General features: G+C 34.1%; 7 protein-coding genes across 7 annotated transcripts; 2 read left to right on the top strand and 5 right to left on the bottom strand.

Annotated features, from left to right (window-relative positions):
* Window positions 1-21954: 21954 nt before the first annotated feature.
* Window positions 21955-25558, bottom strand: LOC133321712 (uncharacterized). The gene is made up of 3 exons (XM_061530829.1): window positions 25301-25558; window positions 25017-25236; window positions 21955-22304 (listed from the first exon to the last, which is right to left on the bottom strand). The coding sequence occupies exons 1-3, from the start codon at window positions 25556-25558 to the stop codon at window positions 21955-21957; spliced, it is 828 nt and encodes a 275-aa protein (XP_061386813.1).
* Window positions 25559-35403: 9845 nt separating this feature from the next.
* On the bottom strand, window positions 35404-40986 carry LOC133321609 (uncharacterized). Its single transcript, XM_061530727.1, is given in 6 exon segments — window positions 35404-35542; window positions 36115-37938; window positions 38618-38747; window positions 38849-38999; window positions 40180-40441; window positions 40511-40986. Coding segments are annotated over 6 exon segments (2982 nt in total).
* A 2106-nt stretch (window positions 40987-43092) lies between these two features.
* Window positions 43093-46181, bottom strand: LOC133321824 (triosephosphate isomerase-like). Its single transcript, XM_061530933.1, has 2 exons — window positions 45614-46181; window positions 43093-43308 (listed from the first exon to the last, which is right to left on the bottom strand). The coding sequence occupies exons 1-2, from the start codon at window positions 46148-46150 to the stop codon at window positions 43102-43104; spliced, it is 744 nt and encodes a 247-aa protein (XP_061386917.1). The 5' UTR covers window positions 46151-46181; the 3' UTR covers window positions 43093-43101.
* Window positions 46182-48272: 2091 nt separating this feature from the next.
* On the bottom strand, window positions 48273-81755 carry LOC133321499 (RUN and FYVE domain-containing protein 2-like). The gene is made up of 11 exons (XM_061530620.1): window positions 81457-81755; window positions 73085-73333; window positions 72315-73033; window positions 61458-61636; window positions 61143-61397; window positions 60800-61065; window positions 57788-57934; window positions 57405-57675; window positions 51711-51808; window positions 48536-48948; window positions 48273-48490 (listed from the first exon to the last, which is right to left on the bottom strand). Exons 1-11 carry the CDS (start codon window positions 81753-81755, stop codon window positions 48273-48275), a joined length of 3114 nt encoding a protein of 1037 aa, XP_061386604.1.
* Window positions 81756-110994: 29239 nt separating this feature from the next.
* Window positions 110995-113561, top strand: LOC133321181 (zinc transporter ZIP13 homolog). The gene is made up of 5 exons (XM_061530304.1): window positions 110995-111209; window positions 111286-111387; window positions 111464-111880; window positions 113163-113318; window positions 113383-113561. The coding sequence occupies exons 1-5, from the start codon at window positions 111002-111004 to the stop codon at window positions 113559-113561; spliced, it is 1062 nt and encodes a 353-aa protein (XP_061386288.1). The 5' UTR covers window positions 110995-111001.
* A 2306-nt stretch (window positions 113562-115867) lies between these two features.
* Window positions 115868-117369, bottom strand: LOC133321394 (uncharacterized). The gene is made up of 3 exons (XM_061530516.1): window positions 116560-117369; window positions 116308-116496; window positions 115868-116254 (listed from the first exon to the last, which is right to left on the bottom strand). The coding sequence occupies exons 1-3, from the start codon at window positions 117367-117369 to the stop codon at window positions 115868-115870; spliced, it is 1386 nt and encodes a 461-aa protein (XP_061386500.1).
* A 3008-nt stretch (window positions 117370-120377) lies between these two features.
* Window positions 120378-121181, top strand: LOC133321282 (uncharacterized). The gene is made up of 2 exons (XM_061530412.1): window positions 120378-120842; window positions 120900-121181. The coding sequence occupies exons 1-2, from the start codon at window positions 120378-120380 to the stop codon at window positions 121179-121181; spliced, it is 747 nt and encodes a 248-aa protein (XP_061386396.1).
* The last annotated feature ends 11583 nt before the right edge of the window (window positions 121182-132764 follow it).

Here is a 132764-nt window from a genome sequence, read left to right as displayed (position 1 = left end):
GCCCAGTCTGACTTTACTATTTTCCTTACTGGTTTAATTTTAGAATATTACTCCGAAATGTAGACATCATGTCTATAAATATATGCGTATTTTCATGTTTTGTTTAGTTTATTTTTAAGTTTCAAATACGGCTCCTACAAGTAGGCACCATTTCTATAAATAAATGCTTGTTTTCATATTTTTGGTTTATTACTTTTTTATTTAATTTTTTTTTTTTTTTTTTTTGTGGTTTTCCCTTTTATCGAATAAAGTTATGTTTTCTCTTCATTGGTTTTCCATTATTGTTTATGTTTTAGTGTTTTTCTCTTTTTATGAGTCAGCAACAAAAGGCAAAACATAATATAGACTTTTAGGGATTTTTTTATTAAACCATCGGTTTTTTGTTGTTGCTTTTTATTTATTGCAAAATTTATAACCTTGTTTATACTCCTTTATTTAACCCACTAAAACTCAGTTACAGCCACCTTTACCACACCACATAAAATTTCATACAAAATAAAAGTAAAAAGACCGAAAAAGGCATTTATAAACAATATTACTTTAAATATTAATAAAAAAGTAAAAAATAATGTGTGACAAATCATGCGAAAAGTCATATAAGGAAATCTTTGAAAATGATTATCGAATATTGATGGTAATACACCAATCAATAAATTGATGGAAATAATTTCGATAAAAAAATAAATATGTCTGATATACTAACCGATTTAATTTATATTTAAATCGAATATATATAAATTTGTAATCCTATTTTAAATATGTATACATTTTAAAAATAAATATATATTTATTTAATATAATATATATAATGTATAAAAATGCATAATTATTATCTAACCGATAAACTGTGTGTTTTATTTATTCGAAAGCAAAATAAAGTAGTTGGAAGTTTGGGGTAATTTTTTCTTATTTTTTTTCTGAAAAGCGAAATTTTTTGACATTAAAAAAATAATATTTACGAAATTGCTTGGAATTTAGTATTACTTGCAAATTGAATCTCCTCTTTTTTTATATATGAGTGTGTGTATGTATGTGTGTTCACTGCTTAATGTGCAAATCTCTACTTTTCATTATATTTTTTGTTGTTTTTCGCTCGCCCACACACTTAGAGGGAAGTTGGAGAAAAACGTTCATCAAAATTAAACATAAAATGTTTATTCTTATATATTTTTAGGCTTAAATGCCCATAAAAATCGCAGAACCAAAACAAGCACAGAAGCAATAAAATGTTTATACGTGAATTAATTTCTTTTCCACAAAGCCTCCTATCTGCATGTATTCCGATTCATTAATCTGGCAGTTTCCATATGCTTGTCGCGGTTTGTCGTCTTATTACAAAAGAACGTCAATTTTCGTTCCTCATCGAATCTAAATTGTTCACCTCCTTAAACTGCTGAAAATGGGGGAGCGGTCGAATTATTAGAGAAGCTATTGGTTTGGTGGAGTACGTGCCTCATAAAAGCAAATAAATTAACAACAACAAAAAATGTTTGCAATTTTTTTAATTCGTTCATTTTTTTCTCCCCGAGAAAGTGTGCGCGTGTACATCAATTGTCACATTTGATAAACGATGCAATTTCCATGTTTCATATTTTAATATATACATATATACTATGTGTGGGTGTATGTGTGTACAGCATAAGGCTTAACATGAATTTGAAGTGGGGTTTTTAATGCTGTGAAAAGGTCTTTTTAATAAAAATTTAAATTATTTTAAAATAAAAATCCTACGGAAATATTTGAAAAAAATATTTTTAAAAATCCACGCCTATGGAAATCTTTGAAAAAATATTTCTTTAAAATCCACGCCCATGGAAATCTTTGAAAATATTTTTTTTAAATCTTTGAAAAAAAATTTTAAAAAAATCCACGCCTGTGGAAATCTTTGAAAAAAAATTTTAAAAAAAATCCACGCCTGTGGAAATCTTTGAAAAAAATTTTTTAAAAAAATCCACGCCTGTGGAAATCTTTGAAAAAATTAAAAAAATCCACGCCTGTGGAAATCTTTGCAAAAATATTTTTAAAAAATCCACGCATATGGATATCTATGGAAATCTGTGAAAAAATATTTTTTGTAAAAATTCATGGCTATGGAAATCTTTGAAAACTTATTTTTTTTTGAAAAATTCATGGCTATGGAAACCTTTGAAAACGTATTTTTTTGAACCAGTGTGCGGAACAGTATAGTAGGACGGGACCGACCATTCCATACCCTACACAACTACCACAGAACTCTAACATTCTGTGGATGTTTATTTCGAGCCTGGGCAATATTTCGTGATATTTGCACCCTCTTGTCCGATTTGAGGTCAACAGCATCTTTTCCTAGCACTGACATATATTCCGAATATTACTAATATTCAATACAGCCCTTCCAATTACTTTTCCAGATTCCCGTGAGTTGTGTTCTGATATTTGGCTTTTAATTATGGCCTATAAATTGACTCGAAAAAAAAACACAAAAAAATAAGTTTTCGATTCACTTCATCCCAAAATTATTATCTGATCATCACCGAAAATTATAGGCGTTGTCCTTGACCACAACTGGAATCTCATGGAAAATTTCAAAGCGATCAGCGCTATATTTCCGACCTCTAGTGTGGTAATGGTTTATTAAATAATATCTGAATACCTAAGCACCTGTAAGTATTTACGTGTAACCCCCACCCCCCATCTATACAATTTTTTTTTAATTTTTCACACAAAAGTCACGTTTCATTTGACCCGCTAAATATAGACCGATCTTTATCAACACAGGCATGCTAATTCTTTAGGCCGATCCCGTTCTCAATGTTTCACCATGTTCGGGCCATAATTGCGACCTCTGGAGCGACCAGAAAAACGAACAAAAATTTACTCAATTTCATCCCCTTGATATTAACCGATCTTTACCAAAAACAATAGGGGTCTTCATTGACCAGAACCAATCCTACATGCAAAATTTCGTAAAGGTTAGTCCATAACTGTGGCATGTATCGTGTTTACACACATGTCTAGATCGACTCAGCTAGTCGAGATATGACGATCGGTATACTTAAAGGTGGGTTTAGGACCAATATTTCCCGGCGTTACAAACTTTTGGTGCTGCACAAAGCTACAATACCCTGACAACATAGTTGTGTAAAGTATAAAAATCCACTCCTATGGAAATCATTGAAAAAAACTATTTTTAAAAAATCCACGCCTATGGAAATCTTTGAAAAACTTATTATTTGAAAAAATTACTCCTGAAGTCATTTTTCAAATAATTTAAAAAAAATCCAAGTGTTTTGCTCAATTCAAGGAATTTACCACAAAATAAAATTCCTCCATTTTGCTTTGTAAGGGGTTTCGACACCAAATATTATTCCCCTAAGGACAATCTTTAAAATTATTTTGATTTACAGTCTTACAACAACCCTTTCCTCACTTAAAGGTCCCATTACTAAATAATATTACCACAAAAAAGGAAAAACTTTTCTTTAAAATTATAATCTTGAGGTTACATGCATGTCCTGCTCTACAAAATGACCAAGAATAATCCTTTTCTTAAACTTTGCCAGTTTATATAACTTTCATTTAAATTTGAATGGAGAAGAAGAAGAAAATCCCTCAAATTTATTTTGGGGTGGGGGGTTGGTCAACCTATTTTTCTATATCTATTTTTGTTATATTTTTGGGATCATTTTATTACTAACCCAATTTCACATGAAACAAAAAAAGAAATACCAGTAAAAATTCAAATGATTTCCAAAAGAAAAAACCCAAAAAAGTTACATCTTAAACTACCCTTGTATTCCAACAAAAAAAGTACAATCAATAGACTTATCTTCGTCCCCCAACCGCCCTTCATCAAACTGTATGTGACAATTTTTCACTTTTCTTGCAACTTTATGTTCTCTCTTTGTCAGCTTCAATTTACAACAACAAAAGCAGGAAATAGAGAAAATAGTTCAATAGGATTCTAGCCAATCAAGCATTATTTCAATTATTGGAGTTTTCTTTTTTTTGCAAAAGTCAATAACTTTTCAAGGGTTGCTGGGAATTTGTGAATATTTTCTATTTGTATTCCTTATTCCCTTGACACAGGGGGGTTTGTCACTTATTTGATGTGTCCTATTTTTAAGGATTCATAAATTGTGAAAATTGTTTTATTAAACAATCTTGAAGAAAAAAGGGTTGGAAAATTCGGTCATGTGGTATAAAATCAAAATTTGAATTTTGGAAACATTTTGGAAAATATAACCCAATAAATGTTCCTTACAAAAATACAAACAAAATATTGTCTGCTTGGACAGTCCTTAAAAAATATATTCTTAAAAAATTCAAATTTATGGTAACTCTTAAAAAAATATTTTTCAAAAATCAGATTTTTAAATTTAATTCTTGCAAATTGAACGCTTAACATGGGCCTTGAAAATGGTTATGATAGTCCTTGAGAAAAAAAGATTTCTTTAAAATACAGATTGAAAATATTCCTTGAAAATTTGTCTGAAAAAGCGCAGGCTTAGAATAGTCCCAGAAGTAAATATTCTTCAAAAATCCAGGCTTATAATCGTCCTTGAGAAAAAATATTTCTTAAAAATCTAGTCTTATAAAAACCTTTAAAAACCTAATTTCTTCAAAAAAATGCAGGCTTATAACAGTTTCTGAGAAGAAATATTTCCTAAAAATGTAGGCTTATGAAAAAATATGTTAAACAAATCCGCAATCAAAAGATAGTCATGGAAAAAAAATTCTGCAAAAATCCACTCCTGTGACAGGCTTATAATTGTCCTTAAAACAAATATTCCTCAAAAAATCCGGGCTTATAAAAACCTTGAAAAATATTCATAAAAAAACCTTGAAAAAAATGATCCTTGAAAAAATATGTTTCAAAAAATCAACGCTTATGATAGACATTGAAAAAAATTCTGCAAAAATGCACTCCTGTGACAGTCCTTTAAAATTTTTTTCTAAAAAAAATCATTGAAAACAAATCCGCTCTTGTGACAGTCCCTGTAAAAAATTCTTCTAAAATCAAAAATTATAAAAAATCATTTGAAAAATATTCTTTACAAATTCAGGTTTATAACAATCCTTTAAAAAATATACTTCTAAACCCTTTCAAATTGTTTTTTAACTTTACTCAATTTCCTTCGTATTATTTGTTTCAATTGATCCACCTACCTTTGAAGTCAACCACACCAGATCCGTTTCCTTTTCAATGCCACAAAAAGTATCGTTGTTGGCGTGCTTTAAGATAATCCGAAAACAACAATATTCACGCTAAAGAAAGGGATACATGTCCACTTAACAAAAGTGCTAAAAGCCATAAACACGTGTAGAACTTACATACATACACACACACACATTCAGACACCCAAATAAACCCTTCCCTCTAACGATAAACTTCAAACATCTCCATACACCAGCATCCCAGTTAAATTTATTCTACGGAAATATACATGCATAAATATGTATATTAGGGTGGCTCACTCAAAAATGAAGTGAAAATATTGTTTAATAAAAAAAATTAAAATTCTGAAAAAATGATATATCTTACTACGGGTACATTCCGGGCATAGTTTGAATCTATGACTTAAATGGGGGAGAACGTGATTGGGTCCCTATGCATAGTTACAAATATTTGTCACAAGGCAATGGTTTTATGGGCCTCTATACAAGATTTCTGTATAGTAAATTGGTGATAGTCATTGAAAAAATAATCGTTAAAAAATCCCTGATATAACTTTGAATAGTTTAGTTCTAAACTAATCCTTCAACCTTCAGATAAAAATTACATGCCTATAAAAATGTCCTTAAAAATATTAACAAAAAAAATAATTTTTCATTCCGTTTGCTACGTCTTGAAATATTTGTTAGAGACCCAAAAAAATTCTATGCCCATGTCCGTCTGCTGAAATCACGATGACGATTTTGTACATATATTGCTACTACTCCCAGGATGTATGGTATTGAAAATCGTACTCTTTTTTTCAACTGAATTGGCAGCAATTTTTAATTGGTAGCAAATCTTTCCAACAAAGTTTTCATAGCGACATCTCTTAAATTTCGACACATTCTTTTGACTAAATGGGTTATAATTTAGTATTTTTGAGTCTTAATGTGTGGCTCGGTTCGATACTTTGAGGAGTTTGGGCACTTTATTTCAACCGAATTTGCTGTAATTTACTATTTTGGGTGCGCATTAGATATCAAATCTCTTTACCAAAAATTATGAATATTGGTCCACTTTGAACTGTAGCCCTTTATACAGGACCTCCCAAATATCGACATTTTGAGGAGTTTGGGAATTTTGTTTCAACCGAATTGGCTGTAAATTGGTACTTTGAATTCTCATTGGGTATCAAATCTCCTTACCAAAAATTATCAATAATTGTCCACTTTGCCCCTATATACAGGAACTCCCAAATTTCGGTATTTAGAGAAGTTTGGACACTTTATTTCAACCGAATTGACTGAATTTGGTATTTTGGGTTTTCATTGGTTAGAAAATCTACATACCAACAATTATAAATATTGATCCACTTTTTGGAGTAGCTCCCATATAAAGGTACCTCCCAAATTTCGCTATTTTGGGGAGCTTGGACACGTTTCTCTACCGATTTGGCTGTAATTTGGTATTTTGGATTTTCATTGCGTAGAAAATCTTCATACCAAAAAATATCAATATTGGTCCACTTTGAACAGTAGCACATATATACAGGACCTCCCAAAATCGGTAATATTAGGAGTTTGGGCACTTTATTTCATGGGGTAGCAAATCTTCCTATCAAAATTTATATGGGCCCTAGGTTTAGGGTATCCTCCATAAACAGGACCTCATAAATGTCAGTTTTGTGGGCGTCTAGACACGGTTATAAATTAAACTGACCGTAATTTTGTATTTTGGATTCTCCTTCGGTAGTAAAGCTCCCTATCAAAAATCAACAACATTAGCTAATAGTTTTAGAGTAGCCACCATATAACGGCAACCCATCGGTATTTTTGGGATTTTATGGTCTTTCTTTAAACGATCTGGCTTAAATTTAATAATTGGGTTTTCATTGAGTGTCAAATCCTTCTTTAGAAGTTTATCAATATCGGTCCAATTTTTGGTATAGTTCACATATAACGGAACCACTTAATATTCGGTAATATGGGGATTTTGGGCACATTTCTCAACGTCATTTGATGCAATTATATATTTTTGGTTTCCATTGGGTGACAAATCTTCGTACCAGAAATTATAAATATCGCCTGATTTTTACTTTTAGTCCCTATATAAAGACCCATTCTCTTTATATATTTTGATGGACTCTTTGTACCTCAATTTTTCCCCTCCCTTCTTAGAAAAATCAAAGCTGTAGAATGGTTCAGACGCCATAAACGAAGTCACAATAATGCGATTACAGTTCTATCCTTGTATAACATTAACTACATCTAGGGATTGCATTTAAGGGTTAACAATCAGACAATGTGATTTTTATGATTTTTATTTATTTTTTCTTCCCGATCGATTTTAGCTCGTATAAAGATACTAATTTTACTTGTTTTTTTCCCCTTAACTTCCGGTTATAAAAATTCGAACTTCATTTTTTTTATATATTCATCTACCCAAATATATATCCTGCTGTGGAAAAAAAAATCACACATTTTCCTCCATTAACATATATTTCCCAAAAACTTTCTCATATTCTTTCCTCGAGAATTTGTCATTCGAAATATTTCCCATAAAACCAACCTTAATATTCCACACTATGTTAAAATATTCCCTTTTTATAGGAAATTTATGTAAATACTTGTAAACAAGAACGATAAAAGGATGTCATTGAAACTTCTCCTCCTCCAACTCCTTCTACCCGCAGGCAATATTGTTGTTTTTATTCAAATAAAGAAATTAGTGAAAAAAGAACATATTAAAGATTTAAAATAAATTCGGGGGAAAACACAAAACTCCTCATTCTTTATTTTGAGAAAAAAAATCAATATTTGTTTAAACCAAAAACATCTCGAGACAACGAAATCATTTTTACAAGAGGATTTCCCTTAAAACAAGGATACTTGTGTATGTGTGTGAGTGGCAAAACAATGGAGTAGTCTGAGATTGTTGGCAGACAATAAAACCGGAAATTGTTCTCCACCAAAAAAAAATTGATGCTTCACTACCACAACTCACACAAACACACACCCACCTACTTACATCATTTATCAAAAAAAAAATGATTCACACACACACATATACATACACAAACTGCTGGTAGTTAGATGGAATTTTCGAAGAACATCAGAAAATTGACACTAATGATTTGATATTATAGACAAATAACCAAGATTTTTTTGAAAAAGAGGAAGAAGAAGAACATATTTTTTTCTTCTTCTGAATGTAACACGAGTATCAAATAATGAAAGTAAAAGTTTCTTGAACTTATTTTTCCAGTCCACCACAGCAGGATAATGTCTGGTTGTGCCATATACCAAGGATGTGTTGTTAATCAATAAATTTGTTGAAACTGAAAGTTGAATAAAATTTTTTTGGAATGATAAATACACAAATACATGTGTGAGTGTGTGTGTATCTAACTAAGTATATGCGTATTAGGTTACATCTTTACTTAGTGAAATATCAAATACAGCAGACTAGACGGCATTTGTTGCTGTTAACAACTACATCATACATTTGGATATATGTGTGTATGTATGTGACCCTTGGACATATGGTCATCTTTGTTGACCAGCAGCAATTAACAAATGGATAGCTGAATTTTATGGCTGGTCAAAAAGGATTTTATTGTTGCACTTAAGAAGTTCTAGAAGAAAAAAGAAATGGAAATTCTATGAATCACAGCCATAGCTTGTTAACCCTTAATCTGTAATCCCTAGATGTGGTTAATGTTACAAGGACATGTGTAGGCGTTCATCGCCATTTAATAGTATAAGAGGATACAGCTATAATCGCATTTTTATTTATTTTTTTCTTATATGGCTTCCCGACCATTTAAGGATAATTTCTGGCTTTGATTTGTCAGAGATGAAAAAAGGGAAGAGACATTATGTAAAAACGTCACTAAGTTCGGTCAAACTATTTATACCATTCATCATTAGGTGCAGATTCAAAATAACTAAATTCAATCGGGACTTTTATATGGAGGCTATACCTTGGTGAATTACGGTCAGGAGAAAAACTAAATAACAAACTAAATACACTCAGGTTGGAGAATTCGTTTAGGATCTTGAACATAACGGACATTTCTCTTGACTTTTGTATAGGTCCCGAAATGCCAATTTTCAGCAACTTCGTATTGCAACAAAAAAACCAAAATAAAATCACTTCGATAAGAAAATTTTCCTAAGACGATCGAAATGCCTATAAAGAAGCTAGACCTTTATATAGGGTTGGAAAATGTGCCTAAGGTCATAAAAATACCTTTATATGGGGGTTAGACCATAGACCTATATTTAAAGATTTTGGTATCTCCTAAGACCATCAAAATGCCTAAGGTTATCAAAATACAATTAAGGCTCTAGGCCATAGATAGACCAATATTTACAGTGAAAAATCAACATTGTAAATAAGGTCCAATTTATTTGAAAAGCTTGTCTGAAATCCTCCAAATGCCGAGATTTTGGTTCCTCGTTATAGATAAAAAGGTAATCAATATTGATAAATTTTGGTAGTTTAATTTAACGCTCAATTGAAACCCAATATACCACATTACAAGCAATTTGCTTTGAAAAAAGTGTCAAAATTTGTAGGAGGGAGATTTGCAACGTAATGAGAACCCGAAATATCAAATCAGATACTATTCAGTTGAAGAAACTCCACAGAATCTCTAAAATACCCATTTAGGGGGGTTGGCGGATAACACATACCGTAAGCCAAAATTTATAATTTCTGCCAAATTTTTCCACCCAAAAGGAATTCGAAATACAAAATTTCAGTCAATACTGTTAAAAAATGAACCCAAATTCGCCACAATACAAAAATATGGGGTCTTTCCTAAAAATAGTCCAATATTGATCATATTTAGTAGGACGATTTGACACCCGAAGTGTTAAATTTCACACAAATCATTTAAAAAAAACCCTACCCACCTGAAATCCAAAATATATTTTTTATAATTTCCAGCCAATTTTATAGAAAACTGTGCCCAAACTCCACACGCCAAAATTTGGAAACTTACTATTTTAAAAAGTGAAACAATAGTAATAATTTTTTAGAGGAAGTTTTGACACGAATTGTTTAATTGATATTTTGAAAGTGGCGAAAAATGGGGGCTACCCCGAAACATGGCTATCTATCTAATAGATAGATTTTTTACCCAATGGGAATCCCAAAAATAAATTTACAACCATTTTGATTGAAATACGTTCCCGAACTCCCCAAAATACGGACATTTGGGAGATACCCTAAAAATTAGACCAAGTTGTAAAATATGCCTAACAATTCCCAAATTATAAGGGAGCTATACCAAATTATAAGGGAGCTATATCTCAATACAGATATCGATAATTTTTGGTAGAAATATTTTCTCCCTGATGAAAACCCAAAATAACAAATTGAGTCAATTTGATTCGGAAATATTGCCAAACTTCGCAAAATACCGAAATTCCTAAATCGACATAGAATTTTATATTGGCCAAGAATTCCCATCCCCATGTAAGCATTCCTAATGAAAAATGTATACATTTGGAATCTTCATTGTAAATCTACTTGCCGCAGAACCAAATTAAATATTTATAATCAAATTACAAAAAAAAATCAATATAACTTTTGAAATACAATTAGTCAGTCTTTTTTGGTCCTGAAAGTTGTAATGACATGTTCGTACCACATAATGTGCGAAATAATTAAAATATCTGCAGTTAAATTCATATTCATATAAAATGATGATTACCAATCGAAAACAATTCGTCCAAATAATAATAGTTGCGAAATACAATAGAAAAAACTTTAACACATCATTTTTACGACAAAGTCAATTTAATTCCCTTTTGGTCAGATCTTGAAACACGTATTTCATCGAATACACACACACACGTGTATATATGTATGCCTACACACATGTTAGCTTCGGCATGTACGAATTTCTCTAATCATAAGAAGTCCAGAAAAGTTTCTAGAAACAATTCTATTCTCAATGGCAATGCATGTGTGCGAGAGAGTACCAGACAGAATAATGTGCCTGTTCGCTTGTTCTAGGACATGTTCTAGGTTTGTTTCGTTTGTAGGCAAAAACAAAATTGTACACAGTGGATGTCAAAGAAAGGTACATAAGATACTAAAAAGGTAGCATAAATGGTATATTAAACAAAAGCTCAAAATCGAAAGATTCTGCAAAATTAGGTATTTTTGCAGTCAACCGATATTTCTTGCAAGGACGTATAAAGGTTAACCCAAGATGTTAGAAAAGAGAAAAAAGACTTTGAATATGTTTTTTATTCCAGCTAAATCTTCTGCAGTCTGTGCTAGGAGATGAGGATGCCATCTATCGTTGTCTAGAAATAATGTCTTGTTGAATTTTGTGTAGTGGTTAGGGTCATTGCTTATTTAGTGTTGCCATTTTCCAATGGGTGAAATATCTCCTGCCATTCCTAATTTGTGTTATCCTCATGTGTTGATATCAATGCCGAGGTTTGTTATTAAAATATCAAATGTCTTCGGATGCATTTCCCTGTAGGGTGATGTAAGCACCGTTTTACAAATATTCGATAACCACTTTGAAATATTTTTTCCTTTTCCGCTGGTATTCCAACACGAGGCCCATCATAAGTATTTCTTCTGGGAACCCTCAGTACTTAGTCTGGAATATCACATACTGCATTACGTTTTATAACATATCCATTTAATAATTTTTGTAAAATTTTTATACATAACAAATAAAAACCTGTGTGGAATATGAGCGAATTTTGTAAAAATTTTCCTTCCAAGAATTGGGTGTTGGAAAACATTGTCAATCACTAAATCGAATTTCTTCGTGTCCGATATTAAAAATTGTTTTCACAGATTAATACATTTTTACCATGAATCTATATACCCAGTATTGTCGCCTACTGTACAACTCTAGTATTACATTATTATTGCTCCTATGTTGGTGATATTACTTGTTGGCCTTTTGTGTTTCGTTGGATAATAAGTTACTCTTTGAGGAATTGTTGAGACCTACCATGCATCGCCTCAAAGCAAGAAAGTAAGCCAAAAAGTTCTACACGTGTACATGTAGTTACCAGAAAAAAAGATAATTTTTTTGTTGTTGTTTATATTTCACTGCGACATGTTGTTGCTGATTAAGCTGTTTTATTCTCCCCAGATCTAGCTAACTGGTGATGGAGGGGTATTATTCTATGAACTGTTTGACAAATTGGAAATTTGTTATAAAAAGTTTTTGTATGTCTTAGAGAAAGTTTTCTATTTTGTTTTTTTCATTGCAATGAATCGTAAAATTCAGTTTAGTGGTCAATTTTAAAGAATTTAATAAAATATTAACATTTAATATAGAGTAGACGTCTTTAAATAAATAAATTGGAGAAAACAAATTAAAAAAAGTAAATAAAACTGCGTGGTCACAGATTCTCGTTGCCGGAATATGCCGTTGAAACCTTCAAAAACCATGTTTTTGAGGTGTTTCATTGGTAGTGAATATGTGTCTCGATAATTGTTTTGAGATTTTCATATTTGAATTTTCAATATTAACAGTAGTATATATACCGTCGAAATCGTTTATATCAACGGTCAAGGGACCGGTAAAAATGGTCGATAAAGGCTGAAAGTTTCTCTGGACTTTTGGTTAAGTCTAAACTATTTCGACTGCATATATATATATATATCTATATTACATCTCGTATATATACTTCATGGGTAATCCGATGAACATTTGAAGATGTTGTGTATTAAAAATTATTCGTATAATATCTGTTTTATATTATGACGCCTAAAAGTATATACTATGTTCGAACCCAATTGTAATATCAGGTATCCGTCTGCATATTTTTTGGCGTCATTTCAAATTCTTCTTGATACATTTTAATATGGAGTTTTTCTATCCAATGATACTATACGCAGATATCGATAATATTTGATAAAAAAAAATGATCCACAAAATACCCAATATCGAAGATAACGTTATATAGGGGGGTTGGGACGTATTAAACCATCATGCCCTCCCGAAATTATAGGGGCCATACCCAAAAGTGGACCGAAATTAAAAATTTTTAGTAAGAATATTTTCCACATAGTGAGAAAATGAAATTGGAAATATAAAATTAGAGTCAATTGGAATAAGTGCCTATAGTCCACAAGGTACCGATTTATGACGGATCCCGTTATATGAGGGCTACCCCAAACTTGAGCCAATCTTAATAATTCTTAGGGTCATTATTTTCTCCTACACAATTGTTCCTACCAATAATTAAGAATATTGATCCACTTGGTGGGTAGCTCTAATATAACCAAACCTTTGCGAATTTCTGTTTCTTGGACGATTTATTATTTTGGGTTCCTATTGGATCGTAAACATCTTTACCAAAACCTATTAATATTGGTTCATGTTCGGTATTTTGAGCACTTTTTAAACCTATTTGGTTGTAATTTTATAATTTGGCCACTTTATAGGACAGCCCCAAATATAAGGGTGCCTTGGGAATTTGGTGGGGGTTATGCATTGCCTATAATTTGTTATTTTTGTTTCTTACTTGGGATCAAATCTTTCTACTAAAAATTATCAATACTGGTCCACTTTTTAGGGTAGGCTGCACATTTATGTGTAACTTGCTTCTTGGGGATTTTGGGCATGTTTTTACCAAATATAAAATAAATTGGATAAATATTTTTGAACAATCCTTTTTAATCAGAATCCAAAATACTAATTTTTAAAACTCAGTTTTAATTTTGACAAACAAAAGTAATTGTTGTCATCTATTTTTATATAAAATAAATTGGAAACAACATTTCTTAAAAATCTTAATATTTCTTAAAAAAAGAATTGTTAAAAAATATTTTTCTAATTTATTTTATATAAAAATAGATGACAACAATTACTTTTGTTTGTCAAAATCAAAATTTAGTTCACAAAATTAAAAACACAACTTCTTTATATATTTACAGATAGTTTTTATTTAGTATTTGGGATTCTGATTAAAAATAAGTTTTCCGATTTATTTTACATAAAAATTATTACAATAAATTACAATACAATTAAACGCAATTTCTTTTTTTATATTTGTAGATTATTTTATAATTATATAAATTAGTTAATAAATATATGTATTTAAAATTATTATTATAAAATACAAGTAAACAATTGAGCCATTTGCAAAAACAACATTATTGATAATTTTTTTTTTTTAATTTAAATAATAACAATTTTTTTTTAATATTTTATACACATATCATCCATTTAATATTATTTGTAAACTGTTTGTATAATAAATAATTAAAAGCAATTATTACAATGTATATATTTTTAAGTTTATAAAAATATTTAATTTTATATTTTTATTAAAATTAGTTTTTGAATTCTTATGTTTTTAAAACATTAAAAAATATTATTAATTGCAGAATAAAAGTAATGTATAAAATCCATCCATTTAATAATCATTATAATATTTAAAAAAAATATTTTAATATAAGAAATCGATGTATATATATTTTAGTTTTTATTTTTTACATATATTCTTTAATTGTAATATTGTCATTATTTTTCGTAATATTATATATAGAATAAAAAATACTAAAATTCTCTGTGTGAAACAATAATTTAAATTTAATAACTATTGAATTATTATCAAACTTTATTGAATATAAAAAATGAATATAAAAAATCAATATTAAAAAAGGCACGGTGTTGTAAAAAAATATGTTGATAATAAGGAAATACATATTTATAATCAATTTGTTAAAAAAAAAACTACAAAAAATAGTATGGCATTAAATATTATGCTTTGGCTAAATATTTATAAATAAAAACAAAAAAATTAAAAATCTGTTTTACAATGGTAAAGACAATACCTTTTTGACAAGCTATTCCTTAAGGCAAATTCAATCTACAAATCACCTTGAGTCTGTTTTGAAAAAACAAAATATTTTTACTAATTAAAGGCCTTCAATAATTCTATTAAAATTCTTTATAAACACGGAGATTATTATTTTTCTTAATTTTTAATAAATTTTATTTCATTGTGAAACAGATTTTTAAGTTTTTTTTTTAATTTTCTATATTTAATTCTTTTTATAAAATACTAATAAATTTTTATTTTTTCCTTTTCTTCTCAATTTTTTTCCTTTCTCCAAATCTCTAGAAATCGCAATTGCAAAAATCAGACATACTAATTAACAACAATGACGAATCATCTATGGACCAATGCTTGTCACCAGCTATGGGCAAGCCTCTAAAATGCTTGACAACAAATTCGGCAGCAACTTCGCCAATACCCAACAATGCGGGTTTACTGAATTATTTAAATAATCCTTTGATATGTGGCCCAGGTGTTTTGCCCTCACCCACATTGGCTTCGATTGCCGCCGTCATGAATGATGACTCTAATCCACCGGCTTTGACAGGATGTCAGGATATGGGAACGGCCAGTGACAATGGCATTGATGATAGTGGTATACATGAAAATATGTCACCACTTAAGAGGAGCTATACAGAACAAAAGGATTCCATTGCAATTGATGAAAAACTACAACAACACATGAAAATGAATAACAACAACAAAAATGGTCTTATTATGGTAGCTGCAGTACAACCAATGTCCAGTAATGTCCACCATGATGATGATGAAGACGATATGGGTGCCTCCATTTGTAAACGTAAGCGATCGATTTCGTTTTTGGATAGCAATAATCCGCTGATGACTACACCATTCCTAATGGATTTGTGCAATGATGATTATCACATGAATAGCAAGGAATTTTTGGAAGAAAATGATATTGACAATGTTCTCAATGTTTGGCCAGAGGAATTGGCCTAATAATAAACACAAGAGTAAATTACAACATAAAAACAAAACAAAAAATAATACTAGAAAAAACAGAACACCACACAAAAATAAAAAATAAATAACTTTTGACAATGAAATGAAAAAATAATAATTTATAAAACTTTATTGTTGATGGAATACAGTTTTGTTTCACTTCACTTGTAATACACAATTGTAAAATAGTTTTTAAGTTATAAACAAAAAAAAACAACAACAACGTAGTAAAAAAAATACACAACAGACTCTCCCCTAATTTTGAACTGCCCCTCCTCTTTTTTAGGAACCCACTTTTGTGCTGGAAAATAACAACAACAAAAACACAATATTCTATAGTTCGTTTTTAGATCCACACACAAATAAAAAAAATCATATTTTTATATAGAATGGACATGAAAAAAAATTAAAAAAAAAACAAAAAAATATATAAAAAATATTAATCATAGTTTTCATTTTTATTTCAACATAAATCATTTTTATTTCAAAATAATAAATAATTGGTGAAGGTTTAAATACAGTTTTTTTTTCAAAAATAAAAAATAAATATTTTATAATCAAAACATTTTTAAAATCCATTCTTTTCAAAACAAATCAAACTTTAAAAAATATCTATGATAAAATAAAAAAATCCAAAAAAAAATATATACAAATGTCAAAATATATATACATATTCTATAGTAGTTAAAATACAACAACAAAAAATATATAAAAAATAATTTAAAAAAATTTAAGCATTTATTCATATAACATAAAACAAGAAATTAATGACCTCTTTTGTAAACTCAGAAAGAAGAAGAAAAATTGTGTTACCTTTTTTGTCTTGGAATTTGTCTTAATTTTTTATTTTTTTTCATAAAATCAATTTAATTTAGCAAACAAAAAGAAAAAAAAATATCTGATAAAAAATGCATTTCTTTATTTTGATGATTATCGATTGTGCGTGTGTTTCTGTTTCTAAACAATATTGATTTTATTTTTTTTTCTCTACCCACAATTTCATATCTCTATGTTCAATGTCATTTATTATATTGTATTTTTTTTTCAAAATTTATAAAAAAACAAACACTTTTCTTTATATATAAAATTATAGAAACAACATAAATAAATAAATTTGATTATCTATAATTTGAAATATTTGCATAACAAAAAAAATTGTTTGTTTTTCATTAAAAAAAAGGGATTGAAAATTTATTGGTAAGTAAAGAAAATATTTAAATTTTTCATAAAAATAAAAAATCAATGGGATTTGGACTTGATATATACATGATAACTATTAGAGGAAGGTTACATTCATATAAGAAATCCAGTAAGGAAAGGACCCAAGTCGGACGGATCCGATCAACATCAAAACTTGAGGATAACACAAAATATTAATAGCGCCACACGGAGGAAAATGGCATAACTAAATTAGCAAGTAACCACAGCAGATAATTCAAGGTTGTGTTGATTCTATGCAACGGTAGATGGCAGGCCCATTTCCCAGCACAGGCTCCTCAACTCGACCAATCATCTAAAATAATTTAAAAAATAATCCGTATTAATCCGAAACCGACCAATCATCTATAAAAAAAAAGTAATTAAAAACAATCCACCACACCGCTTTCTTGACATAATTTAAAAAATAATCCGTATTAATCCGAATTTTGTTCATATTAGGAATTTTATCTAACATAACATAATTTTATATATTAAATTCAACTGTGTAATAAAACTTCGGAATTCCCTGTAAACATTTCTCCATTTTATAAAAATCGATTAAGTATTCGCTGAGTTATATGCATTTGAATTAAACCATGCTCCAAAATATACTTACTGTTCGGTGCTGGGCGCCTATTACCTCAAAATGAAAAACCACACAAAAGTCGGTTTTGTAAAAATGGAATCAAAAAAAATGCCCGTGTTCAAAAACCCGATTTTTGAGAGATTTTTATTTTCCGGTAATAGGCGCCCAGCACCGAACAGTAAATATATCTTGGAAGATGTTTGACTTCAACTGTTAATAACTCAGTAAATACTTAACCGATTTTTATAATTTTTCCAGAAATATTTAGAGGAAATATTACAGTTTTATTGCACACTGAAAATACATACATAAAATAATGTTATGAGAGAGAAAAATCGTAATATATATTTTTTTTTCAATTATATGTCACGAAAGCGCTACCCTACAGGTCAATTGAAAAGTTTTTAAAACGGACAAATTTTCCATAATGTCGGCTGGTAAACAACATCGGATTTTGTATATGTCTTGTCAGTATGTAATAAAACTTCAGAATTTATTCTAAACATTTCTGCAAAAATTATAAAAATCGGTTAAATATTTGCCGAGTTATTGGCCTTTGAAGTCAATGATCTTTCAAAATGTACCTGCTGTTCGGTGCTGGGCGCCTATTACCAAAAAATGAAAAACACACAAAAGTCGGGTTTTTGAAAATGGAAATTTAGTTTTTAATGTCCGTCCATTTTTACAAGACCGGTAACGAACAGTAAGTATATTTTGGAAGATATTTGACTTCAAATGTTAATAATTCAGCAAATACTTAACCGATTTTTTTATAAAATTTGCCGAAATATTTAGTGGGGATTTTTGCATTTTTATTACATCCTGGCAATACGGTTTTATGATATATCTATTTGGTGATATTATATTTTTATTACATATTTTTTATATTGACACTTAGTGGGTGGTATCTAATCCATAACTTGACGAATGTTGATTTTTAAGTGTTCAAGAGTTGAAGGTTTATCTGCATAAACTCTGTCTTTCACGTAGCCCAAATGTCTTTTGCAATGAAGACATATTCGATCGAGTTATGTGTGATGTGGCACCGCCTTGTTGAAACAACATATTCTCCAAGTCGTATTCTTCAATTACAGGCGAAAATAGTCGGTTATCAAAGTCACCGAAATGACTGTGACAGTCCTTGCATCATTATTTTCGAAGAAGTAAGGCCTTTAATGGTCTCTCTTCAATAACTTGCGGATTTTCCAAACATAATCTCCTCTAAAGGCATGTGGATGCTGCAGAATCATAATTTGTTTATAATTTGTATGGGTTGTGAGATAGTAAAGCGATCCACTTTCGTTAATGTTAGAATGTCCACTGAAGAGAAAAAAGGTTAAACAACTTATTTTGACAGATGTCGAATTCCAGTTCCATAATCTTGAAACCATCTTTATTTTTTGGCCAAATAATAAGTAGCCAGTAAGAAAAGGACAAAAAACGGCCTCCTACATTATACGCACTAACATTTGCAAATGTTCATGTTAATCGGACAAACTTTTGTTATTTAATGCACCACATAGGTAAGGAGGTAATAATAGTATTTTCTTGTGAGACATACAAAAACTACATCTTTTTAGCATTCCAGACGTGAATTTTCCATGTAAATATATCAATGTGCTGCAGAGATATAGCCATTTGAAGTTAAGCTCGACTCAAAATATAGCTGCTACATAATTATGTTCGCCTGGTGTCACAAAATTCAATAGAGGTTATATTTTATATTTTTCAAATGACCGAATTTGCTAGCAATGTTGCCAGATCATGCAACAAATATACTTCGCTAAAACAAAGAATAATTTGAGGCATAATAATAATATGAGGAATGGAATTTCAAGCTAACGCCTAGAAGTATGCTTTAAAATTATCTTATTTTATAAAATCGCATAGAAACACATTATGCGATCTGGCAGCATTGCTATCAAATTTTGCACATTTGGAAAAATGTAAAATATCGCTATTTTGGAATTTGTGATACCAGGCGAACAGAATTGTGTAGCAGCTATATTTTGACTCAAGCTAAAATTGAACAGGTTATATCTCAGCAACGAATAGAGATATTTGCATGAAAATTTCAACACTTGTTAGCTGCAATGATGTAGTTTTAATATGACCCACAAGGATATACATTTTTTGCATCCCTATCGTGGGTTTCAAGAGTATGGGACCGGAATCTGTCAGAATAAGTTGTTTAACCTTTGTTCTCTTCAGTGGACATTCTAACATTAACGAAAAAGGATCGCTTTACTATCTCACAACCCATACAAATTATAAAAACAAATTATAAACAAATTATGATTCTGCAGCATCCACATGCCTTTACAAGAGATTATGTTTGGAAAATCCTCAAGTATTTGAAGAGAGGCCATTAAAGGCCTTACTTCTTCGAAAATGACGATGCAACGACTGCCACAGTCAGTTCGGTGATTTTGGTCATACGAAAACTGACTATTTTAGACTGCTATTGAAGAAAACGACTTGGAGAATACATATGTTTTTCAACAAGACGGTGCCACATGACACATAACTCGATCGAATATGTCTTTATTGCAAAATACATGTTGGCTACGTGAAGGACTGAGTTTATGCAGATAAATCTCCAACTCTTGAGTACTTAAAAATCAACATGCGCCAAGTTATGTATTATACCATAGACAGACGACAGCCTTAATTTTGCTGGGCGCCTATTACCTAAAAATGAAAAATCACACAAAAATTGGTTTTGTAAAAATGGAAGATTTCAAAAAAAATTTCCGTATGCAAAATAACTCGGCGAATACTTAACCGATTTTTATAATTTTTGCAGAAGTGTTTAGAGGAAATAGTATATATTTTTAATTGAAGAGATAATAATCGCACCTATCAAGTAAAAAATTGCACCACGGAACTGTTTTTCACTTAAAGGTAATATTTGTCGCAACAAAACCCAGCAGACATGACAAAAATCTTTCCGTAACTCAAAGACATTTTTAGAGGTGTTCATTTTTAGGTAATAGATGAACTGCAGCGAATAGTAAGTATAATTAGGAGGCAAATATTGAACCGATTTTTGTAAAATGTGATTCATTTTTTAGAGGAAATTCTGTACTTTTAATATATATTTACACGCTCCTTATTGTATGCGATAATTCCCATAAATGTGAAAAAGTACAGAGATATGCATTCCGGGTTCATGGTGTAGGCAAGAAAAATCTTCAATATTTTTGCATATTTCGACTTGTTCCCAATATCCCGACCATTTTCTTTTTCGTAAACAATTTACTATATATGTCAACTTGTTTATGATACCGTGCCTGCCAAACACTAGGAAATGTCTAGGTCGACTTCAAATTGTTATCGTAGAAAATTCCCTAAAAAAAGACCAAAAAGGGGGCGAATAATATAAAAATAGGTTTTCTATCGCTCCTTAATTTGTTTACATCCTTTTTGGTGCGACATCTATTGTACTATTTATTAATTTCTCAAAGGTTTGGGAAACAGATAGCAGACTGGGTATGGTGTCTTGGCTAAGGTCTTGTAGCAAAATCATTACCATTCATTATTATGACAATTGAATTCGGAATGCAATTGAACCAATTTTGGGACAAACTATAAAATTGCTAAACCATCAAATTTCGTTATATAGTTCGGAACGTTAAATATTTGTATAAGAGGTGAAAGAGGAAAAATTTATATGTTTTTGTGAATATGTATATGAAGATCATACTTATAAAAAGAATGTTATCAATATATAAGCACTTCTAACGTTTGTGCCTAAAAGTATGCTATAGCTTTTCGTTTTGTATTTATCGTCACAACTGTGACATCTATTGTTATTTTGCCATACTTCATTGCTGTAATAATGAATAATGGTTTCCCAAAGATTTTTAATAGATGATGCTAAGCTATAAAATCAGCAATCGTTGGCAACGTATTAAAATTGAATTGCTTGACAATGCACAGACTCCACTATGCAATATATATACATACATTCAAGACCAAAATAAAATTATCCATGCCCGTCAGTCTATCCACTACATAATGGGACCATTCCACTTAAGATATTTTAAAGATTTTAAAAGAATTTTTCCACCCAAAGTGCTGCAATTTAGCATTACTGGTCCACGGAGAAGGAAAATCATAGCATTTTTTATATATTTATAAACTAATCCTAAATTTTTTATTCATCACAAATATATCTCTTAAAAAATTATAATTGTATTGAAACATAAAATATAACAGCAAATCTATATTTAAGTAAATTTTATATAATTTTCAAATAAACCGCATAAATTTTCTCCAGTCATTGACCATTTACATTTGGGAAATTTCATATTGCATTCTAATTTCCCATCCTGATCACCGATGATATCATTCAATGGAGTATATGGTAGTATATTTTGACGTATCCATTTCATGCTAGTCAAGCCATCAATAATTTTATCTACTCCTGATGAAGGGTAATTTTCGCCATGTTCCTCGTAGTTGTTGTTAGACTTTTGTAGACGGTGACACAAGACCATTTGAAGACAATCATTTAGATTAATACCCTTCTCAGAGAATGATTCGTCGATTGTGGTTAATAGCCCTGTGAGGGAGGTATCTGAAAGCATTTATAATGAAACAAAATATATATTAGTAGTATATGTAGCGAAGCGTGCATTAGTATTATATTAAGCAAGTCTATGGAAGCTCTCTAAAGATTCTTTTTTGCAATTAGTTTAAAAACAAAACAAAAAAATAACAATAAAAATTAGTTTTTAAGTAATACGCAAAAAAGAAATAATGAACTGCGTTTTTCACAATTTCCCACCGGCCGTGTCTGTAATTTGACATTCCAGATTTTTTTTTAAACACATATTTCAACACTTTCCGATATTTAATTAATATTTAAACGACTATATAGGGATTGTAAACGTGGTTTTGGTAGAGGTTTTGTCATAGGTCAACTAATTGAGAAACTTAAGTTGTTGATATTAAACATTCTGTGACCTTTTCACGTATGAAAAAGTGTTTCAAGTCAATGTGTTTTGTTCGCATATAGAATTCAGGATTCTTTGTCAAATCCTTTTGACAAAGAAGCTGTAGCTGTATTGTAAATTTTTATAATTGGAATTTCATTGTAATTTATTATATCCTTAAAAATCGTTCAAGCCATATTACACCTCTTGAAGCTTCACTTGCAGCAATAATTTCTGCTTCATTTGTGAAAGTCGACACAGTTGGATGCCATTTGACTTATCCAGGATATAGCTCCACCAGCACAGGTGGCAATAACACCTGTTGTAGATCGTATAGTTGATACGCATCCACCGAAATCAGCGCCACTATAACATTCTAATAGTTTTGGTCATTGCTTCTTATAAGCTATTTCAAAATCTATAGTACCAGCGATATATCTAAAAACTCTGAATATTTTCAGCAGTATTGTTTTCTAGATACCTTGATAAGTATCCAATGCTATTTGGCAAATCTGGCCAATGGGAACACCTTCTGCCTGCATATATAAAAATTATGTAGTAGCTTGTCCTGCTCTTGTATCACATTTGATTGTTTTTTTCTATTGGCGTGGAAACTGGTCTGCACTCTGATACATTAAATCTCCCAGAATTTTCTTTACATAGGCTTTCTGAAATATTTTGATTTGATCATCGCTGTCTTCTATTTCTTTATCTATAATTCAGATTTTAAATTTTTAAGGCAATGGTTCAATTCTGTTTTGTCCGAAGCAATAACTAATCCATCATGTACATAGAGAGCAATGGGTCAACTTTTTGCAATATTTTCCCTAATGTATAAACAGATGTCTGCAGAACTGGTTTTAAACCAAGCTTTTTAATGAAAATTTCCATTCTTTGGTTCCAAGACATGGGTGCTTGCTTCAAACCGTATAGACTTCGTTTGGACTGGGAAACTCTGTTTGTGCCATCATTAAAACCATCTGGTTTTTCGATATTAACTGTCTCGTTCAATTCGTCGTAGAGAAATGCCGCATCTACGTTAAATTGTGACAAATGCAATTTTTCAGTTACAGCAATACTTAAGACTGATCGTATACTGGACCTCCTTACTACTGGACTAAATGTTTGATCGTAGTCTACTCTTTTATGCTTAAATCCTTTTATATCTTATATTGCCATTTACTACTCAATTCTGTCATCTGCCTTCGTCTTTCCTATCGACGAGAGCGCCTTCGCTCGCTCCTTTGGGAGGATTCCAAAGTACCCAGGTATTTTTAATGGTATTTTATGGTTTGAATCCAATCATTTATATCTGTACTCTTAGAACTTGGAAAAAACTTGATGGATTAACGAAATCATGTGACATCATAACATATTCCTTACTGACACAATTTGTAATTATAATAGTTAGATTTCTCAATCTTTTTACGATACAGTTATGATATGTGTCATCTCTTCTGCGTTTTCCAGTTTCTATTTCTTCAAAATCTTCCATCTTCGAGATCTTGACCTGCTTCCTCTTAAGCTAATTAACTTAAATTAACTTAACTTAATTAGCTACCGAATGATGGGAAGCATTGGAACCATGGTCTTGACTTACAGTCTTTATGTATGTTTTTTCCTTTTCTTTTCATTCAGGACTAAAGTTGCCTGTCTTGTCGATCATTCCACATTCAGATCTGTTAAAATGTCTTTCAAATAGGCAGAGCTACATAAGTAGTTCATCTAAGGATTTGTCTTCCTCTCGTGCGAGCATCATCCAACTGGATTTGAACATTTCAAATGATTTGAGCAATATGTGTTGATGTTGTTGCAGACCAGTAGTAATTCTGGAAGTTTATTTTCTCATCATATTGACAAACCAGAATTTATTTCATTTCGCAAGCTTTTAAGCTTGTTTTCTATTCAAGCGAGAAAAGCTCCTTACACATATTGAATAACTGATCTTTAGATGGAAATGTAGCGCCTACCAGACATCATAGTAATTTCCCCACAGAAGTGTCTGTAAATGGGCATTCCGGGTTCTTGCTTGTGCAATTCATGAAGACCAACGTTCACCAAACAGGCGCCCACGGGCGCTTTGGGAGAGTACCAATGCAATCACAGTTCTGTGTTCGAACTTTACATAGCACAGTTCTGTGTTCGTACTCAACTTAAGTCTCGACATCGAACATGTCGTATGCTTTGCAATGCTTTAACTTATATGATCTGTACCGAGAGCAAAAATTACTCTCCCAACGGATCTATGCGTGTGTCCAACACCCTAACCCTGATGTAGACTCATGTGTTCCCCACCGTAGGGTGAAAACGTCATTCCAGTATTTCCAATATTTATACAAATTTTTCAAACTTACCAACTTTTTCTCCCGAAGAATTTCTATAAATCACTTTAACATTTTCCAGCATTGACCATAGCTCACTTTCAAAATTGTCATTATCCGATCTTTCGGATTTTTCCGATTTAAACATTGGATCAATTAGCACATATTTTCTAAAAAGATATGAGATAAGCGCCCCAGAACCAGCCAGGATGCCAGTAGTAATCAATGCCGCTGAATTAATGTTGATAAGGGCCTAAAATACGAAGTCAAATTAGAATATTATTTTTAAATATATGAATTAAAATATTTCTACTTACCGGTTCAGTGCCATAAACATTATCCTCACGGGTAATGGGAATTTTTATAAAGGGCAGCAGGAAATCCAAACCCAATGCTAAATGTTCACCCAACGGTTCAAAGGAGACAATATTTAATTTTGGCTGACGTTCCAACTTGGAGATAATGGAGGTTCCATTGAGGGGAAAATCGTTGAATGAGCTAGCAGAGCAACAATCCACCAACAGTAGCAAAAATATTCCAAGTGATTTATAAGTCAATTTTTCTTTTCCGAACATTATGAACTTTCGTACTCCACGTGAACTTTGAAAATAAACAGGGAATTCGTAAAACAACTTTTAAATACACTCTAGTTCGGGTTGCAATATTCTGTCAAGCTCCGCTGGTGAGAATAATTATCCCCCTGGATGATTTGATTAAAAAAAGTAGGAAAATAAATACGGAAATAGTAGGAAACAATTTGTTAGCACTTCATTTTTAAAAGTGTCTCGAAACTTACATATGAACATCTGCATATCGGTATGTATGTTTATTACAGTTGACTGCACTGTCAACATTATGTAAATTGTGTTTACATTGTACTGCCACTTTAAGTAGCGGAAAATTATGCTCGAAAATTTGTTATCATTTCGTTCACTTTTATAACATACATGGAGCAAATATTGTTGTCTTTTTGTTTTCAGAATTCCTAATGTAACGGAACGATGTAACATTGTAACGTTATATAAGTGTTGAATCGTGTAAATATTGCAGCAACTTATATTGTAATTTTCAATATTCTTGAATAAAACATGTATGACATTATTCCATTATTAAACCAATAAAAATGACATTAAGTTCCCATCGGGAATTATATGTAGGGGCTATGTAAAAATATTGGTCTATATCAACAATTCTGCAGAAATGTTTGTCTCCCTACAGGAATCCATTTTGCAAAAATCCAGACACTTTGGTAGTGAAATGCGACAAAAACCCTTCAAAATACCACACATGGACGGTTATATGAAAGCTATACAAAAACGTTAACCTATATTGCGAATTTTTGGTAGGAAGATTTGACACGCCATGAGAATCCATGAAATCAAATTAGAGCCACTTCGGTCGCAAAACAAACAGGAGGGGGAAACTACCGTTTACCTGTCATGTGTTCGGTAGAAGATGGAAAAGGAAAGTGGTTTTAAAGTATACGAGCCTAAAGTTTAAAATATGTCTCATTGAATGGTCAATAAAGAACATTTGTTAGAGTGTTTGGCTTTAATTTTTAGTGCACCTGTAACCAGGACCCTGTCAATTCTGTCATCTCCTGCCCTATTAGAATGTCATACTGGCTATATGTTAGACCACGTAGGCCTACACAAGTACCCAGAACTCTGAGCCTCACTTCCTAAGCCTGATGTGATGAGATGTCATACCAGATTAGAAAGGCGGAGGCAATTGTCGGCCGGATAATCTGTCGATATATCAGCAGCTTATTCTTCTACATGCCTGGTGAAATCAAATTCCTGAGGAAAAATTACTCCCAGGTAGTTTATCATGCCCTTCACCTATCGTGAGGTGAAGACCAATTTGTAGGACCGGACGGTAGGTCCTATAACTTGGCAAAATATATCGTGTTTTACCCGTTATCATTATAAACGAGCTCTTTTCACCATTTGTCTTTAGACCCCTTAAGGTAAAGAACCTATCTAGGATCCCAAGATAGTCATTCAAGAAGCTCTCACAATAGAGGGAATTTATTTATAAGACACGAAGCTAGAGATATTTCATAGAGAATGATGCGGAGCCAACAGTCCATGGTACAAAGGGTAATACTACTAAAAAAGATTCGGAACGAACAAGGGTAATACTACTGAAAAAGAATCAGAACTAACAATATAGGGGAGACTGGGGCACCTTCGGCACTTTTTTTTAGAGCTCTATATCTCAGTACTTACTCAGCATATATAACAACTTTATGGCTGATTATTGTCCTCGGACACTTAATTATAAAAAATAGTACCAAAAAGATATAAAAAAATAGTATTAGTTAAAAAATTTTACAGTTTTGTAAAAAAAGTCAAATTCGCCGAATGTGCCCCAACCCGGGGTAGCTTCGGCATTTGATGGGGCACATTCGGCACCATAGTCATAGCCGGGTAATTGTCATCGCTATCAGTCTGGTTGAAATTCTGATCCTCTAAAGGCTCTATTTGGTTTTAATACGCCACACAATGTTTGAATTATAGGACTTAATTTTCTGCAGCGGACGTTTACATCTCAAGGTCGCACACACCATCAGAAATAGGGGTTTTCTATAGCATTTTCGTCAATACAAGCACGTTTGATCTTATATATGCAATTTCGAACCATATTAAAGGATTAGTTTTAAAGACAAACTCAAAAACATTTTAAGGAAATAATATTGCACAATCTGTATATGGCCGAATGTGCCCCACTTTAAAATGCCGAATGTACCCCGAATGTACTTTTTATAGTTTTTTTCATTTTTTTCGATCAGTTTTGTAAAAACATTATATTTTTAAATATTTCTATAACAATACACATCGTAGTTAACCACTTTCTAATAAAATTGTCTTAAAAATTTAAAAAGTTTTATACACGAAATACTTACGAAATGGAATTGAAATATTACAGAAACATCTATAAAAATACAAAAACCCATGTATCTAAATAAGCTTATTAGCTAGAAATTTCAAACTTTGTGCCAGTTATTTATTTCGATATTCAATACCTATGTATCGAAACTAGTGATGTACGGTTAGAGCTTCATATCGAAAACGCGATTGCCGAAGGTGCCCCGATGCCGAAGGTGCCCCAGTCTCCCCTACGTGGATGGCAATAATCTAAAAAGCAGGAACTAAAAAATGAAGACTTGAAGTTTTGTGAGACAAAAATTATGGCAGCCAGAAAAAAATGAGGTGTTTATGGATGCTCCAGGTATGCGGAAAGACAAAATGTCGAAGAGTAATTTTTATTATAGAAGAGCCATGGAGTCCACGAGTCGCTTCATTTATTTCAGAAACCCTGTTGAGATAACTCAGAGCTCAAAAAAAACTGATGACAAAGATTTCCGCTAATAAGGAAGCAACCACTTAAACAACTATGTTAGAAGCGGACCCACCCGAAAAGGAGAGATCTGTATATATAAACCGAATATGAATCAAAAGGAGATGAACAACGGTGATTTTCTTCCGTGAAAGTCTGTAATAAAAGTATTAATCACAAGAAAAACAAAACCATCGAGTGAAGATTATGGATAATGGAAAACACTGCTTTGATGATAAATGTTGTAGATAAATATGTGATTCGAGGCATTACAAATCCTGTTCTTGGAGGCAATCCTCTTCTTGGAGAAAAGAGCTTCGAAGAATTAAAGGGGATTTTCAAATTATTTAAATAAATCTACGAAGGGGAATTTAAAATTCTTTATACTTTGAAGGGGATTTTAAAATTCTTTAAATAAATCTACGTTTAGAGGCCTTAAAGGGATATTTTCAAATTATTTAAATAAATCTACGCTTAAAGACCTGAGAGGGAATTTTAAAATTATTTAAAGATTCCACGCTTTGAGGCCTTTAAAATTTAAATTTATAAATCTGTCCTTTAACAAGGCGTTAATATATCATACGGCTTCAAGAAGTATAATTCTACAAATTAGCTTTGCATCCCTACGACCTTGCTTTGAAGAGAATTTAATAAAAATCTACTGGTGAGCACGATAACTCTCGAAGATATTTCTACCAAACTTAGTTCAAGTTGGAAAATGGGGAATATCTGTCCACTTCTTCTGGTACCTCCCCTACAAGATGGTCAAAATTGTGCTAAAAATTATTTTTATAATATCATGCGAACGGACTATGCGATTTGAACCAAACTTTGCACAACATATTGTATTTACCAAGCCTAGCCAAAGATGGGACCCATTGCACCACTCGTTCAGGTACCTCCACCACAAAGGGTTAGTGTATATAAATCCAATATCAGGCGAAAGGAATACCTCGTTCAGGTACCTCCACCACAAAGGGTCAATATATATATAAATCCAATATCAGACGAATGGAATGCCCGATTTTAACCAAACTTTGCACCAACTATTATCATTACCATGTCTAGATCGAGTCCAGAGGTGGAGCCCATTGTCCTACTCCCTCTGGTACCTCCCCCACAAAGGTTAACAATTTTCAATATTTTCAAATCCAATATCAGGCGAAAGGAATGTCCAATTTGAACCAAACTTTTCACAACCTATTGCCTTTATCAATCCTAGATCAAGTCCGCAGATGGGACCCATTGGTCCACTCCTTCCTTTTTGAACACCTGCTTCTATATAAAAGAGTTGCCAGATCGAAACAAAATTTAAAATTAACGGTATTCAAAACCCCATTTCTGTGTCTGTTGGCAACACCTTTACTAGTTTAACCCGAAGAAGAATTTAAAATATTTCATCCTTGAATATTTAAGACTTTCAATCCAAATTAGATCTAGTGCCATCCAAATACCTACCCAAAATTCGGTAGATTTTAATCATTTCTGTTAGGAAAAAAGGCCCAATGAGACCTCATATTAGGTCTCTGATTACGATTCGACAATATATATGTAAATCCCATAATTTGGTTTCTATGGACCTTTTATTTAACTTGTTTCTTATAAAACACTAAGTTCGGATAGTTGAAGGTCATTGCAGGCTTTTTTGGGAAAATTAGTAGCATTAAATAGAATGCAAACTGGTTAACATTAAAAAAAAAACGTTATGAAAATTGTAGGCTTTTTTTTCTTTTAAAAACTCTGTTTTAAAAATTTGCCTAGTCGTAATGTTGAATGGGCCATGCCATGCCCATCCACCATAAATTTACAAATTTGTTTATTAACAAAGCGTGAAAATAATATGTCATTCCCCTTTTACGATAATTTTACATTTATTCTTCCTAAAGGGGTTTTCAAATTTTATGGTAATTACCCGAGTTGCACCATAAAGATACTTTAATATAAGCATTATTTTACCACCAAACCTGACTCAGATGTTGTTCGTTTGTTAAAGGTAACGGTCTTAAAAAATACGCCAGCTCGCTGTGACACATTTGCAATGTTGAAAGTGCATCATAGGAAACAATGTTACGCGTTTCACATGTTACTCATTGTGACAATATTATTTATGAATTTTAATTATTATGAATTTACCACGAATATAAATCAACGGAGATTTTATACAACAACAAGAACTACCACAAATTCTACAAAGTTATTGCGATTTCGTGATTTTGAACCACGTAATTATGTTAAAATCGATACGGATATGATTATGTCGCCTAATGAGCAAAGTATAAATCAAATTTCCCGCCAACTCTCATCAAAGGATCGTAAATCTCGAGGATTTCAATTTCATGCCGATGAAAAAGATGTCAGCATTGAATTAGAATTCATTATTCCATTTCTACGTGTGCCCATCGAACGTAGTATGTCGGTGGCAAAGACGGCTTTGAGAAGTCTATTCAATCTGAACGTCAGTTCAATATTAACAACGGGAGCAATAGTGGCTGTCGGTGGTATATTCGCAATACTATTGAAATTCCTATTCACACCATTTGTACCACCTGGTTATCCTGTATTTCGTAAAACATCACGAAATTCTGGAGAATATCCGCAAACAGTGTGGAATACATATGATAATAATACCGGTAAGAGAAAATAAAAACAATTGTGGAATTTATTAAATATTCTACAATTTTGAAAATGTTTACAGATGAAGGAGATCGGCAGAACATACTCTCATTTGTCGAGACAAAATTACATGAACGGAATATCAATTTGGGTACCTGCATGCAAAAATCCATTTGTGATTATATACAAAAAAGTTCTTATGACCCATCAGGGAGTATTGGAAAAGTTATTGATGGAATGTTAAGGTATAAACTAAAGCAATTATTTATATTGTAATTTAATAACTAATGGTATTTTTCGAATAGTCTGGATTCAATACGCAACATATTGAGCGGAACTGCTGTAAATAGTGCCGTCGATGCGGCTAGAAATGGTGAAGATTGCAGTGAAAGATTTTCTACATGTAATTGGAATATTTTATCTTTAAAGAGAGGTTTTGGCATAGTCACTAAATTTATGAAATATTTGAATATAACTTAAATTTTAAATGTTTTTAATATTTATTGTGTATTTTTTATAATAAATTATTTATTTTTTACTAGATATAGAAATATTTATTGTTTCTTTTTAATCATCTTATATCATGAACCATGTTGGAAATCATAATAGGAAAAAATGAGAAAGTATGTTCGGCAATCCTTCGACACCTTTATATATGTATGTCGCGGTCTCTTTCATGGTAAAATTTTGGTAGGAAGATTTGAAGGGAATTTCAAATTATTTAAAAAATCTACGCTTCAAACTATTTAAATAAATCTATGCTTAAAGATCTTGAAGGGGATTTTAAAAATAGAGGCATTGAAGAAACTGCTGATTTTTTAAGAAATCTGCGCTTGAAGATATATAAAATCCAGTAATCCTTTTAACACCTTTATATACGTATATCGCGGTCTGTGTCATGGTAAAATTTTGATAGGAAGATTTGACACCCAATGAACCAGAAAATTACAGGCAATTCGGGTAAAAAATCTCAAAATAACGTTACCGTTATATGTAGGCTATTGTAACAAATGGACCAATATTGAAAAATTTTCCTATCGTAAAAACTGAACATTTTTGGTAAGTAGATTTCATACCTAACCTTAATTTATAATACCAAATTGAAGGCAATTCGGTTTGAAACCCTGCCGACATTTGGGGATACCGTTATATGTAGGCTATTGTACAAATTGAAAAATTTTGGTAGGAATATTTGCCTCCCAATTTACAGCCAATTTGGTTGTAAAACGTGCCCAAGCTCCCTATAATACCGAAAATTGGAAGGTACCGTTATATGGGAGCTATCGTAAAAACTGGACCAATATTCAAAAAAAAATGTTAGGAATACAAATTGAATTCAAAATACTAAATTACAGCACAATCGGTTGTAATACGTGTCAAAACTCCCAAAAAATACTGAAATTTGGAAGGTACCGTAATATGGGGCTATCGTAATAAGTGGACCAATATTTATAATTTTTAGTAGTAACATGTGATACCCATTGAAAACCCTTTAAAATATCGAAATTTGGCAGGTACCATTTTATGGGGGCTATCGTAAAAGGTAGACCAATATTAATAATTTTCGGTAGGAGGATGTGTAACCCTATGAGAACCTGAAATACAAAATTACAGCAAATTCGGTTGAAGATCCAAAAACCAAAATCCTTAAAAACACTAATATTTAGGGTACCGTTATAATATGGGGCTATACAAAAACGAAGACCGATACCATTTTCAATACCAAACATCCAAGATTAAGTACCAATGTATGTGCAAAATTTCAAAGCTCTATAATATAGAGTCTATATTAAATATTGCGAGCTCTATCGTAATTTCAACAGACAGACGGACATGCATAAATCGACATACAAGTTTACTCTGATCAAGAATATATAAACTTTAAAGGGTATCCGTTGAATATTTCGATTTATTACAAACAGAAAAAAATCAAAATCGAGTAAAGTTGGAGGTATGGGAGGTATTAGAGCCGACTAATGAGAGATATCATTATATGAGGTCTACCCTGAAACTTTAGTCAACACGTAACCTTTCTTGTAAAGAGAATTTCTAAGATATAAAATAAAGCCAACTTGGTTGAAATAATTTATATGTGACCTATACCTTAAAGTGGACCGATTTTAATACCAACCAGTGAGCGGAGCAGTATAGTCGGACGGGGCCGACCATACGATACCCTACACAACTACCTCGGAACTCAAATTTTCTGCGGATTTTTATTCCGAGCCTGGGCAATATTTAGTGATATTTGCACCCTCTTGCCCGATTAGAGATAAACAGCACCTCTTCCTCACACATACATATTTTCCGAATATTACGAGTATTCAGTACAGCTATTGTCCAGATTTTCTTTCACCGTGAGTTGTATTGTGATGTTCGGCTTTCATTTGTGGTCTATAGATCGACTCGAAAATAACACAAAAAAGTAAGTTTTCGGTCCACTACACTCCAAAATTATTATCTGATATTCACCGAAAATTATAGGCGTTGTCCTTGACCATAACTGGAACCTCATGGAACATTTCAAAGCGATAAGCGCTATAGTTCCGCTCTCTAGAGTGATAATGGGTTATTAAATAATATACGAATACGGAGATACCTGTAAATATTTAGGTGTAACTCCCACATCCGGGAACATACAACAACATAATTGGTATTAATTTAAAGGTCAACCACTCCTCTATGATAAAATATCAACTTCTCGGGTCTATGTCCTTCAGGAGTAAATATATACGCTATAGAATACAAATTTTGTCATTTTTCACACAAAAGTCAGGGTCCATTTGACCCGCTAAATATTGACCTATCTTTATCAAAACAGGCATGCTTATTCTTTGGCCCGATCCCCTTCTCCATGCAAAATTTCACGATGTTCGGGCTATTATTGCGGCCTCTGGAGCGACCAGAAAAACCGAAAAAAATTTAGTATTTGGTCCATTCATCCCCTAAATATTAACCGATCTTTCCCAAAAACAATAGGGGTCTTCATTGGCCAGAACCCATCCTACATGCAAAATTTCGTGAAGATTGGTTCATAACTGTGGCCTGTATCGTGTTTACAAATTATAATGGACAGACGGACGGACGGACGGACGGACACACATGTCTAGATCGACTCAGCTAGTCGAGATATGACGATCGGTATACTTAAAGGTGGGTCTAGGACCAATATTTCGCGGCGTTACAAACTTTTGGGGCTGCACAAAGCTATAATACCCTGACAACATAGTTGTGTAGGGTATAAAAATCCTAGGAGTAACATAGGTAATTCGAATTTATAATAGGCTCTCCGGTGAATATTTATAATAAAAATTTAATATATACTTACAGTTAAGGTTGTACACATTTTTCCAGGTGAATGAGATTTTCCCCGCCATCGTATCTCACGGTTTGATAAATGACGTTAACAGCAGTCTCAATAATTGCATCCATCAGCAGACCACCAGAATTCGTAATTACTGAACGACGCACGGAGAGTAGACCAAATCCAGCTTCAGCTAAAAACACAATTCATACTGATCGAATACCCAACAGGATTAATGAAATTTCCCAGCAGAGATAGTTGACCTAGTCAAGGAACTATTCTTGGAAGTCAGCAGATAAGTCTCGGAGTACAAGCGAAATAAATGGTTAGAGCACTTGAAGTGATCGAATATTGGTGGATGGAGGCTGATAGGATCTCAGTCATTTTTAACAGCAAAACGGTGATTGATTCCAGTTTGTCGAATATCCGAGAGGAGACCTAATTTACCAGCACAAGCAGTTGTACTAACAAATGAGCGTTATCGTAACCCCGTAGTTGCGAGAGTCAGGGAACTCATGTGGGAAGTCAGCACATAAGTCGCGGAGCTCATGCGAAACACATGGATAGAGCATGTGAAGTAGTGCAACATCGGAATTGGTGTTATAATAGTTTACGAAACGCTTAGGTCCCTATTGGACCCAGGAAAGGATGTTGGGACCTCAGTCACATTTAACGTGGAAACGGCGACTGCGCCGAAGAGGTGCACTAGTTGTTTTTTTAATCGACAACAGTTTGTCGAGAATCCCGAGAGTAATAGGGCGAAGCAAAGAGTATCATATAAGATTTCCTCCCACAAGAGGAATCACTGACGGAATCTCTATGATAATGCGGAAAACAGCTGAATGGGCAAAGATTGAAACATTACTCCTCCCCAGCATTAGGGAAAGCTGTCCAGTTACAGATCATCAGCTTGGGTTCCGTAAGCAACATAGTATAAGTCGAAGAGTGTTGGTAACGCTTAACCTATAAAAAGCCTTTATACAGTCAATCATACCATAATTTTGAGGACGTCGAGAACACTTCAATCCGGTCAAGTTTATGTGGCCGAAGGGAAGGAAAGTTTACAAATTCTTACTGGATGAAATGATTTTGAGGTCACATCAGAGCTGTCTTTTAATCGGCAATTTTGTAATAAGACATGACATGACGTGATTTTTGAATTTAACAAATACGAGTGTCACGTAAACAAGCATCACCACAGCAAGGATCATAGCAAGGATCGGCCACCGCCTTCGCACGTCTATCGACCATACAAATTAAGGGCGGAGCAACGCCGGTCAATTCACGTAAACGTTTCTTTCTGTAATAAATAAAATAAGTAATCCATTTAAAAATATTTTACAAAAAAATAAACTGAAATTTACACAGGACATTTTTTCTACAAAGACTACGAATATCCTGTTTCTGTAAAATGTGAAAAAAGAAACAAAATCGAGTGGAATTTATTTATAGAACCAGTGGCTTGGCGCAGAATTTGGAAAGACCACAGGAGAACCAATAAAAACTTCATTATGGCCGAGCATTTTATACCCTCCTCCGTGTTGAAAAATGATCAACAATTGGGGTAAAAGGGGCCAAAACAAGAAATTTTTGTTGAAACATGTACCCAAAATACCTAATAATGGGGGTTCCGTTATATAGGAGTTAGATGATTTGACACCAAATAAAATCCCAAGATATAAAAGTAGAGCCAAATCGGTTGAAACCCTAACAAACCCCCCCAAAATACTGAATATTGACTGTGACCGTTATATTGAGGCTAATCTGAGACTTGGACTAATATAAATAAATTTTTCATAGGGAGATTTTCTACTTAATGAAAACCAAAATACTGTGATCAAATAAATAAATTCAATTTAAAATGTTATTTACCTTTTCTCAGCCAATTCCGCTGGTGACAACTTGCGCCCCTTCGATTTATTCAAATACTTCATCATATCGACTGTACCACCACCGGGAAGTTTACTCTTTGAAGTGGATCCTTTGGCACCACCAGAACCGCGATTTCGTCCTCCAAATCCACCAGCAAATTTACCAGCACCACCACGGCCGCCTGCCTTACCACCACCTCTGCCACCACAACCCCCATACACTCCACCTGTTGGCACAGCACCTGGTGTATAACCACCAGGTCCATAGGGACCAAAAGCTTTACCAAAACGTTCTCCTATGGCACAATTATATAATTTCATATATTTATTCGGTTCCTTGGGATACAGTGGTGGTACATTCCAATCTTGTTCATCATATTGTGTCGATGTATTAACAAGATTGCGTTTCTTAAGTCTTTCGGGTTTTATTACACCAGCCGGTGGTGTTACACCAAAATCAAACTCCGTTTCACTATCTGTTGTATCGGAGAGTACCAGGGTGTCATTACAAGGTGGTAAGTTGCGATTACGTGCCTCTTTATTACACTGATACTCCAAACGTTTCTTGTCCAAGAAGCTGCGACAAAAACAATCGACAATGGGTTTGTGACAGGTACACTTACTGAAGCCCATTTCCTTGAGACATTTCTTTAGTTTACGTCTTTCCATGCATAGGGGATTTTTAATAATTTTAAATTGTATCGGTTGCATATTCAAATATGGATCGGCACATTCTTCTAAAGCTTCAGGATCTTTTAGGGGACGTAGTGTAATAAAATATTCACCATTCTTTTTACAAATATGCAGAGTGGGTTTTTGTATTAAATTCTCTTCCTGCTCTCCATCTTGATTACAAAATCCACCACCTTGACGCCGACGATAAGAATATTGTGATACCCTTAAGGTATCGGCGGGAAAATCTCTAAGGAAATATTTCATTAATTCTTTGATGGGTTTGCGTATGGCACCTGGTTTCCAGCCGGCCCTTACACCCTTGGCTTCAGCACTCCACAACCAACCCATATTGGGTGGGACATTTTTGCGGCCAGCAAAACCATTTATGCAAGTTTTATGGCCCACTTGTACACCCGGATACTTGCGGACCATGCCATAATTGTAACTAACCAGAAGACAATTCATTAATAATTAGTATTTATTTGATTTAATTTTTACTTACGCTTTGTTCCGACAAACTTTCCCCTTCTTGTGGAAATTCTTCACCAAAAACTGTTCCCTTTCCGCCTCATCAACTTGCCCCTTATGAGCCTTTGTCTTACAATTCCCTTTTTCCTTCTGCTGTTTATCACATGCCCTCTGCGTTTTACTGCCACGATTTAATTCCCTTTCACATCGTACATCCTTTTCGAAATCTTTCTTCTTCACATCGCGAATATCGTACAGATCTTTCAATTCGGAAAATACCCGCGTCAGATGTGGACGACAATCTTTACTATTGGTTTTACAAATATTATAAACATCCGATGACTTTGTTTCACATTTTCCACATTCATCCTGCTTTTGGTGCCCGTCAGATTGAAATACATCAGCACACAACTTTCGTATACGACAATAGGCACACACTTTTTTCGGATTACAAGTACAGCGACAATGGGTGGCTGTTTCATCGTTTTGGGGACAATTTTGTTCCCATGCCTGATCTTCACTGCACGATGATCCTCCTTTGTAATCGTTAAGAATTTCATTTGCAGTCAGCTGATCATCGTAGGGTTTTTCATCGAATTGTGGTATAGGTTTATAGCCACATTTTGGACATGCCGCCAATTTTGGTAACCATGAGAGATTTTCTTTGCACAGTGGGCAGCACCTGAAAAATTGAGGTATAATAGGTAGTTATCAAAAGCTTTGAAGACCTTTTTATGGGAGTCATGCTTTTAAAACATAAACGTGTAGAAGTTAAGAAACAGCTGATTACAAATCAGCTGATGCAACTCGAGTACCTTTACTGAGTACATTTTGGTAGTAAGAATTCCAAAACTCTCTTATACTAAACGTTTGTAGTATTAGGCAATCTCGTTCTTTAAGCGGATCGAAGTAGGTTATTCATTGGCTCAATCCTTCATTGATTCACACCAGTTAATTAGGTCAATGGACGGAACGATTAAGATTAACGATTGCAAAAAATATAACTAGGTGAAGAGCAAGAAGGGAGGATTTGAGCAAAAGGAACTAGATGAACGAAATAACTAAACGTAGAACAGATCATTGCTTTTGAGGAATAGTTCTTTTGAATTAGTTGGTCACGGAACAACTAAAATCTTGACTTTTCCGTAAACGGAGATATCTTGTAGCCTTCTACCAGAAATATAAATAACTTCTATGTAAAGGTACCACCCAATTTTTTGTGGTTTTGGTCGATCTTGGCGGACTTAGCGACGTTTTTACAAACTTTATTTTATTCCTAAGTATTTTCCTTTCTAACTTCTTACGGTTAATATATGTATTTGCTCAGCCTATTTCAAAATTTGTTAAAAATATATACTCACCTCGGACGAACAGGAGTTTCTTCAATCAGTTGAGGTACCGAATCCTTATGACAAAAATTTATAATTTTCTGTGGTTCAAAAAGACCCTCATCGGAACATTCGATTGAGATAGACCTCTGATTATGGATATCTATAAATAAAAACACAAAAAAATCAATTAATTAAATAATTTATTGAAAATATTTTAAATTTCAGAATTTTTATATTTATTTATTGTTTTGCAATTAGTACCTGATCTACTGGCAGCTGGCAAATTTTGATGGCATGACGTTGAACATGGATCATGATGAGCCGGTGATTCGGCTTTTTTTGAACAGCATGGTGAAGGTTTTGGTTTGCCCACCAAAGAATCAATTAACTTTTGATATTGATTGGTGACTTTCTGTAATGGTAAGAAGGGTGATTAAATACTAAAATAAGTAAAAAATTCGCTAATTTTTATCATGAATCAAAATTTCTAAAATCGATCAGCACTTGTTTAAGGGGGCTGTGTCATAGTATGTTGCAATCAGAAGACAACGAAATACCAAATACCGTGCACGAGTCACGATCCATCGTCATCCTGCGATCATGAGTAAAAATCTCCTACATATATCTTGGCATCTGTAGTCGAGGGTATCGCTACAAGCATGCTGTCAACAGGCAAAAATGGATCTGAGTTTAAAAACCACCGCTATCTAGGACGCAAAGGCGGAAACTGACCAGGATGAACTGGAGAAACAAGAGCGAACAGCAGACTGATGGCGCAGTATACTAAGCCTAACCTTTTCTCCTCTTTCTCGTATGTGGCGAAGAGGTTTAGGTCTCCGGAAAAGTAGACGAATGTCAAACGAAGAAGAAATAAAAAGAGTGTCAGAATGCCACGAGAACTAACGATGGTAATTGGCTCTAATACCCAGAAGGCGAGATATTGGAGCCGAGGCATGGAGCACCTGCTGCAAAGAGGGAATTCCATCGATCGGGAAATCTACGAGTTCAAGGGACATTGTCTAATGCTAGAGTTTGAAAAGGAAAGGACTATAGAAGCTCAGAAGATAAAAATTCCATCGCTATCTTCCGTTAATACCGGCAATACCGTTAATACCGGCACGAGGAAGGGGCAGTACAATTGGTAGAAGACGCCATCTTATGCGATGCTAGTGGCGAGACAATCAAACTCAAGCTGATGAGGAGGAAAAGAAACAGCTACTCAGCTATAAACAGTTTCTTCAGAAATTGGGACAGCGAGTTCACCACAGAACGCACGATTGAAGTTTTTGGTATGGAGAAGAAAACACTGCTGGTTAAGAATTGGTAAGTCTTCCACAGGATGGATAATGAAGGTCAGCAATGGCAAGTCTGGCTAACACTAAAGGTAGGTTAGGTTTGGGGATGTGCAGTCACTTATGTGGCTGCAGCACTCTGAGACCGTCAGGACCATTGTGAGAAGGTAAGTTTGAAATAATATCGATGGCAATAGTGATAGGAAAGAAGATATATTATGTGTCAAGGTTACACTTTCCCAACTACTTTAGGTTTCTAAGTGGAACAACTAGTATTTTCAAGTTCAAATGCCTCCTTACCTTCAGTTCGCCACATGCTGGATCCAGTGTATTCAAAATATCGGCATTTGGTACAGTTTTTCCATTGACAGAACGAAAATTCGAAAGATCCAAACACGTAGGATGCAACGATTTATCCGAATCTGTGGCAGGTATGAGGCCAACTTGAGAACAACAACAAGGATTTTTATCTTCACCCACCACAAACAAAATATCATTTGGATCAATTACTTTATTAGCAGCCTTGGCCATATCTTCCCTTGGTCCACACATGGCATCGTCACTGAAATATAAAATAAAAATCACCCATTAGTACATATAAATAATTACATTCCAAAACCTCTATACTCACTTCCATTCCGCACACTTTGTTTGTAGACGTACTATCACCTCAATGGTGCCACATTTATTATCCGTATCACAATTACGAAATTCCGATTCAAAGACATGTGTCAATTCGCCACTGCATGCCGGATCTATGAGACAATTTAGAAAACTCTCTGGCCAGTCCACAGCTGCACAACCCAATTCCTTTCCCGAATGTTTTATTTTTAATTTCAATTTATTTTTCATCAAATCATCTCGAAGTACACTGGGATTTTCCATAAATTCAAAACTTTTTCCCGATTTAAATTCAATAACATTTATACGACTTGATGTAATTTTCAATTCATCTTTATTGAATGTGGCTTCCACGACAAGGGTAGCGGGATCTTTGTCAATCGATTGTTGGGTATCCGTATCACCAATTTCCAAACGAATAACAATAATGTCAACAATATAACCCACGCCACCGGTTACATTTCCTACAGGAGTAACTCCAGCCATAGATACATTGAAAGGATTTCCGTTGGTATTCATTGCGAAAATTTAATTATGCTTAAGTATCTTTAATTATTTCCGGATAAAAAATTAAATTAATTGCAAAAATATCGAACTCAAATTTTATATTGAAATTTCTTTATAAATAAATTTTAGAATGAAATATTATTTTAAGTTGATTAGAATTTCAATGCAAGGACGAAAGCCCATGGTGTATAGTGGGTGGCAGGCCTTAAAAGAATTTGTATATCTCTCCTGCATTTAAGAGGCTAATATAAGTGGACAGAGCGAACACCTTGCATCTGCAGAAAATATCAATGTCTTATATACAACCACACAAATACAAACAGCAAACCAATAAACATATCGTCAAGTATAAGCGGCCTACACGAAGGCTCCTTACAATACCCGGGAACTTTACGGTGTAAAAACGTCGTCAACCTCAACTGGGTCGATCTTTTTTTACCCTCAACCGTGGGGTGGACATTTAATATACCAGTAATCGTTCGGGAAATTCATAAATTGTAGGTAGGAATATTTGACACCCAAGGAGGACCAAATTGAAGCCAACTCGGTTCAAAACGTGCCTTAAATACCGTATAATTGGGGTACCGTAATATAGGAGCTATTCTCAAAAGTCGATCGAATTCGATAATTTTTGGAAGGCAAAATTGATATTTCCTCAAAACTGGACAGATATCTATCAGTTTTGGTTGTTGTTGTAACAGTCCTATTTTTTACACAATACGCTGAAGAGACAGACGTTGGCCGAGGAAGACTTGGTTCGTTTCGGATCGTAGACCCCTCTGTCGTGGAAACGATCATTTTTGGTAGGGAGATTTGCTATCCAATATATGGGGGATATATCTAAACAAGGACCGATATATCAATATTAAACATCCTGGGAGTAGTAACAATGTAGGTACAAAAATGTTCAAAGCTCTATCTGAAATATTACGAACACGTATTTCAACAATATGAACATATGGATTAGGTTGGAGATGTACGGATGTTAGTAACAACCGTTCACTCGGAGACTATTGTCCATTGTCCATAAGAAAGAGAGCCTAGAGATGGTTACTTTATTCATGTCAGATTTTTGACAAAGCCTAGTATTCGATTGGGGCCTATTTTAGAGAAGAAAGCTAGATTATCAACATAAATATATCGATTGATTTTAGATATTTCGAATTTCCACCTCATGGTGAATAGTACTCCTCTTGCAAATATAAATAATAAATATAGGTCATCAACTGATAAAACTTGTCCATAAATATTCTACATACAGAAGTCCTTTCAAAACTCTTCTAAAAATAGAATGCCTCTTCTAAAGAGGACAAGCTTTCCTCTATATTATACAATTTTTAATACAATTTGTTGCAGAGAAAATAATAACCATTTAGATACTGTACCGCAATTGTGTTTTTTTTTCTATAAAATTCGTTTGTCTTCTTTTCATTTGCAAAAACAAAATTTTGCAAACAGACTCATAATCAGTAAACATATCATACATTTTATTATTACTCAAGTCTAACATTAGCAGTAGTATTATGTGTCCACACAACCTAATTAGTTTCAGTAAGATAACATTTCACCTTTGCCCCTTCTAAACTAACAAAGAACATATTGGAGATAATTAACAATATTAACACACCCACCCGGTGACCAATGGACAACAGTTTTTTTTTTATAACTAAAGAATGAGTTTATTTTTTGTCATTATAAATTATAGATATATAGATAGAATTTATAAACATAATAAAAAACAACACAGTTGCTTTTTTTCACTTTACTTGTTTTTGCTTATAATGATAAATGTTTTAGAAAAAAAAAAAATAATAAGTTAAATGAAATCAATTTCAAAAGAAATAAAACTGAATTCTAAAAAAATTGCACTACACACGATGTATTGTTGTTGTTATTGTTGCTATGTTTGATTAATTTTGTTTTGCGCTGCTTAACATTAACATTGATTGTATTCAAAAAACATTTTTTTATTTAACAAGTGATATAATGCAATATTTCTTCTTCTTCTGTATGAACACTTTGTTTTTTTTTAACATTAATTCCTTATGAGAATTGATATTATTTGGTGTTATTGGTTGTTTGGTGGGGGAAGATTTACTTCTTGGCGTTGATGATATCAATGAATTCAGGTTTCAACGAGGCACCACCAACCAAAAAGCCATCAATATCAGGTTGAGCAGCCAATTCTTTGCAGTTGGCAGCGGTAACAGAGCCACCATATTGAATGCGTAGAGAATCGGAAACTTCCTTGGAGATGTTTTCAGCCAACCATTTGCGGAGATAGGCATGGACTTCTTGAGCCTAAAAAAGAATAAATTACATAGAAATAAATTATTATAATGTCGTATAGGGTATAATATTGGCCTTTGTATACGGCAAATAAAATTAATTAAAAAATGTTTTTACATGTGTACAAAAACGGGTGTCTAGTTTTTGGCACATAGCCAAAATGTTTTTAAATTTCTTTTCGGAAAACTGTTGATCTTTTATTTCCCTTTGTTTTTCTTTTGTTTGTTTGTATGTGCCTAAATATATTATGTACCCTATGCTGTAATCGAACTATTGTTTAATTGTTTACTAAAAAACAAAACAACATTCTTAAATACTTCGTTTAACAATAGAAAAATTAAGGGGGGTCAGGACAACAAAAGAAAATACAATAAGGATATAATATTACATCAGATCATTTACAGATATTTTAAGAGACTTGTGTATATGTATTCAATATCCCTAAAATAAATTTTATAGTAATTAAGTATTTTTTAGGATAGGATGTGTGGTATAGTTCCCATAAAACGCAACTCCCCAATATTGGAAATATTGGGGCACGTTTTTGAAACTAAAATGGTATCATTCTAGCAAAACCTATCAATATTAGTCCACATTTTAGGCTAACCCCTTATAAAAATACAAACTTTTTATACATTCCTTAGATAAAACTAAGCTCTTTCAATAATAAAATCATCCACATATTAAAGTTTTCGATGTATATTTATTTAAATAGTATCCATTTATAGATTGTAGATCTACTAAAGATCTCCAGGTAGATAATTTTTGTAAAAGAAGACTTTTCATATGACTATGAATGAAATCCTTAGACAGAAGAACTTTTTCTGTACATCAAAAGATAAGCTTTTGATAGTCATGGAATATCATAATATGCACGTCCATAAAATACCTATATTTTTCTAGCATGAGAAATTTTCTTTCTGCATATGGTATAAATATATTCAAAATTCTACAAATTCGAACCTCAAAAGAGTGCAGCATTATAAGAGAATTAAACTTCGGACATATCAATGTATTCAATCGCGAGAACAAACCCAAACTAAACATTGTCAAAATGTACTGCGGAGATTCATATTTAAAAGCTTTATAGATTAAGCTGATTTTAATGAAACTACCAAAAGAACATCCCAGAAAATCTAAAACATACTGTTCAAATCAACTTCAATTTGAAGTCAATATAAATACCTAATGTTTTCATGTGGTCGACTTTCTGGATTTCAATACCCCTACATGGATGACGGGTATTTCAGAAGACGATGCATTGAATATCATCGGTTTACTCGAGTTTTCAATACACCATACTTCAACTCTGGCGTATATATGTTTGGATGTTAAACATTAACCCACGAATATCGTCTTTAGGCTCAGGGTATGATATTGTCGGTCATGTCCCACTTTATTACTTTCCTTGCTGCTTACTTTTAAATCCTACAATTTGCTTTTATTTCTTTAAGATTCCCCATGGTGATTGCGATGGACACTGATAACGGCAAAATTTTTTTGACAAACCAAAATTTAACACTTCTAGTACAGTGTTTTGGTGTAATATGCTGCTACATTAGGGACATATTCTCTACCTACCTACTGCTTTTTTATAATCAACTACTGTAATTTTTCCTTGTACTAATGAAATTGGATTTTAGGCTCTAGATTAATATCTGTAGGTTTCCGAACGATTCAAACATAATGAATGACTAGTCCCATAATGAACACTAGTCCTATATTCGTTACACAGGAAACCATTATACAGAATAAATTCAATATTATTCCTAATATAGACACAAGATATAGAATAGGTCTCCTGCAAGCAAAAGTGATTTATTCTCTTACTGGTCTCCCACAGTGTTCCCCTTGGACAGAAACCATGTAAATATGCTTGTTTCTCCAAAATTCAAAACTACAAAATCATATTATTAATGATCTTTCCTACATTTAAATTTATGGAACCTAATACTCCACTTCAATTAACAGTTCGGCTTTAGCAGTCTTCTTATTACTATATGCCATCATCACTCACTACCTTTAAAGGGTAATAATTGTTTTCATGGCTCTACAATAGAAAAATATACACGATTCAATATGAAAGCAAAGTCTACAACAATATCTCCTTTCCAAGGTCATTTTGGTTGACCTTTAAAATTTTCTAAATATCATTTCGACATTTGACTTTTCATATACTAAACATATAATAAAAATTTTAACAATAATAATTTCACATAAAACACCCCTTTCCTCTTCTTTTTATAACAACCTCCCCTTATCTACCCTTGCACTTAGATACTTAATCCAATACAATTTTTTGCGATTACAAACTTACTTGTTGGGGAGTGGCAGTTTTACCAGTACCAATAGCCCATACGGGTTCATAGGCAACAACAACATTGGTCCAATCCTTAATGGTCTTAGCATAGGCAGCCATTTGGCTAGCAACAACAGCTTCAGTTTTGCCAGCTTCACGTTCTTCCAATTTTTCACCGATACAGGCGATGACCTTCAAACCTTCGGCCAAAGCATGGGCAGCCTTTTCAGCAATCAATTCATCGGGTTCACCGAAAACATGACGACGTTCCGAATGGCCCAAGATAACCCAACCAGCACCGACATCCTTCAACATAGCTGGCGAGACTTCACCGGTGAAGGCACCCTTGGGAACTTTGTAGCAATTTTGACCGGCAACATTGAATTTGGCGGGCAAGAGATCGCGAGCAAAGTTAATGTAGACGAAGGGACAACCCAAAACAATTTCAACATTTTCATCCAAAGTGGCACCGGACAAGGTTTTGCACAATTCAGTGATAGATGCCTTATCACCGTTCATCTTCCAGTTACCACCAACACAGAATTTGCGAGCCATGTTTAAGGTTGTTGTTTTTTAGTTGTTCTTTACAGGGAGCGGGCTATTATGGAAATAACAAGATTTCGGTTAAAATAATTTGAAAAAGCGAATATTGAATATTTTGTAATTATAGTTTTTTTTAAATAACGAACTTTTCTCTCCTTTCACTTTCTTTTAGTACCTTTCTCGACGATTGCTATTCGGCGAATAAGTACGACCTTAGTATGACCTTGTTGTAGTTAACAATAGGGGGATGTAGTTCGATTTTGTGTTTAATCGATTGCTTGACTTTTGTGTTGCAATATAATCGATTAGTCGATAATGAATTTTTTGATGTCGACTTTTGTACAATGGGATGATTTTTGTTAAATTGGAATTTGGAATACCTATAAAAATGATAAAAGGCAGGCCAGAGCTACTTGCTAATTACATAATTAAAAATTTGTCTATATCAGAAATTCTACAATATAGGTAATGGAATATAGGCGAATTACACTGTGCAATTTGTAATTAGAAAATTGCCGGTCAAAATTCCGTATTTGCCCAATTTTAAAAACTTCCTATAATTTGTTTAGGAATAGGTTCAAATTCCTAATTATGGAGAAATTATGCTATTCTATTTTATTTTTGTGTGGTGGGCAGTAAATATAAAAAATGTGGGTCTGCAACCGTACCCAAAAAGTGATACACTTTTTAAAATTTAAAAAGGGAAAATCGAAAATAATTCTGTTTGATTCTTTCGGGTCCGGAAACATTGCAATTATAAAGGAAAAGTGAAAAAAATCAATTAATAGAACATGTTTGGCTTTGCATATGGTCTGTTCTCATACTACAAGAATCTACTATTTTCTTCGATAGAATACGGAAACTGGACGACGAAAAGCTGCAAACACAAAAGATAGCGGAAGCCTGCTCCGCTCATCTTACCCACTTGCTTGACGAAAGCACTCTTTGATAATATAGAAGCACAATAGCAAAGAATTGCCCACTCCCTACAAACTGCAGCAAAGGCAAAAATTGGGTACCAAAGGCCACCATTAAGAAACCCATGGTTTCATCAGGAGTGTCGTAATGCGCAGCGTATGGGGCAACACTGTAGCAACACGAATGCGATGGAGAATTATCCGGAGAAAAGGAGAGAGGAAAAACGTATCTTCAGAAAAAAGAATAAAGAACAAGAAAAACGTGAGCGTGAGCAAATCGGGATGTACAGGAGTCAGAATGAAGTCCGGAAATTTTACCAACGAGTAAAACACCAAACGGAAGGCACATCCTCCTGTGGATATGAAGAAGGAAGCCTGGTGACAGATACAGACAGCGTGTTAAGGATATGGGAGAAACATTTTGCGAAGCTTCTGGTATCAAATACTGGCGGTGAAGAAGATACCCCAGAACCAATAAGAGATGACGGTATAGAGTCTATACCACCTAGCCAAGATGAGGTCAGAGTAGCAATTAATCGGCTGAAGAACAATAAAGCAGCAGGTGTCGATGATAGAGTAATGCATGCCTAATGATTGGAACCTCAGCATCCTGTGTCCCGTGCACAAAAAAGGAGACAAGCTTGGCTTATGGAACAACCGTTCTTTCATAAACCTGCAATGTATGTAGCTTCCGCTCTTTACAACTTATTTTAGGATGATAACAATTATGTCTTCAAGTGTGGCGACTACATCATTAATAGTAAACAAATTCATAAAATTACAGAAATCGACACAAAAATATATTTCGTTTTTTAAGAAATTTTGCATTTTTTTATAATAAATATACACGTATAAATACAATAAATTTCTAAAATTTACCTATACGATACAACAATTACAAAGCATGGTATAAAATTTTCGTTTAAAAAATTTACGAAAATTTGCATTTGTTTTTGATAATTTTACTGTTAAAAATACTGTACAAACAATATAATTTTCTATAGAGAAGAGAACAACCACAATTTGTTTTGTTTATGTTTTCATATACATACATATACACATATATTGTGTATATATATATATATATATGTTATATAACTCATATAAAACTAGTTAAACATAAAAATTTATTTATTATACTATAGCACTACACGGCATTAGTTTTTGTTGATGTAATTCTTTGTAGAATTGTTGTTAGTGATGATAGTTGCTGTTGTTCATTTATGTGAAGCAAAACAGGATAGACAAACCCGCACCGGTTTCCCCACTTGACCATTTTCATTGAGCAGCGGCAGTGTGTGATCGGAACAGGCTTTACAGAAAATCTCACCACAACTGCGACAATGATGTTTGCGTCGTGTTAAATTGAATTCTTTTCGACAACTGGTACAATGCGTGGTTATTGAATCGGGTGCCCAGAGTCCAGTACTGGCCCCTGGTGTTGTTGCTGTCTGTTGTTGTACTTCTCCCGCGCTACCACCTCCACTACCAGCACTCACTAACGAAGACATTGAGTTATTTAACATATCCTGTTGCAGTTTTTCCTTCTCCTTCAGTTCGGAAACCTTCAGTTTACTTTCACTTAATTGTATACCCAATTCTTCGAGGGTAATTTGAGCCTCTGACCATTGATGTCGTAATTTTTCTAGTTCAGGTTTTAGTTGTCTCGTTGATTGTACTTCGGCACTGAGTTCTTTTATTTGATTTTCTAGCGTAATTATTTTCTCCTTCAGCTGCAATTCAGATTCCTGCAATGCTATCCGCAATTCGTGTTCTTTTTTTAGTTCATTTTCGGCACGTGTTGCACGCTCTTCGGAAGCGCTAACCTGAGTAGATAAGGTTTGTGAGGTAGTCTTGAGAATTTCACCTAAATTCACTTTATCGTTGCTCCATCTAAATGAGAAAAGGGGAGGGAGAGAAAAATGAAGTTGCGGAAAAAGAAAGTGGTATTAATTATAAATAGGAAGGTTAAAAATTAAAGTTTTGAAACTGGTTTTGGGTTTTTGGCGCAACATTTTGTTTTAAACAAATATTGGATATTTTCAAATTTTCTCATCAATGATGGGTGCGAAATCAATGCCTTTTCCACATTCCTTGTTTATAAAATAATCCTTGAAAAAATATGGCTATTTTTTTAACGAAACATCGACACACCTCTAATATTAACTATTCGGTTTAAGTTGGTGTGGCTCCCTTAGTACCCTTAGTCCCCATTGCCACAAGAAAACTTGACGATCAATGACAGCATCACTACACATGGTGAGTCCCTGGAATATGGATCGCCTGAGTCAGGAAAACATTCCATAAGGGACTATACCCTAATGGCGGACGAGGGGGATAACTTTGATTGTACAATAGACATAATGCCACCCTCTAGTCAGCAAGCGAAATGATGAATAACTGTACGAATTCGCCGACTTCTGTCGCTAAGCTGGTGTTTTAGAGGCAGACAGCTAGTGTAGAGAAAGGAATCACAAATAAAACTCAGACCCCACCTTCGCAAGTGCAAAAATTCCTAAATTTGACACCGACATTTACCCGGACTCTTTTTTAAATATTAAAAAAAAACCCGATGGTGGGGACGATTTTTACTCTCTGATCAACGAGTGTGTCCCTCCTTTGTCTATTTGAAGAATGTGGAACTTTCCGCCGGAGTCACCTGAGAGCATCCCGTATACGAACCCTATCAGCCGAGGATGTAGCACCATCATTTACGAGGCAAGATCTACATAGCTGATCTGATGGGCTTCTTCCATCTGAGTAATATGAAAATAACCGCCACCAAATCCACAGACACACTTTTCATCAAACAACATAAAGCTCCCGTGAAAAGTAAAGATAAGGTCCTGAAGTCGCTAATCAGCAGACAAGGAGAGCTTGGTGGTCAGTGTGGTTTCCGAATGTAAGAGAAACGCAGTGGAAAAATATTCGAACTGCCAGAATGTTGCCGCTGAGAACTACAACAGACTGCCTCCTCAAGACAACAGTGGACCATCTTCGTGATGAGTCGAAGATTCATCGACACAACCAAATGTTACAGTACTTGCTTGGGTTTTATCGTCGGGAACACCCACATCCATAGCCTAATGGACAAACATCCCCCGCCCAGGCACGTTAGTGGAGGTCTTCATGATCTTTTGTGAGAGAGAGTTCTCATTCTAGATCAACAATCTTGTCCGGTCCATTTTTTGTCAGAAACCATTTATCATTCATAACAGCAGAGAAGAAGCAATTGTCTGGATCAACACAAGTGGTCTTTGCACTGATAATATAAGGATTTTTACTTCAGTTGCTACAACAACAACAAGTTTTGGTCTCCAAGTGAAGCGACTGCTAATTGGTAGTCGCACAAACTTTAACCTAACTAAGAGCGTTGAAAAAAAAAACATTATTAAAAAATCGAATCGACCTTAAAAATATTCTTCAAAAAAAAAAAAAAAAACTGCGCCTTTGATGGACCTTCCTAAAAAATCTACCCTTATAATGGACCTCGATTCAGTGTGCCATGCAAAATTTCGCCTCAATCTGCAAACCGTGGGAGTTTAGTGTACCATTTACATCAAATCCGCCGAATATATATATATATATATATATATATATATATGGGAAGTGTCAGGCCGCGTGGTGTCCTAAGGATGCATGAACAAAACCCCTGGCGAAGTTGTACCTTTGGGCATGGTCGTATCTGAGGCCGTCCTCAAGTGTAGAGCAGCTTTGGAAGAACTTACTTACAGCTATCGGCTTTGTTGTGTACCAGGACCAGGACGTGACATCTTTGGTAATGACTTAATTTGAAACAGCATAATTACAAACCTAAATTAGTTGGGAAAGTGCAACCTTGACACGTAATAAATCTTCTGTCTGATCTCTGTAGCCATCGACATTATTCCAAACTTACCTTTTTATATCTTCCTGTAAGCTTCTCATCTCTCTTTATTTCCCCAATCTTCTCTCCCCTATAGATCGCCCCTTATCTCTTTTCTTCTCGTGGATGATCACATCGGACCTGACGGTCTCAGAGTGCTGCAGCCACATAAGTGACTGCACATCCCCAAACCTAACCTAACCTGTGCAACATTCTGATAAAATCAGACGAAAATATATTTGGGAGATATATCCAAAACCGCACCGATTTTTACCAATTTCAATAGGTCAAAATAAATAAGCTGTACCAAATTTCATCCAAATCGGATCATAAAGTGCTGCAGCCACATAAGTGACTGCACATCGCCAAACCTAACCTGAGCAACTTTCAGATAAAATCAGACAAAAATATCTTTGGGAGATATATCCAAATCCGCACCGATTTTCACCAATTTTAATAGGTCCAAATAAATAATATGTACCAAATTTCATCCAAATCAGATCATAAATACGACCTGTACTTTATTTATAATTTAAAATCAACAGACGGACATCGAGTCAGAAAGTGATTTTATGCATATTTTCATAAGGAACCATGAGTCTATCTCGTTGCCTGTGGTGAAGGGTATAAAAATAAAGAAGTGAAGGCAAATTAATTCGATTCCAAATATTTCAAAAGTGTAGAGGTTATTAAAATTTAAAAAAATTTCACCATCTTGTCATGCCAAAACACCAAAACCATGTTTCCATTATCTTACTGAGAATGAAAAAAGAAAACTAACTAAACTTACTTTTGTTCTAAGGTGGCTATCGTTGTGGCCATGTATTCTTTTTGTGACTCTAATTTTTTCAAAACTTCCGTCTTGTGTTTTAGCGATGATTCACATTCCTGGCGAATATAAAACGAAGAAGAAAAAAAAACAATTTGAGAAAAACACACAACATTTTTTGGTACATTTTCCGTTTTATTTGAATATCATTTAAAATTATTGTTAATAAATTAGTAAAGTAAAATGAAAAAATATATAAAATAAAGAACCCATTTTTAATCATTTTTATTAGTTTATAACATTCCAAACACCATTTTTTGTTATATATGAGTGTAGTAATGTGATGTTTAGAGACTCTTTGTTATTAAATGAATTCGAAGAAGAAGAAAATAAAAAAATGCATTTCTAAATTCAATACACTTGAAATAATATAATAATATAATATCATATAATACTAATATGTATGAATTAATAATAAAATTTATATGTAAATGAGTGAGTGTTTGACGAGTTATATATATGTATAATGTAAGTTATGTATGTAGATATAAGTTAGTTGAAGCATGGTACAAGTTAAAGCTTTCCTTTAAATTATTGTTTTCAACTTTTCTTTGTTTTTTTTTTTTGGTTTTTTAATACGAAAAAAATCTAAATTATTTTTTTTTGGTTGTTGTTGAATATAATCTAAATTGAAAATCTACTTAATTTTTTTATAATAATTCAATATAATCATATCATTCAACACAGATAATATAATTTATAATATATAGTTGTGTTTTTTGTCATATATTATATCTCTTTACGACCAATGTTCATCTATATATTTGTTTTGTAATTTCAACATTTTTGCTAAGTTTTATCATTTATTAGTATTCCTTTGTATTTTTTGTTCCTTTAGTTTCTTTAGACTGTTAACCAACCATCATTTTGGTTATAAACATCTAGGATTTCTTTTATAATGGGTTCTAGAAGAAGTTCTAGGTACCATAAACCACATCATCAAATTTTTATATTTTTCTACATTTCTTTCAATATGCGAAATATTTTATTTGAAAAGTCTTAGATTAACTCAATTGAAATTCGTTTTACTTTCTTGTTTTCTCGTGAACTATATATATATCAATCTAAAGGATTTCAAAATCAACACTTTTTACACATGTTATTCAAAACATATGTAATGTAATGTTTGTTTGTAATTCATTCATGTTTCATTTGTAATTCATAGAATACCTTCCGAAATTCCTAGAATTCCATTTGAAATTCTCATACTTCTATTTGAAATTCCATGTAATAGCACCTGCAATTCATAAAATTCCATTTGAAATAAATAAAATACCATTTGAAATTCATAAAATTATATTTGAAATTCATATCATTCCATTTGAAATTCATAAGAATTCATTTGAAATACATAACATTTCATTTGAAATTCATAACATTTCATTTGAAATTCATAACATTTCATTTGAAATTCATAACATTTCATTTTAAATTCAAAAAATATTATTGGTAAAACACAAAGTGAATTTGAAATGAATTGTTACAAATTACATCTGAACTATTATGAATTACAAGTGGAATTTTATAAATTTCAAATTGAATACTGTGAATTGTAAATAAATTTATTTGAAGTTAAAAAAAAAATCTCTACAAATTTCAAATGGAAATATACAAAATTACAAATGATTTTTTTTTAAATTTCAAATGTTTTTTTTAATTTCATGTTAAAAGTTTAAAATTTCAAATGAAATGTTTTAAATTACCAATTACATTCTCGAATTACAATTGAAATGTTATGAATTGCAACTAGAGTTTTCGAATTACAAATGAAATACTTGAATTGCAATTGAAATGTTTTGAATACGATTTATTATGAATTGCAAATTGAGTTTTCGAATTACAAAATTAAATTCTTGAATTGCTATTGAAATGTTTTGAATACAATTTAAAAAAGGTGTAGGTTATTTTATTTTACAAATAAAATATTTCGCATATAGTATATTTGTATGTATATATAGTTATTTTTACTATGGATTATATAATTTATATTCATATTTTTTATAACATGTTCTTTTCTTTTACTTTTTTTGAATTATAAAGGCATAAATTAGTTGTGTTTTTTTAGTATATATTTTTTTTATAATTTATAAACTAAATATATATTATAATACATTTAATTGTCTTGCTTTATTTATTTATTTTTTTTACAAATAAAACATGTTACTATATGGTATATTATTTATAATAACAAAAAATCATAATACCAGATAAGAATAAGAAAAAAATGTACATTATCGTACTAAATTGCCCAGATCTCCTTTGGAGACATTGTGCTCCAAGTGGTTATGCACGAAGTATTATGATAAATTTGAAGATCATCTACACTAAGCAACAAGACTCCTGCTATTTCGACTCCATAACCCAAAAAGCAGGGTACGGCGAACGAATTAAAATATGCTTTTTCTCACGAATGCTCACGGCGAGAATTCGATTCGATCTTTCACGAACATTCGTTTCTCACGAGCGCTGTTAAAAACAACAACAAATAAAAAGATCATAAAAAAGTAAACACACACAACGAATGAATGTGTGAGAAGTCACGAGCATTCGCGAATTTTTGTTGTTATTCGTGAGCGAATGTAAAATTCGCTTGCGAATGATTTTCGTTTTGGGCTCATTTTACGAATGAATTTATCGCGGTTCTTTACCAAACGAGCATTCGCAAAACGAATGTTCGCGTTTGGCCGATCGTTTGTTTCGTTTGATGGTTGAAATTCTTTCTGACATTCGCTTGCAAATGAAAACAAACAATAGCGAATGGTTTTGTGTATCGTACCATCGTTCGTTACCGTGATATTGGTAGCATAGCCCGACGTTAAGCAAGCAGTGGCCGATTCGGCAAATATTGGAATATGAGCTCGGGGTAAAGCCATTGAAATTCCAAAAAGTACAAGAACTTACACCGCAACAGAACGAATATAGACGAATTTTGTTTGCTCCGATGAGAAAACATTCGTTGTCCAGCAGTCAAAATGATTATGTTTACTTGCCAAAGAGGTCAGCTGAAAATGTGCACCTTCAGCTGGCCACCAGAACTCAAGCGCCGGCCATGGTGATGGTGTGGGCAGTCATAACAGCCGATGGTCGATCTCCGCTCGTATTAATTGACCGTGGCATCAGAATAAATGCCGCAGACCTTGGACATTCCAACAGGACTCAGCTCCATCGCACTCAGCATGCGCCACCCAAGAATGGTTACAAAATGACGTTCATCGCTTCATTTCCAGCGCACAATGGACACAAAAATCTCCGGATACCAATCCGTTAGACTATTATTCTGCTGGAGTATTTTGGAAAGCAAGGTTGGGACAGAAAAATACCAAAGTGTCGATCACCTCAAGCAAGCGTTTCGCCGGGAATGGGTCAAAATACCGCAGAGCAACATTCGCACAGCGTGTAACAGTTTCATTGGCCGTTTGAAGACCATAATTCGTGTCAAAGGTGACCAATTCGAACAAATCTAAATTTATTATACAATTTGATGCTATTTCCGACATTTTTTGCTTTCATTCAATAAAATTTAAAAAAAATGCAAAAATTATGGCGTTTGACTTTGTTGCAGTTTTTTTATCTCACGTTGTATATGTACCTTCGACGATTCAATGCAGGCTACATCCTGGAACATAACAGTACACTTGTTGAACATGAGTTTTTTCGGAAGTTTTTGAAATAATAAAACAAAATCTTATGCCTATCGAAGACCTATAGAATGTCATGAGTCTATAAACAACATCCAGGAAGCTATATAATTTTTCCAAGCTATAAGAAAGGTAAAAAGACTTGATTTTCTAGCGATAAAATATCCGAAGTAATTCGTTCCACAAAAAAACACTAGTACAATATCTTCTGAGGAGTATCCTATAAATATATAGGTGTTGTAAGACAAGTGCAAGTCCAGAAGGCTTTGGAACCAGTTCGACATTTACGAAGCCAGTTCGGAAAGTTCTTAGTCTAGCAAAGTGCTTGTTTTCATTGTAAAAAATTGCGGATGCGTCTTTTTTGAACAGCTCTTTCTATATGAAGGAGTTGCCAGATCGAAAAAAAATTAGCATGTGTTCATAACAGAGATGGAAGTTTCCAAAACACTTAACTTTTTTTATACCGCGCTTTTTTTGCTACGCTAAGAACTTTCCGAACTTCCCTCGTATGTGCCCCTTTAATTCAAGCGATCATTGTGGAATATAACAGTCCACTTGGGAAAATTTGTTCTATAAAATTAAGAATTGGGAAAAATCTGATTTGTTAACATTTAAATAGTTTGATCGATCATGTATAAGACGATATGGGTGCATCTATTCGATGTTTTTTTTAGAATAGAGATTTTAAATCTCTATATAATATTAAAACTAAATACTAAATGCAATTAACTTCATATATAATCTAAACAAAATACTTATAAATGGTTGTTAAACTTCTAAAATACGAAAAAATAGAGAATTTTTTTTTCAATTTTTAATTAACAGCCGTTGTTGCTGGGACAGCAGCTGTTGGCGTTTTTTCTTCAGCTGCTGTTGTTGCTGCTGCAAAAAATGTACTCATCGCTGCAGTTGATGTAGTGTTATTGGGTAATGAGGCGGCTACCGGTGGCATTTCTGTATCTGCATCCGCAGCATTCTTATTATCATGTTGTGTATTGTCGTGATGCTGAGGATCATCAACAGTAGTAGTAGTTCCAGTTCCAACATTACCCTCATCCATACAAAGTTTAAGAGATTTCGCTGACATTGGTGTCTTCACCTCCGGTATGGATTCATGGAATTTTTCCGATGTTGCAGAGGGTGATTTACGATAATTATTTGGATTAAATGGCGGTATACCATCCATTTTTAAATGTAAACGTTTCATCGGTGGTCCAATGTCTTGTTTATGTTTTTTGGTGAGGGCCTCGAATATCTGGAGATTTTGTTGTCGACGACTAGTGGGTGATTTTTCCGCAGCCGATGCTACAGTCGATCCCATCATGGATGTATCCATTTTATTTTCGTATTTCTTTTCCAGTGATTGTAAAATGTTACCGATTTGCGAGGCTTTGTTTTGTAGGCGTGCCACCATTTCACCCTTTTGTGTCAGCTCATCTTCACATTCCTAATTTCAGCGTTCCGGATGTGTTGTTGTTGTATTGGCAATAGCATTTGTAGTAGCAGTGGGAGTATGGTTGTTGGTTAAGATATGTTTGTTTTGATATTTATTCAAAATATGATGATGGATGTAGGATATGAAATAGTTGAGGAGGAGTTTTACAAATAGAAAACTTATAAAAGTAGCTGCCATTTTGAAACAAAAATTCTGTAAGCCATATATTTTTAAAAATTAAAAAAATGGTATTTCAACAACAATAACAGTTAATTATTAAAAAAATAAATAAAACAAAAATTAAACACAAAAATAAATTAAAAAAAGAAAACCAAAAAAAAAAAAAATTGAGGTTAGGTCTCCAAGAATGAGTTGGGGGGTTAGTTGTGATCTGATTTTTCATTGATGATCTGATCATTTTTTATGATGATGATGATGTTTATGATTGATTTAGTGATGGAAACGAATGCTTCTTCTTCTTACGCTTAACAACATTGATGTTTGTTGTTGTTGCGAGAATTCACAATCTGCCTCTGCTATTTTATTTTGAGTTTAGTATTTAATTTTGGAATGTTTACCAACCTGTAATTTACGATACATTTCCAAATTGATTTGTTTAATTTCATCCAATTGCAACCGTAACGAAACGATGGTATCCTGTTTCTCATGTATATCCTTTTCCAGCAGTTTCATAGCCATATCCGATTCAGCTTTTAAAGCGATTTGCAGTTTTAATTCTTTTTCCAATTCCACCGTCTTTTTCTTTTCCTTATCCAATTCGTTTTTCAGAGCTTCCACAGCATTTTTATCGTTGCTGTCTTTGGAATTATTTGAAATATTGTCACCACCACCACTCTGATTGGAATTCAATGATGGGGGTCCAACATCTTTTGGGTTTTAAGGAAATTTTTGAATATTTTTAACAGTGTTTCTTTTCAGTGTTTTAGAGAAATAATACAAATAACATACTTGCTATAGAATTTTGCCTCATAGCCTGATTTTCGGCTTGTAATGCTAACAAACTGTTTCGGGCTATAGCCAAATCCTCTTTCATTAATGCATTTGTTGTGGTCAACGATTCAACTTTGGCCTGCAAATTTGCCACCGTTGCGCTGCAGCAGAGTTTTTTCGAATGTTATTTTTTTATTAAAATTTTTGAATAATGCGGCGACGACGAAGAAATTGAGAGTGATGGGGAAAGAGAGAAGATAAGGTATTCTGTGGGGGACCTCTCCAAGTTCTTTTATGTACAGAGGGCTTCTTGAGGGTATTTCGAAGGTTACAAAAATATAAGGATATATAGGACCCTACTTATGGAACATAGATTAAAGGACTTTTATGTACAAAAGGCTTCTGAAAGGCTAAAATAAATAAAAGGCTGTAGAAGTCCTGTAAAAGGTGATTCGATAGTAGATTTTAAAAGTCCTTTGGAGTTATTCAGACTATTAAAAACTATTTCCTACTTATGGATCGCACATTGAAAGTATTTTATCTGCTGAATGTTTCTGGAAGATCTTTCGTCCACAAGTCGAAATAAAAGGCTATAAAATACCATTGTAGAAGACTTGTAGAAGTTCTTCTCGGTTTACAGGACACTGAAAATAAGTTCAGACTATAGAAGACGCTTCGAAAGATATTTCTCTTATAGAAGATATATAAAAGGGATTTTAACTGTAATTTAAATTTTCCACATAGAACATCTTTCAAAGAAAACGACTTTAGACAAAATATGTCCTTTAGAAGACCTGCAAAAAGTCTTCTGACTATAGAGGAAATGCGTAAGTTCTCTGCAAAACCCGTTATCCACAGAATGCTTGTCAAAATGATTTCATTTACCAGAAGCCGAAATAAAAACCCTATAAAAAGACACAAAAATTAAAAGACTTTCTTCTCAAGAAAGGCCTCTATGAAGACCTCAGAAAAACTAAAACTAATTGAAGACTAATACAAATATCATTGAGAAAATGTTCTGACTAGTAGACGTCAGTTACAAGCACGTTCTATCCTCGGAATACTTAATAATGAACCGACCTTTATATGGAATTCCGAATTTATGCAAGACTTTCCAATTAGAAATAGATATCTGACTTCGGACTTGTATTTGGCGTATAGAATACTTGTGGAGGCTTCACGAGATATTGAGGACATTTAGAAGCTATTCTGACTACAAGGTCTTCCGCTTATAAGAGACCTGTTTTTGGACCTCAAAAAATAAAAGGATAAGTCATGTGTTTATAAATGACATCTAGGAGTAAAGACCTACGGATTTTATTCTGAATATAAATGAAAGTTATAGAATATCTTCCGATTATAAAAATTAAATTTTTTTCTAGATAAAGAACATACCTCTTACCTCTGTAAAACATTTTTAGTAAATCTGCGGTAGAAGTTTCAGATGTAGAAGGTTTGTCGTCATTGCAGGACTTCTACTCAAAATCTAGATATTCTGTTTATAGAAGACTTTTGAAAAGTTTTCCAACTATAGGATGACGTTGAAGGACCTACTATCTGCAGAAGGCTTCGAAAATAAAACCTACAGGGGCAGTTCGGAAACTTCTTAGCGTAGCACAAAAAGCTCGGTAAAAACAGAAAAAAAAGTTTTCCAACTATAGGATGACGTTAAAGGGCCTACTATCTGCAGAAGGCTTCGAAAATAAAATGGCAACTCCTTCATATAGAAACAGCTGTTCAAAAAAGAAGCATCCGCAATTTTTTACAATGAAAGCACGCATTTCTAATTTTTCCCTTGTAAAAAATTGCGGATGCGTCTTTTTTGAACAGTTCATAACAGTTCAGTTTTCCAGTTCATAACATTTCATTTGAAATACATAAGATTTCCTTTAAAATGTATAACATTTCATTTGAAATATATAACATTTCATTTGAAATATATAACATTCATAGTATTCCATTTGAAATTCAAAATATTGCATTTGAAATTCATAAAAGTTCGTTTGAAATATATAACATTTCATTTGAAATACATAACATTTAATTTGAAATACATAACATATCATTTGTTATTCATAACATTTCATTTGTTATTCATAACATTTCATTTTAAATTCGAAAAATATTATTGGTAAAACACAAAGAATATTTATGAATTTGAAATGAATTGTTACGAATTGCAACTGAAATATTTTGAATTACAAGTGAAATGTTATAAATTTCAAGCCGAATTCTTTGAATTTTAAACGGATTCCTTTGAATTTCTAATGAAACACTACAAATTTCAATTTTAAAATAAAATTAATTGTTATGAAAAACAAATGAAATATTATGTATTTCAAATCAAATCTTAAGAATTTCCAATGGTATTATGTAACTTTCAAATGGAATTTTATTAATTTCAAATGCAATACATGGAATTTAAAATGGAAGTTTACGAATTTTAAATGGAATTGTTTGAATTTCGAAAGGTTTTCTATTAATTACAAATGAAATTCTCGAATTACAACTGATATGTTATGAATTGCAAATGGAATTATCGAATTGCAAATTGTATGTTGTAAATTACATATGGAATTCTCGAATTACATTTGAAATAAGATCATTAATAGAAGTGAAATGTTATGAATTGCAAATTGAGTTTTCGAATTACAAATGAAATTCTCGAACTGCAATTGAAACGTTTTGAATAATATTTGAAAAAGGTGTATAAAGTCGGAACGTTTGGTACATCTTCTCTTTATAGGAAACCTATGTTCCGGTTCTACCTATATATAGTGATCTTCTGTATTTAATTTTCACTCCATTAAGAACTTCTGAAAGTTTTACTGCTAAGATAAAATATCTTGAAATTCTTCTTTCCAAGCTAGATTATTAGATCGTCTCAGAGCCTAGAAAATTCTTAAATTTTTAAAAAATTTCGCCTGTAAAAGAGCTTGCACACGAGGTCGCTTCTCCTCCTCTCTTTCTCCATCTCTCTCTCTCTCTCTGATATCTTTTCATTTTCGAAAACCAAAAACACTCACTTTAAATGACGATTTAATTCTTCAATATAATTTTTCTGATCCAATACAGCAATCATATTACCCTGACCATTCGCATCCATATTTGTTTGTGATTGATTTTGTTGCTGTTGGTTACTGTCCTCTTCCATATCATTGTTGCGAGAACTTGAACGTAGATATAATGAAAAATCGATAACACCTTGCTGTGAGTCTAAATCTTCTTCTTTAACACATAAATTACAATCGATAACATTTAGGCCAACTAATATGCCCATTATTATAACAATCTGAAAAATGGGAGGTAGATGAAAAATAATCAGAAAATAAAGATGAATTCCATAATAAGAAGGAACAGTTATAATACCTCATCACTCATCATGAGAGCATGTGGTTCATAGTAATCGTAGAGAGCATCTTCACGATGTTCGATCAACGCCTGCAGATAATCGGCCAACTTTTTTTGCATTAAAGCAATACGCAACCAGGCCCGGGCACGACCTATATGTGTACGCACCGTGGGTAAATCACGTACACTGGCTGTTATATCTTGTGCCTCAGGACAATAGGTTTCAACACACTGCAATAGATCCCACAGCTCTTTGCGTGGACCCAATAAACCCTAAGATTATTTTTTTCTTAATTTTGTACTGGGAAATACTTGTTTTTGTTGTTATTTTACCTTTTTTGTTCGCAAACCATGTCCCAGCACATGTTCAATGACAATGAAAAAATGTTGCAATGGTAAATGATCCGAATCCAACATCCGACCATAGCGTACCGATTGTTCTAGTAGCTCTTTGACTACTAATTTACAAATATTTACCAAATTACTGCGTTCAATTTCGGCTGGATCACGTGCTGAAAATACCAATTGTTCACACACACACACAAAAGAAAAGTGGCAAATAGACAATGAGTACGGATTTTTTTAGAGTATTTCGATTTTAATTTGAAGTCCTTGAAAATGCAAGACGAATTTAAAATAAAAAAGAAATCCCCGAAATATTTAAGTATATAAAGTGAAATCTACCTGTCTGATACGTACAGACTTAAACATCGATACAGAAGACCCGCAAAAAGTCTTCTGGCTACGGTTGTTCTCTGCAAGGTCTTGAGAAGAATTTGTGTATATTAAAGACCAGTAAAAGGTCTATATATGATCTATAGAATTCGTGTAGAGGATTTGCAAGGTATAGAGATGATTTATAAGTTATTCTGACTATATCAAAACTTTACTAGGTCCGTGTTGGACTAAAACGTATGAAAAACTTATTAAGGCCATATTTAGAAGTTCATAAGACCCCTCACTCATATAAAACCTATCGAAGACCTTCGAACTGTAAAAGACATGAAGGAGGTGTGGGTTCTGCTTATCAGAATGGCTTCAGCAAGAAAATACCTTTAGATGGTGTATTGACGTCAGAGAACATATGGAAGTCTTCTGACTAGGGATGTTCTTGGCAAGGAGTACCTGCAGAAGGAATTCTCGTTATTGCGGATCTGTGGGTCACCAACCAAGAATTGTGGCTAACCAAGAATTAGACCATTTAGAGAGTTTTTTTATATTTTGAGAATTGTATGTCCTCTATTGTTAGAAGTTCCAATAGCTCCTTCATCTTTGAGATCTATATAGATCTTCCATCCCTATTTGACAGTTTTCAAGATTTTTGGACCACAGGAAGATGCAAGGGATCAATAGAAGGTGCAAAATATCTTCTATTTATTTCCTCTCTATAGGTTTTTATTATCTTTAGAAGACTCAAGAGATCTTTCAAAGGAGATTTGCAAAATGTTGACACTTTGTGGGGAAGTTACCAGAAAGATGAGACCAACGGGTCCCTTACGAGAAGGGTTTTATCTTCCAACATGAATTAAATTTGAAAGAAATATTAAGATGTGATCATTTGACATCGAATCGGACGTTTCATACCGTTGTTATTGGATCAACAACTGATCAAAATGTTGACTCATTATGGGGCAGGTGCCAAAGGTGCGAATCGATGTATCCCATCTTTGGATTCGATCTAGGCTAAGTACAAATATTACGATTTGCAAAGTTCGGATGAAATTTGCATATTCTATTCACTCCATAGGAGATTTACCAATTTTCAAAATGTTGGCCCATTGTGGGGAGGTACTAGAAGAAGAGGACCGATATGTGGCATCTCCCAACAAGTTAAAATGCTAAGTTTGATTTGAATCGGATGCTCTTTTCGCATGATATTATGAAATTGATTTTCAGCTCAATTTTGACCATTTTGTTGGGGAGTTATCAGAAGAACTGGCCCGATTTTCTTAACTTCGAAGTTTGAAAGAAATTTTACGATATGTACAGTTAGGATCAAATCGGACATTGCATCAACCTTATATTAGATTTAAAAATATTGAAAATTTTAAACCTTTGTTGGGGAGGTCTTGGGTTTGCTATAGCAAGTCGATCGAAGGAGTGAAGGAAGCGGACAGATTTCCCATAGTAATATCTAAAGGTTCGAAATCTATAGGTAGTATTAAGCGAAGCGACAGGGCGTGGACAAACTCCGACGGAGAGACTCTTGATCTTCTATCAGCAACCCACTTCCCTGGTTGTAAGGACCCTAATGACGAAATGCGGTGTGCGCATCGGCATATGACTCTAGCCAGAGAAGGGGAGATATTGATAGATAATACTACAAGCTACCCAAAATTGGTATGGGCAATAAATAGCTTTCAATCCTACAAATCCCCAGGCCCAGATGGCATAACGATGTATTGGTCATTTTGCAGAACATTTTTTAGGGCTTGGCTGCTTTTATCGTACATACCAAGTCTATGGAAAGAAGTAACGGTGACCTTAATCCAGAAGGCCTTGGAACCGAGTCATACGCTACCTAAATACTATAGCCTCTCTTCCTTTAGCCTCTCTTCCTTTCTACTTAAGACTCTAGAAAAGATACTAGACTCTGACATTAGGAATACTATCAACCCCAATAAAATTAACAAATCCAGCATGCCGACATAAAAGGCAAATCAGTGGATACTGCTTTACATGAGGTGGACGTATCGAGAAGAAAGAAGGAAAATTTGTCAATCTACAGAAGTCCCCAAAAGATCCATTTATGAACGGCATTTTAATGAGGAATCCGGTAAAGATTCCTCGTCTATGAGGATTTATTTCACATATGTGTAATGGAATTTATAATTTAGATCTACGGGATTTAATAAATACGGAACAATGTAAACGTACTAATAATACAACCATTTTTAAAATTCGTCTTGCATTCCCATGGAACTTATGGCAATCATATAGAAAACATTTTTCAAAATTAATCCCAAAACCCAATTTTTTTTACAACCATTCAAAATCTTAATTCTTCTTCTTTGCAAATGAAATTAAAAAGAAAGTGTCAAAATAAAAATAAAGAAAAATAATATTTTCTTGGAAAATACAACACATAAATAATAAATTAGAAGGAAAAATTGAAAATATATGGAAATTATTTTGAAATTTACATTAATAGTTATTGCAATAATATCTTCGACATGTTCGGCTGTCGATCTATACGATTGGAATATTCGAACTGTGGAAAAGCCAATTATCGATATAGGAGCGGCGGCTGAAAGCGATACAACAGATTTTGGTGATGACTTTAAAGTGCAAACGGCATTGAATAATGAAAGGCACAAGGATTTGATGAAAATTTCGGGTAGAGCAAAAGAAAAAATATATGATGGCAAGGTGAATAACAAGATTAATTACGATAATGTTGCAACAAAATATCCTGTAAATTATGATGGTGATAAAATGGATTATTTCAATGTGGTGCACAATAAGGATAATAATAGGGAAGTTGATGACCAAAAGCTGATTAGTAAATATTTAACAAAACCTAAAGATACGAAGAAAAAAGAAGAAAATAGCCGAAATATTTTTACAGCAGCTGGCTGGTCGACACAGAATTACAATAACGTTGAGGAACAAGAACAACAACCACATTTAGAGCAATATATACATAATAATAAATATGATGGTGTTGGCAATTATCCCACACAGCAGCAGTTACCCGTTAAAAATGCAGGACTTACTTATATGAAGCAAAAGGATATGCCAAATTTTATAGATTTTAATAATCCACCCAGCAATGACATTTTTCCCAACTATCAAGTCAAATATTTTCAAAATTTCTATGAAACTCCTTCGAGAGAAGAGCCACAGGATGATTCAAATGCAAATAAAATGAATAAGGCAGCAAAACAAAAACACGATGATGATAATAATGAGTTAAAAGGCATTACAAAAATGATGAGAAACAAAATTATAACCTCCCACAAACATGAAGAAGTTGAAGACTGTCCAACAAATGAGGAGGAGGAGTCTGATAGTTTGAATATAGACAATTTCCTAGGCACAAATCTTTTTGGAAATTCCCCACAGAAGTGTTTTTCTGCAGAGGACATTCAAATGTTGATAATACGCAGAGATTTTGAGGTAAGAAGTAAGGAAAGGACAAAATTCGGACGGACCGACTACCATGGGTATATGAGACGCTCTCAATATAATTATTGAAAACTATCACAATATTCCGATTAAAAAAATAAATAAAAAATTGTCAGTCGATGTTGCCGACAGATTTAAATCCTCAGCCCAAGTTCTTCGGAGGTCTACGGAAAAAACACAGGTTATTCGCTTTATTTAAGGTCTATATTTTTATCAAAGAGTTGGCCAACTTTGGAGAGGTACCAGAAGAGGGTGGCCCTTCTTAAGATTTAATGTAGGTTTGCAAAATATTACGATCTAGAAATTTTGAATCAAATCAGACATTCCATTATCATGATATTTGATTAACAAAAATTCAAAATGTTGAAGAAGTGAATCAACGGGTCCTATCTTCAAACTTGATCTATGTAAGGTAAATGTGTTACCATGTGCAAAGTTTGGATGAAATTGGATATTTCGTGAGATTTAAAAAATTTAAAAATGTTGATTCTTTGTGGGGAGGTATTAGAAGGACTGGACCGATAAGGCCGATCTCCCAACATTATACAGACATGGTTAAAATATTAGGTTGTACAAAGTTCAGTTTAAATCAGATAGTCCGTTCGAATGTTTTTACAAAATAAATTCTCAGCAACATTTCTTCTTGTGGGAGGTAAAGGAGGACAGTGGACCAACGGTTCCCATCTTCAAACTAGATCTATGTAAGATAAAATATTACCATTGTCAAAGTTTATATAAAATAGGAATCTGTTCGCTTCATGTGAGATTTACAAATTTTCAAAATTTTGACCCAGTGTGGGGAGGTACCAGAAGAAGTGGGCCGATAAGTTCGATCTACCAACATTATTAAAATTAGTTAGTATATTGTATTATGCGAATCGGATAGTCCGTTCGCATAATACAAAAAAATTATTTTTAGCTAAATTTTGACTACTTCGTGTGGGAGATACAAGAAGGGACGGATTGGTATCATTTTCGAACTTGAATTAGTTTTGAAAGAAATATAACGATGTGCACATTTGAAATCCAATCGGAAAATCTATACCAATTTTATTGGATTAACAAATTTTCAAAATTTTAACCCATTATGGTGAAGGTAGCTGAAGAGTTCGTTCGATGGATTCGAATATTACGATGAGAAAAGTTTGGATGAAATTTGGATAATCTGTTCGTTTCATATAAGATTTACAAAGTTTCACAATTTTGACCCATTATGAGTGAGGTACTAGAAGGAGTGGACGGATAAGTCACAACCCCCCAATATTAAAACGACATGGTTAAAATATTATTATTGATGCGTCTTTTTTGAACACCTGTTTATATATGAAGGAGTTGCCAGATCGAAATAAAATTTAACATGTGTTCATAACAGAGATAAAAGTTTTCAAAACACTTAACTTTTTCGGTTTAAACCGGCTAACAACTTTCCGAATTGCCCTCGTAAGGACGTCTGATTTTTTAAAATATTCCTTAAAAAATAATTTCCAATAAAAAAAACTCCTATTTCCATTTTCAGAATCTAATACCAAAGGATCTACCAAAAACCCTCCTAACAGATGAAATGATAATGGTGTTAATGGAATATTTCCAAACCTGTCATCAGCTGATAGCGACAATATCTACAGAATCCACAAGTAATCTCTTCGAAAAGGTCTATTTCGATACTCTAGGTGGATATTTAAATTTCTATTTAATTCCGGTGGCAAAATATTCCTATTATGCGGGATTGGCAAGCCTGTCGCAGATAGAGAATATCCTCTCTCTACATCAACAATGTAAAAATCTACTCAATACCAATGGTAATGGTTGGCAGGCAGCTCTGGAAGATGTTCTACAAGAATTGGATATTGTGGAAATTGAACCTCTGACAATTAATTTTAATAATGATCGTTCTTCTGCCTCCTGCGATCGTTTGGAAATATTAGAAAACGAAAATATCGATACGGATAAAATGATTGTGGCATTACCGAAATTAGAAGCAGACGATGATCAGGGATATTTGGGTAATTTGTGGTTGCCGTTTAAGAGGAAACGTGTGTATGATTTAAAATCTCCCCGATCGGCTTATATCGTGTTGGAATTTTATCAAACTCTGAGGAAATGTTATCATTATGAAGAAATTCCTGTCGATTGTTATCAGCGTGAATTAAAACGTTGGATATTGGAAAATTTACAAATTCATTTATCCGATGATGTGTTTTATCCTGGATTGGGTGGGGTCTTACAAATTTTAGAAACCATAAGAAGAAAACCATCAAGGAAAAAGCAATACAAATGGCAGCCTAGGGAGTACCAACAAGGGGAGCTAAGGCAAAAGAAAAGTTCCGCAAGTCTGGGAGAGGAGAAATCCAAAGAATTTCTAGATATCCTAAGGAAATCTAAACACGAACAAAATCTGTGGTCGGCAGATAACTATGATCACTATAATGGAGATTATAGTGATTATTTGGAAGAAGACGGGGGAGGAGTCGGTGACAAGGCAAATAAAGTATCGAAACAAAATAAACCTAAAGAACAAACAAAAAATCCCTCTCCATTGGAAAAAGAGCAACAAAATATCACCCAAGGAACTACACAAAGTTTTCAAGACAAATTGAATATGAATTTCCATAAAATACCACTCTATATAATAGTGTTGGTGGTAACAATACCCCTAATAATTCTGCTGATGGTGGCCATTGTATGTTGGCTTAAATTAAAAAAGAAAAAACCGGCCAGCAACAAAGATGTGCGTCTGCGGGGCTATGGTAATCCAAAAAGAAAATCATCTGGAGCACACGACAATGAGGATGATGAAGAAACTGAATTGTTAAATGCCCAATCAAAATCGGTACTGCATGGTGGTGGTAAACCAATGAGAAATAATAATCTGAAAAGATCGAAATATGCAGGAAGTATCACCGGTTCCTCATCATCGTCTTCGTTAATGTGTCAAATACCACCGAAATGTTTTCGTACCAAACATTCTGGCCCTGCAATTATAGAGACAATGTCATTAAATTATTCTTCTTCGGAGGCAGAGGATACGAATCAATTAAAATCTCCTCCTCCAAAGGCAGTACGGATTAATGAAAAACCCACAACATCTGCAGCTGCCTCTGTTAATAATAAAAATGATAACAAGGTGGAAAAGCGTAGAGAAGTTGGGAAAACGAAAAATCTAGCAAAGAGTAATGTATAGTTTTGAATATTTTAAATAGAATTTTTGTTATAAAATCTTTTTCTTTCCCTTATCCAAATTTCAGAGTAAATCCAGCTGGGAAACAACATTTTCATCTATTTAGTGGGATAATTTGAAAAAAGATATTTTGTTATGTTCGATAAAGTATGAACACAGGCTTTTTTAATTTATTTCCTAACTATTTATTTGTTACTTATTTTTTCTGTGGTTTATATATTTCCCTAATAAAGAGAACAAAGTTCTGAAATATTCTTAACGAACTTGAGTTGGAATTTAGACTTTGAGGAAATTAAGCGGATAGGTTCTTAATTATGTTCTGCTCCATATAAGGAGATCAGGGTTGAATGCTATCGGACACATTCGCAGATAGTGGATGGCAGAAAATCTTGTCTTGAAGATAATGACCGAAATTCAGTGATGCCATTATTCTCTGGGCGGGATTAGCCACACAAACATTCAAAACATAAAAAAAATCAAATCGTATTTTACCCCACGTAAAATCACAACTGAATTTAAGGTGATCTCCGCACCATCTGTGTTCCTCAGATTGCATTTGAAAATAAACGAAATTGCCAAAAGACATCGACTTAATGGGTCGATAATAATTTTACCCCACGTAAAATCACAACAGAATTTAAGGTGATCTCCGCACCATCTGTGTTCCTCAGATTACATTTGAAAATAAACGAAATTGCCAAAAGACATCGACTTAATGGGTCGATAACAGCCACCTTTGAACCAATTTGAAAAAGGAGTCTGCCAAAGTCGGACCTGCAGTAAATGGCGAGAAGCTGATGGTATCAATGCGCAAGACATCCAGTAGACTCGGACCAACTGTGGAACTTGAAAACTACAGCTCCGAGGTAGTGGACGATTTTATATACCTCGGTAACGCCATAAAAACTAATAACATCAGCTTTGAAATCCAAAGCAGAAAAGTGTTGGTCAACAGATGCTACTATGGTCTGAGTAAGCAACTCAAAAGCAAGGCCACCTCTCGCCAGACCAAACTCATACGCTACAAGACGCTGATATTACCCGCGCTGTTGTATGCACCAGAAGCATGGGTACTTGCCCAAACAGACGAGGCAGCTCTTGGAGTGTTTGAGAGGAAAATTCTCCGGAAGATCTATGGGCCGATCTGAACCATGAATGAATCGAATGAATCATGAGCTATGCCAAATATTCTCTGACGTCGACATAGTCAGACGGATAGAGATGCAGCGACTACGTTGACTAGGTCATGTTGTGAGTATGGATGCGGATTCCGCCACTTAAAACGCATATAAAAGCGATACGAGTGATGGTTCATGTAGAAGGGGAAGGCCACGAATCCGATGGAAAGATCAAGTAGAAGACAACACTTCGGAACATGATCTTTCAAATTGGATGAGATGCGCACAAGTCCGACGCGCTTGGAAATCTAATTTAAGCTCGGCTTATGGAACAACCGTTCCATAAGGGCAAAGGTCTTTATAAAGGCCAATGGGGCTGTATAGAGGTCAATGGTCTTTATAAAGACCCATGGGGCTGTATAGAGGTCAATGGTCTTTATAAAGACCCATGGGGCAGGACAGAGTTATTTTTAAAGCCCATGTGACTGTATAGAAGCCAAAGGTCTTTCTAAAGGCTCATGGAGCTGTATAGAGGCCAGAGGTCTTTGTAAATACCCATGGGGCTGTATAGAGGCTAGTCGTATTTATAAATACCCATAGGGCTAATTAAGGGCAGGGGGTCTTCAAAGATTTGCTACCAAATGAGAACCGAACAAGTAAAGAAGTGTCAATCGGTATTGCCGATAGATATATACCCGCAGCCTTGTGCAAGGTTTGTTTCAAATCGAACATTCCATTCGCCTGAAATTGGATTTATAAATATTGAAAATTTTGACTATTTGTGTGGGAGGAACCGCAAAGAGTGGGCCAATGGGTCCCATCTTCGGACTTCATCTTGGTTTGGTAGAGATAATAAGTTGTACAAGGCTTGGTTCAAATCGGACATTCCATTAGCCTGAAATTGGATTTAAAAATATTAAAAATGTTGACCTTATGCGGGGGAGGTACCAGAAGGAGTGGACCAATAGGTCTAATCTTTTTACTTGATCTAAGATTGGTAAAGATATTAGGTGGTACAAAGTTTAGTTTAAATCGGACATTCCATTCGCATGATATTGGATTTATAAATATTGAACATTTTGACCTATGTGGGGGAGAAACCAAAAAGAGTGGACCAATGGGTTCCATCTTCGGACTTCATCTCGACTTGGTATAGATAATAGGTTGTGCAAAGCTTCTTTCAAATCGAACATTCCATTCGACTGATATTGGATTTATAAATATTGAGAATTTTGAACGCATGTGGGGTGGAGGTACCAAAAGGAGAGGACCAATGGGTCCCATCTTTTTACTTGTTCTAGGCTTGGCAAAGATATTAGGTTGTATAAAGCTTGGTTCAAATCAGATATTTCGTTCGCATGATATTATAAAATGAATTTTTTGCACAATTTTGACCACTTTGTGGGGGAGGTACCAGAAGGAGTGGACCAATATTCCCCATATTCGAACTTGAACTAAGTTTGGAAGAAATATTAAGACATGTAAAGTTTTGAAGGAATCCATTATTTCCTTTGAGAGTTATCGTGTGCACCAGCTGGCCAGATAGGTGGACAAACGAACGGACATTTGTAAATCGATTGCAAATTCTCTGAAACGCGGGGTCTAAAACCAATATTTCGATGAGGCAAGTGTATATACCCTCTTTGGCCTGAAACTTGGGTCAATATAAATAATTTTTAGTACGGATAAAATATTTATATTTAATCTGAATCGGTAATCAGCAATTTCAATTGGGTCATAAATCGACTCAAAATTTCATCACAATTGGATGAGGAAAGCATCCTTTACTTCGACGATGAAGATGTCGTTATCCCTAGTAGAGACGACTAGAACCGTAGCAACCCTCCTCTGGCTTTATATACAGACGGGTCCAAGATGGAAGAAGGTACATGGGCTGACGTCTATTGTGAAAGACTAGGCCTTGAGCTTACCTACAAGCTGGATAGCAACTTTAGTGTTTTACAAGCTTCCGCTCTCCGCTATTTGGAAGGCAGCGAAATTGATAAAAAGTCTGGATGCATAGGTCGTTGAACCGGTGGATATCTTTGTGGATAGTCAGGCGGCTCTTAAAGCCATGAAATCCTGTAATATCAAACCTGAGGTCGCCCTCGAGTGTAGAACAGTTTTGGAAACACTCACTAACAGCAACCGGCAGGACACGGTGACATCAGACGAATTATATAGACGGGAATCTCAATCTACAGATCTAGCAATCGATTGCTCAATCAAACCACCCATCTGTCATCTTTTTCGGAATTTTGAGGTATTCTTCGACAACGAACATAGTTGCAATGTTTCAAGATTTATGTGGCCAATCCTGCAACTAAGAGAACAAACTCACTGTTCAACCTGAGCAAAGCTGAAATTAGAGTAATAACAGGAGTCATTACTGGTCATTGCAATATCAGGGCCTTTACCACTAAATGGGACCATGATATTACTGATTACTGACGAGGAGTAGACGGAGACAATTGAGCATCTCCTGTGTCGCTGACTAACCTAACCTTTACTTCCATTACAAAAATACGTGAGCAGAAGATTCCCGAGACTACTCTACTAAATTACATATACATAATACCCTTTACCGCACTGTGTATGGCAAGGTATATGTATACAAGTAATAAAAAATAATTAAAATAAACAAATAAAAAGTAGAATAATTGCCAAATTGTACAAAGAAACAAAAAAAGAAAACAAAATAATTTAGCTGTAGGTATACAAGTTTTTTTGCTAAATTTAAATAAAATATCATAAAAAGCAACCTACAAAGATTTGACCATTCATTTGAAGCACCGTTGCCACCACCACCGAAAACACCAACAAAACCACTTTCACGTGCATGTGGTGCCATAAGCATATTTGTTCTAAAAGCGTGCTCTTGCTCATCGACAAACAGACGACGACCAGCTATAAAATTGTGTAAAGCAAATATACCATTATCCTCGAAGGGGCCACCACCGCCGCTGCCACTGCCCGCATAGGAGTGACGATCACCAGCCGAATAGCGTTTATTCTTTTGCGAGTATTGAGAATTGCGATTATTGCTAGAACCGCCACCACCACCACTACCAGCCAATACACCCGACGAAGCACTAATGGGTGCTGGGGTACTATCGATATCTTGCAGCTCCTTTAGGCATAGCCATTCACCATCAACGGATACCCGAAAGTTGCATAAATAAATGGTATCCTGGACACCGCCAGAAATTTCCTCACTTGTGGTATTGTGGCCATGTGTGGGCTTCGTAGATGTTGATAAGGCGGCGACTTTGCCAGGTGATGATGTGGATGACGAATCAACTTTTCCCGGGGCCACCACTGCTGCAGAGGATGTTGTTGATGACGAATTGTTGTTATGATGATTATCTGACTTCAGCTTTTGTTGCTGTTGTTGTTGTTTTTGCTGTGCTTGCGGTTTTGCCCGTAACTTCACCCCAGCTGGGGGAGGACAATTACCCTGCTGTTTGGTACTATTATTACTGCTACTGTTGGTGGTTGTTGTATTTGTTGTTATTGTCGTCTGTTGTTTTTGTTGCTGTTGCATAGCTTTATTGGTAAAGGATGTCTTGTTGTTGGTTGTTGCACTTTGGGTTGACTGCTGCTGCTGTTGTTGTTTTTGCCTTAATTGCGTTTGATTTGTTGTTGTAGTTTTAGTTACGCTGCTATTATTTTTTGCAGTTGCCGTTGTTACAGATGTCCTGTTAATTCTGCCCGTTGTTGTTGTGTTTTTAACAATACCTCCACCACCACTGGTGCCGCTGGTTTTGCTATTGTTGCTGCTACTGCTATTATTATTGTTGTTATTATTATTATTCACACTCAGTTTCTTGGTATCCTCGATCAACGCACGCATATTCACAGCTTTAACTTGGGAAGTTGTCCTTTAACTTCCACTACAACTACTATATGGTCCAAATTGCTGAGCCAATTGAATGATGATTTTTATACCTTTTTTAAAGGGGGTCTTTCAAAAATATGTCGCTGATTGAGGATTCTGTAGGGGGTGTTTGGTTGGTGTGGTATTATTTTTAAGGTACTTGTTCTTGAAACTTCTTCTTCCTCGTCCTCGTCGTCGTGTTTTTGTTTTTTCGGCTAAAAATAGAGAAATGAAAATCATGGTTGGAGGAGCATGGTTGCGGCGGGTAGGTAATTTCAATACAGAAAGAATTGATGTCATTTTATGTGTGACCACTTGGGGTGGCGTAGGGGATGATAGATACCAAGCAACGGCTCTGATTAGCTTTAACATGGCGAAGCCCAGGCTTATCTTGGTCCCTCTTTCATCTCAATTGTGGACACTGACCTCCCCGCGGTGCCACCTGGGGAGCTATTCTCATCACCCGATGAAATAGTGAGCTAATATGTGCCGCGAGTTCACCCATAAGAACTATAAAAAAATGGGTTGAGGCGTCGGGTTAGTTGCCCACTCTCGGAAAACCCAACCTACTATGAAAAAGCAAAGAAAAAGAAAACCAAACCCCCCTAATGTTGACGACCCCCGCAAACGTATAAAGGACCACGATCTGCGAATCTGCACTTGGAATGTGCGCACGCTATACAGAACAGGGGCAGTGTTCGCTTTGGCGGATATACTCAAGAAGTACAAAGCCGATATTATTGCCTTACAGGAAATGCGATGGAAAGGGACAGGCGTAAGTAAATCAGACGATTACGCCCTGTATTATAGCTGCCATGAAACGAGACATGAATTTGGCTGCGGATTTATGGTTAACAGGAGAATAAAAGACCTTGTCTCCAGATTCACTCCAGTAGATGAGCGAATTGCTATAATCCGTATAAAAGCGAAGTTCTTTTACATCAGTCTAATTTGCGCCCATGCTCCGACCGAAGATAAAGATGAACAGACCAAAGATATATTTTATGAGCGCCTAGAAACAGCATATGATCGTTGCCCTGGCCATGACATTAAAATTCTGCTAGGAGATTTTAATGCAAAAATTGGAAGGGAAAATATCTTTGGCCCCACCGTCGGAAAATTCAGCCTTCATGAAGAAACATCCGACAACGGCATGAGGTTGATTGACTTCGCGGCAGCAAAAAACATGGTAGTTAGCAGCACCAGATTCAAGCATCTCGATATACACAAGGCCACCTGGATTTCTCCTGATCAAGTAACGAGAAATCAAATTGATCATGTTGTGATAGACGGAAGGCATGCATCCAGTGTTTTAGACGTCCGATCGATCCGAGGAGCGAATATCGATTCGGACCATTACCTTGTGGCAGCCAAGGTACGCACCCGTCTAAATGTTGCAGCAAAGGTGCGATCTAATACAACACGGAAACTCGACGTCGAAAAGCTGCAAACACAACAGGTAGCCGAGGCCTACTCCGCTCAACTTACCCATCTGCTTGAAGAAAGCACTTCTTGTCCCGATAATAGTATAGAAGCACAATGGCAAAGAATTGCCCACTCCCTACAAACTGCAGCAAAAAGAACAATTGGGTACCAAAAACCACCACCAAGAAACCCATGGTACGATCAGGAGTGTCGTATTGCTACTGATGTGAAAAACGCAGCGTATAGGGCAACCCTGCAGACAGTAGCAACACGTAACGTGATGGAGAATTATCGGGAGAAAAGGAGAGAGGAGAAACGTGTTTTCAGAAAAAAGAAGAAAGAACAAGAAAAACGTGAGCGTGAGCAAATCGAGATGTACAGGAGTCAGAATGAAGTCCGGAAATTTTACCAACGAGTAAAACACCAAACCGAAGGCTTTGGTGCAGGCACATCCTCCTGTAGAGATGAAGAAGGAAACCTGGTGACAGATACAGACAGAGTGTTGAGGATCTGGAAGGAGCATTTCGAAAAGCTGCTAGTATCAAATAGTGGCGATGAAGAAGATACCCCAGAACCAATAGGAGATGATGGTATAGAGTGTATACCACCTAGCCAAGATGAGGTCATAAAAGCAATTAATCGGCTCAAGAATAACAAAGCAGCAGGAGCCGATGGGTTACCAGCCGAACTATTCAAGACTGGTGGCCAGATGCTGGTCAGGAGCATGCACCAGCTGATTAACACAATTTGGCTAGATGAATGCATGCCCGATGATTGGAACCTCAGCATCCTGTGTCCCGTGCACAAAAAAGGAGACAAGACGATATGTGCCAACTATAGAGGAATAAGTCTCCTTCCCATCGCATATAAAGTGCTATCCAGTGTGCTGTGTGAACGATTGAAGCCAATGGTCAATGACATCATCGGACCATACCAATGCGGCTTCAGACCTGGCAAATCGACCATAGACCAGATTTTCACTCTGCGCCAAATCCTGGAAAAGACCCACGAAAAACACATCGACACATATCACCTATTTGTCGACTATAAAGCCGCATTCGACAGCCCTATCCGTTCAGAGGTGTTTAAAGCCATGTCTGCGTTCGGCATTCCTGCAAAATTAATACGGCTATGCAGGATAACTTTAAGTGGCACAAGGTCAGCCGTTAAAGTAGGAAAGGACCTATCGTTGCCCTTCACTACCGAACGAGGATTCAGACAAGGTGACAGTTTGTCGTGTGATCTTTTTAACATCCTACTGGAAAAGGTCATACGAAACGCAAAGGTGAACAGAAATGGCACTCTGTACACCAAACAACACCAGTTACTCGCCTACGCCGATGACATCGATATAATGGGTCGAACATTGCGAGCGGTAACAGCCACCTTTGAACAAATTGAAAAGGAGTCTGCCAAAGTGGGTCTGGCAGTAAACGGCGAGAAGACCAAGCTGATGGTATCAACGCGCAAGACGTCCAGTAGACTCGGACCAACTGTGGAACTTGAGAACTACAGCTTCGAGGTAGTTAAAGACTTTATATACCTTGGTACCGCCATAAATAAAACGAATGATATCAGTTTTGAAATTCGGAGAAGGATTGTGATGGCCAACAGATGCTACTATGGTCTAAGTAAGCAGTTTAGAAACAAGGCCACCTCTCGCCAGACCAAACTCACACTTTACAAGACGCTGATACTACCCGTGCTATTATATGGATCAGAAGCATGGGTACTTGCGCAAGCAGATGAGGCAGCGCTTGGGGTGTTTGAGAGAAAAATTCTCCGAAAGATCTACGGGCCGATCTGCGTCGACGGTGAATATCGGCGTCGAATGAACCACGAGCTCTACAATTTATACGCAGACATCGACATAGTCAGTCGTATTGAGCTGCAGCGACTACGGTGGCTAGGCCATGTTGTGCGGATGAATGAAGAAGCCCCAGCTCAAAAGGCATATAAAAATGAGCCTACGGATGGTTCCCGTAGAAGGGGAAGGCCACGAATTAGATGGAAAGACCAAGTAGAAAACAACATCTTGGAACGTGGTCTTCCAAATTGGTGGACTTGCGCACAAGACCGACGCGCTTGGAAATCTTTTTTAAGCTCGGCTTATGGAACAACCGTTCTGTAACAAGCCAGCTAAGTAAGTAAGTACTTGGGAAAAATCGAAGTCGATTGGGGTTTTGCGTTTTCATGACAGATGGATAAATGAAATTACCTTTAGAAAAAATGGCAAATTTCTTTCCTTACTCTTGTGTAGTATACTTTTAGGCTTGCAAAATAATTAGTCCACAGTGATGAAAATAAGTAATAACTTTTCGAATAAAAAATATTTCTTTCTTTTTTTCTTCAAACACAAACACCAAACATAAACTTAACAAACAAACAAATTTGCTTTATTCCTTTTAAAATTGAAATTTTCCACTTCTATTTCCTTTCTTATGTGTGTGTCGCGAATTTAATAATATTTTTCTTCTTTTTTCACCAAATAAATTATATATGTAACAACCACTTTTTTGGAGACAACGACGACTACTTGCTGCTGCTGAATGTACTCATTATTTCTGTTCGGGCTTTTGCGAAGTCGATTTCTGTGTTGTTTGACATTTTCCTTTTTCTTTTCATCCAAATACAACTCTGAAATTTTAATTCAATGGTGGTGAATTGTTGAAATATTTATTTTGCCATCGTTGTTGTCGTCGTCCTTTATTTGGTGGGGGTGTTTATGGTGGCAGGTTCATTGTCAGATGTATGTGTTGTTGCTTCCATTTCAACCCCCTTCGATATTTTTTCTATTCATGCTGGCAAACATATGTTTCTGGTGTTGGTGGTGGGTGACAGTGATGAACGGTGGTGAATTTCTTTTTAAAAGGATATGAATTAACAGTAAATTTTGAGAGAATAAATGTTATTAACAGAGAGAGAGAGTAAATTTTAAAAATAAATGTTGCTAACAGAGTGATATTTATATTGAATATGTTTTAAAATTATAAAATACATGATTTACTTTGTTTGAATAATCTAAGATTTAAAGCAAAACAAGAAAAATAGGTTTTAAGCCTTGCCGAAACATACACTCCTTAAAAAACAAAAAATCGGTTATATTTTTGCAAGGATGCTTTTAATCTATTCGTAACCCAGTGGGTTATAATTGTCATTTCCATTGTATATATGTCAAATCCTCATAATGTAGGTTAACCCGGTAAGAAGTTCTAATGCTAATGCCGTTTAGCCCAAGGTATATTAAGAAGGTAACCGTATCAAACCAGGTGATTGTAACATTAAATCTCACAACAATTTTAATTCGACGAAAAATTAAAAAAAAATAGAAATAGAAAACATTTCAAAATAAAGAACAAAAAAGGAGAAAAATAATCGACATCGATACTGGCCATTGGGATTTCCAAATGATGACCATATGGCCGTAAAGAAGATTTCGGGATGGAACCATAACTTTTCAGACGATTAGATCTCATATCTATAAGAGGTCACGTTCCTGACGAATTTAATTAGAAGAAAGTCAGAATTTAACAAGGAGAGATGGGTTCAAGCTGCAGAAAAGGTCTCCTAACCAGAAGAGAAGGCCTATTTATAGAAGATTTGTCAACGATTATATGTTTTTCTTCGGTTAATTTATTGGACATATATTTTTGGGTTTCTGTAAGACGCCCCATTATTGTTTTGTTAATATACCTAATAATCTAAGATGAAAGAAACTTATTTTGTTCTCTAAAAGAAGGCCGTTTGGTATTCTTTTCATAATGTTGGCTTGGGTAACCTTTCGGGATTTTGGTATTCGATATATATTTGTAGATAATATAAGAAAAGGTCTTAACCATATATTATATGAGGCCTATTCCAAAAGATAGACAAAATTATGTTTTCAATATCATCTTTTGGAATAAAATCCATATAATTATGTGGTTCTGGGTGAAATTCAATTTGAAGAAGTGGACACTTAAACACGTTTTGTATGCCTTTATGTTTATTTACTATTTTCTAAATTTCAATTGAAGTCCATAGAGGTCATTAAAGCAACAGCAAAATGGGTCACGTCTTGTACCATTCCCATACTATGAAGTTGATTTCATTTTCATTCATAAATCTTATATTTGGACCAGCATTTACAATTTCAAAATTTTTGAAAAAGTAAACAAATATTTTTACTATTATTTCAAAATGGTGAATTCTGATTGGTTGAATTTAATTTGCTTCAAGTTTTGTATGTCACGGCGAATCAGTTATTTTTCGCCTTGTTAACAATGTTGACATATCATGTTCCCAATTCCCCGATGCGGCTACCTTATATATCTACCTTGGTGTAACCATTATATAAGGGATTTGTCAAAAAGTAAAATTCTATTACGGCTATGGCATTTTTAAAATATGTTCAGCTATTCCAAAACATTAACTTTTCTGAGAAAGTTTAACTATTGAAAAATTCGTGAAATTTGGGAATTCCACTTCCAAAGACACTGGAATGTCTTCACGGAACACCTGATCAAATTGTATTTCTTGGTCACTGGACTATATTCTTTGTAATTTAGCGGAGTTAAACATAAACCAAATAAAAATCCCATAAAATCAAATTGATATAATTAACTCTCTGGTCAATGCTTTTTTAAATATTAAGATCTATCTGGGTAAATCCCAGCTAATAGATGAAGTAATATGAAATTGGAAGACCGAGAACAAATTCTTATTTACTTATTGGAGCTCTAATGAACTATCCCAAAATATATGGTGACCAGAGATTTAAGAAATAATTAAATTTGAAACGTTGAAAAACTTTTAAGCGGCGTCTTTAAAAAATATTTGGATTTTTTTTTCAAATATTTATGATTTGTTCTGTTCAAATCATTCACCGTTGATGTTCACTTCGCTAACGAAGGAAATATTTTTTGAAATTTTGATTATAAAAATTTCTTTAAAAGGTTAAATCTTAGACGAATTTATCCTTCTCATTAGGCTACTTTCTCATTTTTTGACACAAATTAAAATTTTTGCAAAGATAAAAGCTCAACATTCGGCATGGACAAAACATTATGCGAAAAATTCGCATATTGCGTAAATAATCTACAAGATTATATTTATATATGCTATATTTTATACCGCTCGTTGCTCAAGCCCTCATTCCAAGTATCTGCGAACATTTTTCATATTAAGTTGGGGAAAAAGACATCCATTATTTTTTCGCCAGATGGCTGTACTGATAGATTTCGATGCAACAATTTCAGATTTATGCTCGTCGGAAGGGTGAAATTTCGCAGTAAAAAAAAATTATTTTGCTGTTTTTTTTTTTGTTTGATGCATTTCGTTTGCGAAGTTGACCGGCATTTAGTAGTCGTAACATCGCCCAGGAGCTAAAAATTTACAATAAAACTGTTTTAAAGCATTCACACAAAGCCGGATAAAAAAGCTCGATGTTTGGGTGCCACACCAATTAACAGAAAAAATAGGATGGATCGAATTTCTATCTGCGAAGACTTGGCCAAACGGAATGAGAGAGACCCATTTCTTAAACGGATGGTGACTGGAGACGAGAATAGATCACATACGATAACCCTGTGCGAAAACGATCATGGTCAAAGAGCGGTGAAGTACCTCATACGGTGGCTAAACCAGGACTAACGGCTAGGAAGTTTCTGCTATGCATTTTGCTTCCATATGGTCAAAAGCTAAATTCTGATCTCGACTGTCAACAACTGGACCGTTTAAAGATTGACCAGAAACGCACATAATTGACCAATGGGAGAAGTTTCGTGTTCCACCAGGACAATGCTAGGCCACACACATCTACAGTGACTCGCCAGAAACTTCGGGAGCTTGGTTGGGAAGTTTTAATGCATCCGTAATACAGTCCAGACTTGGCGCCAAGCATTACAAAATTTCTTCAACGATAAAAATTTGTATCTAGGGAGGATTGTGAAACTCGACTACAAGAGTTTTTTGCAAATAGAGAGCAGGACTTCAATGAGAGAGGTATTATGAAGTTACCTTTAAAATGCAAACAACTCATACATCAAAACAGTGCATATTTGGCTTAAATCGGACAATCCGAATCATGTTAGATAAAGTCCTATAGTACATATAAAAATAATGGATTCTTTTTCCCCAGCCTAATATGTAGTACAACCATATAATGTATGTTATTTGTATAGTAAAGAGATATTGAGCCCACGACCCGATTAATATGAACATCAATTTGTTAAACTCGAACTCGAAATATAACGTCAATTTAAATTTATTTTTTAAAATGTTAGAATTAAGTTTCCACAGGTGAACACGTATGCCCATGCATATAAATACATATTTGATCACAATCGAAAATAGGTTGCCTTTAATTTATATAAATATTTTCAGAATTCTTTATAACACGCATTTTCTATTTGGCCTTCATATTGAATATAAATATTTTGATCCACATTTGTGTTGCCTTATCACAGCCAATAACAATGGGCATACATAATGTTCATAATATTATAATCTATACATTTTATAATAATAAAACAACAACAAACAACTCATATCCCCCCAACTACCCACAGTTTTGAATAAAGCAAGACAACAACTAATTCTAGAGAGGAAAAATAAATTGGAATTCACTCACCGGGCTTACGTCGTTTGACAGGACTTGAAACTTGTGAGGTGGTTGCTGATGAAGCTTCCGATGCCACACCACCAGTTGATGGTGTCTGATATTGGCTGGTGCCCAAAACGGCACCGGACGCAGCTGATGCTGCATTTGATACCATAGCACTTAACTGAGAGGATAAACTTTCCGTACGACGAAATGTATCACGTAAACGATTGAGCGAGGATAACGATGGGGAACTTGGTAAGACATTGGCTACCGAGGAATCTACGCTTTCTTGACGCAACAGCAGTGATTTACTAGTGGACATTGTTTTTGTTTTTAATTAGAAACCGATGTTTTTTTATTATTAAATTTGTTTCTTTTTGTACTTCGCGTATTGGTCTGGTCTTTTTGGAAGTGGAACGTAACACCGTATTTTTCACTAGAACACTACCCGAATTTGGTGAACGTTGCTGGTTTTTGGAGGGAATATTAGAAAACACAACAGCACTTTGGAAACCTGAAGGTTTTTGTTATTATTTTTTGCTTGCTAGATTCTGTCTGCCCCAAACACGAAACGAGAACAGGTTGTAGTAAATTCAAGAGAGAATGTTAATGTTATTCTAGGGATAAGTAAATCGACTTTCGATTAAACGATTAATCGAATTTTTGTATTGAAAAATCAAAAAGTCGAAATCGACTTTCAATTTTTGAGGAAATCGTAAAGTCGAATTTTCAAAATTGAATTTCGATTTTCCTTTAAATACATGCATGCCAATTCCGCGTGAATATACTCGCTCTTCCACTTCGACTTATTCTGAACAACATTTCCCAGTGATCCGAAAAAATCCGAAAATTCGAATGCGCATCTCGCATTAGAGGACTTTTATTTAGCAAATATCCAATGGAGGTCTTCTATGTAGAGACGACCCTATATAATTAACCAAACCATAGAATAAATTTAGCAATCCAAATATATACAAAATCTAAAGAAGGTCTTCTATCTAAAAAGGCTTGGAGGAGTCATTTTATATGTTCAAGACCTAGAAGAGTCAATCAATGAAGTACACCTGTATGTGATCTGAAGGGAAACCTAAAATAATCGAAGGATGTCTTTATCTAGAAAACGTCAAAAAGAAAAATTCTATCTATAGGTTGGAGGAGGCATTCTATATATTCAAGACCTGGAAGAAAACCTGTAAGATGTCTGACTTATCTATAGGAGGACTTTATTTAAAAATTTCCCAAGAAGGTCTTAAATCTAGAGAACACCTATAGAATATATAAGAAAATCTGGAAGTGGTCTTCTACCTTTAAAATGCTTGAAAAAGTCATTATATATATTCGAGACCTGCAGAAGGACCTTTTTCTTTCTGAAGGTGTTCTGATGGAGGTCTTCTATGTATAGAAGACCTGGTGGACCCCTATATATAAAATACCTGAAATGGGTATTCTATCTACAGATGAGCTCTTGGTGTTATTATGGGAACTCTTAAAACATATATTTAGATCTTTTATCTAGAGAAGACCTGAAGATCGTACTATATGGATAACTTGAAGGAAGGCTTATACACAAGTTTCTGTCAATAGAAGACCTGAAATGCGAAGATTAGGTCTCCAGAAGCACCCTGCGAATGTCTTCTGCCATAAAAGACAAAGTTGTTTTGTTTACGCTACCACCAACCATCAATGATAGACGTGCCGAATCGGTAATATCGCAAGGCTTCTGCAACAACGTCGTCGATCTCACATCAAAGTGGCCCCCACAATTTGGAACGTTCATATCTCAACTGCTGCAAACGTTCCAAGTCTGTAATTTTGCAGTTTCTACAGCAGATATATTAGATATATTGATTGTTTACAATTTTATATGCGTCCTTTAAATTTTAATTTATTATTTATTAACAATTCACCGACTGTAGAAACAGTGAAAAACGTTCCACCTGTTACGAATGAGATGGAATAAAACAAAATGCCCGGTAAAGAAGTAGTCAAAAAAGAAGACGGAAATGTTACGAATGAGGTGGGATGGAGACTAAAAAGGAGTTGGATTGTTTACGAATGAAGTGGGATGGAAACTAAAAGAGAACCGCAGTCAAAGAACCGAGCCATACTGAAATGTCTATGTATGACGGCGTTGCAATTTAAAAATTTTAAAAAATGTAACGAATTCCCTTATGATCTGTTCCCGCACCATAATCTCTGGTTTTATTTTTTAGGGCCTTTGAATATATTTTTATTATTTTTTTTACTACGATAACGAATTTTCCTTTATGATATCGAAGAAAATAGTAAAATCGAGTAGATTCTTGCAGTAGGGAACAGACCATTCTGAAATCTGAAAGGGACAAAATCATTTCAGCCGCTCGGTGCACATATTGTTTAAGCCCGCTTTTCCACAGGCACATTTTTATTTTTTATTTGGCAAATTCTGAGTTTGTAGGAGAGAGGAGTGCGAGAAAGAAAAACAAAACTTTGCCTGTTCAAAATTTGCATTTGCGGTACACGAATATTCTGCTTTGCTCCGTTCGTTGAAAACAATTTTGTTGACATTTCGTTTTTAACCTATTCGTTTTACTGACACACAGCCGGCAAGTGAAATTTAATTTTTAATTTTTGCAATTTATATAATGGAAAAAAATCTTTAAAAAACTTTTGACGTTTATTTCTTTCTTTTGTATTTTGAATCGCAAATTTGGCAAAGAAAAATTTGGTAATGGAAAAGCAAGCGAAAATTTTAAAAGAGAAAACAAAAAATTTGCCAAATAAAAATCTGCCTGTGGAAAAGCAGACAAAGCAATGACAGACTAGTTTTTGACATTTAATTGAAGGAATGTTATTAATGTTAGATTTACATGGAATGTGTATTGGTCTGTTCCCGTTCTGCAAGAATCTACTAGATTTTACTATTTTCTAAGGAAAATTTTTTATCGTAGTAAAAAGTAGTAGATTCTTGCATTACGGGAACAGACCAAATATTATGAATTATTAATTAATCTATATGCATCGAGCGACTTTAATTTAATATTAATTGAGAACAGTTGCACCTTTTTTTGGTATAAAAACAGTATCGGTATAGCATAGTACGGTGTTTTGTGTTTTAGCTGGAATTGTGATTTATATTTGTATGGTAAATGATGCAACATCTTAAATCCTGATTTTTCTATTGCATATAAATGTGATTACATATAATTGATTACAATATAAATTGCATAGTAAGTAAAAGTCGAAAATCGATTTTGAGTAGGTTTGATAAAATCGAAAGATCGAACAGTCAACTTTTTAGTCGGATTCAAAAACCGAAATGTCGACTTTTTGGTCAGAGGCAAAAATCGAAAAGTCTACTCTCGACTACGTATCCCTATGTTATTCTATGACAACACTTCGAAGTTCCCATCATAGAAGCAACGCCGTACAGGAAAAACGTGAAAGAGAAAATAAGCGATAAAGCTTCGGATCAAAACAAAAGCAGCGAATTAAAAAGAGGTGTGATAAAAACGAATTATGCCACAAAAGGAAATTAATTTTCAGGGTTGCCAATATTTGTTATTTATGGTTGGACTATCCAAAGAAGGGAAAAAGTGATTCAAGGTTGGAAATATGTTAGCTTACGTTTACACCAATCAAATTTGTATGATGATGGTAAAATGATCGTAAAATGTACAGTATGTCTAAAATGAGTTTATACATGGATAATTATAAAACATTTGCATATGTAGAAGCATGGCATAATTGCATAAGGTAGTCTCATTTGTGAAATCGATAATGGCATCCATTTTAATTTGGAATTCATATATCAATTTCAAATAAAATGAAAAATAAATTCCATACAATTTTATGTATGTCGATTGGCATATTTCCAATAAATTAAACAAAATATATTTTCTAAAGCTGAACATTGCTCTCAAGATTTAACCATGGATGTTACATCCTTTATTTATAAGTTTTAAAGGCACGGAACTTCAAAATATGTATAAATAAAAATTATTTAGCAATTTTTCCCACTGAACACATAATATGCCTACATTTCGAAGGAAGATATTTTCATTTATCATATTTCTATGCTGAAAGTAATACAGTTTGAGTCAACTAAATTAAAGATTAATACAAACTAAAAGAACAGAACAACAAAAACAAATATGGCTCAGTTTTGTCAGTGACAAATAACTCTTTACATATTTCCCGGTTTTTAACGATTCATCAACGCCTAGACGAAACGGCTGAAGATAGAATTTTGAAACTTTGGGTGAGGGTCACTCTTGGTCTAAAGGACCACGGATAGTGCAAAAAACTTGAAATTTTGAATGCGAATAAAGGTTGAGAAGTAGGGTCGATATAAGGAGGCGGTTTTGAAAGCGTGTGCTCATGTATACGAAAAGTAACAAACTTTACTAAATTCTGTACAATTTGAATTTGGAGACGCGGATGAAGCTGGAATCCTGAAATTTGAAATTAACGGAGTGTATGATTGGGTTATGTATGTAGTTTTGGAAGTTCATACTAATGAATACTAAGTTTCTAATTATGCTGTAGACAGAGTTTACGGTAATCAATTACATCATGATCCCAGGGCCTTTACTAGCCCTGATATTTCAGTAATGATTCCTGTCATTACTCTCACTTCAGCTTTGCTCAGGTTCAACAGTGAGTGTGTCAAAGTCGTTGTGCCAAAGTTCATAAGCTTTTTCGTCGAAGAACGCCTCAAAGTTCCGATAAAGATGACATATGGGTGGAATGAGTCATCAAATGCTAGATCTGTGGATTGAGATCCTCGTCTAACTAATTCGTCTGTTCTTTCATTACCCAAGATGTCACGGTCAACATAGCCGATAGCTGTAAGCATGGTACAATAATACAAGGTAGGGCAGCTTGAGGGGATTAAGAAAAAAAAAAAAAACAACTATGTGGCATCTTCTGCCAAAAATAAAATAAATATACGCAACAAGTGTTTGTGTTTATTTGACATTTTTTCAACACAAAACTAAAAACGCGAAAATGAATGAACGGTTATAATTTCTTTCCAAAATTCAGTAGGGAATACCATAAAATGTTTGTTTCATCCATAACAAAGTAATAGCTTCCCGAAGAACGTGTTAAAAACATAATTTTCATTTGAGTTATACTTGAATATATTTCGATTTATTTTGAATTTATTTGACATTGTATTCAAAACAATACGCACACATACACAAAATATGTATTTTGATTTGATGGAACAATCCACCTTGAGAAAATTTGTAATCAGTTGGTAGCTGTGCCCTACCTTGTAATAATTATACCATGACTGTAAGTAACTCTGCATTCCGACTTTTTATCAATTCCGCGGCCTTCCAAATCGCGAAGATTTCAGCTTGGATAACACTACAGTTGCTATCCAGCTTTTAGTTAACTGAAGGCCTAGCCTTGAGATTTTCATTGATGTTTTTCAAATTTTATTTTGAGCATTTGAGCTGATGGTCCATTTGACAGATAATCGAGACAAAAACCTTATAATTGCTTCATGGATTCAGACCTGCCCTGTTAAGTTGGCTGATTTGTCAATTTATAAAGGAATATCAGCGTCAAACTTTAAAGGGCTAAGCAGAATGCTCGAACGTCATCGAAAATACAACAACCACAAGGAAACGATAACACAAAAGCATATCGTTTCCTTGTGGTTGTTGTATTTTCGATAACATATAACGCGACGGATGGGTCAACGCAAGCATTCTGTTTAGCCCTTAATTTGGACGCCGTTCTCCTTTATTCTTTTACAACAAAAAAGCCAACTTAACATGCCAAGTCTGAAAGTCCTCTTATGTTTTTTCTATTTTAAATATTGGGAGCTCTATCGTAAGGTTTTTAAACAAACTGCCATTATGAGTCACATATTCTAAGTCGAATTTAATTAAAACATTAAAATCACCAAAATTGTTTCTACTTTTATTGAAAAGGCGTGGCAACCCTTAAACAGAAAACAGCTGAGTTTTTTCTCTCTTCCTCTTTCTGTCTCAGTTAACCTCTTCTTGTTTTCTTGTCACATTCTAAAAACAAAATTATTTGTTTTGTTTGTACATACCGCAGTACATACGCACATACAAACATATTGCGTCTTATGGGATTGATAAAAAAACAAACTCGTTACTCCATCAACAAAAGCCTCACAGTACGGCAAGAGCAATAACAACAAACACAAGCAAAATATACAGAAATTGTGAGCGAAACAAACAAAAAGAAAAACACAAAATTACTGTAAGACCGACCAGTTGGACAACAACAAAACCACGTATAATTGCCAAAAAGACTGGCTTGAGCTTACATAAAAAAAGTTACATTTAATTGCAACAATCCGCATAACACGACAAATAATGCACATTTTGGAACTGCTGCAGAATAACGAAAAAATAAAGCAAACGAAGGAGGAAACCCCATTGTGAAAATCACTCAGTTTCAGTGCAAACTAGTGAAGAAATTTTGAAATAAACAAAATACATAAAACGAAAAACAATTTTACTACGTCGTAGAAGCTGTTTTGTTTTCTGATTTTTGCATTTTGTTTTTCTTTGGAAAAAATTTAATTACATACATAATACCTTGCATTTTTTCGGTGTGCAGTGAAATAAATAATAAAATTGCAAAAATTAAGTAGTGAATTGAAATTTTTGTGGGTAAGTCCATTTTCTTACAATTGCATTATAATTTTTAATTGCATGTGGTATAATTATATGTTACTGAATATTATTCCGGTGAAAGAAATTATCGATTTTAATATTTAACTATTCAATACTTTTGTTCGTTTTGAATCCATATCTTTGTTTCGTCGCATTCATCGTGTGTGGGTGTGTAAACAAAATTTCACTGCAGCCAGTCAGTGATAAGGAAATCAATAATCACTATGGCCACCGCCGCATATTAGTGTGGGTAATGTCAATATTTCGGATGGGGCTAGATTAAAGGATGCCTGACCGTCTGGACAAGCCAAAAATCTATTCAACACAAAGACCTTTGGTCTATTTTATTCATCCGAAAAATGTGTGAAATAACAGCGGGGGACAGAAACAGCATAAAACTATATTTTTGAATAGCACGCATTGTTACCAATATATGAAAGGCTTGAGAGCACATCACCTATCGTAGGACCAGGTTTCAGGATTGTTATTATTTCAAGTTCAGCCGATATTCCACTGTGAGACCGTTGGTCTATTTTATTCGTCATGTGGAAGTAAAAGAGGATTGAAATAGAACAAGTGAAAAAGTGTTAAGTTCGGCCGGGCCGAAATTTGGATACCCTCTACCATAGATATATTGACAGGTACTTGAAATGAAAATATAGGGAACATACCAAAAAGTTGACCTATACCGACAGTTCTACAAATCGATTATGTAAACCATAATACAAAATTCAAACATTTATATATATAAGTATACCCTCAGCCTTATGGCTAATGAGGGTGTACATACTTTGACACCGTGAAAATGTTCCTCATCGAAATATTAGTTTTAGATCCCATGTTTCTTTGGAACAAATCCGTTTCCGAAAATTTGGATTTCATCCAAATTTGGCCATCTTAATTTTTGTTCCAAACTTAGTTCAAGTTCGAAGTAAGGGAATATCGGTCAACTCCTTTTGGTACCTCCCACACATGGGCTAGGGCTAGGCATAAATGCAGGCTATAGTTCATATATAGTTCATTATCGAACCTTACGTCCAACTTTTTAATCTCGATATCCTATGCATGTGAAATGATTACAATAGAGTCTTAGAACCAAATCCAAAACGCGGAACAAATCAGATAAATATTTTAATATAAAAAGGGGGTTATATTTGGACTACCCCAAAAAGGGGGCTCATATTAATAATGTTTGGGAGGGCGGTTTGTTACCATATTCGACTAAAATACCAAATTGCAACGAATTCGGTTGAAAAAACCGAAAATTGGGGTTTCCTTTATATGGGGGCTATTCCAAAAAACTGGACCTATATTTTTAATTTTTGGTGGAGAGATTTGGTATCTATTAAGAATTTAAAATACTAAATACAGCTAATTCGGTGAAAAAATACAATCAAAACCCCCAAAATACTGAAAATTATGAGGTAACATTATATGCCAGCAGAAAATGCGCTCATATATGCGCGTCTTCCCGGGTGGCGGATGGGAAGGGGGTTTCTACGATGAGTCCTCTGATTCGAGAAAAGTAATAGAGTCGAGGAAGCCCAATGTCTCAGACATAGGTGTGGAGCCGACTTCGGATCCGAAGCCTAGCCCGAGTCAAACGGCAATGGAAATTGGCAATTGTTTATAGGTCATCAGATTGACATATTCCAATTCGTATTTTGGGATTTCTAGATGGCCCATATTTAGCTACGCTGTCAGAAATGTCAATGATCTGTCATTCTATGGTCTATTTCAAAATTCACAGGGTCCCATTTTTTGTCTTAATTTAAATGTTTGCACTATTTGAATTTCTAGGTCAGGGATATTGTGATGTTTTTTATTATTTCCATAATTATTCTATACCGCTCTTTGTTATACCATATACATTTATAAAACGTTCGTTTTATTCTTTGTTCGAAAATAACTTTATTATGACAAAGAGGTCTGAGATAAAAGTTTTTTGACTCATTTCTTTCTTAGGTTAATTCAATCAATCATTTTTATTTTATTTGTAAAAGTATTTTTTTATTTACTTTGGCTGCCACATTGAGCAATATTTAAATAATAAAAATATTGAAAAAACACTTGATTAAACAATTCGAAATTAAACGATGAATAATCAAGTAAAAATTAAATTAAACGTGTTAATATCAAATTTTCGAAATGAAAAAGTGTGAGCTATTGATTTGATTTGTCAAGTTCCGGGAAATTGGTTTGCAATTTAAACCGGCCCTATATTTAAGCTTTGTCTATATAAGTCCGTTCGCATTAGGAAGACATGGTCCATATAAAGATCCCGATCGCTTTAATGACGTCTTTACTTCTTTGTATTTTGGAGTTTTTTCTTTTTTTTATGCAAAAACAAATCACAACTATTATCAGCTTAGTGTAAGATAATAACTTTGATTTCGTTTAAATTTATAATTGTTTATTAATTTTCATACCCTCCAACCAACTTCTCTATACAAATCTATATACACACATGTTCTATAGATAAGAGTAGTTTTTTCTCTGTGGTGGAATCCGCAAGTTAAAAAAAAAAACAATGAAAACAAAACAAATATGGCTGCGGTTGCACTCCGCCAGAGCAGCCATCCAAGCACCCCACATACCCACACTCGGAACTGTGTATTGTTATATCGCGTCATGTTTTAATTGTTGAAATGTGACACTATCTCCTTCAAACACAGTTGCTGTTCGAAAAAATAGCAATACAATCGAAACGAAAAAAAAAAATTAAACACGAAATTTTGTGTTGAGTGCTTTCGTCAGATAGATGTCAGATTAAACATTTTAATGAATTGCTTAGAGGAGTTAAGTACTTTATCTATACACATTGGAGATAAATGATTATTATTTTTTTTTTTTTTTGTTTTGCACTTCAGTCAATCGTTACGTATTGGATCCATGTTTATTTTTTTAAGAATAACAGTTTGTTCTTGGCCTAATAATGTTATGGTGACTGGACATAATCAATGGCCATATATCAACATTGCGCACCGTTCATTGCTTTTTTCGGAAAGATATGCATTTATACTTTTTCAAATAGGAACTTTTCCTACAAGATGTCATTTTATAAAGATGGTATAAGGGACATAATTATTCTCAATCGTATTTTAATACAAGTTACTGAACAAGAGAAATCAGTATATATAAAACTAGCATATGCCCACTACTTCGTTAGCTAATGTGGGATATATTTAAACATGTATTATTTTGTTTTCACAGAAAACTGCATATGTCAGAAAAACTAAGCAATCCACACATTAATATCGACCATAAACTACATTTGAGTACCATTTTGTACCAAATTTCATGATTCGAAATTGTACAAAATGTAGTTTCAACTTTTCAACAATTCCAAGAGTACCTACATCAATCATTCAACAAAACTTCCTGCATACACCGATCCTACATCCCCACATTGATTTCAAATTTAAATTTCAGGATTCCAACTCTTTCGGTTCACCTACAATTCAAATTGTACCAAATTTACCAATTTCCAAAACGTCCTACATACCCCAATCATGCACCTGCACATTGATCCTAAATCCAAGTTTCAGGATTCCAACTCTCTCGGTTCACCTACAATACGAATTGTACCAAATTTAGTACACAGTAGTACGAATTTCCAAAACTTCCTACATACCCCAAACATTCACCCCCACAGTGATCCTAAATCCTTGCTTTAGAATTCCAATTCTATCGGTTCACCCACAATTCAAATTGTACCAAATTTAGTACACAGTAGCACGAATTTCCAAAGCTTCCCACATACCCCAAACCTTCACCGCCACAGTGGCCTTAAATCCATGTTTCAGGATTCCAACTCTAACGATTCACCAACAATTCAAATTGTACCAAATTTAGTACACAGTAGCACGAATTTCCAAAGCTTCCCACATACCCCAAACCTTCACCGCCACAGTGACCTTAAATCCATGTTTCAGGATTCCAACTCTAACGATTCACCAATAATTCAAATTGTACCAAATTTAGTACACATTAGTAAAATTTTTTAAAACTTCCTACATATCTTGTTCTTACACCCCAACAACCAAATTTAGTACCCATGAACATAAAATGCTTAAACTTGTTCCAGCTCTATATGTTCACCCAAAAATCCTAATTGTGCCAATTATAGTACGATTTAGTACTTTTCGTACACATCAGTGAAAATTTTCCAAAACTACGTACATATTCCTTTCCTACACTCCGACGGTAATTTTAATTTCAATCTTCAGGATTCCAACTCGATTTGTAACTCCAAATTATATTTGTACCAAATATAGTACCATATAGTACTTTTCGTATACATAAGTACACGTTTCCAAAGCCAGCTCCTAATACCCTACCCTACGACCCTACTTTTCACCTTAATTCGCACTCCAAATTTCGTGATTTTAGCTCAATCCAACCATATGCTACGAACTTGTACCAAATTTAGCACATTTTAGAACTTTTCGGATACTTCTGGTTCGAATTTCGAAAAAACCCCGTTTGCTACATCTATTCTACACTCAATCAGTGACCCTCAATCCAAATTTCAGAGTTCTAGCTCTACCGGTTCACCAAATGATACCATATATAGTACTTTTCGTACCGTTCTAGTACGAATTTCCAAATTTCGACCAATTGAGACATTATGGAGGGCTCCCTTTCAACTCTGTCCAACTGGGCACACGCTAAGGGTCTTGGTGTAAACCCCACTAAGACAGAATTAGTGATCTTCACTAAGAAACGTAAGATTCCAAATTTTCGCTTGCCATCGTTGGAGGGAGTGACCCTATTCCTTTCTGAAGAAGCAAAATACCTTGGTGCAATCCTTGACCGCAAATTAACGTGGAATAGGAATGTTGAGGAACGCTCTAAGAAAAGACTAATGCCATGTACAGACGAGCGTTGTTCGCTCTCTCATTCGTTGTTCGACCCTTAATTATGAAGTAATTACTTAGTTCCCCATACAAAATTGTCTGAGCGAACACCGACTTTTGTACGTTGTTCAATTCGAATCACTCTCTGAATCACCAAGAAATTTGTCCCATCCCTAACAACTGAGAGCATTTATCGAAAATAAATTAATTTTGACAGCTTGAAAATATTTATAAAATTTTCAAACATTTTTGGTAATATTGAAAATGATGAATGAAAAGTAAAAAATTGTCTAGTTTTTATATATGCAGCAGGATGTAAATTTTGTTATCTACATAATGCAATGTGAATTTCTTTCCCCATGGTTCCAATTAGCGTACAAAACAAGAAACACATTTGGGGACACTCAAACAAAAAATTCTCCAAATTTTTATATGTGACATTTGAATTTAGAAAATATACAAATGTATAAAAACAACAATATTTTCAGAAAAAATGTGAAAACATGAATTAAAAGTAAATAGATATGGGTTCATACTATAGTCAGGAGAAAGAGAATTAATTTTTCTATTTAGATCCATATGTGATTCATGTAAATATGTTAGAATTTTGCCGTAAAACAAGAAACAAAAAGTTTGAAATAAAAATCTCTGATGACATGAATTAGGAATAGTGTTGTATGAACGGGTTAATTCATGTACGTAATTCTGAGAGCGAACTACGTTGTTCGAATGCCCGTCAGAACATGGCATAATAGCACTCTAGTCCTGTAAGAACTCCATAGAAGAGGAGCTAGAAACAATTGATCATATCCTCTGTAGATGTCCATCGCTAAGAGGCAGAAGACATAAACAATTTGAAATATATGAAATTGATAATCTAGCTTTTTCTCCAAAATAGACCCCAATCAGATTCTAGGCTTTGTCAAAAATCTAGCATGGCTAAAATAATCATCTTCTAGGCTCTCCTACTCCAACTATTTCTTCCTCTCTTCCATTCTCTCTTCTTTTCCCCTTGCCTTTCAGGATCATGGATCCTAGTGAACGGATGTTATTAATAACCGTACATCCCTAACCCAATATAAAGGGGAGTTACCTTGTTTTACACAATTATAACGGACATTTCCCTGTATCATAATATATTCATTCTAAGATATAGGGAAATCTCCGTTAATCTAAACGATAATAACTTTCAGAAAAATACCAAGATAATGCGGTTATTTAAACAAGGGGTAATTTTTTATTTGAAACAAAGAAGAAATTTCTCTCAATCAATTTAAATAGAAACAACAATGGTCATAATTTTTATCATTTGCAATGGATGATAAAAAATACGATTTTTTTTTATATTTAAAAAAAAGATGCACTTCAAAATGGAAAAATAACAAAATTTTGAGTTTTATGCCTTTTTAGGGCGAATGATCATTTATGTAAATGTTCTTTCGAGATGAAAAATTAATAAAAAAATATTGTAGTCTGTATGGAAAAAAAAGTCCGTCACTACAAGAAAAATCTGCTCTGAAAAGAAATGTTCTGGTGTGGTGCCAAATGTCCGAACCTTGAATTTAATTCATAGATGCAATTTCGCAACGATATTCGACTTAAATACAACTTATCAAGTAACGACATTTGTAAGCTACATTGCCCAATATGCCTGAGGAGTCGCTTAACCAACGTCGAAACGCGTCGCATAATGGTGGGAATGTAGTATCTCTCTGACTTTCCTTTTCATTGCAAACTCCGATCATGTAGCTCATCTCGAAAGAGAAATTAATAAAAACAAAATGTTATTTTATTTATTATTATTTTTTTTTTATTTCAAAATGATTTTCTTCACTGAAATGTATTTGTGAAAATATTCTCTATACTACACCTATCTTTATAAGTATAATTTAAAATAATAACGGAAATTATTATTTTTTAATTGATCGGCATTTTGATCGAAATCCACAAAATTAGTACGTAATAATAAACTATGACGTAAGTTGGTAGAATAAATTAACATTACAACGACGTAATGACTACTTGGCCGACAGTTATTATTTCCCCCTTTTCAATTTTTGTTTTCTCCATACATATATCGAAATGTCATTTTTTCTCATTGATTATTACAAGTTAAGCAAGTCGTCAAACCAAATGATATGTAGTTGGTTGGGTCGAATAATTTATACCTTACGTCATATGAAGAAATGTGGTTTTAATCAAATACCAGACGCGTATCCAAAATATAACATTTAGGAAAATTGCCTAAATAATGTGAGAACATGATGAGATTTAAATTTAGGGAATCATTATTTGGGTAATAATCGCAAATAATAGAAAATTTTTGATAGCATTTACTATTATTTGCAAATATAAAATCGACAGGTGGAGAGATTTTCTAGGCGGACTTTTCTAAATTCATGTGGATTTTTTATTGATCAAAACAAAAATATATAAATTTAAATTTCAAAGAATTGCAAACATAGTGGTCAACTCAATCCGCCAACCTCCATTCCATAGTGGAGGGGGGAAATTATACAAAGAAATAAATAAACTTCTACAATTTGTTTTATTATTTCGATAAGACTTTGAAACATATGACACATTCATTGAAATATGGCAGACAAGCTTTTGTGATTTCTAAAGTTTTTTTGTCGTCATTATTTGTTGTTGTTGTTTTTAATCAGTTTTAAAGTATTTCACTAGAATTTTGTTGTTGTTATTTCATTCTGACTGTGTCACATAAAAAAATAACAAAAATATTGAGTACTTGTCTATTGTATAGAGCCTGGAGGCTTTCCATTTTGGCACAGTGGTAATATAAGAGATTATTTTTTGGTGAAATAACTGAAGTCAACAACGAATTTGTTGCCAATATCGATAAGTTTATATTGTAAACAAGTATATGCCCGCTACTTCGCTAGCGAATGTGGGAAGTATTTAAAAGCCAATACCGAACATTATTAAAATTTTGGAAACATTGAGTACCTATGTCCTCTTATAGTACTTTTTTAAAAAACTACCTCCAAATATCAACCTTCCAACCCACACAATTCTGAACGCAACAGATATCTAGCTCTATACTAAATTTGGTATGATTTATTACTTATTTGTACTCTTGTAATACGTATTTCGAAAAATTCTAAATTTCAAATATAGGGTCATCCAAATCCAAATTTAGTACACATTGATAAAATTTCCCTAATTGCCTACATTAACGTTTGAGACATATCCTAAACTTCTTACATACCCCAACAGTGATCCTAACTCCAAATGTCAAGATTCCAACTCTATCGTTTACCTAAATCCAAATTTGAAAAACTTTTGACAAAGCACAATCTAACACTCTAACTGTGATCCCAACAGCAAATTGCAAGACTCCAGCTCTATCGATTCACCCAAAATTCAAAATGTACCAAATTTAGTACAATTTAGTACCCATAAGTATAAATTTCCAAAACTACATCCATACCCCAAACTAACACTCCAACAGTTACCTTATTTCCAAATTTCAGTGTTCCAGCTCTATCGGTTCACCCAAATACGCATTTGGTATCATTTTGTACACATAAGAACAAATTTCCAAAACTTTGTGCTTATCCCAATCCTCAACCCCAACAGTGATCCTAATTTAAAATTTAAAGATTTCAAATCTATCGGTTCACCCAAATCCAAATTTGGTACAACATAGTACACATTAGTAAGAATTTCCAAAACTTTCTACAAAACATAAACCTACACCCCAACTCTGATCCTAACATCAAATTTCAAGATTATCGGTTCACCCAAAGAGCTGGTGTTTGCTTTTGAAGTGGAAAATTGACATATGGAATATAGTACTTTTATGTACTAATTGATACTAAATTTGGTACAAGCTGGACTTTGTTGAACGGTTAGAACTGGAATTCTGAATGATGCAACTAAGACTACTGTCGGAGTGTAGGATTGAGATAGATTTGGAATGTGGGTACGAAAAGTATAGAATGGTACAAAATCTGCTACAATTTGGATATTGTTGCACAGATAGATCTGGAATTCTTAAATTTGGACTTACATTTACTATTTGAAAACAAGATTGAGGTATTTTTGGAAATTCGTACTTACGGGTATGAACATTTCTAAATTCGGTACAATTTGGACTTTGGTGTAAATAAGATTGCTCTTATTGTACCAAACGGTTTTTGGTACTAAATTTAGTGCACGATTAATAGACATATGGTGGTAGTCTGAACGTATTATTGAATGGAACTAAATGTTGAACCTGTAGGTATTTTCTAAAAAATACAATTCGAATTCTGATCACTTTTGAATAAGAAAAAGATTTCGGAAATTTGTGCTTATGCGTATGATTAGTACTAGATTGTAATATACCTGATATTAGATGTAGGAATAGACGTTGAATTCGGACAAGTTATGCAGTATTTACTTTTTAGTGGTTATTATTTAGAATTATAGACAATTAAAGACTATTGATAGTTTCGGAATTTAGTGTTAGAAAATGTCATTATTATATGCCTTCATTGTTAGATAGATTTTGGTTCGTTTCCAAAATTTACTTCGTGAGAAATTTGTGGATAATCTCACCCACTGTACAATGACGTTTTCTGTTTTGTTGTTGCTGTTTTTATTGTTTTTCAGTAGCACACCAATATTGTGCACTTCTCAATGTAAAGTTCAAATAAAAGAGAGAGTGTGGCCGAGTGCAAAAATTATTTAAAAATGGCCGGCTGTGAGAATCCCTCTGCTGCTCTATGTCTAACATTTGCTATTCGAATGTTGGGATTATTGTTTTGTTTGCTTGCTGTTGTATAGAATAACTACGACATTTCTAATTCGCTCACAAAGAAATCGCACCAGCTCTCCCACCCAAAGTGAATAAAATCTAAAGGTATTTTGTTATTGCTAGAGAGATACCTGGCTAATACAATAGATATGAGAAACAACAAAAATATAAATAAATCATTAGTAAATAAAATTTGAAAAAAATATACAATAGCTGCCAGCCAGTATTGCTCATGGTGTTTGTTGTTGTATATTTATTCTCTGTTCTCGCAGACTGTTCTATTGAATCTCGGAGATCAGTCTCAAAGATTAGCCAATCGACCGCATTTTGTTTGTGCTGTGCTGTGGGATGGGATCTCCCCACTCTCTCTTTTTTGTCGTAGTTGTCATTGTGGTGTCAGTGTCACTCCGCACTACAGACAGACCGCGATCAGCCAGCCAACCAGAAGAAGTTATATTAAATTCGCATTCAAGTCTGACATTTAAAACGTTACTGAATCTCTTGTCGATAAGATGCTAGTTGTTGAGCTGCTTAACTGACACCGTCCGTCTGCAATATAATTTAGAAGCAACGTGTTTGTGTGTGCACAGTTCGATTCTTAAAAGAAATTAAATTTATTACTAACTAAAAAATAAAATAAAAAACAACAAAAAGCCAACAACTTAAAAATAAGTGAATAAGAAAAAAACAGTAAACAACAATACAAAGGAAAACAAAATAAATTTTGAATTGTGTCAAGTCTTAAAGGTTGCTGATCATTAGTATAAAAAAGCGAAATATCAATGAATTTTCTTTTTAAGTGAATATCCCGAAAATCAAAAATTAACGCACATTGTTACTTGTTAGCGATCCATCCATCCTACCCCTCGCAAAATATTAAGAATTTAATTCAATTGAGCGCAGCATAAACTATCATTGTCGCCAAAAATTGTCTCCGTGCTGAAAAAATTCACTTCCCGACCCCACTACGTCATAGTTAATAAACAAAAGTAAGTTTATAATCGTGTGAAATATTGGTGATATTGGTGACATATATCAAGAATGATCATGACAACAAATAAACAAATGATTTTCTAGATGCGTGTGTTTTATATATAGAATTGAATTTCATAATTGAATCGAATCTTTGCGCCAAATAATGCTCTCTACAACAATTATCGACAAACTTGTTGAAATTCGGAAAAAAATGAAACTCGAAAATTCTTTAATACCAAAAAAATATGTTATAAAATTTTCAACTAAATTCAAACAATTTATTTTAAAAATTAGATTCAAAATTTAACGGAGATTGAAACGTACATTGAATTATTAGTGTAAGTCTAATCCAAGGCCCAGCCCCGCAAACTCTGGAAATTTTTTACTTCACGGTTAACTCTGAATTTTGAACATTTTTCCCATAAGTAGCCCTTTTCACAGTGATTACAAGAACACAATTTTCCGACCAACTTAGGGTTCGGTCAAGGATCGATTTGTTCTGGAATTTGGAGTCTGAATTACAGCAATAATATTTATTTTTATTTGAAATAATTAGATAATAGTAAGAAAAATGCTAAAGTCGGACGGAACGAACATCTCAATAACCTACACTACTTTCTGCTTATTACAACAACATTTTTTATACCCTCAGCCTTATGGCTAATGAGGGTTTCATATCGTGAAAATGTACCTCATAGAAATATTGGTTTTAGACCACATGTTTCTTTGGACCAAATCCGTTTCACAAAATTAGGAGTCGGTCTGGAGTCCGTCTGTCTGTCTGGCCGGCTGGTGCGCACGATAACTCTGGAAGTGAGTAATCATTTTCATCAAAACATTGAAAATCTTAATATTTCTTCCTAACTTTGTTCAAGTTCGAAGATGGGGTATATCGGTCCACTTCTGTGCAAACATTTTATCTTAAGTATAGTTTAGGGCCCCCTCACGGATCGTTTTGAAATTTTTACCGCATGTAGTCCTTGGGTTCCTGATTACAACGGTATATTTTTTTCTTGCGGAAATCGGTATTTCCGGAGATATAGACCTCCAAAGTTCCGTTGGGACACTTATATTTTCTCACGATTTTTAACATTTACTGAGGCAATATGGGTTGCAATTTAATACATTTGAAGTCCTGATTACACAAACAATATTCTAATTATAAAGAAATTCGGTCGCGTAGCCGGAGTTCCCACCTGTCCACAGAAGAAAGTCTTAAATCCCCGGCCGAAGGCCGCCTACCCTCAGACGCTATTCCGATTAAAAGGAGATTCGGTCTCGTAGCCGTAGTTACCCTAGTAGTCCAAAGGAGAAAGTTATAAATACCCGGCCGAAGCCCGCCTACCCACAAACACCCATACTCTTTTTCAAAATTGAAGGGGCTCGCGGAATTTTGGAGACCCATATCTCAGAATGCAAGTACTTATTTGATAAGAATATTATATATTTGTAATCAGGACTTCAAACGCTTTAAATCGATACCCATATTGCCTTTTTAAATTTTAAAAATCATGAGAAAATCCAAGGGTCCCAACGAAACTTTGGAGGCCCATATATCCGAAAATACCGATTTCCGCAGTAGAAAAAAAGTTTACCATTGTAATCAGGGCCCCAAGGAGTACATGTGGTAAAAGTTTCAAAATGAATCGCGAGGTGGGCCTAACCTTGACTTGTTCCCATAGATGAAGTAAAAAGATGAAACCCATTGGTTCCGGTACCACTTCCACAAACGGTCAACATTTTCAATATTTATAAACCCAATTTCAGGCAAATGGAATGTTCGATTTGAACCAAACTTTGCACAACCTAATATCTTTATCAAACTTAAATAAAGTCCGATGATGGGAACCATTGGTCCACTCCTTTTTGTACCTCTCACACTAATAGCCTAGACAGACGACAGCCTTAATTTGCATTAACAGCCTTAATTCAAATTAACTTGTACATTATCCTCATTTCTATGTGTTGTTAATGCACAAAATCAAACTGAATTTATACTGAATTAGGCAATTTCAATATGGCAATGCTGTCGAAAATTAATTGTTTCTTGTCAAATTTATTTATATTTATGAAAATAAAAATAAGAAATGAAGGCAAATTTCAACCATTCCTTTAATTGGGAGCTGTTTAGCTATGATCATAGTTGCTATTCCTCCATTATGTCATGTATCTATTTCCTAACGATGTAATCCCGAAAAATGTCGAAACATATGTAAAAAATTTCATCCTACACACAGACAAACAATTGTTTTGAAGCAAAAAACTGTTTCGTAAATGCAGAAACTCTCGTCTGTCAGGGGTAAATATTAATTCAAATTAAAAAAATTTTAATGCAAATTAAGGCTTTCGTCTGTCTATGGTATAAGGTTCCAATTTTCAATATTTATAAACCCAATTTCAGGCGAATAGAATGTTCGATTTAAACCAAACCTTGTACAACCTATTATCTTAATCAAACTTAAATGAAATCCAAAAATCGGAACCATTGGTCCACTCCTTCATGTACCTCCCACACAAAATGATCAAAATTGTGAAAAATGGACTATCCAATTTGAACCAAACTTTGTACAACCTATTACCTTTACAAACCTAGATCAAGTCCGAACATAGGACTCATTGGTCCACTCTTTCTGGTACCTAACCTACAAAGGGTATTGACCCTGTATATACTTGTAAATTTAGTTTGACAGAGTTACCAAAAGCACCATGCATCGGATATTGTTGGGAGAAATTTACTACTTAACCACATTATCGACGTAGGGTACAAAATTTATTTAATAGGTCATGGAACTTCAATAGATTTTCATAAATTACCAGATCCAATACTTCTCTACATTTCATCAATCCTCTCAAACAGAGTCAAGGAAACGTCTGTGTTTTTGTGTGTTTCTTTAATATGTGGCGATGTCTTAAAATAACGGGCCACCTCATGTAATGCGGTCTCCACAGAACTCACAACTCACTTATTTAAGTATTTTGAATGTCCACCTCATAGTAAAATGTATAAAATGTCCGGTCCATCCGTACTTGACGATGCTTTTGATTGTTTGAAATTATTTATTTAGGGAATCGTTTATCATTTCATGAATGTTCTTGTTTTTCTCTTTAATTGAATATTAGTCTTAGTAACCCAAACAAAGAACTTCAAAATACCAGCTCAAGGTACATAGCGAATATTTTAAACATGCTATTTTAAAATTACCGGCTGAGTACTTAAATTCAAACCGGTTCCAAAAAAAAAAAAAAAAAAAAAAAACTAAACGCAATGATTGTTAGAAAAATAACAAACAAACAAAGAAGAAGGGAATTGAAAAAAATTAACGTTTCAATGACTTCTTTTCAAAATGGGAAGAGTTTTCAACAAAGATAAAAGTTTTTTTTCTTTCTTTGGATTGATTTTGAAACAGAAGTACATATCATGGTACAATTATAAAAGGTAACAGCAAATCCCAGCTGATTTGATTCCAACGTAATACTAGTGTCAATATGAATTTGACAAATTATGTTTTTAAAAATCACCCAACAGGAAAATTGGGAACGCATACAATTTGAAATTGTTCTTTATTAAATGTGCTCCCGTTTTCAATTTACTCAATCTGCCTGCTGGGAAAGTTTCAGGAAGCAAATCTTTCTTCAAGGAATAACTCGCTATTCCCAGCATTTTCATATGTGTTATACATATATGTGGCAATTGCACAATTAAAGGAAAGATGTGGACGCGATAGAAATATAAATTTGAAAGATTTTCATTCATGTTTTTCAATTTTTATTTTGAGGATTCGAAAATATTTCATTTTCAAAATAAAAATAATTTGATGATAATTTGTTTGTTTGTTTACATTTTTCTGTCAAATGAGTTGACACTAGTAGAACTTACAACAACAAATTTCCATGTGGTTGTTGTATCGTTTTTTGTACAACAACACTTGCTGTTACCTTCTATTATTATACCATGAGTACATATATAAATTTTGCTATTTATATATAGCTAAAAAATATAACATACGTTTCATATTTATAAAATGTATTTATTATACATTGAATCATTGAATTCGATCAGTAATAATTGATTGAAAAACAAATGAACCGCAACGAACTGTCTCAGTTTTGAAAAGTGCTAGTAACCCTCATTGCAACATGAGAAACGTGTACTTGTTTTTTGTTTCGTTTTTTATTTTTTTTATTAATTTTTTATAAGTAGGTGATCTTGATAATGTGCAAAATGTGTGTATGTGTGCAATCATGTATTTATTATGTCTTTGTTGTTGTTGCATGTGGTTAAAATTTTGTAATTTATTATTGAAACAAAGACTTCCTGACAACTACATATTTAACAAACAATTGCGTGTTTTAGTGAAAAGCGGAAAAATAATTAGGAAATGAAGAAAAACTCTACAGTCGAACTTCAATATAACGTGAGGTAGTACTCACTGAAAACTGAATAAAGAACAAGTAAGGAAATTATTAAAGACGAACTGGGTCGACTATATGATACCCTTCACCACTTTGGAGTATTCTACATATGTGTCCTAACAATTTCGTGTCAATGAAGTGATTTTCTCGAAACTTAACAAACAACATTTTAGGCTCAATTCAGTACACTGTGCCAAATTTCGTGAAAATCGAAAGATATATTGGGGCTTTGGTGCACCATTTACATAAAATCGGACGAAAATATATATGGGAGCTATATCTAAATCTGAACCGATTTTCACTAAACTTGCCAAACATCATTCCAGACTCAAATCAGCAGGCTGTACCAAATTTCGTGCAAATCGAAAGATATATAGGGGCTTTGGTGCACCATTTACATAAAATCGAACGAAATTATATATGGAAGCTATATCTAAATCTGAACCGATTTTCCCCAATTTCAATAGGGTTCGTTCTTGTGCCAAATAAATGAGCTGTGCCATATTTCAACCAATTCGGATCATAAATGCGACCCGTACTTTGTTTATGTTACAAACATATGCACAAAGACATAATAACTTGTACCACACTGTGTTGAAGGGTATACAAACAAGACATTTTGAATGAAATAAATTTGACCTAGTCTAAAATTAGTTTAGAATTTCTAAAAAGCATCCGAACCAAAAAGTAGCTATTTTCAAATTGGTGCTTAAATTCTCTTTTGAAACTTGTGTTTAAATCCTCCTTTTTAACTATATTTAAATGATGATAACTATTTCAAATTCATTAATTATATTTTGAAGAGGTTAATGACTTATGTACAACAACAGATATATACCTCTATGTATATATTAGCATATATAATGTTCAAAAGCTAAAAATCAATATTTTATTCATTTACACAGAGTTGTTGGGTTTGGGGTTGAGTAGAGCTTCTGAACAAAAATAAATTTTGATATTCAGCTGTGGCAATATTTGTTTACGGTTGAGTTGGGTTGTTTTATTTGTGTCCGTCCGTCCAAAATTAAAACAAACAACTCACACACGTTTTATTAAACAAGTCACATCTTTGTAAACTACATATTTTTGATGAAAATGTTCTTCTTCTGTGGCTCTACAGTTATGAAGATTAATCTCTACCACATTTATCGCTTACTGCTGTCTGCCTATTGTTTTAATGGCGGGGGACAGAAATAAAGTTTCACCCATCCCATAAAACAACCCCCCTTGTTCATCCTCAAATATTTCTCACCACCAGAGTCGATAGCGAACTTTGCGAATGCACCGACTTTTCTTTAAAATAAGGCGAGGACTCTCCACCTCCTCATCTGAAGGCCGTCGTTCTGCTTTTCCACTAACCGTAGTATGTTCTCCAGTCCCTTAAAAAGTGGTGGGATCCACCTCGGTATCTCGTGGACCGATACGACTGCCGGTCTGCTACCTTCCCAAAGAGGGTCGCAACTGTTAATTGTCTTCTTAAGGAAGTCTGCAGACTCCTTAGTTCCTTAACAACTTTGACCCCTTTGTATAAGGTGATCTGGCCAAACCGTAGTTTCCGTCGATAAACTTCGTCGGATAGGAAGAGGTCCTTCATATTGCTGTCGACTAGCAACCATTTACATTCGCTGATGATCCCGTCAGGGTCAGCTCGATCCATGTTTGCTAATAGCAGATCATCCAATACCTCCTGTGGATCAGCAGAGTCGCTGGGCGCCGTTGTAGGTTTCTGGGCTACCTGCATCGAGACAGCGAGTTAGGTTTTCACCAAAATGCTCACCGCTATTAGCAGGTTTCTCCTTCGACACTACTACCGACGCGAACGAAACAGAACTTTGTGCAGCTGAAGACTGCGTGGGTCACTTATCAACAGGTTGTTGTTCCTCCGAGGACCTCATTCTCTTCACAGCTATGGGCTGTGATCGAGATTCGGCTCCAGGGGTCACAATAGGCCCAACCGACGCAGGTACCTGCTTCGCGCTCGCTACCTTTGGACCATCCACCATCAACTGCCCAATTGTCACAACCTTGGATATCGGTTTCAATATTTCGGCAGAGGGTGGATTTCCAGAGGGAGGTTGTGCCTTATCAGCCTTCTTGGAGACCTTTTTACGGGCTTTCCGTCGGGCTGACTTCGACAGTCCCTTACCCTCCGTCTTCGTGGATGCTTGTGTCTGAGACGTCTTAGTACTCAGTTTACCCTTGGGAGGTACTGAGGACTTAGACGTCTCAGACACGAGCTTCCTAGACGTACTTGGATCTCCGGCAGTTTTCTCCTCCTTTGATGGTCTTCGCACTAGGTCTAGGATTCCTTTCAATCAAGAAGTCCCTCGCAATATCATTGGAATAGTTCCTGGAGAACTTACGGATGAGTTTGAGGTTCCTCTTAATCAACAGGAACTGCTTTTCCGTGATGGAGTCACTATTCCGTCCGATGTATCGGTTGCAGTAGTTAATCGCTCTCCGGTACATCTTCTTGGCAGCGATCTCCTTGGCGTTGACTTGTCTTGCAATTTCTGGTACAGATGATTCATCCATCTTAACGACGAGTCTTATCAGTCCCAGTCTCCGCTTCGACAGCCAACTGCCTGAGAAGTCTCGCGACATCACTACAGGCCATGGAGTTGGAGTTTGGATCCTCAGAGTTTACACCCCTACTCATCATCTGGGAGAACTCACCTTGCATCGGAGGAGACACTAGGATAGATACCGTGTTCGTCACCATAGTGCTAATCACTGTAGTTTCCATGATGTCTTCCTCGTCTGAAAAGGGTTAGTCGTCCCAGAGTTGATTCGGGATGCTCTCCTGACTACGGTGGAAGGAGCCGGTTTCCTCTAATAAGTTGAGGAGAAGATCCGTCTGCCTCTCCAGGCATTCGTTCACGTCGTCAAGAGTAACAGGATTTGAGGCAAAAAAGAGGTCCAGGGGATTAGCTTGGGTCGTCCACATTTGTGGGGGTTCATTGAAGTCTGACCTTGTAGAGTTCAAAAAATCACATACCATGTTATTTTTGTATTTAGAAGTAGGGAGTTAATAAAATTCGTCTCCATAGAAAGTGATTTTGGTGAGGGATTGAGATCGACCATGGTAAGGACTTGACAACTAAGCCTGAATAAACTTGTTGAGACGCCCAGGTATCAAGGCTCCGTTCTAATACAGTCGGGACCCTGACTGCAAACCATAGAACGCTGACGGGCACGAGGTCGCATGACACCCCAGTATTAGGGGGGTCACTTTAAGAGGAAGTGACCCAGACCTTTGAAATGATTATTTAGGGGCGCCATTCTCGCCTCGTCAGCTCAGGAATCATAGGTCATTTCCTCCGAGACTCTCCCCCTGAGCCCGCTGATTGTTTTTCACAGTTACCTAATGAATAGTATTGGTTTTTTGCTTAAAGTTTATATATAAAAGACAAGAAATATATCGTCTTTGCCTCCTACGTAATATTAACCAAACATGTTTTCTATAGGACCTGTCCGCCCAATTTTTTATTTATAACCATGTCTTTGTTGTTTCTTCAAAAATTCAAGTGTGACAAAGTATTACACCGTCCCCATTAAAAGATTCCCAAAAATTTTTTCTTCACCTCCTCCTCCTCATAGTTGTTGCTTTTCTTCATTGTCGTCGTTATCCCCCCATCGCAGATAGGATACATTTAACTTGATTTATTTATACCCCAAAAGGGAACAAATCAAAATATTCATATCTTATCAAAACAATAACAACAAAAATACATTGTTTCTAAAATCTCTAAAAAAAGAAATTTACGAACGTGCAAAAAGTAATTTTTCCCTTAGTTTATATTTTAACATTTCCGATTTTTTCGAATCAGTTATCATTTACACACTTTGAAGTTCACACAGACTGTTCCACAGTAAAGTGGTTTGGTTTGGTAGTTGGTTGTTTGGTTGTTGTTGTTTTAACTGCTTGCCAGTCAGTAGTTGGTTTGTTGACACTTTTTATTTCATTTCAAAACGTTACATTTAAGATTACAGTTGTGGCTGTTTCTTTTTCGTTTTGTTATGATATTTATTTGAAAAGCATATTTAGTGTTGTTAGTGTTTTTTTTTTTTTTTTGCTTTGTAATGCTGCTTTGCAAATATTGTCTTACTGGTTAAACTTGAAAACTTACATCAGTCATTTACAAATATTTCGTGCTCGTTCGTTCACTGCGCCTGCGTTCGTTTCTCTGGCGCCCAACACTTAAGTGATCTTGAAATATGCATAATTGGAAACTGTATTATATTATTCTTTTTTTTTAAAAATTGTGGTGTTCTCCGATGTTGTTGCGGTTTATTAATATCGATATTACAAAAGTATTTTGTAAATGTATTATTTTGTTAAGAAAAAAGTGTTTCAAGTTATTTTAATAACAAACGATGTGGGTCATTTTATTCTTTGGTAGTAGCGATTTGTTTTTGTTAATTATAAATGGAACGGTTTGCTATATACCCCGGTTACAAATGTAAATTTCATTTGTGAGAACAAGATATTAAGATTGAATATTTATTAAACAAACAAAAACGTGAATGAAAGTGTGATGCAAAATATAAAGGAAAAAATCATCATTTGTTAAATGTCGCATTTACAGACCTCAGCACCCATGTTATGGATGTAATGTGATCTATTTGTGATTATATGCATTCGGTAGAGTGTTGGATAAAAAGTTAACAAGGTCTCCCAGAATGTGAAGAATAGGGATATATAGAGCTCAACTGTTGTTGTCTCCTGGTCAGTTGAATTTATTGACAAACAAACGTTACGTTCTTCATATCTGGTAAAAATATGTATTTTTATACCCTTCACCACTATGTGCTACAGAGTAATATGTATTTGTGCATATGTTTGTAGCAGACAAAAGTAAACACATGGTTCCTTAGGATTTGTCCTTGGGCTATTGAAATCCTATTGAAATTGGTGAGAATCGGTTCAGATTTAGATATAGCGATATAATGTAAATTATGCACCAAAATCCCTCTATATCTTTTGATATGCACGAAATTGGGAATAGCGTAGTGAATTATGTCCAAAATGATGTGTGCAAAGTTTCGTAGCTCCCATATATATTTTCGTTCAATTTCTATATTTTATGATATACACGAAATTTTGCATAGCATACTAAATTGAGTATAGAATGATGTCTGCAAAGTTTCGTGAATATCAGTTCAGATTAAAATATAGCTCCCATATATAGTTTCTTCCGATTTAATGTAAATGGTATACCAAAGTCCCTATATATATTTTGATATGCACGAAATTTGGCATAGACTACTGAATTAGGTCTAGAATGATGTGTGCAAAATTTCGTAAATATCGGTTCAGATTAAGATATAGCTTCCATATATATTTTCGTCCGATTTTATGTAATTGATGCACCAAAGTCCGTCTTTATATTTTGATATGCAAGAAATTTGGCATAGCAGACTAAATTCAGTCTAGAATGATGTGTGCTAAGGATAGTGAAAATCGGTTCAGATTTAGATATAGCTCCCATATATATTTTTGTCCTATTTTATGTAATTGATGCTTCAAAGTCCCTATATACCTTTCGATTTGCACGAAATTTGGCATAGCGTACTGAATTATGTCTAGAATGATGTGTGCAAAGTTTCGTGAAAATCGGTTCAGATTTAAATGTAGCTCCTATATATATTTTCGTTCGATTTCATGTAAATGGTGCAACATAGCCCCTATATATCTTTTGATGTGCACGAAATTGGACATAGCGGACTGAATTATATCCAAAATGATGTGTACTAAGGTTTGTGAAAATCGGTTCAGATTTTGATATAGCTCCTATATATATTTTTGTCCGATTTAATGTAATTTGTGCACTAAATACCCAAAGTTTGGCCAATTGTGTACATATATATATATATATATATATATATTTTTGTCCGATTTAATGTAATTTGTGCACAAAATACCCAAAGTTTGACACAAAATACCCAAAGTTTGTACAATGTACTGAAATTAGTATAGCCTTACGTATGTCTTGAAATCGGTTCAGATTTGCATATAGCTCCTATATATATTTTCGACCGATTTATAGTAAATGGCGCAATAAATACCTATAGCTAGGCCGATTGACACAACGTACTAAGGATAATATAAATTAATCTCTGGCAAGTTTCCTTGAAATCGGTTCAGATTTAGATATAGCATAGCGTCCATATATCATTTCGACATATTCTTGTTAATTGAGATTAAAATTTAAATTAATTTAAAAAATTTAGCATTGATTGCGGGATGGATCCTTGCACATGATTAATGTTAGTCGGTTTACATATAGATAAAGATCACATATTTAAGTTCGTTCAATTTCATGTCAATGTTCCTTCGAAAAGGCGACGCTTGTCCGAAAACATAAGATGTGATTATACCAAAAGTGGTAAAGGTTATCATATAGTCTGGCCAGTCCAACTTTACTACTTTCCTTATTGGTTTTTGGGTGGTTTTAAATCGAGAAACTGAAAGATATTGGAAAGTAATTTCCTTTTTTTAATCTGAAAAATATTTTAGTTAAAAAAGCTAGGATTCCTAAGACCCTATAAAAAATAGTTCTTCTGAAGACCCGTGAAAACAATTTTTGTAACCAAATCTAATCTTTCGAGGGGCTTTGAAAATTACTTTAAGAAATATGCCCTCAGCCTAATTGCTGCTTGGGTACGTACACTTTGATACATCAAGAATGTGCCTCATCGAAATATTGAAAACCATCACCATTTCGAAGGTTTAATCTGATTTCGTTTGGGTTCCTTGTTCGTTAGGTTCAACAATTCTATGTTACTATGGTGATGGGTCAGAATATCCTGCATGTTATCCTGTACACAAGCCAGATTTCTAACATTTCAGAATCGATTATCATTTATTGAAAAATTATAGCAAAATTAAATCTAAAGACTCTGTGGTGAGGCGCCTAGATATATTCTAAAATAACTGTGCCCTCATATCCCCTCAAATAAATCAATTATCCACATGGGGAAAAGTTTCTTATCATAGCTAACAAAAGGAAAATGTGAATTTACTTTTCTTTCGAAATGTCAAATTGATTCAAACCCACCCTAATACCCTTCAAAATAATTTACAATCTGTCCAAACGGCACGCACAAAAAATGGCAATTTTTTTTACAAATTACACGTGTTCACAAATTTCTTTGTAGATTTAAAATCGGGTGTGATGAACCAATCGCGTAACAGTCGTCAGATACATACTTCGTTTTTATCTTATCTGATGAGATTTAGACAAATTGACGTAACATAGCAAATTGGTTGACTGACCCATGGGCTTTGGTTGTATATCAAAAAATGAAAAAGAAAAAGATTTACATATCAATAAAACAAATAAAAAATATATATTTTTTTCCTTAAAATAATTTAAAATCGAGATGTTGCCAGGGAAGATACTTAGAGTGTAGTACTAATTGCAGACCACCGCACTGCACCACATTTTCTGTGTGCGATATTTTTTACTATATATTTTTGCAACAAAAAATAGACATACTTGCTAATTCAACCCATCAACAATGACTTATAAAACGTTTTTTTTTTATTTTATTTTTATATATGTAAATATATTGATTGCCATTGTTTTACTAATGAACATTATCTTTTTTTTTTTGCAGATAAATTCAAAGTGGTTATGGACATTTAAATAAGAAAAAAATTCCCTCCAGTAGAAAAGCTTAACTTATCATTGCGGCTTAAGTCGTCGCTGTCTTCCAATTGAGATTATTATTGATATTGGAATAATTTTGATACCATCCTGAAATATAAATTATAAGTTAGTTATCATCAAACACCCGTCCTCCTCACAACTCCTACATATATTTTTATGTGATATTAAATTATCTAGAAGTTAGTCAGTCAGTCAGTTTGCAGTAGTAACCACCATCAACCAATCGAAAAATCATCACCATGAATACCACATCGTCATTTGATGATAATTTAGTTTTATTATATACACATCTGGTCAAGAATTATGTACCGGACTATTTCAAAGCCTTCGAATATACACCATGGGTATTTTCACTGCTGGGTTCAGTGGTAATCGGTTTAAGTGGCATTTTACCGCTTATCATTATACCCAACGATGAGAAATTGAAAAAGCAAGGATATTCAGATCGTAAGTCCATTGAATAAAATTAAATTTCAAATTCCAATAACAAATTAATTATTTATTTGTTTTTCTTTTTTTCCAGCTGGTGAATCAAAGTTCCTAAAAGTTTTATTAAGTTTTGCCGTTGGTGGTCTATTGGGTGATGTGTTTTTGCATTTATTGCCCGAAGCCTGGGAGGGTGACAGTGATTTATGTAAGTATTAAACATTTCAAATTCCTTATTTTCCTATAAATATTTGATTGTTTTTCTTTTCTTGTAGCATCTGCCGACCATGAACATTCACATTCGCTGCGTTCCGGTCTCTGGGTCTTAGGTGGCATACTTATTTTCACAATTGTTGAGAAAATCTTCTCGGGCTATTGTAATGCCGATGAGGAAAATCCCCAGCCAAAATGTGTTGAAATTGCCAATTGTCTGCTGCGACGAAATGGTGGTAAATTACCCGAGGGCCAGACATCGAGCAGTTGTAGCGGCAACGGTTCCTGTGATATTGAAGATGTACCCAACGGCTGTTTTTTGCGTGAACGTGAACAGAAAAAGGAACAACCGAAAAAAATAGCTGGCTATTTGAATTTAATGGCCAATTCCATTGATAATTTTACACATGGTTTGGCTGTAGCGGGTTCATTTTTGGTCTCATTCCGTCACGGTGTATTGGCAACATTTGCCATTTTATGTAAGTAGACAAAATTGGGGATATCATTATAATTTTTGATGGGTAGATTTGATACATAAAGAAATCCCAAAATATCTAATTTGAGGCAATTCGGAAAATAGTGTCCAAAATACTGAATAATAGGGTGAACCATTATTGTGGCCATATTCAAATAGAATCCAGAATATCAAATTATAAGTTATTCGGATGAAAAACGTGCCCAACATTACCGAACTTGTGGCAAAATTCATTATTTTTGGTAGGGAGATTTTCTACCCAATGAGAATTTAAAAATATACCGGAATTTGGAAGGTGGCGTTATATGGAATCTAACCTAAAAATATTTTTTGAAATATTGCAGTCAATTTGTTTGATAGAATTTTATTCTGATCAAAAATATTTCAAAGTGTTGCAACCGGAATGGTCCTCTACCAGAAAAACTTCTGGTCTTCTATAAGAATAAAAAATAGACTTCTATGTGCAGACATCCAAAAGAATACCTACTAGCCTTCTATGCCATGAAAATATCTCCTAATCTTCTATGGAAAGATGTTGCCTTCTTCTATGATGTTCTAGAAGAAGACCTGCAATGAGAAGACCTCCACATCTACAAAGATAAAAAAGAAGTCACACAACATCATTCCATCAAGTCTTCTCTGAGATGTCCTTTTTTGAGAAAACATCTAATCTTCTATAAACAAAAAAGTAGAAGAAGGAGAAGACCTCTAGACCTACATTTAATAGACCTCCACATCTACTGAAATGAAAAACACCTTCAGACCTTTAATGGGAAAAAGTCACACAACATCGGACCTCCTCCTCCAGATCATATCTCTTAAGACTTGCAAGTTTTCTATAACAAGATTTTCGAGTCTTTTAAATGAAGACCTCTTGGACTTCTATGAGAAAACATCGTGAATTTCTGTGCGAACATTTAGTGTAAAGGCAGAAAATGTTCGAGTATTCTATAATAAGACCTCCAAGTCTCCTCTGGGAAGTTAATTTTTCAAAAAAAAAATTACTGGTCTTTTATGGGAAGATTTCCTGGTCTTCTATGAGAAGAATTATTTTTTTATGTGATTTGGATTTCTATGAAACTACCTCGTTAATTTCTGTGAGAATACCTCCAACATTTCAATATAGAAGTTTTGTGTGAATACAAAAATTGTATTTCTACCCAGATAAGAAATCGGTATATATAATATATAAGGCTATAATATTAATTAATTGCAATATAACAAATTGTTCTGTGTTTGTTTCATATTCCTAATTTTTATTCGATTTCAATTGTTTTTTTTTTCAGTGCATGAAATTCCCCATGAAGTTGGAGATTTTGCTATATTATTGCGTTCCGGTTTTAGTCGATGGGATGCTGCTCGGGCTCAACTTTTAACAGCTGGTGCTGGTTTAATGGGTGCCCTGGTGGCAATTGGTGGTTCAGGCGTTACATCGGCTATGGGTAAGTAACCAAACAAAATTGAAATAATAATTAAAACTAAAAATCCACTTTTACACTTTTACAGAGGCTCGCACATCATGGATTATGCCATTTACAGCTGGAGGCTTTTTACACATAGCATTGGTTACAGTATTACCTGATTTATTAAAAGAGGAAAATCCCAAAGAATCCATAAAACAATTATTTGCACTGTTAGGTGGCATAGCACTGATGGCTGTAATGACTGTTCTATTTGAGCACTAAATTTAAATAGTTTTTTAAATTTATATATAAAAATCTAGTTTCACATAATCATTATCTTCAAATTTTTATTTTATATTTTGAATTTTCTTTCCATTTATGGAAAAATCTTACGAAAAAATAGTACAATAACAACTGGTGTATAAACAAAATAATTATATTATTTTATTTAATTTTTCAAAATTTAATCAAAATTTTTCGTTTTTTTTGAATGAAGTAATTAATAAAACAATAAACTCCCATTTTATATGTTAAAGTTTTATAAGAAAAATAAAACAAAATTTTTAACATTAGTTAGGCACCATATGACATTATACACATACATACATGCATACACAAACACATATATATATATTCAGATGATAATTATTAGATATTATTGTTAATTAGTTATGTAGATGATAACAACACGCATGTATTCGAATTATAATTGAATACAATTAAGAATACTTTAAACAACTGCATATTATTATAAATTAAAAAAATATATTTTACTATATATTTTTTGTTTTAATACTATATATATTTTGTAAATTATATATTTTATTTATAGAAAGCCATATCCTTTTTTTTTTGTTATGAAATTAATTATTACTCCTCATATTCTGTTTTCTTTTTTTCATTTGAAGTTAGTTCTTTTGCGTTTTGAAATCTTAATTATATTTATACATACTATGTATATGTTTAAGGAAAAACAATTCTATGTGATATAACGCATAAATAAAAAAACTAAAACAAATATTTGAAAATAAATAAAAAATATGTATAAAATTAAAAAAATATTTCTAAAAGGAATGGGGTATAAAAATATAAAACTGTTTATATTTAAACGTGGTTAAGATGAGAAAATAATGTTCTTTTTCATTTGATCCTGTAACATCTAAGAAAAAAATCGCTATAATCTTTTCTCATACCTTATGAAAAGTCCCCGTGTTATTCCATAATTTTCTATGTTAGGATCTCTCGATCTTCTCTCAGAAGACCTCATGGAGTGACACATTTAATGTGGCGAAGTTATCATAGCCTTCTATGAGAAAACTTCGCAGCTGTGCCATGTTCACCCACAACATTTTATTTCAGAGGGGCGATGTAAAGGAACAATATATTCTACATTGAATTTCAGTATGTCTACCCAGATAAGAAATCGGTATATATAATATATATGTCTAAAATATCCGTAGCAATGTGGACAATATTAATTTAACTTATAATTTGTTTGTACTAGTTCCGAAATTATGTCATTTCACCTAGAATACTTCAGTTTATGTTTGTCTTCTGGGGGAAGGCCCCATGATAAAAAGTCCTCGTGGTCTCCTTTAAAATACCTCGCGGTCTTCTTGGGAGACCCCATGGTATTCTGGGGGAAGACCCGATGGAATTCTTGGGTAGACCCCAGAAGAGTAAGAGTTCATGGTCTTTTGTCTTCTGTGAAGAACTCCATGGTATTCTGGGAGAAGACCCAATGGAATTCTGGGGGAAGACCCAATGGAATTCTGGGGGAAGAACTCGTCGTTTTTTATGGGAAGGCCTCATAGTCTTCGGGGAAATACATCATGTTCTTCTTTGAGAAAATCTTATATTATGAGAATATTTCTATGAGAAGAGCTTCGAGTCGACATTCAACATTCTGGGGTAAGACCTCATGGTCACATTGGGGGAAGACCCCTGTCTTCTGGGGTTGGACCTCATGGTCTTCTTTAAAATGTTCTAGTGGTTTTCTGTAAAAAATGCTCATGATCTTTTCGGGGAGGACCCCATGTAATTCTGGGGTAGACCCCATGATGTTCTGGGGTAGACCTCATGATGTCCTGGGTTAAGATCTCATGGTATTGGTGGTGGGAAAGCTCGTGGTTTTATAGGGGAATACCTCTTGGGCTTCTTTGAGAAAATGTTCAACATCTCTTGATGTTCTGTGAGATGAAAACCTATACAAACCTCCTTTAAACTGTCTTGCTTGCTCGAAATAGAAATGGGGCATTTCTGTGATCTATGTTTTGACTTGATGTAGCAAATTTGTCGCACCAATTTTTCCAAAATCGTATTCAAACTTATGTGGAATTGTTATAAAAAATCATTCACATTTATTACTAGAGTAATTCTAAATTCTAGTATTAGCCAAAACTCTTGCTAAGATAAACAAAAAATGTTTGAAGCATATTTTAAATTGCATTATTAAAATCCAATATAAAGATATATGTGTAAATATAATTAAAAATAGTAAAGTTATTATTCAATTTATCCTACATATCTAAATAAAATAGTAAACATGATTAAATAAAAAAATGTATATATTTTCATATATACTACATTTATTGTTGTTGTATGTGATGTTCTGGTATGGCTACCTCCACGGCATAGGCACCATTTAAATCGGCTGCTGTCACCACAGTAGCTTCTTCGCCATGCGACATGCGTTCCAATTCGAAACGAGTCTTTTTCGCCTGCAATGCAGTTAAGTACTTTTGCATGCGATAAAAGCCTGCCTTCTCCCGGAAATATTCCGTTTCCATGCGCAGACGGTCCTCTTGAAGTTTTTGTAAGACTTTTACATCTACGGGTGGTAAGACATTCGGTATGGGTACAGAACAATTTGATTGTTGCTGCTGATAGGCCAGTGCCGTCTGTTGATGATCCGGCGAATTGTTACTTGAAGTCTGTGGTGAGAGGGGATTTGCTTGGGGCATATCCTGTTCAAGCTGTAATTGGGTTAGTTTAGTTTTTGCATTCAATGCTAAGAATTACATTTCTAACTTACACTTGGATCAAATGGTTCTTCATCATAGTTATTGTGATCTTCTTCAATTAGTTCATCATATAGATATTCGTCTTTTTTAATATTTGTTTCATCGAATTCAGCAGTCATCTGTTGGGCTTCAGCCTCATCTGTTTTGGTCCACTTGGTATAGTAATCATCCAAATTACCATCTTCACTATTTTCCTAAAGAAAGGAAAGAATATTTAATTTGAATGCAATGCAGAGAAATGTTTGATGGCAACTTACATATTCCATATGCCTTGGCCTTTTCCTTGGCTGTCTCATCACAGTATTTCTGTTGTTGTTGTCATTATCATGAATGGGATTTGTTTCCACCGAATGTATCATGGCCAAATGTTTGACTATGGTCTCGGCATCCTTTGAATCGAATACCCCATCACACATATTACATTTGGTCTGTGGTGGATTATCATTGATTTGTGTACAAAATTGCCAAATAAAATCCGTATTGGCTGGTATTTTAAATTGATCCTCCCGAGCTGCTTCATATTCATCGGCTGGTTTAATGCGTCCATGTGTTACTATACCATGCATGCGATGTAAATGTCTTTGCAGATTCGATGTTCCTTGATAGGATAGATTCTTTTTACAAAAACTACACCGAACTGAATCGGAACTAATGCGGGTGCAATATTTCCATACAACACTTGCTGAACTTAGCGATTTTCTGGGATATTTCTTAACCGAACCATCCCCGCCACCATTATCATATCCATCATTATTGTCCATATGATTCACCTGATGTAAGGCTTCAAGTTTCATATTCAATTGAGATCCCGGTTCACCGAGAACATTGTGACGTCTTTGCAGATGGGTGATGACATTGGCGGTACCATGGAAAGACATGACCTTTTGACAAAGTTTACAACGTATGGTGTGGCGAGATAATTTTTCACAATAACTCCATACATAGCTGGCACCACGACGTTCCTTTCTCTCGACGGACATATCCACACTGGAACGACCATTATGATCTTCTTCATCATAGGCGGATTGATCCAGCGAGGCAGTAGCCTGCATTGTTTCTTCATCCATGTCCTGGGAATTTAAGTGGTGCTGAAAAATTAAAAAAACACACACACACATTAGTTATTTTTATTTTATTAATAATCAATTGCTATATGACAGACACTCCAATGAACACAATGAAAACATCTATTAAACATTTTTTAAATCACATTAGACGGAGCACCTGGCCTTTCACCAATCGATAAGCAGCTGCTGGAAAGCGTAAAGCATATCTCATTTTTTACAACTTTAAGCAATTTTTTTAGCTTGGTTCGACGCCACTTCCGATTCCAAATTATTTACCCTCTCAGCGTCTTCACGTTCAGAAAACAAATACCCCAAAAACACACATTTCACAATTATATCGATTGTAATAGAAACAATTCTCTTGGCTCTCCAGTGTTCTTTTAAAATGTAATTCCTGCAATTTTATACAAATGTGTTCGGAAGCCGTTTTAGGAAATTTACCCGCTGATGCATTTCATTCACGCAAGTCTGTGTTGTCTCCAAAATCTAAATTGTCTTCCAATTATGCGACGCAATTTCTCTGCCTCGTGTTAAAATGCTCGTATTTTATTCGGTTTTTCACACAATTAAATTATTTTTTTCTTTGAATTTTGTTATTATTTATTTCAAATGGCAAACAACAACGACAAGCTTTGTTTTGATTTATCTCGCCGTAAATAATCGGTATTTTACCTTAGAATATTATCAGAGGGCAAAAAATTGAGTAATCAATGAATTGAAAACCAAATTATTTTATAATTTTTTTCGGTTTTGGGGTACAGCCAGCCAACCAGTACTATTATGGGTAGTTAGTAGTTGTACTCGTCTCGAACACGACACGAATGAAAACGACAGCGACGCTAAAAATACTTTTTTTCTGTCTGCCTGCCTTCTTTTGATAATGTCAGATGTGATGATGTAGTTGTTGTTGTTATTATTATTTTTTTGGGGGAAGAAAATAAATGGCGGCAAAACAGACGATTGCAGACACAAATAATAGGGTGTTGTAGGTAGTTGCTGTATTGAAGCGTTTAAACACAATCACAACGTAAAACGATTTATATTAGCGGAAAACGTTTCTATAAGTTAAACGGCATATACATTAGAACTTTTTACCGGGTTAATCTACTTTATGAGGATTTATTTGACATATACGCAAAGGAATTGACAATTGAAACCGACTGGTACGAAATCCTGTTAAATGTAAACGTACTATTACAGTTCGTTTACATTTAACCGGATTTCGTTAACCCAATAAATCCTCACAAAGTAGGTTAACCCGGTAAAAAGTTCTAATGTATATGCCGTTTTATTTGTGATATTTTATAAATATATACTAGAATCTTGAAATTTTGGGTAAGGGTCACTATTGGTCCAAAGGTGACAGATAAGGCGGGGTTTTTGGGATTGGAATTTTAAATGAGGGTCACTGATGGAGTGTAGAGTGTAGATTTTGTCAGAAATTGGTGACATCGTCATTTACAACTCACAAAAAAGACGCAATTTTACAACTGAATCACGCCTAAGGTCATTAAGAAATATTTCAAGAAAATGGTACCCTATGAAATTGATAACCTATTAATTGGTTTAAATTTATATTAATTTGGTGATAATTTAATTATTTTATATTCAAAGTTTTTATTAAAAATGAAAATTATTCATTTCAAAAATATGAACTTTGAATATAAAAAATTTGCAGAGAGTAAAATACCATTTTCAATTTGCAAAAAGGAACAGCATTAAAAAGGTTGTATCACACAACTGATTTTTTATTAAAACATAATTTTTATTAGAAAAATGGATAACATGTGGAAAATTGATGTTGTTTATAAGTACTTTTTAATCATTTGAATGTTTAATGATACAAAATAAATATAAAATTCACAAAACAAGCAATTTACTTGAGAACAATTTAGTTGTTTGTTTAGAAAACAGCTGATTAAATATCAGCTGATGGTACAAGAAAATCCTTACTGAGTAAATTTTTCCAAGTAAGAATTTGCAAGTACTCAGTAACACAACTGTCAAATCTACTCTCTCAATTCACTCTCTTTTACGGGCTTTTGGGTAAAGGAACAACATTTTTTAATAATTTGTGCAAATTTGTACAAATTATTGAGTAAACGAACTAACCTATTAACAGCTTTTTCAAGAAATTGTCCGCACCATTGTACAAGAATACAAGATAACTTGAGGTAAATAACAAAAGCCAACTATGTAGGTATTGGCTTCTTCTGTCAAATACATTTTTAAACGCATAACCAAAAAAACGTGAAAAATGGATAACAGATTATGATTTCCTTCCAAAATCCAGTAGGCAATACCATGATATGTAAGTTTCATCCGTACCAAAGTACGTACTTCTAAACGAAAGCGGACAGATCATTTTCATTTCAATTGAATTTTAATTTGTATTTATTTGACATGGTATTCAAATTAATACACATACAAATACATCAAATTCAAAAACCTAATATTTTTGGGCAATGTTATATGGGGACTATATGGCCTGATAAATCTCACATTTTCAATACCAGTCCTACTTAAATATTTCGAGCGTCAACAAACGGACACTGTTAAATCGACATCGAATTTTTATTTGAGATATTGCAAACGAAATGAATAATTTAATATACGATAAAAGAAATCATATCTTACAATTTTAAAAATTAATAAAAAATTTAAATTCAAACAAAACAAGATTCGGTGAAAAACGTTAGACACAAAAACGAACACTCCTGAACCGAATAAAAATTACGAATATTTCTTTATATGGTTATTTAATCGTATAAACCGGTTACTACCCTACCATATGATTATCCAATCGAAATGACACAGCACTAATGTAAAACCGGATTTGTGATATACATGAATATTTTACATTCGGTCATATTTTTCGGATTTTACCCTATTGCCAAAGAAATTACACGAGTAAAATTACGGTTTATTTGTTAAATTCGCTGAGGTGCAAAACTAACAGGACTTTTTCAAATACAAAAGTTCGTTTCAAATCAAATTAAACCGAAAAAATGAGTGAGAGTGAAAATGGTGATAATGAACAGGAACCACATGTAGACGACAAATATCGTCCACGAAAACGAAGTCTTGTCTGGCAATTGTTTGAAAAGTTATCCCGATATCGTGTACGATGTCGTCTATGTGGTCATGAACAAAACTATCAGGGAACGACGGGTAATATTCTTAGACATTTGAAATCGAAACATGATTTGGATGCCACAATCAAAGGACAACAAGAACCTCAGCACAAGGAACGTTTACATATGCTGTTAAGCAATTTGCCACCACAACAACATCAGCCCACCATGTACACAATGCCGGTCTCGGCAATAAAATTGGAACGGACCGGTTTCACTAAACCACGAAAACGTTCCTTTAATGAAATAATGCCGAAGGACTGTGGTGGTGGTGCTGGTCAGGAGGCCAATCCCTTCGATGAAGATGAGGTACAAGATAATACCTATACACAAGAAGAGGTATATCACATTGTCTTTAGTGAAGCATATATAAAAATTACAAATTTCTGTTTTTAGCCATTTGAGAATTACATATGTGCCGAAGAGCCAGCCCTAGATCCAGTCAGTGACGATGAATGGGGCAATCAAAATGTTCCAGCACCATCAAAGAGAAAGATTCGTTCACAATTGGACGAAGAACGTGTTATTGCTGAGACTGAATATTTCCGTGAAAAAGCCGCATATTTTAAGCTACAAAGACATTTAACAGCCCTACAGGCCAAGAAAATTAGAATAGAAATTGAACAGTTGACAAAACGTAATAGTAATAATAATAATAATAATAGTGTAGTGTCGTAATTACTATACAATAGTTTATATTAATTGTAATATATGATTATTTTCTTGTAGACATATCCAAAGTTTAATAAGAAACGATTTTTAAGAATAAAATTCAAAAAACTTTTTTTATATAGCATTGAATGTTATATCATATAGTTATCTATAGTGAGGGGGATGACGAATATTCTGCAAATAGAATGTGAATAATTATAAATACCGTATAAGTATAATTATGAAAAAATGAACCATTCTACAACAAAAACCAACCAATTACCCATTTATTAAATTTGGATTTTCAAATTGTTGCCAGTTACTACAAATTGGACGTTTCAGCCAATGGATTAACAATTGTAGCGTTGCTCCAACGACACCTAAATATTATTTTTAAAGACTAAAATTGAATTAAAACTTAGAGAAGTTAAATTAATATTTTAAATGAATTATTTGGCAAGACCCTTTGCCAATCTTGTAAGGGATAGGTTAAAAACTCAGCTATGGAAATATCTTAATAAAATTGAAATAATAGTGGGATCTATGTCAGAGAAGAGTGTCATATCTGGAATCTACCACGTCTCTTCGTTATCATTATATATACTACAAAAAATCAATTTTACTGATTACTCACTTCGTAGTGAGAGGCTTTCCCTGCCTACTGGTCTGAAATGCGAATATTTATTTAAAGTAAGTATTATCGATTCTAATTAAGGTTATATTGCGTGTAGGAAAGATAAATGTTACATTGATTTTGAAAAGGTTTTATGGAAATATAAAATATGTTGAATTAGTTTTTAATTGATCTGCAAATGATATATGGTGAGTGTTTCAGTAGTTGACACTTACATTTTTCGCTATTCTATTCCACTTTAAATTTCATACCGACTCGGAAACTCAGCTGCGTTTAGTAAACTCATATAATGATTATATATATATATATATATATATATATATATATACTATTGGCCAAAACTAAAGCAACTAAAATTGCAAAGTGAATAAATAACCTGTAACTTTTTTGAAAATAAAGTTATAGTGAAAGTTTTTTTTCAGAAATAAGTAGATAATTTACTCACTTCAATAAAATTTTAAAAACAAAATTTATTTAGAAATTAAAAATGATTGATTTTCTTCTTACAAATATGTAAATTTTGCAAGTAATCGACAGCGTATCCATTATTTTTGATTATGGGAGCACATCTACGAGGCATTGAATCTCTAAGATGCTCAAATTGATCCTTAAGTGTACTATTCCTCGCATCCTGAACCTTTGGGAAGAAATTATATTTGTTTTTGAATCTGTTTTGATTTTGCTACCTATGACACTTCAAAGATTTTTCCATAGGATGAAGATCTGATTGACACCCGCAACCAATCGAAGCGTTTTTCAACACTTTGTACGATCCATTATTTCATAAATCTCGTAAATAGATCGAATGTCATAAAATGAAAAATAGCCCAATACTATTATTGACCCACTTCTATGCTTTCCAGTACCCTTGTAATACTGAAATGATCTAAAACAGGCGTAGAAACCAAAACATAGTAATTGTAACGGTAAAAATAACTAAAATTTTAGAACTCATCTGTTTGTACTTTAGTTTTGTCCAAGCAAAATTTGAGACAATTCCCTTATCCACAAAATATTTACTTCGTAATGAATTTTGCATTAATGCTTATCGGCTTATTTATTTCAAGAGTCTTTCAATTTTTATAAAGAACGTTTTTGAACTTAACTTTGCTTAATTATATTTTAAATTAAAACAACTGACAATATTATTGAAGATTAGGCAAGATATTTTTCAAATTCAGTAATAGGATTTTTTAGTAAATGGAATTTAAATAAAAAACATACCAACAACTCGTACATGCCGAGCATAGGAGCACTTATTCTATATGCTCCTGTTGCATAATTTTCGAGGAACTAATACCGCCAAAGACTTAAAAAAATACTTGGAAAAATTATTAATTTTGATCGATATTTTGTACATCGAGGTCTATTTGCAGTATTTTAAATTGATTCTGTATTAAGCGATCTAACTTTCATATCGGTAATCTTCACTCTTCAGCTGAGTTTACATTTGTATACATCATATTTCAAAATTATACTTTTTTTAATTCCCACCATACAATTGTTCAAGTTCATATTTAATCTTTTTCGCTTGCAGAAATGCTAAATGTTTTTGTATGCGAAAATATTCGGCCTTTTCGCGATAATAATTTGTTTCGGCTATTATTCGACGCTCCTCTAAAATTAGTCTTCGTTTAGTAGCCGATGAAATGTTTGTGTTTTTATTGTTGTTAGATGGCAGGGGATGCGATTGTTGCTCAATATGCAGATGATCTTTTGATTGTTCCTCCTGGGAATATGTTCCATCATTCCAGACTTCTAAATCCGCCAATAACTAGGGAAATAACAACAAGAAGGAATGAAAGTTAATTATCGAATCATACATAAAGCCATATATTTATGGAATACCTCATTATTGCCCGGGTTGTATGGATCTATTTCCGTTTCCTCTTCGTTGTGGTCATACTGCCTATTTTGACGGTTACGAAAGAAAAGCTTTTCTTCTTCTCTCCTTTCCGGTTGGTACTCCTCAACAGTTACACTATTTACAATGTCATCACCTTCCAAATGTTGTTCCTTCTTCCTGATGCCAGCTATAGTCCTTTCCAATTGGCCTGCCGACATGGAAAGGGCTTTCATTTTTCGTACATTATCTGGATCATTTAAACCGCAGGGCCTCGCATCGATATCATGTTTGACTTTTAAATGCCTCAAGGCATTTGCCGTATTACCCATATAACGTTGTTCATGTCGACATATCCGACATTTGACACGAGAATCACTTAATTTCTCAAAATACTGCCAAACGAGACTGCTACGCTTCCTGCGGTTTGAATCGCTTTCATTGTCACTCATTTTACAAACAAATTGGCGGGTATTTTTTTAAAAGTCGAATATAATTTTTTTTATTCGTCTATTTATTTATGTATGCGAATTATTGTTGTAATTTTTCGTCGAAATTCTAATTCGATTAAAAATTGAGTGTTTTCTCTGGTTGGTTTATTCGTATACAGATTGGTGATGTAATACATGCGAATATGGTTACTTGTTTTTGGTTTATTCAAATTAGTGTTGACAAATTTTGTAAATGGATAAAACCGGTTTGGTGGGTGTATAGGTTTATGATGCACTCGTGAGTTTTGTGTGTGTGCGGTATGATGAAACATGATTGAGAAAACTAAACGTGTTTGCGAGCATGGACGTAGTTAGAACTGAATTTTATATACCTGAGGGGGCCTTTTGAATAATAATAAAATGTAATGTGTTTTTTTATTTTTTATTTAATTTCTGTATATTTTTTAAACATATCTGTACGTAAAATATTATAATAAGCATCTTTATATTTAAATAATTTACAATCCGCATTACATTCCCTTAGATGGTAATAAAAGGATTCAAAAATCAGCGTAATTTCCTAAATCCCCAAAGAAATTAATTTTATAAAAAACAATAAATATATTGTTGTATCTTACCTGTAATATATCCCCATTATATTTTTGTACTTTAATAACTTCCATTAGAACGGCTGTGAATTTATCATAAAATGTTATGAGATGGGGCTCAATTACACGCAAATGTATTGGATACATGGCAACAATATAACAACGGTGAATTTCCTAAAAATGTGATCATCAATCTCAATAGCTTAATTTATAGATATTTTAATTTGCTTACCTTTAACATATGCAAACATATATCCACATTCTGCATTAAACGATATGATTCCAATATAAACATTTGCAATATTGTTTTAGACCATCTGTATGATGTATAGCTTGAATTGTTGCCTCCAAGTAGACGGATTTTATCTATTGTCTCATTGTCCTTTAAATTTGTACATAGGTAATTATCAAATTCTTGTCGATTTATATTGAAATATACAATAAATCTATTAAGGTATTTCATTAGATTTATTGATGTCACGCTGTTGGGAGCAAGTGGTATATTTCGCAGTAGAATTTCCAAAGAATCGTCCAATTTATTCCACTGAAAAATAATTGAATTTAAGAAAACACTTCAATTATTGCAAAATCAAATACTCACACAAACTTACCGTAAAACTATCCATATCTTTATAAAAATCAAAACATTTTAATAAACAATTCCATTGATGCTGTATAAACTCAATAGAATCCATAATATGAAGATCTTTGAAAACGGCATCATATATGACACTGTGTATATTCATAGACAAGATTTCATCGAAATTCTGAAAACAGAAAAAAAAACTTAGTTTATTGATATACCAAAGTTCCATATTCCTTACCCCCTGGTTAAGCATTATGGCAAATATTTGTGTACTTAAGAGCTTGTAATGGGTTTCATAACATGTCCTAATATTCAGGCCAACAGATAAACAGAACATGAGTAACTTTTGATCCATAAAGCCTTGGGGGTTTGGTGATGCTGCATTAACCTGAAATACAGAACATACAATAAGAATTCGTACACAAGAATTTGTTAATTTTAGTTTTTAACTTTTTACCATTAAATATTTGACAAAACCATTTGTGGCACCTATTTGCCTCTTCCAAGTATCCTTATGCAATTTTTCTTGATAGTATTTAAGTAATTTTTCCTGTACCACCTTGGGAACCCTAGCTGATCTTTGTAGAATTCTATCAGCATTGTTCAGTAGCTCAGGTTGGTCCACTGTATATACAGTGTCCTGCATAGACATTTCACAAAGTAATAAAAAAAGTTTTGCTTGCAACTGCAATATATAAACAACTAATTTAAGATTATTTTTATATAGTGGGTAAAATATACATACCTCCTCTTTATTTGTTTGGTCATATTCATGTTGACATCCATCCCATGGCTTAATATGCTCTATCCAGTCAAATAATATCGGTAACTGTATTCTCAAACACTCATGATATGATTTGAAATGATCTCGTTCTATTGGTATGCTGTCCAAATCCTGTCTTAATTCTGGCAGCATACATGACTGAATTAGTTCCTGGACTTTGTCCAACGGCAAAAGTGAGTCCATAATCAAAACAATGAAAAAAAGCTAGTTAAAAAGTACAATGCCGTTTCTAAAGTTTTGACGGCGTTGTGGAATTTGACGAAATTGAGTCAAAACGTAACTGATAAAAGCCAGAATCAAAATAAACACCGATTAGGCTTGCTCGACAACAATATCAGCTGTTCAGGGGATCAAACAGCTGATCGGGTAACTGGACTATAGGGATATGTAAATCGGTGTAAATTTGAAAACCTTAAGTCTGTCCTCAAAGGACCTATAAAGCCGTCAATAAACGAATAACAGAATAAGAAGAAGAACTCCAATAAGGATAGAGAATCAAAACAAAACGAAAGTAATGGGGATTTAAAGGTCGAAAAAGTAACGAGGCATAGGTTTGTAAAGATCGATATTGGTAGAGGCCGTATCCTAGAGAGATTGGAAAATTTTGAGTGCAAGTTCGTTTAGATCCACTCGATTTTAAATGTCAATTCCATAGTTTATACGTCAAATATAATCCACTGGATATGTGAAAATAGTTTGAAAAGTTCGGGAACGCAAATCTAGTGAATATGCCATAATTGGATGGCAATACTTAAAAATCAACATAAGTCTGCTTTTCCACAGGCAAATTTTTATTTGGCAAATACTTAGTTTGTAGGCGAGAGGGGTGCGAGAAAGAAAAACAAAAATTTGCCTGTTCAGAATTTGACGTACACGCAAATTCTGCTTTGCTCTGTTCGTTGAAAACAATTTTGTTGACATTTCCTTTGAACCTATTCGCTTTACTGACACATAGCCGGCTTTACTACAAACCTGTTGCTTTAATTTGTGCAAGTGAAATTTAATTTTTAATTTTTGCAATTTATATAATAAAATATATAAATAATAAATAAAATATTAAAAAAATCTTTAAAATGCAAACACTTTTGACTTTTATTTTCTTTCTTTTGTATATTGATTCGCAAATTTGGCAAAGAAAAATTTGCTAATGGAAAAGCAAGCGAAAATTTCAAAAGAGAAAACAAAAAATTTGCCAAATAAAAATCTGCCTGTGGAAAAGCAGACTTACCATTTTTACTCGGACAAATCTTTCGAGTAAAAAGTTTACAAAGAGAACGCCATTTTGTTTCATGTTCTCTTAAATTAAGTTCAATGTTTTACCAGTTGGAGGTTCAGGAACGGTTGCAAAACTTGTAAAATTAGTAGATACTTTCAGTTTCTGGAACGGAACTATTTTTTATTATAAATATTGAATGTTCTGTTCCAGAACCTGCAAGATTCTAACAACTTTATAAGTTTTGGAACTTTTTACTAGAAAACCATTCCTGAACCCACACAACTTTTAACATTTTCAATCAAATTTAAGACTCAAAATAAAATGGCTTTCTCTTTGTAAACTTTGTGCTCGAGAAATTTGGCCGAGTAATGCCAACTTCTGTCATCTAATTTTGAGATTTTTACTAGATTTCCGTTCCAGAAATATTTTTATTATTTTCTACTCTAAATGACCTTCATGCGAACTTTTGCAAGCATCGATTCTTATGAGCTTATTTTCGACGACTATTTGACAAATATTACGGTGTTTCAGATAGCTCCATAATCTAATGGATATCATCACAAAGAGAAATTAGGTGGCCTGGAAATGTAGCTTGAAATATTGCGATATTCTTTCCATAGGCGTATTTAACCTTCGCTGAGAATTGTAACAATCACCAATGGACCGATTCCAATAGGCTAACATAATCTCCTCCATTTTACTTTACAAACAATAAAGAAAAAAGTTTAAAACCATATGATTGTCACTTACACCTTATTAAATACAACTTGATAACACCGTTATACGGTGTAAGTGACAATCATATGGTTTTAAACTTTTTTCTTTATTGTTTGTAAAGTAAAATGGAGGAGATTATGTTAGCCTATTGGAATCGGTCCATTGGTGCTTGTTACAATTCTCAGCGAAGATTAAATACGCCTATGGAAAGATTTTATACGGTCAACACAATTTCCATGATTTAGTCTTTGGCCGGGGATTTATGTCTCTCAATTTTCTTTAAGAAGGCAACAAAATTGAAAGACAATACTCCATAGAAAAATATATTGTAATTCACAATATAAACAACCAACATCAGAAGGAGCCATGGGCTGCATGTGGGAAACTTAAAATTAATCGCGACCAGGTCTTAAACTTTATTTCTCACTGACCTAAAACCGCCAATAACCCAAGAATACACAAATTCATTAATTATTCCCCAAAGAATTTTTCTTGACAAAAATAATTGTTTTTGTCTATTTTTGACAAAAACTGATTGTCAGCATGACAATTTTATTTCTATAACAACAATGTTGTTTTTGTAAAATATTTGTTGTTGTTGTAGCAACTATCTACATGTTTGTTGTATTAAGTTGATCTGGTTCTGATTCCTCTGTTTCCAGGTTCAGGAAGGTTGCAACCTGTAACGGTTGCGTCCAAAGATATTTCGGAGACAGATGAGTGGGTTTAGCAGGGCAGTTAAAGAGATGCAGCGTATCGTGAGGTCCAAACCCACATGCAGGGCATGTGTTTGGAACCGCGCTGTCAATTCGGGCCCAATACGAATTGAGGCGGCTGCACCATCCTGATCTTAGTTGGGCTAAAACCACTCTCGTTTGTCTAGGCAGCTCACGTTCTTCTGCTGCTATAGGTGGTGGGTGGACTCCAAGTACAGCATTCACACGGTATTGGTCCATTGCCTGGGTCACTGCTTCCGTATGAATGTTGCTAATTCCTGCTCGATAAGCCTCATGATCTAGGGGTTCTCTTTTATACCGTTGGACCTCTCTCTCTAGATCATGTAGGTCTCTCCTTACGTGCCTGGGTGGGGGAATTCTATCCATAAGATTATGACATGGATGATTCCTGCGATAACACCCAAGCAGGTACTGCATCGACAACATCCTATTGTGCCGATGTACGGGTAAGACCATAGCCTCCTCATGTAAATGGTCCACTGGCGTCATAAGGAGGCACCCTGTCGCAGTTCTCAGGGCGGCATTCTGGCAGGTTTGTATGTTCTTCCACTGCGTATCGCTTACATTCGCATACCACACTGGCGCCGCATAGCTTACCACCGACCGACCTATTGCTTTGTAAGAGGTCAACAAGGTCTCTTTATCAGCACCCCAAGAGCTGCCGGCAAGCGACTTGAGGACCTTGTTCCTACTTCTAATCTTATCGCAAATAGCGGTGGCTTGCGCGGACGACTTAAATAAGCTATCGAACGTTACTCCCAAAATTTTTGGGTAATTAGTGGTCGGAATTATTACACCATCGACCATGACGTTCAGAGGGAGCTTCATTTCAGCCGTCCATGTGGTGAACAGAGTGGCTGAGGATTTGGCGGCGGATATCTTCATATTCCTCAGATGGAAGAACTGTACTAAATCAGCTATGTAGACATTTAACCGTTCACAAATGTCATCGATAATAGGGCCCGACGCCATGATCGTACAATCATCCGCGTACATTACGATCTCAATGCCGTCCGGTGGTTGTGGAATTTCAGAAAGGTAGAGGTTAAACAGTTCCGGAGATAAGACCCCACCTTGGGGAACTCCCTGTTTCACTCTACGGGGTTTAGACTTCTTGTTTCTGAATTCCACATATGACTGGCGACCACACATGTAATTGATTACCCAACGTTTCAAACTAGGCCGGAGGTTGGTCTTCTCTATGTCCTCGAACAGCTTGGCGTGATTGACAGTATCGAAGGCTTTCGATAAGTCAAGAGACACCAAGACTTCTGTCGCACGGCCTGTTCTGGTTAAGTCCTCTACTTGTGTGGTTATGGCGTGTAATGCTGTGGTCGTACTATGCATTCTCCGGAATCCATGTTGGTGCTGAGGGACTGGAAACCTACTTCTCATCAGAGGGAGGAGTAGTGACTCAAGCGTCTTTGCTACTGGAGACAGAAGGGAAATCGGCCTGTACGATTCCCCTCTGCTGGCATCCTTGCCTGGCTTCAGTAGCGGGACCACCCTGCCTATTTTCCAGGCTTCAGCAACAATGTGGGTGGCTACCGACAGGTTGAGAACAGCAGTTAAATACTCCACTCCAGGTTCATCCAGTTGCTTCAGCATTATCATCGAGATTCCATCCGGGCCCAACGCTTTGGATGAATTAGCGTTTCGAATGGCATCTGCAACATCATCCTTCGAAAATTGTGGTGGTACCTCCTCGGCTCGGAGGGCTCTAATGCGACGAAGCACACTCCTTTTCGCCATGTCACTCTCGGGGTGCTCAATAAACTGCCGGTTAAAAAAACTCGCGCACCTCTTCGGATCAGTCAACGTTAAACGGCATATAAGTTAAGGAGCAACATATTCATAATATTTTTGTGCTAAATATGATAATATGATCAGCCATGTGAACAAGTAGTGCAAATAGTTCCCATAATAAATGATATCAGGTTACATTATGGGAATAAGATGTTTGCTAAAATAAAACTGATGACACAGCGCACGTGTCGACAATGCTGTGAGAGCGGAGTTGGCAGAGACTTGCAGCGAAACTAGCTTAAGTTCATAAACTGTTAATTTTAGTTTAGTTGCCATTTATAATCAATAAAATAAAGACGTGTTGATTCTCAACACGAAGTCTTTTTTAAAAATTAAAAATAACTTAAAAAGTTTTAACTGGCGCCCGAGCAGGGACCTTGCCCGTAATATCCTTAGTTAACCCGTGGTGTTAACAAAAAGGATAAAAGGTCCAAACCAAGAGAGTGCGGAAAAGATGCGCCCTAGTAGATTTCAAACGGGAGTCCTCTAAAGGACAGCGGCCGCGCTGTAAATTTAAGTGGATTTAGAAGTCTTAAGAACAAGAATTAAATTGAGAAGCAAAGAAAAAAGAAATATGTGAATTAAACTGAAAATAAAATTTATAAGAATAAAAGCATAAAAGCATATGAATAAATATTAAAATTAAAAAAATTAGAAATTAAGAGAAATGTGTGAAATGTGAAAAAAATTCAAATTGAAAATAAAATTTATAAAAGTAAAAGTAAATGAATGATTAAAATTGTTAAAATAAGAAAAAATAGAATACAAATAAAAATTGCAAAGTCAAATTAAAGAAAAATAATAAATTAAGAAAAATCTAAAATTGAGAAAGAAAAACTTATGCTTAATGTTAAAAATAATTAAAAAAAAAAAAAATAAATAAAATTAAGTTGAAGGAAAATTTTTGTTTTTGAATAAGTGAGAATTTGTAAATCAAATTAAAAATTTAACTAGATTTTTTGGAAGGAGATAATACATTAAATAATATTTTATTGAAAATAAATGTAAACAGAACATTTATAACTAAAAGAAATTAAAATTTTCATAAAAAAATAAAAGTTGTAAAGTTAATTAAAAAACAAAAAAATATATTAGCTGAAATACTAAAATGCTATTTTTATGGTAAGTGATTAAATTCAATCAAGAAATAGACAACACAAATTTTTACTGTATTTAAAAAAAAAATCCTTTCCCAAATTTCCCACAATAATAGTAAACATGATGCCAGGAAAATCCATAGATGAATTGACAGATAGGCTTAGTGCCTCCCTGAATATAGCACCAACTATGAGTAATAATAAGTTTTCGACGGCACAAAAAGAGGAAATTAGGGCAATAGTATCGGATATACTAAAATTTGATGCAAGTAGTGACAGTCTGGATGAGGATTGCGACCATCCAATAAGCATAGTAAAAGTTGAGGAACTAGACAAAATTCCTGATATAGTAAAAACTATTAGAGATTTTTCTGGAAAAGCAGGTGAGTTCGGGTCTTGGAGAAAATCGGTAGAAAGAGTACTAGACCTTTTTAAAGAGCTTAAAGGGACAAGCAAATATTATGCAATATTGCATACCATTAGAACTAAGATTACAGGAGAAGCTGATACAGCCTTAGATTCGTATAGAACACCCCTTGATTGGAACAAAATTAAAAAGTGTCTCATGATGCATTATTCTGATAAAAGAGACATAGGAACATTAGAATATCAGCTTTCCACCATGTCGCAAGGGCAAAAAACTATAACAGAACAAATGCTTATAGGGATAAAGCACTCGATACCTTCATAAGAGGGCTAAGAGGGGATCTTCCAAGACTCTTAAGCGTACGGGAACCATCCTCCCTACCTCAGGCACTTCACATTTGCCTAAAATTGGATAATATGAGTTATAGGATGAATCAGGCACAGGGATACAATCAAAGAATGGACTTTTTAAGAAAAGGCCCTGGGGGAAACTTCTATCCACAGCTAGCACACATAGGCGGAGCCACTAGACCACCATTACCGACAAGATACCAACCCAGACCAAATTATTATTATGGGCAACCTCAATCAAATAGACCTTTGCAAAACCATTATATGAATAATCCCCAACAAATGTACAATCATCCCGGACCTGCATGGAACACACAGGCAGGACAATCAAGTTTACCCAAACCAGAACCAATGGACATTGATAGGTCCTTACAGACAAGACAGGTTAATTACATCAATAGACCACAATTTAATCCCGCAATTAAAAGACCACT

The sequence above is a fragment of the Musca vetustissima genome, unplaced genomic scaffold (genome assembly GCF_032173495.1).
Source record: "Musca vetustissima isolate MV318-11 ecotype Yass unplaced genomic scaffold, APGP_CSIRO_Mvet_v1 utg28214, whole genome shotgun sequence".
Lineage (NCBI taxonomy): Eukaryota > Metazoa > Arthropoda > Insecta > Diptera > Muscidae > Musca > Musca vetustissima.
Note: the sequence above shows the minus strand (reverse complement) of the source record. Positions and strands in the feature narration are given on the sequence as shown.

Bases quoted from the DNA above. Each gene is read 5' to 3' on its own strand.
- LOC133321282 (XM_061530412.1), top strand. From the start codon at position 120,378: ATGAGTGAGAGTGAAAATGGTGATAATGAACAGGAACCACATGTAGAC. The intron at 120,843-120,899 runs GTATATCACATT...TTCTGTTTTTAG, and splicing joins ATACCTATACACAAGAAGAG to CCATTTGAGAATTACATATG.
- LOC133321712 (XM_061530829.1), bottom strand. From the start codon at position 25,558: ATGTTCGGAAAAGAAAAATTGACTTATAAATCACTTGGAATATTTTTG. The intron at 25,237-25,300 runs GTAAGTAGAAAT...TTCGTATTTTAG, and splicing joins ATGTTTATGGCACTGAACCG to GCCCTTATCAACATTAATTC. The intron at 22,305-25,016 runs GTAAGTTTGAAA...AAATGCTTTCAG, and splicing joins TTCTTCGGGAGAAAAAGTTG to ATACCTCCCTCACAGGGCTA.
- LOC133321181 (XM_061530304.1), top strand. From the start codon at position 111,002: ATGAATACCACATCGTCATTTGATGATAATTTAGTTTTATTATATACA. The intron at 111,210-111,285 runs GTAAGTCCATTG...CTTTTTTTCCAG, and splicing joins AAAGCAAGGATATTCAGATC to CTGGTGAATCAAAGTTCCTA. The intron at 111,388-111,463 runs GTGATTTATGTA...CTTTTCTTGTAG, and splicing joins CGAAGCCTGGGAGGGTGACA to CATCTGCCGACCATGAACAT.
- LOC133321394 (XM_061530516.1), bottom strand. From the start codon at position 117,369: ATGGATGAAGAAACAATGCAGGCTACTGCCTCGCTGGATCAATCCGCC. The intron at 116,497-116,559 runs GTAAGTTGCCAT...TCCTTTCTTTAG, and splicing joins GGCCAAGGCATATGGAATAT to GAAAATAGTGAAGATGGTAA. The intron at 116,255-116,307 runs TAGAAATGTAAT...ACCCAATTACAG, and splicing joins CATTTGATCCAAGTGTAAGT to CTTGAACAGGATATGCCCCA.
- LOC133321824 (XM_061530933.1), bottom strand. From the start codon at position 46,150: ATGGCTCGCAAATTCTGTGTTGGTGGTAACTGGAAGATGAACGGTGAT. The intron at 43,309-45,613 runs GTAAGTTTGTAA...ATTCTTTTTTAG, and splicing joins AAACTGCCACTCCCCAACAA to GCTCAAGAAGTCCATGCCTA.
- LOC133321499 (XM_061530620.1), bottom strand. From the start codon at position 81,755: ATGTCCACTAGTAAATCACTGCTGTTGCGTCAAGAAAGCGTAGATTCC. The intron at 61,398-61,457 runs GTAAAATAACAA...AAATAATCTTAG, and splicing joins ATGGTTTGCGAACAAAAAAG to GGTTTATTGGGTCCACGCAA. The intron at 48,491-48,535 runs GTGGTAGCGCGG...CAACAACACCAG, and splicing joins AGTGAGTGCTGGTAGTGGAG to GGGCCAGTACTGGACTCTGG.